Source organism: Polypterus senegalus, chromosome 15, assembly GCF_016835505.1.
Source record: "Polypterus senegalus isolate Bchr_013 chromosome 15, ASM1683550v1, whole genome shotgun sequence".
In the NCBI taxonomy this organism is placed as follows: domain Eukaryota; kingdom Metazoa; phylum Chordata; class Cladistia; order Polypteriformes; family Polypteridae; genus Polypterus; species Polypterus senegalus.
This window is the reverse complement of record NC_053168.1, coordinates 131,031,419-131,145,582: the sequence shown is the minus strand read 5'-3', so window position 1 is coordinate 131,145,582 and position 114,164 is coordinate 131,031,419. Positions and strand designations below refer to the sequence as shown.

Here is a 114,164-nt window from a genome sequence, read left to right as displayed (position 1 = left end):
ATAGAAAAATACCCATTTTTGGTCCAGCGGACTTGCACAAAATGCTCCCTCCTGCCAGACATTGGGAAGTGTGGACTTGGGAAAACCCAATTAAATACTACACTGGCCCAATGTGGGGGCCATCACGCTCTGTAAGGGATGCCCATGAGGTAGAAGTATGGAGGAAATGGGCAGCCTCCCTGGGTTGCTGCGGTGCCACTGAATCCCACAGTGCATCATGGGAATTGTAGTTCTTTAACTCAGCCTTGTTAAGTGTCGTGGGTGCCGCCCGGAGGTGTTGAAGAAACTGCGGAGCCCTGCTTTTGTGGACTTCCGTCTCACCCGGTCCACGTTAGCAGGCCAGTGGAAGTACTCGTGGGTGCAGGTTCAAAGAAGCCCACTGCCACCGCTCCGAGAGTCAAGAGGAAGAGGTGCGAAGCTTGTTGGGGGAGTGACAAAGACGGAGACGAAGTGAAGAAGAAAAAGCCATTGCCGTGTGCTGCTTTTATTATTGGGCTTCATTGTGCTTGCCTGTACTGTACTGTGCTGTGGGAAACGATTGAAAAGCGTTTCTCATTGAAATAAAGCGCTGGACTTGTGCCTTGCGTCTGTCTGTGTCAGAGTGGGCAGCTGGTGCGCCCCCCTGCAGGCCACAACTCTTAAAAATAAAGGTGCAAAAGCGGTTCCTCAGAGCAATGTCAGAGGGGGACCATGGACGAGAACAGACCATTCAGCCCAACAACAGAGCCCGCCAGCGCTATCCACTTAATTCTTCTAAAGTTAAACTAACATCAAGCTGAGTTTTGAAAGTCCCAAACTCCTACTGTCCACCACACTACTTGGTAGCTTATTAATTTTGTATTTTAGTTTTGGTTATAATGTGCGTTACATCTATTGTTCAGTGTCCTTGAGTGTTTAGAAAGGTACCTACGAATAAATTAAATGTACTGTATTATTATTATTATTATTATCTCTCTATTATATAAAAACATCTTGGGTCGAGACGTGACCTTCTCGGAAAGACACTTTGACGTCCCCCAAGAACAACCAATTTAAAAACAAGATCACGTCTAACCTCTCAGTTGTTGGAATGCTTTGGGCAGACACACTTCATGTGCTCTCAGCTCTTAAAAATGTTATACGTTCTAGATGGCACGTCAACGACTAAGCGAAGAAGAAAGAGCAGCGCGTCGAAAAAAGACCCAAAAGCGTTGGAGAGAAAAGAAGGCAAAAAAAGAACTATAATAATCTATGTGCAAATTCTGAAAATAACGAAAGTAATAATCAGCCTGGACCAAGTGGAATTGAAAACCCCGTAGGTCCAATCGGGGTCAGAAAAAAAAGACTTCATAAAGACGTTCAAAAACGTTGGCATGATACACATGCACAGCAGGTTAGAGATTATGAAATTCAAGCTCCAGAAGACCCCTGTGACCCTGTAGTTAGGATATGGCAGACTGGATAATGGATGGATGGATGAATGTATTTATACAGAAGAGAAAGTAAGCATTTCATTTATACTGGGAAAAAGGTAATCACTGGGCTGACGGCCGGAGAAAGGGGGCACTTTGAGCAAACGCATTGTGTCCCAAAGGGTGAAGGCAAGCGAAGGAGGAGGAGGATTTTAGGAGCGGGCACTGATACAGAGCACCCACCACACGACAAACCACATCAAGATCCCAAATTGGGTCCCGAGTACAGCTGTGCAACAGGTGACACGTCAGCACCACACTAGTTTGAATGGAGTGGAGCGGTGGGAGGCACGGTGCTAAAACAGAACGTATTAGTGGCGGTTAATTCTTAAGCTCATTAAGTGGAATAAAATTCCTTGGATTCCAAAGGGGCTGAAATTATGGACCCCCTGGCTGTCCGCAATATTACTTTCCAAAAAAAAAAAAAGATCCAGACAATGGCAGCTTGTATGGAACGGAGACGTCAGTGTGCTCCTCAGGTCAGGAGGACTTTGCATAGCGCGCTTCCTGGCATTACGGGTGGGCTGAGAATGGACAGTCCCAGCCAGGATCTTTGGAGTAAAGTGGGCCTGCCTTGATCCCCCTCTGACTGCCATATTCCCCCTACAGTTTACGAATGGACAGCACAGCCTGGACAAGTGCGCCAGATGCATATAACACAGTGAAGGTCTCAAATGGCAAAGGTTCCCCAAAAGGTGTGGAGGTACACTTCATTAAAGTTAAAGTTCCCCGTAAAAAAAATTCCATGGAGTGAAATAAACCAAATGTGTATGGGTTAAAAATGAAAGTTACGAAACTGCAATCGTGGTGAACAGTTGATCTCCACTCATACAACGGACACATATGAACCCCTTGAATGGTAGCTTTGTGTCTTGGTTGAATATTTCGGATTGATTTGTATGTTACTATTTCTTCAGGTTTTATGTACCTGTATCTAAGCCTGCATTATGTTCCACGTGTTTTTGTGTTTTGTGGGTGGTCCCCCCCAAGAGGCGGTGCCACCTGCCAATCGCTGCCACCCTATAGGAGAGGGAAGCCAAAAATAACAAGAATTTTTTTTTTCTGGGTGCATTAGTTCCAATGTTCGGCACCGGGTGCGTTTACTAGCCTGCCCTGTGCACCGTTTGGCCAAGCGGCGTCCTTGAAATGCTCAAGCGATTGCGTAACGCAGTGCGGAGAAAAACGACCCGAATTATTGTGACGATGGGGCGAGTGGCTTCTGCATTGAGTGTGGCTTTCCCGCCACCCATCAATAACTCCCTGGACTTTGCACCCTGCGATTTTTTCTTATTTCCAAGAATGAAGAGGGACCTTAAACAGAAAGCGTTTTCAGGATGGAGAGGAGGTCAAGAAGCAAATGTCGGAGGCGCTGAAGGCTCTCACCGTGCAGTTTTAAACAACGGAAACAGCGGTGGGACGAGTGTATTGAGTCTCAGGGAGAGCATTTTGAGGGCGATTACATTTTGGAAATGCTCTGAGAAATATACAAAATTTTTGTTTTTTAATTCTCGTTATTTTTGAGTCCCCCCCCCCTTGTAAATCCATTAGGTCTTTCACAGTTCCTGGCGACTCATTGTGTTTATTTCGGTGTTTTATCGGATCTCTGGATTTTTGATGCTCTGTTCTGTTTTTTTGGACTCAGCATATGGACTTGTTTGATTTGGATTGCCTTCATGTTACTGTTAATTCCATTTTGCCTTTGTGCTCCACAGAACTTAATTCTTATTGGAGAACATGTCTTTTTGTGAAGAATACATCTTTAGGGCAGCACGGTGGCGCAGTGGGTAGTACTGCAAGGAGACCTGGGGTTCGCTTCCCAGGTTCTCCCCGTGTCTGTGTGGGTTTCCTCCCACAATCCAAAGACATGCAGGTTAGCTGCGTTGGTGATCCTAAATTGTGCTTGGTGTGTGTGTGCATGTGGCCCGCCTGGGGTTTGTTTCCTGCCTTGTGCCCTGTGTTGGCGGGGATTGGCTCCTGTGACCCTGTAGTTAGGATATAGCGGGTTGGATAATGGATGGCATACATCTTTAACCTTATAAACATTCTACGAGGCCCGCTTTGGGAGTCCCAGTTCACAACGGTATGTCAGGGCAGGGTTGGGCTAAAATGATTTCTACAAATATTGCTTTCCATGATTGAACAACTTAGATGTTTATTACCAAAAAATAAATAAATAAATAAATAAAAACTTATCACACAATTATTAATTTATTGTGGGTTTTCTAAAACCATCAGAGGGTCAAAATATCCATAAGCCTACTTGGATAATTAATGAAGTGGTGCTGGAAGTTTCAGAAGTCACAGCCCATTTCCTCAGTTATTTTAGTGCTACACCAATCGTCCAAGATTACGGATACAAATAAATCTTCCAGCATGCATATGTTGGTGATTTAGTGTTCCTGGCTCTCAATCTTTTGCCATTGAATTCAGAATATGGTTTAAAGTGTTTTGACGTAGACATTTTGATTTCTAGATTTCCCACTAACAAACTTTAACCCTTCAACCGCCGGAACCGGCTATAGTCAGTTTCCAATGCTATTTGCCAGCACATCGGAGCGGAGTATATTCGGCAACAGACATTCGTTGAACGCTGCAAACGGCTATAGTCGCTTCCCAGTGCAATTTGGCAGCATGCCGGAGCTGATTTGTTAGTAACATTCGTTGAACACCCAGCTCGTGTTCACCCAGACTAGCCTGCAAATGTCAGCGTTGGCCTCTGTGTGCTCGTGTGCAGCCAGTTGGAGAACAGTTGACTCGGCGATTTACTGAATTTCGTCAATGGTGTCAGTTGCACCTTGTAGATATTGTTCCAGTAGTTAAGGACTTTGTTAAAAAATTAACTTTTTTTTTTTAAATGGTGCGACTCAAACCAGCTACAACTGAACACCAGCAAAACCAAGGAGCTGGTGGTGGATTTTAGGAGGCCCAGGCCCCTCATGGACCCCGTAACCATCAGAGGTGACCTACAAATACCTGGGAGTGCAGCTGGATGATAAACTGGACTGGACTGCCAATACTGATGCTCTTTGTAAGAGAGGACAGAGCCGACTATACTTCCTTAGAAGGCTGGCGTCCTTCAACATCTGCAATAAGATGCTACAGATGTTCTATCAGACGGTTGTGGTGAACGCCCTTCTACGTGGTGGTGTATTGGGAAGGCAGCATAAAGAAGAAGGACGCCTAACACCTAGACAAACTGGTGAGGAAGGCAGACTCTATTGTAGACACGGAGCTGGACAGTTTGACATCCGTGGCAGAGCGACGGGCGCTGAGCAGACTCCTGTCAATCATGGAGAATCCACTGCATCCACTGAACAGGATCATCTCCAGACAGAGGAGCAGCTTCAGTTACAGACTGCTGTCACCATCCTGCTCCACTGACAGACTGAGGAGACCCCACAATATGCGACTCTTCAATTCCACCCAGGGGGGTAAACGTTAACATTATACAAAGTTATTGTCTGTTATACCTGCTTTATTATTACTCTTGTGGTATATGGCCGGCTTGTCATCCCGGCCAATACCCCCAGGCCGCCAGATGGAGCCCTCCCTGCAGTATGGAGGTGCCCCGATGACCAGCAGGGAATCATAGACTATGTAGTTTTTATACACGACCCTGCTGGATACCACAGGAACTGCAACAGGGAGCTGCAGGGAGGACCGAAGAATCATTTGTGCCTTATAACCCGGAAGTACGTCATAGGAAGATCGACAACAGAAGTGACGTGCTTCCAGGGTGAAGAAAAGGACTTGTACCTGACCCGGAAGTGATAAAGAATCACATGGACTGTGGATTGGGAACACTTCCGGGTCAGGAAGTATAAAAGGACTGTGGGAGCTCCCAGACAGCGAGCTGAGCTGGGTGGAAGGGTGGCAATGCGTCTGGGAGTGGAGGATTGTATTTGTGATTGATTATTGGTTTGTTAGTGAGTATTGTGGAGGACAGGGTGCTTTGTGCGCTGTGGAAGATTAATAAAGTCAACTATTGGACTTTTATCTGGTGTCTGGAGTCTTGGACAGGGGTTCAAGGGAGCGATAGCGCCCCCATACTGTCACACTCTTTAATATGGTTTTTTATTAGTATGCTGCTGCTGGAGTATGTGAATTTCCCCTTGGGATTAATAAAGTATCTATCTATCTATCTATCTAATCCTGCCTACTATACTAAAACTAGGATCTATCTATCCAGTTTTTTAATAGTTTTTACAGTTCATTGGCAGTGTGTAAAATAATCAGTATTGCAGTAATTGTGATGCTCTTTGCATGAAAAAAATATGGATTCCATTAAAATTTCACCTTTTCTTGGTGAATTGTGGCATATCCTTTAAAAAGTGCAGCAAAAAAAGTATTTGACATCTGGGGGTGCGTTAACCCCCCAAGTATGTGGCAGTTTAAGGGTTAACCTTTTTTCCCCACCTGTTCCTGCAGATTAACTTATCCCCTTCTTTGTAATCCATTTAGTGCCTCTCATGGTCTTCTCGCTCTCATGCACGGTAGAAAAACAATCTGAGAGGTCTGTCGTGCAGCAATGACACGTGAGATTGAGCAATAACAAGTCTGAGATACTCTTAGATGTCTGGGGCTGCACGCACGGTACAATGAATGGATCCACCTGTGTCTACTTGCCACTGAGAATTCTGGGTAAACCATTGAACCTCATTGAAGGTGGGGATCAGAGCTTGCAACTGTTCCCCATAAATGAGGAATTCCTAGTAAGCGTACTGTATGTTCTAATGTTGCACAGTTTAAGTTTGTGTTTTGTTTGTACACACCACCCTTCACTGCTACTATTGTATCGTTTAGAGAGGTTCTTGGATTGGCCCTGCCACAGTCGCTCAGGGCTTCTTGTGGAGCTTCTAGGAGATGACTAAAGAGTCAGTAAAAGTCATGACAAGGTTGCCGTAGGTGAATCTGTGGAAAGATCATTACAGATCATCGAGAGTGCCAGAGTGCCCGCCCGACCTCTTCTCCCTCTGCTGGTCCTAATCCGGCCCACCTCTCCCTTCTTCCTCTTTGTATCCAACCTCATGAGTCCTGCCCACTCGTCCTACAACACCTTCCCCCCTCCCTGCATTTTTGGCCTGTCTGCTTTGGCGATGCCATTTAATGATTTCATTCTTGCCACATCTGTTGTGTTAACAAGTGTGGTAGGTATATGGCCGGCCATTCACCCCGGCCAATATCCCCCAGGCCGCCAGATGGAGCATGGAGGTGCCCCGAATGCCAGCAGGGAATCACGGACAATGGAGTGTTTATTCACAGCCCTGCTGGATACCATGGGGGACGCCACAGGACGCTGCACAGAGGATCAAGGACTATTTTCACTACAGCCCGGAAGTACGTCCCAGTCACGTGGAGAGAAGAAATGACGTACTTCCGGGTTGAAGAAAAGGAGTTTTCATCTGACCCGGAAGTGTTGCCAGTCACTTGGACAGAGAGAGAGAAACACTTCCGGGTCAAGGACTTTAAAAGGACGATGGGAAATCCCAGCGTTGAGCTGAGTTGGGAGGAAGGGAACAACGCAATGATTATTGTATTGTATTATTGTTATAGTTTATGAGTATTGTGGAGCGGAGGGTGCTTTGTGCACTGTATTGTCTAAATAAATTCATAATTTGGACTTATCTCTGGTGTCTGATCTGAGGGTTCAAGGGGACGACAGCGCCCCCTATCTGTCACACAAGACTTCATGTTCTGATAACACTCCGTGTGTTCTCAATGTTTTAGGGTGATTATCAGATATATTTATTACATTTCAACAGTGGCAGTAAAGCGTGGCGATGATGAAAGTTTTTTACCGAGTGCTCCTATGCATTTTAATGAGCTGAGCTGATTTTCGGCACATGAAATTGCGTAATTGTGCAGAACCGTATATACGTGAATAGAGACAGCTAGAACATTAACTAATTTTTCCCAGTGTGCCAGAACATGAATCGATCGATTCATCCAATGGGATCAGTTCTTCAGTGCCTGAGGTTTCTGTTTCCATGCGTTAGGAATGAAACCCCTGTGGATAACAAGAATTGACTGCTGTCACACATGTGTATCGAGGGGGTGGTGTCACTAATGGTATCTTCTCTTTCTGTTCCCACCGCAAAGACAAGACGCCCAATGATGTCAACTGACTCCGCCCCTTCCTGTATATTCAAGACGCTCACAGAAGGTGGTGGCTCATTGAGGACTGATGCTCGATAGAGACAGAACTCCAATCCAGACTCAAAAGGTGTTGCGAGACCACTAAACGACCTGTTATTTCATTTGAATCCGCTCTTTGAGTGCTGTTTTGAGTGCGTTTTTAAAAAGTCTTAATTAAGCATAAACCGTGTTTGGGCTTTAATGTGTCTGAGGTTTGGAAGACTGCAGCACCCCCTGCTGGTCACACTCCTTATACCATTAGGTTTGGTTGCACCTACTAAGGGTGGTCCACTCCTGGACTTGCACCAGTGACCTTGTCCAGATCATTTCTTATTTACCTGACTCTCTTATTCAAGGCAGCTCACAACATTTGACATACATTTGGTTGCACACACATAATTGGGTCAAGGTGAATGACAGTACTTCTTAAACTGCCTACAACTCCCAGCAGCCCTGGCAGTGCTACCCCATTGGGTGTCTTTCGAGTGGCGCGGGGGTTGCTGGGAAGAAGGATAATTAAGTGCTATTCTTTAAAAAAGAAGGAGCCAGAAAGGTGGTGAGGGGATCGCGATCATTGGGGTTTCTTTATTTCTATGCTTCTCTCACCGCCTCTAGAATACAAGCGCCACCAGAGTAAAGCTTAATTCTGGATTTATGTGCTTGCCCTGTGCCTGCTTGTTTGTGTGATTTCGTCTGGACTGGTAGACGTCTTTGTCCAGTGGGCACAGTGGCGTAAGCCAGAGATCGTGCCGCTGTTGACACTTTTTCTATACAGTAATCCCTCCTCGATCGCGGGGGTTGCGTTCCAGACCCCCCCGCGATAGGTGAAAATCCGCGAAGTAGAAACCATATCCTTCTATGGTTATTTTTATATATTTTAAGCCCTTATAAACTCTCCCACACTGTTTATAAATATTCCCCGCAGAGTTATACAGCATAATCCCTTTGTCTTCTCTTAGATATTAGGTAAGATTCATTGAAATTATGTATATAAACACACTGTTTATATACAGTAAAACCTAAATATTATTTTAAAGATATCGAGTGTCTCGGATATCACATATGTTACAGCCATTACGATAGACAGGCCACCAGCAATAAATACGTACAATGCAACAAAAATAGTATACAGTAAATGTGTGTACAGTGACACTAAACGTACGTACATGTACTAAGTACTGTAAGTAGGAAATTAATTATGGTTACTCACCAACAATGACACGATGACTTGTCCGATAACAATGAGTTTCATTTTACTGCACAACAAAGGAGAGCGTTACAGCTCTTCTAAAGGAGCCACTTCAGGCGATTGTGTAGCACTGCCGTTGTTCTTCTTCTGGCAGTCTTCAATCCAAATCCCTAAAGCAGATTCCATCCAGACTACTGCCTTATTACATCCACTTACAACTCGTTTTGCACCCTGGTTAAAAGGACACTGCGGCCGTAGATCTTATATTCCTTTCCTTCTTTTTAAATAAAAAGAATCGTAGCCTTCAACAAATCCAAAACGTTTACCTTTTCGGCAATCGTTAACATCTTCCGTTGGCGCTTGGGCACGGCCCCTGAAGCAGCAGCAGATCGTTTTGGAGCCATAATGAAGGACTTGACTACGCACAAAGATAAACACAAAAGAGCACAACTCTTTACACAGCGAAACACGTTGATGCTGAATGAGCGACACAAGACTTCCTGGTTAACACTGCATTCAGCACACAGGAACTTAACTGGGTGCTCTGATTGGTTAGCTTCTCAGTCAGGAGAACTTAACTGCGTGCTCTGATTGGATAGCTTCTCAGTCATCCGCCAATAGCGTCCCTTGTATGAAATCAACTGGGCAAACCAACTGAGGAAGCATGTACAGGAAGTAAAAAGACACATTGTCCACAGAACCCGCGAAGCAGCGAAAAATGCGCGTTACATATTTAGTTATGCTTTCATATAAAATCCGCGATAGAGCAAAACCACGAAAGTCAAAGCGCGATATAGCGAGGAATTACTGTAGTGTCGTTTCTTGTGACTGAAGACAGAGAGATATAATTAAAGTTAGTAAAAAATCTTTTATTAATACACACCAGGCAAAGGTAAGATGACAGAGAAGCACAGTCCTAGGACACCTGCCCTTCATCTGCCTCGAGGGGTCGGTGTCCCAACTCTTTTATAGGGCCTTTGTCTTATGAGTTGCACAAGAATTTCAAACCGTTACATCTTACAACATTTTGCTTGGATCAACATTTACCACATCCTTTAAGTTCATCAGTTGGACACTTGTGGTTTTTTGTTCGTTAGGAGAAACAAGAAGTTGCACTTGTCATGTGCACTATGGACAAGACAGGGTCTGCGTGGCTTTGTCATGTACACCAGATTGATCAAACCGATCAAACTGTTTATTATTTTTCCACACCGCTCTGGGACGGTGCTTCAATTTGCCATATCTGAATAAGTTAACCTATTTAAACAGAAAATTAAAATGACGTATACAGAAAAATTCAGATAGATTTATTCATATATAGAGAAACAGCAATAATTTTTCACATATAATTATTTATAAGCATCAACTAGACAAGAATATTGCATAGACCCCCTGATAAACCGTGTTCTACTTATTAATTTAATATAATTACGCTACGAAAAACAGAACCAGTGTAGTGTAGAAGTGATAGGTGGGGATGTTTTCTGCGCAGAGCAAGAACGCATTCGGATTGATAACAAAACGAAATTATAAATTGTAAATTAGTCGTTTATCTTCCTAGAAATTATCAGTGTAATGTCTGCTTATTTTTGTTACTGCCTCATAACTTTCAACTGCTGTGTCTGATGCCGTCACAAAGGGACAGTCTGAAAATTATTTTTGAAGAATATGTGGATAAAAATCAGAGAATTTTACATTTTTAAATTCATGAGTGATATTTTTCCAAACCCTGCTGCATACACACAAATTGTACTGAGCCTTTTGGCCGATAATGCTGCCACCAAAAATGTTTCGCCCGCCCCTAGCTACGCCACTGAGAGGGTGCTGCCAAATTCTACAGATCTTCATGCAACAAATGGAACACGGTAGGACAAAACTTTCACAAGATTTGGGAAACTGTTCACTTGGCACCACAAATCATTCTCTCCATCGTCATCTGCAACTGTTGTGCTGGACTGTGTTTTGGGCCGTGTCGTAAGTGTTAGGTTGTTTTTTGTTTAGTGCTTAGAGTTTCGATTGGCTTCATTTGTGCAGTGCTTCTAAATTATCGCTGTCGGGGAATTGAGGAGGACGTTTGCGCACACATTGATCTTTTACTTCTTTATTTGCTTAATATATACTTTCACTGCTGCATTTGTGCCTTTGCATGTGTCTCTGTGTGCGAGACGGGTCAAGGCTGGGTGCGTTTTTAAAAAATCTGGGCAACATGGCGACTGCTGCATCGTTAAGGCAAAGACCCGGTTTCTTAATAATCTGCGTTAACGAGCGCAAGAAACATTCTGGAGCTCTCCTTTGGCAAAACAGCTTGACGTCATTAAACTGTGCAAACATTGTGAATTCGAAAATTAGCCTGACGCCTGTGGTAATTACCTTGTGTTTTATAAACGTGGTTAGTCAAACTGACGGTTTAGTTACAGGTTTCTGGAATGCATGCGGCGCATTCTTTTCTGCTTGGCTGTAATCCTGCAATGGACGCATGACGTGTGCTTCTTCTCTTACACTGGAATAAGAACAACAAAGGCATTTTTACTTCAATAAGGTAAGTATTGTGTTATGTTACTTGTTAATTTAAAAGGTAACTGGACTACGTAACCCATGTTACTGTTCATGTGTTACCTCACTACTCTCAAGATTGTGTTCAGCTCATCAACATAAATTTAGCAATTTCTGAAATACCGAGACAGATTATTTCAGCCCGGAGAATGAAATATGCAATCGCCCTAATCTTTAGCTCTGGAATTTTGCAGACGTTTGTACCCATTGCTGCTGAAAGCGTGTGCGAATTATTACATGTGCTGGCTGTCAAGAGTACAACGGACGTGTGTAAACGTCACAATCCTTAATGGTAACCTGGTTAAGGGTTTACACTGCCACATAATTGGGCTATTCATGGAGAAATCTACCTCTGTTAATCAGGTTTCTCAGCGGTCAATAACCTGACTTCTCTAAGGGTTTACATGGCAGATTAAAACCAGATCATTGAGGTGCATGTAAACCCAAGTGTCGATAATAGGATTTGAACAGACAACTTCAGGATTCAAAGTCCAAAGCCTCAACCATTACGCAACACTTCCTAGACATTCTTAATGCAGTTATTGGATAACATCCCTTTTGTGAAAAAGTACCTCCTCCTTTACACAGTGCTGGTTAGTGTTACGCAAATGTGTGCGTTTAATAAACAACATAAAGTTACCCTTTAACTTAACAGTAGATCTTAGTTGAAGACCAGAAAACATCAGGGCCACAATGTCGATGGAGGAGTGGCACCGTCTACTTTTCATTATGTGCTGCACCCCGTGATCAATAGGACACTTTGCTCTCGCTGCTAGTTAAACTTTCTGTCCTTAGCTATCCCAATGCTAACACCAGTATGAAAAGTTTATTGTTACATTAAAGTCAGGGTTCCTCCTTTGCCGGGGGGCCCAAAATTCTTATTTTCTGTCTTTTTTGTTAATTTCGGATTCTTTTGTTTGTATTCATTTTGCTTCTGTTTAACTGCAATATGTTTGATATTTGATTTGGTCTATGTGTGTACGCCTCGGTTACATTCCTTGTGTTTTGTGGGTCGTTCCCCAAGAGGTGGGGCCACCTTCCCATTACCAAAAGGGACAGTCCTGTAAAGGCAGGGTCTACGCACAGTCCCTTGCGGTTCATTTGATTGCACTTGGGAGTGGTGAGTTTCTTGGTCTTGTGGTTTACAAGACTTCAGACTCTTGTGCTCTGTATTTAGAGAGTTATTTTGGATTTTGTATTGGAACTTTGTTCGCCTTGGATTGACATTGCTGCCAACTTCTTTTTGTGATCCACAGAGCTTATTAATAAGCTCTTGTTTAATAGCGGCTTTCATGAGCGGTTTATGATACGTGACGATTTCTCCAGAAGTATCTATTTAACAATATCTTAGGGAACGAGCATGTGTTTTGCATGTTTTGAGTATACGGCTGAGTAACTGTCATGCAGATTATGCAACACTAGTAACGTGAGTTTTCTTTCTTTCATAAATGTTTTCACATTGTTTGCCATTGTATAGCATTTCTCACTATTGGCTTGTATTACATCATAAACTCTTTTCTCTCCATTCTGTACAAAAAGAGAGACAGAGATTGAGAGCATGTGCCCTTTTTTATGGTGGCTGGAGTGCCAATCCTGCCACCAACCCCCAAGTGCTCCCTGGTAGTTGGAGGGCCTGCTTGATGCAGATTGACGTCATACCCGGGACAGAGCAATTGCAGGTTAAGGGCCTCACTCAAAGGCCCAATGGAGTGGAGTCACTTCTGCCGTTTTTGGGATTTGAACCAGCAACTGGCACCGATCCCTAGCTAACACAGCACACACACATTAGAACAGACAGCAATCCTAATACTTAGAAATCCAACATAATATAAGGAGAAGTGTTTGTGCGTCTGGTTGCTGTATCTTTATCATTCCAACAGATGGCTCATCACAAACATTTGTACTAATAAAATGGATTGCATTTGTCATTTCAACAGATGGCACATCACAAACATTTCTCTCTCTATTATAAAAAAAATCCTGGAAACACTAGGGAGACACGTGAAGATCATGGAAGACACTTAAAAGACCAGTGAGACTAAAGAGATTGGCCCAGGAGCGTCTTGCGGGGACCTTAAACCTGAGACTTTGTGCCAAGAGATTGACCCAGGAGCGTCTTGCGGGGACCTTAAACCTGAGACTTTGTGCCAAGAGATTGACCCAGGAGCGTCTTGCGATGGTGCAGAACAAACCAGATAAGAGCACGGGCAGCAAAACACTCAGTCGTATTTTGGCTTTGAGCACACACACATCCAGGGCTCTCAGCGCATATAAAGTGTATAAGGACAATACGTTATAAATAAAAACGAAGACGAATAAGCGAAGAAGAATGCAGCGTGGAGAAAAGAGACTCAAAAGCGTTGGAGAGACAAAAAAGAAAAAGAATAAACTGGGTGCAAATTCAGAAAATAAGGAAAGTAATTATCAACCCAGAACAAGTGGAATTGGAAAAAAAAGCACTTCCAATCCGGACGTTGGCGCTATACACACGCAGAGCAGGTTAGAGATTATGAAAGCAGTGGAATTCGAAAGGCTCAAAAAAAAAAAAAAAACACATGTGGAGAAAGTTAAAGAATATGAAAGGAGGAAAATTAGAAAGTATAAAAAAAAAAGAAAGTAAAGATTGCAGTAACACAAACAAATGGAAATTATTACTCGAAAAAGGGAAAATAATCACCACGGACCAGGTGTCACTGGAAAAATAGCAGGACAAAGCGAGGCCAGAAATAAAAGACAAAGAGTAGAAAACAAAGTAAAACGTCATAGAGAGGTTAAAAAACAAAGGAGGCCAAACACATGCAGAGCAGTTTAGAGAAAATGAAAACTGGAATTCTAAAGAAAAAAAAACGTAGATGCGAAACACATGGAGAGCAAGAGACAGAATATGAAAGCCGAAAAAAACAAGTGTCAAAAAAAAAAAAAGAAGAAGTAAAGATCGCATTAGCACAAAGAAAGATTATTACTTGGAGAAATAATGAAAGGGCGAATAGAGATCGAATATATAGACACAATGGGTGGCACGGTGGCGCAGTGGGTAGCGCTGCTGCCTCGCAGTTAGGAGACCCTGGTTCGCTTCCCGGGTCCTCCCTGCGTGGAGTTTGCATGTTCTCCCGTGTCTGCGTGGGTTTCCTCCGGGCGCTCCGGTTTCCTCCCACAGTCCAAAGACATGCAGGTTAGGTGGATTGGCGATTCTTAATTGTGTGTGTGTGCTTGGTGTGTGGGTGTGGGTCCTGTGGTGGGTTGGCACCCTGCCCAGGATTGGTTCCTGCCTTGTGCCCTGTGTTGGCTGGGATTGGCTCCAGCAGACCCCCCGTGACCCTGTGTTCGGATTCAGCGGGTTGGAAAATGGATGGATATATAGACACAGGTGATATGTCAGAAGTATGCAAATATTATAAGGCTTTGAAGTTTAAGTCAAGAGAATTTCAAAAACGGAGTTTACCTCACTTGCATTTATTGGTTACTTTGCAAAAAAAAATTATGAACTGCTGATGATGAAGATCGTTTTGTCTGTGCAGAAATTCCAAACAGAGAAACCTGTCCTGAATTACGGTACAAAGTCATTAAACACACGTCTCACTGACCTCATTTAAAAGATTCAGCACATTGCGACTCAAAAGATTCCAAATATTGTTTTTTACAGAAGGTCTGAAATAAAAGTGAAACTCATGAAATGGCAGCAATTCAAAGAAAATAAAAATCTTAAAAGTGTGTATCCGTAAAAACAAAAACAGGGGTTGGCGAGCGAAGCCCCCTAGTAGTAGAAAAAGGAATTGCCATTGTTATATGTCATTTGGTGCGGATTCATAAAAGCGGTGTTAATGTGTGCTTGTGAGCGTGCAATTGCGTATTAAATAAAAGAGTCTATTTTCTGAAGAAGTGTGGGTCCAATTCCTGCAAAATCCACCATATTTTTATCTTTTTTTTCTAATCTGCTGTTAATGTTTTAACTTAGCTTATACTGCTTAATCACCAAAATACTTTTCAACTGTAACCACAAATTGTGTAAGTGCACGGTGTTGAGTGTAACTGTATAAAATATGTTCTTACAATAAACACAAGTTCATCATCAGCGTTTTCTGGATGCCAAAGCATAAAGCTCGGCAGATTATTACCATAAACAAGTAGAAGAGCTAATTTGTGAACTACCATTTTAAGAGCCAGTGGTGGATATGGTGGTACCACAGACAAGACAGAGCGGCTTTAAGACTGGGGCACAGCGTGGGCAGTGCCCTGATAAACACAGAGCAAGTCTGCCCATGCCTATGTGGGCGGTGTACTAATGGAGACAGTGTCCTGGAAGGAAATGCCTCATGTGTGTGCAAAGGTAAAATCACTGGAAAAGAGAGACACGCAGTAGATGACAGTAAGGTGGTCCAATAACTATGACTCAGGCCCCTGGAGGGCCGCAGTGGCTGCAGATTTTTGTTCCAACTAAGTTTTCTTAATGAGAGGTCAATTATGGCTGATAAAGCACTTATTGCTCAAGTGACATGTTTCCGCTTCACTTTACTAGTCTCGCTTAAGGTTCTCCGCCATTAATTTCTTATTTCAATCTTAATCCGCTGCATTCAGTGTTTTTAATGGCTCCTTATTAGCAATAAGATGCAAATAACAAAGGAGGTCTAACTTGTTTCCATTTAAACCTGTGTGGATTCATCACACACTACCTGGTTTAATAAAACACTGTGACAGACTGAAAATGATCAGTTTTAGGCTTCAAATCATTTGGATGACTTCATTGGAAAGGGAAAAAAAAAATCTACGATATGAGAACATTATATTGCAAACAGACACGCCATAAAATTTAAAAGGTCTGACTTTGGCAAGGACTGGTTTCTTATTAAGCAATTGCGTTGAAACAAAAACACGAAGCCACTGCGGCCCTCCAGGACCGACGCTGCACACCCCTGTGATAGAGGAAAGGCTACCTGGGCTTAACAGAAGTGTCTGGTCCTTTGAGTGGGATCTGGAAATCGGGGGATCCCCTAAAGTCCACAGTAGGAGCTCTAAGAGGACTTTGAGAAGATGTCCCTGACCAGGGAAGAAGTTTTTGGGGGGATATGTGGGGTTCAGAGACCATTTCCTTCCAGGGACTGACTGAGTGTGGGGTCAGGAGGCATGTAGGGACAATCACTGGAGAGGGGAAAAGGACGCCACAGTTTGGTGACAGAGGAAGGTGCAAAATTAAATAAAAAAAAGGGGGCAGCCATCCCACCTTAAAGACGGAAGTACAAGTCTGTGTCAGAAGGGCCCAACAGGCCCTGAGATTTCACTTTTTTGTGTCTTGTACGAGGTATTTATTGATACCTGTCTTGTGTTTATTTTCTGTACAATGGCATGAAAAGGCATTTGCCATTTTCATTTGATTTACTGTAAAATTTCACATTTTTAACCCTAACGTTTTCTGGTCTTCAATGAATATCTAACATTAAAGGGTACTTTTATGTTTGTTGAATGGAAAAAATTTACTTTAACACAAACCACTGCTTATGAGGGGGCCACCACAACCTACTCAAAGCATCCTGATGCACCAACAATGATGGACTGAAAGCCAGAAGTCTACGTGACCATCATCATCAGGTCCTTCCATGAAAACCCTAAATACAAAGAGGACTGTTTGACTTATGTTAGGTAGAATGCCCAGAGGGGACTGGGCGGTCTCGTGGTCTGGAACCCCTACAGATTTTATTTTTTTCTCCAGCCTTTGGAGTTTTTTTTTTGTTTTTTCTGTCCACCCTGGCCATCGGACCTTACTTATTCTATGTTAATTAATGTTGACTTATGTTTATCTTTTATTGTGTCTTCTATTTTTCTATTCATTTTGTAAAGCACTTTGAGCTACATTTTGTTGTATGAATATGTGCTATATAAAGAAATGTTGATTGATTGATTTACTTTTTCACAAGAGATGCTCACTAAGAACTGCACTAAGAAGGTCTATCTAAATTAGTGGTATAAAAACCAAAAAGTCCCTTAAATAGACGTTCCCTATAATGTGATACCATGGCTTTGCACTTCACTCTGTAGGGTGACACTCGTAATTTAGTTTTTTTGCGTTTCAGTGGCTGTATACAGAATAAGAAGTTAACATGCTGCGACTCCAAATGAACACATTCCATCGAGAATGCAGGGTGTGCAGCAAGATTTAATTAGAGGCTCCCCGGGCTGCTGGCAAACCTGACCTTCACCCTGCAAGCCGCAGCAGTTTTACGACGTCCACTTCACCGCTGAATCGCTTTTCCTACACCGTCAGGGCTGCTGCACACCGGTTTCCATATCTAAAACGCAGAAAGCTGACAGATAAACAGGGCTACATGGACTCTCACCTCGAGTTCAGAATTCAAAATGCTCTGACTCTGCAATTCTTCCTATTTATCTAATCTGCTCAAGAAATCACCATTTTATTTTTTAGAGTGCTAAAGCACATAATGCAAAAGTCAACATGAATGGGACCGAGCTCGGCCAACATCTTCATCGTCTGGGTAGAAGAGCATTTCTTTTCTTCATCCTTAGGCTTTGTACCAGACCTGTGCAAAATGTTAATATTGTGTGAACGCTGGCCCCAGCACAGACAGACGGACGACATATTTTGCTTCCACACACTGTTTATTATATACAAGTTATTAAGTCACGTGCACTCACGAAACCCCAGTGCCTTCAGCACCGAATCCCCCAAAAGTCCAGGGCCCACAGTCACTGTGCCTTTCCTCTGGCCGCCTCCTGTCCTCTCTCCAGCTCCGTCTTCTGCCTCCCGACTTCCACCACTCACTGGAGGGAGGCGGACCCTTATATAATGCCCCCGGATGAGCCCCAGGTGTTTCCGGCATCTCCTCCTTAGCCACGCCCCAGCGTGGCAGAAGTGTCGGCTGTCTTCCTGGCAGCTCTCCGGCGCCACATAAAGTCTTCCCCCCGGCACTTCCTGGTCTGGCGGAGCGCCGGGCTCCCGGGATAATTAGGCACTGGGCGCCGCCTGGCGGTGGCCACGGGTCCCTACAGGGCTGGGCTTCCAAGCCCTGTACCCGAGGCCCCCTGCCTAACCAGGACGGACGCCCCCACTCGGTCTGGAGGAGGCACTCGCCCTCCTCTGGTCCTCAAGGCGTCCCGGCCGGGCTCCAGCTCCGGCCAGCGACTGCACGGGATAAACCGGCATCGGGGCGCCGCCTGGCGGTGACCACGGGCCCCTACAGGGTAGGGCTTCCATGCCCTCGACCCGTGGTCCCCAACAGAACCAGGATGGACGCCCCCTCGCGGTTTGGAGGAGGCACAAGCCCTCCTCACGTCCTCCAAGGCGTCCCGGCCGGGCTCCAGCTCCGGCCAGCGACTGCACGGGATAAACCGGCATCGGGGCGCCGCCTGGCGGTGGCCACGGGCCCCTACAGGGTAGGGCTTCCATGCCCTCGACCCGTGGCTCCCAACAGAACCAGGACGGATGCCCCCTCGCGGTCTGGAGAAGGCACAAGCCCTCCTCTCGTGCTCCTGGGCGTCCCGGCCGGGGACCACAATTGACGATGGTGTTGGTGCCACCTCTTGCTTCATTAGCCAGCTACAGGAATTCCTTCATGACTTGACTAGTTTCCACCCATCTCTCAGGATTACATTTAAGGTTTCCATCAAAGTGCTACCAGTTTTAGATTTAATTCTTTCTATCAGCTTTTCAGGACTTCAAACTTTTGTCTATTACAAGCCAACTGACTCGCACAGTTGCCTTCTCTACAGCTCCTTCCACTTGCAGCATACTCTCTACGTCTTTCATAGTTCCTTAGACTCTGCGTCCTCTGAAGTGATGACAAGTTTCTTCATTGGTTACCCTTCTCATATTGTAGATGGGGCCCTCAGTTAAGCCAGGAGAAGCCCACATAACATCCACTTTCAGGGGAATTCCAATGAAGAAACTTGCATCCTGCTGGTCCTCCCATTTCACCTCATCAAACTAAATGTCCCCGTTTTGCAGACTGATCTTTCTGCAGGAGCCCCTTTTTTTACCCCCATAACCCTCCCTTGATCTCCTTCCAACCAGCAAACCTACGCAAACTTCTCATCTATGGGTCACTTTACATAAGAGAGTCACGTTTTTCAACAGGTACTCTGAGCTGTAACAGAAGCTAAAAATATGTCACCTAAAATAAGCACCCTTGGATCTGATCGCTCTGGTAAATTCAATATTTAACAACAGGCCTCTTGTCAGACTGAAAATCTTAGTTACTGCATTTCTTATAGGAAGTGTCCAGCCATCTACACTGGGAGGAGAAACAGGGAGATGGCTAGCAGACCATTTAAGGGAGCATGTTAGCACCATTAAGATCAAAGACCTTACAAAGCCTAATGCTAATGCTGGATTATGTGAATTTCCCTTTGGGATTAATAAAGTATCGATCTATCTAAGTGCACTTCACTTACCTTCATCATAGCCATACTGAGCTCTCTGTTCGTGTTCTTTCACAGCGATTCAGAGACACTTTCAATGAAAATCAGAAGACGTTAAACTCATTCATGGCCTGGTATTACAGATTTCTCCAAGTCTTACTGACCAACTAACTTTTTATTCCCTCCCTTCATCTTCTCTAATGGCAGCTTTTTCTCACGTACTCTCAACTTTTCTTCTATCATCTGCTTTGATTTTGTACCCCTCTTATATAAACTGCATGGCCAAAAAAAAAAAAAAATCACACACTCCAATATTTAGCTTTAACAGCACACATTCACCGTGATATCGTTTCGATATGCTTATGCGATGTCACATTTACTTCCCGTCCAGAGTTGCACTAATTTTTCGCCACGGTCTACTGACCGCTGTGTAAAGTCTTCTCAATGGGGTTACGATCTGGACTCAGTGGGGGCCAATCCATCTGTGAAAATGATGTCTCATGTCTCTCTGAATCCCTCTTTCAAAATTTAAGCCTAATGAATCCTGGCATTGTCATCTCGGAATATACCTGTGCCATCACGGAAGAAAAAATTTATTGTTGGAAAAACCTGTTGATTCGGTATATTCTGGCAGTCAGCTGACCTTATTGTTTGGGCACATAATGTTGCTGAACCTTCACCTGACCAACTGAGGCAACCCCAGATCATAACACTGATCCCACAGGCTTGAACAGTAGGCCCTAGGGATGATGAGTGCATCACTTCATTTGCCTCCCTTCTTACCCATCACTCTGTAACAGCGTAAACCTGGGCTCCTCACACCATTGGTCCAGAGTCCTATCTTTATGCTCCCTAGCAAATTGAAGCCTTTTTTCAGATTATCCTCACTGGTAAGTGTTTAAGGTTACCAGTTGTTTAGCCCCAATACCTTGAGTTCTCTTCACATTGTGCATGTGCTCTTACTTTCATTATGAAACATAGCCACGAGTTCCACCATTGATTTTTTTACGATTTGATTTCACCAAACTTTAAGTGATCTCCGATCACGATCATTCAAGATCTTTTTCCAACCACATTTCTTCCTCAAAGATGATGGCTCACCGTTATCCTTCCAGGTTTTAATAACGCACTGGAGAGTGCCTAACCCAATTTTAGTAACTTTTGCAATCTCCTTAGTTGTTTTCTTTGCTTGATGTAAGCTGATAAGATGACACTTCTGTAACAATGTAACATCTTTTCCACAACCACAGGATATGTCTTCTGACAGTGTTGGCTAAGAAATGAGAAGCTATCCTCTACATCAGTTAGGGTTAAATAGTTTGTTGTCAGCTGAAACATAGTATTTATCAAATGGAAGGCTCTTATCTATTTGCTTAGTTAAAGCCAGGCTGTGACTTTTTTTTTTGGCCAGGCAGTGTATGTTAAACTGCTTTTTTCTTCAGTTGCACAAACGAAGATGACACGTGAAACGTTGTGTCATTTACAATCTTTTGTTTTTAACATGAAAATAACCTTGAACCTTTGTTAATGTTTATTTTATACTTGCATTAGTCTTTGCGTCTCCATAAGACCATATTTATGTTACTAAAACCAATTTTGCAAACATTTAAATTTATATTAGATAAAAGCAGATACCCAATAGACGTCAAACCAATGAGATTTTTCTAGTTTTTAAAACTAGACTTATCTCCTCTTCTTCAAATTTTTTGAAAAGGAATTTTATTAAGCAACTAATTAAGAGAAAAACGTGTCGTAGAAACAGTTTCACCTGATTCTCTGCTCATGATCCACTACGAGCGCCTGCAGTCTGCTGTGCTTCCTAGGTTACAGTGCACGTTTGTGACGTCCCGTTCAGCTCTCTGTCAAGCACAAAGTCACCTGAAATAACGTAAAACTATTATTTTAATGCACATGACACAGTGCATGGTGAGAAAAAGAAACTGGACTCAGACTTAATGAACTGCAAAAATGAACTTTGACAATTGTCAGCACTTGTTACGCTAAACAATTCTAGGAAAAACTAAACTAAGATATGTTTCCTACTTCATACAAGAACATTTTTAAATATACTGCTCAAAAGAATTAAAGGAACACTTTTTAATCAGAGTATAGCATAAAGTCAATGAAACTTATGGGATATTAATCTGGTCAGTTAAGTAGCAGAGGAGGTTGTTAATCAGTTTCAGCTGCTGTGGTGTTAATGAAATTAACAACAGATGCACTAGAGGGGCAACAATGAGATGACCCCCAAAACAGGAATGGTTTAACAGGTGGAGGCCACTGACATTTTTCCCTCCTCATCTTTTCTGACTGTTTCTTCACTAGTTTTGCATTTGGCTACAGTCAGTGTCACTACTGGTACCATGAGGCGATACCTGGACCCTACAGAGGTTGCACAGGTAGTCCAACTTCTCCAGGATGGCACATCAATACGTGTCATTGCCAGAACGTTTGCTGTGTCTCCCTGCACAGTCTCAAGGGCATGGAGGAGATTCCAGGAGACAGGCAGTTACTCTAGAAGAGCTGGACAGGACCATAGAAGGTCCTTAACCCATCAGCAGGACTGATATCTGCTCCTTTGGACAAGGACAAACAGGATGAGCATTTCCAGAGCTCTACAAAATGACCTCAAGCAGGCCACTGGTGTGAACGTCTCTGACCAAACAATCAGAAACAGACTTCTTGAGGGTGGTCTGAGGGCCCAACGTCCTCTAGTGGGCCCTGTGCTCACAACCCAGCGCAGTGGAGCTCGATCGGCATTTACCATAGAATACCAGAATTGTCAGGTCCACCAATGGCACCCTGTGTTTTCACAGATGAGAGCAGGTTCACCCTGAGCACATGTGACAGACGTTGAAGGGTCTGCAAAAGCCGTGGAGAATATTATGCTGCCTGTAACATCATTCGGCATGACCAGTTTGGTGGTGGGTCAGTGATGGTCTGGGGAGGCATATCCATGGAGGGACGCACAGACTTCTACACGCTAGACAAAGACACCTTGACTGCCATTAGGTATCAGGATGAAATCCTTGGACCCATTGTCAGACCCTACGCTGGTGCAGTAGGTCCTGGTTTCCTCCTAATGCACGACAATGCCCGGCCTCATGTGGCAAGAGTATGCAGGCAGTACCTGGAGGATGAAGGAATTGAAACAATTGAATGGCCTTCACGATCCCCTGACTTAAAGCCAATAGAACATCTGTGGGACATTATGTTTCGGTCCATTAGGCGCCGCCAGGTTGCTCTTTAGACTGTACAACAGCTCAGGGATGCCCTCATACAGATCTGGGAGGAAATGCCACAAGACACCATCCGTCGTCTCATTAGGAGCATGCATACAAGCTCGTGGGGGCCACACAAGATACTGAAAAGCATTTTGAGTAGCAGAAATTAAGTTTTTGAAAAAATGGACTAGCCTGCCACATCTTCATTTCACTCTGATTTTAGGGTGTCTACACAATTGAGCCCTCTGTAGGCAGAAAACTTTTATTTCCATTAAAAGACTTGGCATCCTTTTGTTCCTAAGACATTGCCCTGTCGTTATTTGTATAGATATCCAACTTCATATTGAGATCTAATGTGTTTCTTTAAAGTGTTCCTTTAATTTTTGTGAGCAGTGTATATGACCACCGCCCAAAAAAAAAATTGAAAAGAAACATCACATGAAAATAAATTGCAAAAAAAAAAAAAAAAAAAAAAAAGGGCATTGTCTTCACAAATCAATTAATTCCTCTTTGCACACCTTGAAGTTTGAGTAGAGTAAATGAAGAGTGGCACCTGCAAGTTTAATGAAATCAAAATAATAAAATCATGTGTTGTTAATAAAGTCAACGTTTTAAAGTCTTTTTGAAGAAGCACTTACAGTTTATTTCCAGTGCAGCAGTCGATTCCCATTATACAGATTACAAGGTAGGCTGAATACCGTGAGGTATATTCAAGTACGTACGCAGACACCCGTATTCAGAGAGACGGTAATACAACTTTGTTCCTCTTGTTTTTAATACATTATGTTTCAAGGTGTAATAAGCGGAGTAAAATATATTAATATACACAGACCTTTCTGAAAACCATTTGGAATAAAAACAAAGCTCTGTACCACATATCTGACATAATTTTCACAAATACCTCTGTGGCCCTAGAGAGAGAACCCAACAACTTATTTATATTACGAAAATGTATTGGCCAACGTGAGAGATTAATGATCATCTTATTAAACTTTATAGAGTATGTGTTTGGGATTTATTTGAACTATAAAACACCAAACAAGGTAGAAGTGCCAGGTAGAGGGTCGAGCAGTTAAGTGCAGTTTGTCATTAAGGATTTTATCACAGTTAAACTGGTCATTTTTTCTCAAATAAGACTCAGGTTGTATCCACTAGCTCTCCCCCAGCACTGTGCGCTATCCTTTCCAGAACACAGATCGTAACAGTACGTTTACTTTGGCGTGGCTACAAATACATGTTTCAAATTTGCACGATTATTTGGCAGAAAGACAACGTGTCAATCGTTAAAAGGAATCAGTCAGGCTGCATGCAATACTGTGCTGAATGTCTTCGCAGAACGATCAGTCTAAAAGAGATACTTCATGAAAGTAGGCCCCCAGCAGCTTGGTTCCCTGTATGTAGTTTGATCTGTACAAAAAACAAAAAAGACCAAAACAATGATTTCACATTTTTATTTTATACGACTTGTCAGAAGCATTGTTTAAAAAAATAAATAATGAAATGCAAAAGAGAATGCATTTCAAATTTTGAAGCAGACAGAGAAGTTTCTCGTACGGCCACGTACATTAGATGACTATTCCAGTGAATTTCAGTCGTTGCCTTCATTTACATAAACTTAGCAAGTCGCTAAGTAGACGACATGTTCACATAATGTGACATACCCATCTGCGTTTCGCTCCAACAAAATCGAACAGGTTAGAATTCGTCTTTCGTCAAACGAACGGGCTTTGTGTGCATGAGTGCTGACAACCAATAAATGCTCATCTGAAGTACAATTCATATAATGCAGTGATAAGGAATAAGAAAATAACGTGTTCTGGAGCTCACAAACAGAAGAGAAGTCCGTCTATGTGATGTCTCTGAATTTACGTACCACGACAGAATGGGTCGTGAAGAAGGGCAGAGGTTGCAATTGAACTTACCATACCTGTGAACCATTTGTACAGCACCGGCTCCGCTAGACAGCACACTATTTGGTTGTCATAAAAAGGGGTGAGCACGGCTGTGCTGCGTAGTCATCATACAATCGTTGAATTTGATATACCCAGTGATTTTTAATTGTGTAAATTGATGTGGTCAGGCGATGAGATCAACTGGAGATGACATCGAATTCCTGTTTGGTTTTGTCAGGGTGAGCTCTGGACTAGTTGGAGTGAGTCGCTGGGTATGCCACACTAGATGAATCACCTTCTCAGGAGACTGCCATGACTAACGCTGACTTACTAAGATTATATAAACTGAAAGTAAATGGAAAAGTCGTCTAAAGTAACATGGCCTTAAGGTGCACGTTTTGCCTGCATTGCTTGTTGTGCATTGTTTACCAGGCAAAGCTACAGAGTCAATCTATGAAGATGTGCAGCTGCTCTATTTATTTTAATTCCAGTATGCACATCAATACCTCTAACAAGTTTTTTTAGCTTAAGAAACTGTTTCACTTAATTAGTTCATCAAATACACTAATAAATTACAGGATGTGTACCGTTAGAATCAAAGGTACATTGTGTTAATGCGACACACTGGACCACTACGAAATAACATGACTATACAACACCTCGACTAGTTCAGATCAACAAAATAAGGTAAGGTACATATTAATAAAATGCATTTGGTTATGGCAGCAGTTTGGAATGGCAAGTGTTTGTTGAAAGAATTTATCATCATCTGCTACAGGACAGAAACCAAATTATTTCAAATATGAGAGGCATACACAAGCCCAAGATAGACTGAAGCACCCCGTGTTATTTCTTTTTACCTGTTGAGCTTCTCATTTTGAGAGTGTGCGCCATCATCAGCTGCCCCCACTGGCAGTAACATGACATTACGGCCAGTGGCTTCCTGGAAAGTCAGGGTAATGGGAATGCTTCCTCCTTCTCTTGTGAGGTCAGGCTCCACACCAAACACTTTTGTGGGTACAAAGATAAGACAGCAAGAATGTGTGCGTGTTAGAAAAACCCATTTTGTATTTCAAATGTTAATGAACAATCATTAGCTCTTCACTTAAAAATAAAACATGGAAATGTCATATTGCTTTTGTTGCTCTTACAACAATTGATAACAAATATAAACACAAATTCTTAACGTGCATCCATTCTGTTGACAACACAGACATAAGTGGGCAAAGGCAAATGAGTGTATAACATAAGGACATGGAGACAAGAGCGAAAGAAGACTGTCACTTTGCTCACGCAGGAGTGGCAAGCTGTAGGACACGGCTCTATCCTATTCTTCATCCCATAATTACATGTTAGGTTACTTGGTGTCCCTAAAGCCACACTTACACAGCCACTCAACGTGTCCCGATTCCGATTTTTTTCACATATCTGACAGAAACTGGATTTAGTGCACACACTTTTGTTCAGACTGGATACAGGCCATTTCTGTGTTTTGTACTGAATTCTGTTTCAGTTCCAATTATCCAAATGCAATCTGAGAGTAAACAGTTGAATCACATCTTCACTCGTGTAATGTGGCCTTGTTACGTCATTTTGTGTGAAATATGCAATATATTAAAATGACAGAGGAGTGTGGGGGAGTGAGGATCACACAGATATTAAATGATATTTTTCAGATTTAGAAGTTCCCCAGCCACTGGGAATCACCGTGTAGCAATGGTCTCTCAGTCTTACAGATTGACTATATATAACATCTGCCAAGTATGAAGCATAACTCCTGGTCCAGGCTTTGGTCTCATCACGTCTGGACTAATACAACTCTCTGCTGGCAGGAGTACCACCACGTGTCACTAAGATACTGCATATGACTCAAAATACAGCGGTACGTCTGAATCTGATTTTTTCCTTAATTTCAGTTTTGGGCATTAAGATACAGTTAGCTAGATAGACAGTACTTTACTTGTCCCAAGGGGTAAATTTAGCTTTTTACAGAAGCTCAATAAATAAAAAAAATCAATTAATATTATGTCCCCCTCAAAAACACACCACAACTCTAAAAAAAGCATGAGAGAACATTGGATTTGACTAAAAATAAAAAGAGCAGATATATAGGGTGGTCCAGATCTAATTATGCAATTTTCATTATGGTATAACTTATTAAGTTTATTAAATAGAAAATCACCCGAAAAATCTCAGACCATCGAGAAGTGTGTGAACTGACGACATGAAGAATCGTCTTCGCGCCGAACTGGAAACTTCCCCGCATAAATCAAAGTCATCCAGACGATCTGGATCTGCATGATTAGATCTGGTCCACCCTGTGGTCACAGTGAGGCATTAGAAAGATATATAGCTGTTGGTATGAAGAAGCCCCCGTAGCGTTTCTTAAAACACTTCTGCTGAGTAATTTGAGGTCTGAAAGTCATCAGTGCTGGTGTGTCAGAGAGAGGGTATGAAGCATTGTTCATAATGGGCCCTCCGTTTTGTCTTCATTCTCTGCTCCACTACTACCTCCAGCAGGTCCACAATGCATCCCATAACTGGGCCTGCCTTCTTGATCATCTTGTGGATTCAGTGGGCCTCTCTTGAAGTGTTTCTTACCGGCCCAACACACCATAGCGTAGAAAATGTAGAATAAATAATGGAGGTCTTCTAAGAAAAATGAGCCTGCTCTGCCCTTTCTTATATAGTTCCTCTGCGTTACTTGACCTGATGTGGACCCCCAAGTACTTGTAGTAGTCCACCACCTCTACATTCACGCCCTGAATAGTGACTGGCCATTGAGGCTCTTTGGTGTGGCAAAATTCAATAATCATTTGCTTGTTTTTGCCCATGTTAAGCTGCAGACAATCCTTTCTGCACTAAGAAACAACGTCCTCTACTCCGCCATATCCCCCCCTTATTAATACAGCCGATTACTGGAGAATCATCTAGAATTTCTGAAAGTGACATGACCAAGTATTATATTTATAGGAGACAGGACTGCTTTAGTGTTGCTCATATCCACATCACAGAAACAGTCCTTGAGCCAGAAAAAACTGTGGTCTGTCTGACAAATATTCTATTATCGAAATAAGTTTCTGGCTTTAAATGTACCTAAAATGTGATGATAGTTGTAAAGGATGAGTACACTTCACACACAAGTATCTAAAGACAATTTGGAGTTTGAAGTTTACACTCCACTCTGGCATTCCTAATCACTGCCAATGACCAGAATCATTTGACTTCATTGTTAAGACACAATACGACAAAGAAAACATGCATATTGTAGAAATAAAATGCAAGGCTTGAAAGAAGTCAAAATCCAGTAGCTAAGAGCTTTAAGGAATAAGGCTTGCTTCAATTGTCGTCAGTTTTTTCCTCTGAACTGGCCTTAACGACTTTAACTTATCTCGCCAAACTTGCTGTTTCTACACACAGGCCTTACTCAGTATTGGATGTCTGTGCTGTTCTGGGACTCATACCTGTTTTCATGGCTTTCCTGCCGGCCATGTAGTGAGGATGATTGAAATCAGACACCCAGGCCTTGGCTCCATGTCCGACAGTTACCTTTAATTTGTTAGGACTGTCCCTTTCTGCAAATTTTTTGGTTAAATGTGTGGTTACCTAAAAATAGAAAGGAAAAAAAAAAAAAGAATCAGAAACTTAGAACTAAAACGGATTACAAACAACTTATTAACAAACCTTTGTAGAAAAGGCAAAACAATCAAAACTGAATGTGCATCCAAACATGAATACCTTTGTAAATCTTTTTCTTACAGTGCTCCTTCTTGGTTTTTGTGTGTCATTTATTTGTATTTTTGATGTTTAATCGTACAATGGAACACTACAAGTTGTTGCCGTGCTGTCTTCTTTATTTCGTAGCTACTGCTATTCTGCTTAATGAAAGTACTCTGTTTCAAAGTAAATATCTGTAGCACTAGGGTGTTGTACCATGTTAGCCATTATGGATGTGGTTAGAAGTTAAGCTGTCATTTTACTTAACTTCTCACCACAAAGTAAATATCCAAAAGAAACGTACTGCAATAAGGTCAAATCATAAATTGGTAAAAAAACACTTCGAGCTCAACGCTCATTTCATTTTTGCTTGTTTTTTTTCAGCAGGTTAGGTTATTTGGAATCGATCGTATTCCCCGTGGTTCCCTGGAATGCACAGAGAACCCAGAGGGAAGGTGGAAGGCACTGTCCGTCCAACATCAGAGCCCCCCTTCCAATTCCTTGCCTGTACGGTGTTTGGAATCTCTCCAGTGTGTTTGCTGGTTTTTTTTTTTTTGGAATCTCCCCAGTTGGGGCAGCCTCCTCTTGCAGCGCATGTGCTGTTTTTCTTGGAAACAGTGTATCGCTCTTCTTTTTGAAATAATAACCTTAGGTGTACTTTAAATGGAGAAACTCGTTTACTGCCTGGCCAAATAAAACGATAGTCATCAAAGCTAAAGATTAAGTCCGTGTAATGTATCATACGTATCCCAGCTGTGCCAAATCGTAACACTCAATGGATACCACGTCACTGCTGACCAATCGAATTAATGAAAGGCCAGGCTTGTGCATTCAGGGAGACTCAACAGAATAATCTTCAGCTAGACAGAGAAGTAAAGACAACTAAGCAATATAGAAACATATATGGAAGAGTACAGAAAATAGAAAAGTCTACCTTTGGACTTTCTGAACTTTCACATAAATTAAATAAACCAGTCATTAAACATGTCAAATTCAATTTGGTTTCACTTTCCCGAAATAAGCTGTTTTTCTAATAAAATGAAATTTACAGAGACTTTCATCATTGATTACATCTCAGTGTAGTCATGCTTTTGGGCTTCTGCGGATTTTACTGATGGAATGATCGTGTTAGAACTCTGCACAACATTGCTTTAGGTAACTGGAAATTTCAAAGTGACCCTGTTGTGAATGGGAGCGGACCCTGTGATGGTCTGCCGCTGGTTCCTAATGGAGCAGGCTCTAACCCCCAGCACACCTAAATTACCGTATATACTCGCGTACAATTCGGATCTTGAAACCTATAAAAAAAATCGATTATAAAATCAGACCCCAACTTATACGTCCGTTTTTTTGTTTACATCTTCTTTCTTCCTCCAATCTCACACCAGTTTCTGAGACACATCGAATTTTGTTAGAACAGCGCAGTTACCGATTTCTTTCACCACGACTTTTCATTTAAAACCAGCTTCATATTTTCTTCTGATCAAACACTCCATCGTAGATAAGGGATGCTCTTCCGATATACCATATATACTCGCATACAAGTCGGGTCTTGAAACCCGAAAAATCGATCATAAAAATCAGACCCCGACTTAAACGCCCGTTCAAAAATACAACACTTATATATATATATTTTTTTAAATCTTCTTGCCTTCTCCAATCTCGCACCAGTTTCTCAGACTCATCAATTTTTGTTGCAACAGCGCAGTTACCAATTTCTTTCACCACAACTTTTCATTTAAAACCAGCTTCATATTTTCTTCTGATCAAACACTCCATCGTAGATAAGGGATGCTCTTCCGATAACGGTGTATGAGGGTGTGAGATACAAAAAACACAAAACGGTGCAAATGTCGCTTCGGAATAGTTCAGGTATTACCGTGTGGTCACGTAGGCACAATACACAGAAAAAAAAAAAGGCAGTGTGCTCCGCGGTTACTCTCTCAGGTGGGCGTTAGCATAGTATAATCTCTTGGACCAATAGCACGAGTTTTCTGCATTCGACTTATATGACCAACATTATAAAATACCAGAAATTATATGGTAAACCCAAGCCCCGACTTATCTGCGGGAGAACTTAAACACGAGTATACTGTATATGCTAGATTAAGTAGGTCTGAAACGCTTTCAGTTTATGTGCACATTGTATGGCTTCAGCCATGTCACGTGGAGCTTTTGGCCATTTCATCGCTTAGATGAATATATTAGTGTTAAGGGGTGGTGGTGGTGTGGTATTATAATTATGCAGTCAATCTCACTTATCAATAAAACAGTTAACTTGAATTTTGTTTTTGCATATGCAGACCAATTTATTTACAATTCATCTTTAGAAGGTTAGTGATCATATAATATTCATAAGGCTATCTAAGATGACAAAAAAGGAGATTTAAATAAATAAAAAAAAAGTTATAGTACATGGTCCAATTACTAGCTTATCAGCGTGTATAAAGTTTCTAAGATGGTGTCAAACATTTAAACTTACCAGTTTCTCCACTTCCTTAGGGTCCATGTCTGGCACAAGGCGAATAGAGAATTTCCCAATCACTTTCCTTGGTATAACCGTTTTAGCCCCTGAAGCAGAGAAAGCGCCCTCAATGCCATGCAGTGACAGAGATGGGTACCTCCAGCGATGCATTAGAATTTGCTCCTAAATTTAAAGTAATAATTACATTTTATTAAAGGAGGCACAATACTCCAGATTAAACAAATACAGTAGTGTGTTAGCGCTGTAGAGCAACTAACTAGGAAACATAACTGTAACTCCTCGACATCTGGACAAGAGAGCCTGAATGAAAACATATTTACTGACAGATTAGTACAGCCAAGATATGATGCACAGAAAAAGAAAATTTACATACACTGGGCTAGAGGTTGGGAGCATGTGATGATTTTAAGTATCTATCTATCTACAGCGTGTTGCTGCACCCACCATACGACAAACCACCCAAATTGGGACCGGAGTGCAGCCGTGCAACGGGTGACACCTGACCACCACACTGGAATATTATGAGGTTTTTTTTTTGTTTACAGTGGCCGGAGTGCCAATCCTGCCACCAACTCCCACGTTTTCCCTGTAAATTGAAGGACCTGCCTACAGGGCTGGATGCAGATTAACATCATGCCTAGGATGAAACAATTGCAGGTTAAGGGCCTTGCTCAATGGCCCAATGGAGTAGAAACACTTCTGGCTTTATAAGATTTGAACCGGCAACCTTTTGATTGCCAGCACAGCTCCATTGCCTCAGAACCACCACTCCGCCCATACACTGGGGAGTACAGCAAATTGTAATTGGGGGTAGTGCTGGGCGGTATGACCAAAATTCTATATCACGGTACTTTTCAAAATTACACCAGTTTCACAGTATTCAACTGTATTTTTTCCCCCATGCAGTAGACTGGCTAAGAGTAACCTATTCCACTGTCATGAGCATTGTACAAAAAAAACAACATTTTAATGTGCACACACGTATTAATGCAGGTTTATATGGCCCCATAAAGTGATAGTTTTCAAGGGGGTGGCACTAATGAAGAGAAGGGATCACATTGCATTACAGTTGCAGTCAAAATATAGAACCATTTTATTGAACAAATTTTGCAAACAACTTAAACTATAATTTTGACAACGTATTTTCAACCACCCAAAGAGGCATTTAGACTTAGTAAAATATTCAGAGGTGCTTGTCAAAATTTGTATTGCATTGAACATGTCTTAGCAAAGGAATAAATAGTACATATTTCTTTTAAGCCAACTACACTTTCTGTTACTGTTATCAGTCTCTGTCCACTGACACGTTAGCTGTATGGATTGTGATGGCGTTGGTTATCTTGATCAACCGCTTGCTTTTTTTGTCGTAGGCAGCGCCTCTAGCAAACGCGCCTACAAGTGACGTCTGACTCGAGTGTCCTCTAGCTTTTTCAGTTTTACTCGAGTACGTGGAGGGTGCCAATCTTAGTTCAATACATTCATGGTACTCCAAAGCATGTGTGCGGCTAAGGTGATGCAGCAAATTGCTTGTGTTACCGCCTCCGGTGACAACTTTAGCTCGACGGCATTTGCAGTAAATAGTTGTCTGGTGCACATCCAACGTTTTAGAACCAAAATCTCCAGACAACAGATGCGACTCCTTTATTTGGCAAAAGTTCTTCTGTGTCATCATGTTCAACTTTATCATCTGCTACAGCTTCAGTTTTGGAATGTTCTCTGTCCATTTTCACCGCTCAGTACCTCCAGTAACGCATGTACTCCGTTGCATGAGTGTTTAGCGGTGTAGCAGTGAAAAAAGTCCCCCCTTAAACAGTTTCCCAGTGCACCACGTTCCAAATGTTGTTTAGGCTATGTAAACCGGTATTGCGGTATAAGAAAAATCCATATCATAACAAAAATAAAAACGGTTTTCGGTATGAACCGGTATACCTCCCAGCACTAATTGGGGGTAAACTTTACTGACATTACCAAACACAAGGTGTACTAAACTTTTACGCAGGAACATTTCAGTATGGCACAAGATTAGAATGTAGAAGAGCTGAAGCTGCACAGAAAATACACCGTTACAGTAAAAAGCTTCGTTAGTCACTCCTTTGGCTTGACCCTTGGATGGGCTCAAAGACCAAAATTTGTAATCAGTGTGGAGAGTTCAGGCAACTCATACATACAGTACAGGCCAAAAGTTTGGACCCACCTCCTCATTCAATGTGTTTTCTTTATTTTCATGACCATTTACAGCACTCCATCACTCTCCTTCTTGGTCAAATAGCCCTTACACAGCCTGGAGGTGTGTTTGAGGTCATTGCCCTGTTGAAAAATAAATGATCGTCCAACTAACCTGACTTCTGCACAACACAACTGCTGGTCCCAACCCCATTGATAAAGCAAGAAATTCCACTAAATAACCCTGATAAGGCACACCTGTGAAGTGAAAACCATTTCAGGTGACTACCTGTTGAAGCTCATCGAGAGAATTCCAAAAGAGTGTGCAAAGCAGTAATCAGAGCAAAGGATGGCTATTTTGAAGAAACTAGAATATAAAACATGTTGTTCAGTTATTTCACCTTTTTTTGTTAAGTACATAACTCCACATGTGTTCATTCATAGTTTTCATGCCTTCAGTGAGAATCTACCAATGTAAATGGTCATGAAAATAAAGAAAACACATTGAATGAGGAGGAGGTGTGTCCAAACTTTTGGCCTGTACTGTATATGGTGAGAAGCCTTTTATCACCATAGCTGTGTATGCTGCCATTTTACAAAGAGACCAGCAAACCTGCAGCCAATGATAGGAAATTTGACAGATGATAAAGAAAAAAAGAATGTTCCAAAATTCCCTGTAGCTCTATATACTGTCATCTCCTAAAGAGATAATGTAAAGTGAATGTAGCAAATGACTCGATATACCAAGCGTGAACGCTAAGTTGGACAGTTTAACATCTGTGGCAGAGCAGCGGGCACTAAGCAAACTCCTGTCAATCATGAAGAATCCACTGCATCCACTTAACAGTGTCATCTCCAGACAGAGAAGTAGCTTCAGTGACAGACTTTTGTCACCGTCCTGCTCCACTGACAGACTGAGGAGATCGTTCCTCCCCCACACTATGCGACTCTTCAATTCCACCCGGGGGAGTAAATGCTAACATTAATTTTATTTTAATTCTTTTCATTTTTATTACTATTTAATTTAATATTGTTTCTTTGTATCAGTATACTGCTGCTGGATTATGTGAATTTCCCCTTGGGATTAATAAAGTATGTATCTATCTATCTATCTACAACACTGACCAGGGGGGGTCCATCTAACGACCTTGAAGACTGTATTGAGGATACCTCACCAGCTAGACAAGGTATCTCGAATTCCAGTTTTCCAGGATATGTGCTGTATAAAGTGGAGGCGACAGAGAAAGTGAGTGATCACAGGTAAAAAAATCGGGCATCGGGTTAGTGCTGGAGCAGTGAAGTATGGGAAATGCCTGTTTAAACAAATGGGAATTAAGAGGTGGCATATTTGAAGGTTTTAAAATTAGGAGGGGAACTGGCAATGGAGATGCCTACTCTTACTTTAAAGTAAACCCTGAGAACCACAGACACCTGGGATAAGTGGCAAGTAGTGGGGCAGACAGTAGGACTTTAGGGAGCTTAAAAGCCTGACTTGATGTTACTTTAGAGAATGACGATAAGCAGGAATGGTGAGGTTGTTGGGCTGAGTGGAATGTTCTCATTATTAATGTACTTTTGCATTATTCTCTTTCTATATAGGACAAAAAAGTAGGGATCCTAAGGATATTATGTAGTGTGTTACTCTATGTAAAAAAACACAGATTTACATACATATGCATAAGAAGCATTCAAGTGCAATGCCAGAAAATGTCAAAAAGTATAAATGTACATATAGAAGATTATACCTTTGTTTCATGCAGGAGTTTACATGTGCCAATATCTTTGCAGTATTCTTCCAAGTCGAAGTCAATTTTCTCATAAAGTTTCTTCTCTTCGTCAGTCAGCGGGGCCACAGATTCATAAATTCCAGGAACAAGAATTTTGCCTTTCTTATCCAGAAGTGAGTCTATATAAATAAAATGTATAAAAAGTTAAAAGGGGTTTAAAAAAAAAATACTAAACTTACACCATTTAGGAGGAAAGCACAACGCTCTACTAAATCACCTTAAACAAAACTTGTCAAGCACACTGAGATTTTATCAATGTTCATCTATTCATTCACTTTTGATCAAATAATTGTTTAAAGGTCACAGAAAACAATGATGATCATTGTTTGTTTAAGTTAGACTTTAACAATGGTTTTCAAAGATATACTTGCCAGGCAAGATAATTTCACATTCCTTGCTACTGACATGAACGAGTTTTTCTTTTACTCTATTTACTTGATTCTTGAATTTCAAGTTGGAGAAAAAAAGTACTTATAAGAAAAGGAGACCCCCAGTGGAGTCTGTCAGGGGTCTGTGCTTAGAATTACTCTAATTCACACTTAGATTACGGACTCTGCATTAGGAAACTTGTAAAATATCACAGAAAACAATAAAACTAAAAACTGTCTGCATAATAATGGGTTCATGTAGAAAAGAGCAAAGTGCTTTACAGAGACAGTAGGGACAATAATTATAAATACAAGATGGGTGACACTGGCCTATAGGAAGCAGTCTCTGAAAATAATTTATGTTGATACATCACTCTATACAATGTGCAGACACAATTACTGAAAAAAAATGAAAATAAAGTATTAATCATTGGATGTTACATTTGGAATAGAGCGTTCCAACTTAATAAAAGAACAAGTGTATGTGTGTCTCTGTCATTTCAACAGGTGGTGCCCTTACAAACATTTGTACTAATATAATGCATTGCTTTTTTCTTTCCAACAAATGGTGCATCACAAATATTAACACTACATTTACAAATCCCATACCAAATTGCCTTTAACAGATATATAGGCTCATCAAACATTCAGAGGAATGCATTTTATTACTACAAAAGTTTGTGATACGCCATTTGTTGGAATTAAAAAATGCAATGCATTTTATTATAATATGCATTACAAATACATTCCAATAGAAGGTGCACTGCAAATGTTAAAGCTAAGGTCTACGTTGATTTCTGAGATTTCACCACGTTGTAGACGGATAGCACACCTAGTCATTACTATAAAGACAGAGCAAGTTTAAAGGCGGCGAAGAGCTGAGCAACATAGTGAATCCCTTAGACTAACGAGCTTTCCTTACTCTGAGAGACTAAGGGATTTAAAATGCTTTACTCTTGAACAGAGAAGGATGCAAAAAGGCCTAAGCCAGATCCTCAATATTCTTAAAGCTGTTGATACACTTGGTCCATCAGAATTCTTTCAGTTAAAATACAGAAGTGTGTCACTTACTCAGGGGCAGCTATGGAAATTAAAGAGAAGTGCAATTTAAGAATGAAGTTTGGAAGCACTCATTTTCAGAAACATATGCACTCTACCTGAGTCAGAAATCTGTTAATTGGATGAAATAATGGGGAGGCTTAGTTATCATTTATTTAACCAAACTTCATGGACAGTATGGCCTCTACTCATCTACTGTCAAATGTCATATGTTTGCATGCTACAACATTCTACTCATAATTAAAATAAGAGTTTAGATTATTAACCCTAAACGGCTGAAGCAAGAATAACTCTTACCTGGCTGTCCCTTACCTATTATAGTTCTGTTTTGCTGGAAAACATAATGACCATCTTTTATAATTCTTTGAAAATAACATCTTTTCTCCTATCCGTCGAATCTCTGAACTGTCGGGCAGGGGTTGAATTATGGTTTGGTGAAGTCTGACATGATTGTGTAGAATTTTGTTTTCTTCACATAATATCAATAAAATTAAATAATTCTGAACTAGCTTATCCAATATGAGGGTTAAGCATCATCAGGCACAGAATCAAAAATAGACTGGGCACCAGCACACAATTGTTCACACCGGGACATTTTAGAGTCACGAGTAAACCTAAAAGGCCCAGAAAAGAACACATCCGGATATGGGGAGAAGGTGCAACCTACTAAACGGTTCCAAACATTTGTATTTCTCCAAATATATACTTCATTTGAGAATCTTTGATTTTATGTTTTCAAAAGATGCCTGTTTAATATAAAAAAATACACTAAATACTATCATGCACAACCTTGAAATGTTTAACATCCTCAGTGTTATACAAAGCTACTTTTAAATGACATAGCCAATATAAATCTGTTGCCGCAGGAAGAATTACCTAAAAAAATTAAACAAAACAATTAAAAAATGAAGACTGAGCATCATTGGCAAAGATTTTGTAAGCACTTTGTTAGTAATAAAAAAAAATGTCAGGATTTTTAAATTGTGTTAATGGTTTTATGTAAAGCAAATTTAACTCCACTTGCTTGCTTTTCAGCTGTGAGCATTGACCATACGGGGAGCAGCACTGGGTGTTATGATTCTGCACGTTGGGAAATGTTTGTACACTCGTTAAGCCATTTTTTTTATTAATGGTTAACTCTCATTATGAGTTTTTGAGGCACCAAGTCTGATTTTTGCATTTATTTTAATTAGAGAAATTGTTTTCACACAACTAGAACATATTATTGCATCATTTTCACCACCATTTTGTTTTTCCCTGGGGGTTGAAATTTTGTGTTGCGGTCATCAAGATGACACAACGATCAGTATGCCATTTGCTTCATCATCGGAGTTAGCAGATATCCAAAGAAAAAAACCTTTGTGTTTGTATTAGTATTGCTATTTAGACATCCTAGTTGATGACATTTGCTTTCTATTTTCCTACTTAGTTTCTTTGATAAGCGGTTTGGATGTGATGAAATATAGGACTGATTTTTGGTTTCAGTTCTCTTCCTCTCTTATGCTTCCTCTTTCTAGTCATCCCTTTGAAATTGGTAGCCTTTCCTGTTCTAGGTTAAATACACAGGACCTACTACATCGTATACAGGGCAGATCTTCCCAGGGTATGGTCTAAATATATTTTCTTTATTTCTGTGATACACGTTTTGTGGCTATTTGCTAAGAGTGCTTTATCCGAACTATCTTCTTCAGATTGATTGACGCTGTGTGTAACTTTTTACGCTATTTAGCTTATTTCCAGGGGGAAAAGTTGTAAAAAAGTCCTCACTGGGATCACATGACTTATTTTCAGGCAAGTTAGAATGTGGGTTGAGGTTCATTGAGACTGCTAGTGAATAGTGAACGCCATAGTGTTTTCACTTTGCTTCAAGTTCGGAGAAATCACCTTAGTGTTTACGAATATCACCAAACTCGGCAAAATGCATTGAAGTCAACGGGGAAGGACTAACTGAATGAGATTTGACTGGATTATAAATGGTGCAATCTTTAAAGTGTCCCTGAAGGCTAGGGAAATGTCTGCTAACTATACTAGACCAATTACTGTGGCCAAAAAGGTGACCTGAGCTGTGTGGCAGCAGTTCCAACCACTGCACAACTGTGCAACCAAGAGATCAAAGAAGAAAAAATGCAGTCAGAGATGCGCAGTCATATATTTCATCAACACAAAGCAGAAATGACAAAATCGCAGTCAAAAGTCAAAAAATTGGTCTTTAAATGGCAGGAAGTTCAACTTGGCATGTCATTATTGAATCTGTGCGGAGGCTCATTCTATTTTTTTTGAAGTCACACTGAAGGCTCTCCTAACTGTTTATGCTGATGTTTTGCACTTTTTATTCTATCAAACAAAAAGATAGAAACATCTTGTAAATAGTAATAAATCTTTCCTTATTATTATTACTTCATAGAGTCTCCTGTTTTTGGAGGAGACGGCCATGTCAGGATCCTTCAAGGTTTGTTTATCATCTCCACGTGGCTAATTATGCAGGCATTGGGCACGCACCCTGCTTCTATTACACTGATGTGGAACTCAAAGATCGACTTGCATGTTCAAGCAAAGTTAATTTGTTATTTATGCTGTATATGTTCCATAAAAATACAAATTTGAGAACCTGCATTATTTACTCATTTGAGGCTGTAATGTAAATGGTTAGTATTATATACCCGGGGGGCGGTCCCATCCAATATTGCGCTGGCCTCACAAAGCATTATGGGGCACTAGGGAAAAAGTTCTCCTAAACCGGCCGAATTATTAGTAAATATTTTAACAAACATGCGCGAATGCACGAAATTCACTGCGAATAAGGCTTTGACGATATTTGCTGATCAACACGATTAGTAGATAACTACTAGAAGATGATCATTTGTCCTTTTGCCCTGTACCAGAGAAATGTGCCATGGAAAGACGGCATGCTGTAACACAAGGTAGCTGTCTGTGTACATCAGTTTGTTCTCCTAATTCACAAGAGCAAACATAACCTACAAGTTAAACACAACCAAACTAATGTTAATAGACGGGAGCGTACAGTATGAAAGAAAATAGTTGCAATGCGCCAAAATAGTAATATTTGTATTTAATCAATTGGGAAATCTTCTATAAGCAATAAAGTGAATATTGTGAGGAATGAAGTTACAATATATACTCGCATACAAGTCGGGTCTTGAAACCTGAAAAATCGATCATAAAATCAGACCCCGACTTATACGCCCGTTCAAAAATACGACATATATATATATATATTTTTTTTAAATCTTTTTGCCTCCTCCAATCTCGCACCAGTTTCTCAGACTCATTGATTTTTGTTGCAACAGCGCAGTTACCAATTTCTTTCGCCACTACAACGACTTTTGATTTAAAACCAGCTTCATATTTTCTTCTGATCAAACACTCCATCTTAGATAAGGAATGCTCTTACGATAAAGGTGTATGAGGGTGTGAGATACAAAAATCACTAAATAGTGCAAATGTCGCTTCGGAATAGTTTGGGTATTACCGTGTGGTCACCTAGGAATAATACATAGGAAAAAAGGCTGTGTGCTCCGTGGTTACTCCGAGGTGGGCGTTAGCATATAACAATAATAAACAATAATAAAACATTTCATTTATATAGCATAATCTCTTGGACCAATAGCGTGAGTTTTCCGCATTCGACTTATATGTCCGACATTATAAAATACCGGAAATTATACTGTAAAATCAAGCCCCAACTTTTCCATGGAAGAACTTAAACGCAAGTATATATGGTAACTGAAACTGAATAAACCCTCTGGGGCAAAACAACATGAAGTTTATAAGTTCGATGTGGAAAAGCAACTGAATTTCAAAAGCACGGCTGAACCTTAAAAGGCTTACACTGTGTAGTGAAAAAGTGATATTGCTATTAAAAATATTAAAATATGAATATTATTTTAATATTATATTAAATATTAATATTAATTAAATTATTATATTAAATATTAATATTTTTTTATTAAAATTAACATATTTTTAAAAAGTATTTACTTAAAGAAAAGTAAGTATTGTTTAATTACTTATTCAAATTACACCAAAATAATCGAGAATGTGTTTGCTTAAAATGCATTTGGCAATGTTGAATCACTAATTAAAATAACAGCAAAATATTGAGAATATTTCGAAAGTTTTAACTTCCCTAAATGAATTAACTGAAATGCTGGATTAACTTCATAACTTCTTCATTGTTTTAAAACTTTTGTGATCATCAAATACATTTTATATTTTTTACCCATAAGTGCAATAAGGTCAGTCATCGCTTCATGTACCGATCCACCAAACACACCCGAATGAAGATCCTTGTCGCAGCAGTCCACCTAGAGACAAAATGCTCCATTATTACACGCGACACCTTAGTGATGTTTTCAATATTATTCATTATTATTACTATTTATTATTATTTTTGTTTTAGTAGTAGCAGTTTTTTTTTTCCATGTTTATTACTTCCATTAACAGCAATAGTCTAAAAGAACAAAGAGAAAAGTGCCATGTCATTATTTATGTATTAGCCCTGCCTTTACAAATTTCATGTAGGATTACTGGTTAAAAACCAACAACAAATACAAATCTTTAAATGTCAGATTACAACAATATTAAATGTAAAAAAGCAAACATTAAAAAGTAGGATGATACTTTGAAAGAACACGAGTCAATTACGCCACCTGACAAAAACTGCATCAGGTCCCGTTCAAGAGCATAAAGTACACACACCGCACCAACAAGTACTTCATGGCCTGTTTGTGCCTACAACTCCATCTAGTGCAGGGTCATAGTAAAACAGAAATCGTTATACTGTATAAAATAAAAAGATCAACCACTTCTATAACTAGACTCTTGGAGAATCATGCAAGGTTTTCACACCTACTTTGCAGGATTTTTTGGGGTTTGTGTGATTCTAATTTTATTTTTTTACTTTCACAGAGATTTAATAAAGTGGACTTGATTTGGAAACAAAGCCCTTGTGTTCACTGCTTCATTTGTACTGTCCTATAGCAAATAGAAAATTGTTAAATCACTCCTTTCTCACTTGCATTTTATTTAGGCTTTTAATTCATAGGGCACAGTGAGAGCACATTATATTCACACTAGCTGTGTTACCCATCTAAGACAGGTTCGAATCTAAGTAACCAATGTAGACTTCGGCGTAGTCAACATTAGTGTTTAACAGTGCACCATCAACTGGATTTTATTTTGCAATGCGTGTAATAAGAAAATGCATTGCAGTTTTCATTCCAACAATTGGTGCAGGTGGTTAAGTCTTTTAAAACATAAACTGTGCTTATTGTTGTGCACCATTTTTCTCCACATTCTACTGAACAGCAACAGACCAAAGGGACTGGCTGGTTAAGTTTTACAAATGTATGTAAATCATGCTGCAGAGTGACACATTACTTCTGGTTTCAATATTATGGGTGAATTGTGCAGCCAAGATTGAGCAGTTTAGTGCCTGCCTCTGACACCTGTGTGGCCCTTCAGCGTATATGTATGTGCTTCAAATGTAAAACCAATAGATATAAACAGATGTGTTAAGTACTTCTAAAATGCTTTGGAATGGTGCTTGTTATTATATACAGTAATCCCTCGCTATATCGCACTTCGACTTTCGCGGTTTCACTCTATCGCGGATTTTAAATGTAAGCACATCTAAATATATATCACAGATTTTTCGCTGGTTCGCTGATTTCTGCGGACAATGGGTCTTTTAATTTAGGTTACATGCTTCCTCAGTTTGTTAGCCCTGTTGATTTCATACAAGGGACGCTATTGGCGGATGGCTTAGAAGCTACCCAATCAGAGCATGTATTACATATTAACTAAAACTCATCAATGCTATAAGATATGCATCCTGCACGTATCTTGATTGTTTGCTTGTCTCTGCCTCTATCTCACCCTCTCTGACATTCTCTGCGCCTGACGGAGGGGCTGTGAGCAGAGGTGCTGTTTGCACAGAAGCGGTTTGCCTAGTGGATACGGACGCACCTCTAAGAAATGCCGCTTTATCGCGGTGCTTACAGAAGCACACTTATTGATTTTTTGATGGTTTGCTTTAATCTCGCTCTCTCTCTCTGACGTTCTCTGTAGTGATGGGAAGTTCGGATCATTTTACTGACTCGGATCTTTGAGTCTCGTTCAGCAAAATGAACGAATCATTTTTCGAGTCATTTCATTCAATTCTCTTTCCGGCTCAGACTGCATTGGTTAAGCTTATGGGGCTGTCACGTGATGAACGAACGACTCGAAAACCCGAAGACTCGAAACAGGTGAATCAATTCCAATACAGAAACTATAGGAAGTTGCGCAAATGCGCATGCGCGACTGAACGAATCACTCCCATGAGATGACTAGTTCTTCCCGAGTCACATTAAAGATTCGTACAAAATGAACGAATCGTTCAAGAACGACCCATCACTAGTGATGGGAAGTTCGGATCATTTTACTGACTCGGATCTTTGAGTCTCGTTCAGCAAAATGAACGAATCATTTTTCGAGTCATTTCGTTCAATTCTCTTTCCGGCTCAGACTGCATAGGTTAAGCTTATGGGTCTGTCACGTGATGAACAAATGACTCAAACCCGAAGACTCGAGAGATGAACTAATCAATTCTGTTTCCGCTCAGACTGAGTTGGTTAAGCTTATGGGGCTGTCACGTGATGAACGAACGACTCGAAAAACCCGAAGACTCGAAACAGGTGAATCAATTCCAATATAGAAACTATAGGAAGTTGCGCAAATGCACATGCGCGACTGAACGAATCACTCCCACGAGACGACTAGTTCTTCCCGAGTCACATTAAAGATTCGTTCAAAATGAACAAATCGTTCAAGAACGACCCATCACTAGTTCTCTGCGCCTGACGGAGGAGATGTGAGCAGAGGGGCTGTTTGCTTAGAAGATACTGACGCTCCTCTAAAAAAATGTCGCGGCAAACTTAAAAGCACAAGTATTGATTTTTTGATTGTTTGCTTTTCTTTGCGCTCTCTCTCTCTCTGAAATTCTCTGCTCCTGAAGAGAGGACCTATTTCCATTCTTTTAATTGTGAGAAAGAACTGCCATCTCTGTCTTGTCATGGAGCACAGTTTAAACTTTTGACTAAAGGGTGTTATTTCATTTCTAGAGGGCTCTAATAATGTTAACAGTGTGGGAGAGTTTATAAGGGCTTCAAATATATAAAAATAACTACACAAACATATGGTTTCTACTTCGCGGATTTTCATCTATCGCAGGGGGTTCTGGAACACAACCCCCGCGATCGAGGAGGGATTACTGTAAAGTAAAGGTTAGTTAGTTGTTTGACTGCTACTGCTACCTCCTCAAGTACTGTTTGCCTTTGACTATCTGCTGTGAAACTGCAGTTTGCTAATATACTTTAGCTGTACAAATGTGAAATAGAATTAAGTCTTTGAATGCATCCCATTTTTAAGATAGCAGAGGCATACACAGACGTATTCCAATTTCACAAAGTTTTGACCAAACAATGCTTTCAAGAAACATTTTTTTGTATAAGCACTGTCATAACGAAGGCAAACTAACATTTATCATAGAACATAAATATTTATGTGTGAATAAGACCACTCAGTGTTACTTCTTATTCAAAACCTCCTTTTTTATATTTCTTCAGGGAAGCTGTTATTAAACATTGGTGTTTAGTTTGGGTTTTGTCGGCCCAATTCTTCTGTCCTTGAGACTCTTATCTTTCTGTGCATATTTTCTTCTTATATCGATTTACACTGACCAACATGCACTGCAGGACTGGAGAGGTCTTGTCATGTCATTTTCTAACCCACTTAATCCAGACCAGGGTCGTGGGACAGGCTGGAGTCTACCCCAGCTAGCACAGGGCATAAGAAAGAACAAACTAACACACACACACACCAAACACACACTAGGGCCAAATTCAGACAGGTTCTATTTGGAATAAGATCAGGGCGCATTTCAAATGTGCTCTCAGGTATAAACCAAACTTTTTGACATGTCAAAATCAAAATGAAATCATGATTTAAATGGAACTGAATTTGGAAGAATGTTATTTACTGAAGAAGTTGTGAAGGCACTGAAAGTGTCTGGCTCTTTCACTTAAGCGTGCAATAAAAATAAAATGGAACAATTTATAAGTCTCTATCGTAAAATCACAATGCATATAAAACTAAACTTAAAACTGAAATAATATTACACAATTACATTAATGAACAGTGCAAAAATACTAATTGTTAACTTGCTTTGGTTTCTCATTACCTTTTCCAGTGTTTCGTCTAAAGGAAAATTTAGCTATTATTCCCCAGGCACACACACAATTTTTAAAATGCAAAACATCACCTTGAATGTCAAGTAAAGTCCAGATAGCCCAGTCTTACCAATCAGTTATTATTTTTTCACTTTAGCAACAGGAACAGAAGCACCTAAAAAGACTCGCCTGTTCTAACATTGGCATGTTGGGCTGCAGCACATATGGATGTTTTCACAATGGATCTTTTAGTCAAACACGTCTACTTAAGACACAATTAATTGTATTTGTACCTCCAAAAAGAAATAGCAGATCCCTCGGAGTCCATATGTGATGCAGGGTTTGCTTTTTCCAAGCCAGTAATTATCAGATATGCAGACAAAGTCGACGCCTTTGAAAAAGGTGTCCTTGCGGGCAAAGACAAGACTGTCAAGCCCCTCTGAGCCGGATTCTTCCATTCCCTCTAAGCAGAACTTGACATTGATGGGCAATTCCTTTTTTTAAAAAGTAAACAAATGGAAAACTAAATTTCGCTGTCAAGAAAAAAAAAATTGTAATTCATAACATATGAATTGATGATAAATGATACAATTTTAATTTCATCTCTTGTGATGGACACCCTAGTAAAACTCTTCAGATAGATTACAACTGTTAAACACATTTGGAAATAAGAAGGAAAGGAAATGGAGAATGACATCAGTAAAAACTGAAGGCACCACACAGTAAATAAATTCTAGTAGGTGTTCTTGCGGCAGAAACACGCTGTTCAAAGAAGGCACTCAGAGACTTCAGGATGTGCAGGCAGAATGGTGCTCTTTTATTACAAAAAGTACAGAACCGTCTCAACTCAGTGAAATGAGCCCAGAGCATTCGATGAGCCTCAAATTTATTACACTTCTTATCACAAAAGATCCCCCCTTCACACCATTTCCCATCATCTGCTTTACCGGGTGTCACAGATGAGCGGGGACCTTGCACGGCCGGGATGCCTGGACGGTCCCCGAGTTGGACGATACCTCTCCTTGGCCACGAGAGCGCAGCCGCCCGCGTCTATTTGGGGGCCACAGGAACGGAGCTGGGACGCTCATCATTATGAGAGGACGTGGCCACTGCCAGGGGGCGCCCGGACAGTTAGGGAATCCTGGATGGCAGCACTTCCGCCACACCAGGAAGTGCTGCCGGAAGTAATCCCAAGGGCACCCGGAGTGCTTCCAGGTGTTCTTCTGACACTTCCGCCACACCAGGAAGTGACGTCAGGGGAGCACCTGGAGCTCATCCGGGTCATAATAAAAGGGGCCGCTTCACTCCAGTAGACGGGCCAGAGTTGGGAGGAAGGAGACGAAGCTTGTGAGGAGGAGAGAGGAGGTCAAGAGGGAGAGAGCGAGAGAGAAAGAAGAAGAGAGTTGGTGAAAGAAGGCATTGTGGTGCTGAAAGTATTAATAAAGACGTGTGTTTTGGACATTCTGGTGTGTGTCGGTCGGTCTGTCTGTGTCCGGGGGTATGCTTTCCACAAGGGTTTCTCATGATAATGACCTCAGCTCTGCACCATTTCTCATAACAATCACCTGGTGTAGCAGACTTCCTCATAACAATATCCTTGCCACCATAAACTTTCTCATAACAATTTACCCTCCCAGTCCATCTTCTCATAATAATCACTTTGGCTCAAAGGACATATTTGCCACCTGGAGGTGAGCATCACCTTAAAACACTCCTCCCAAATTCTGAGCTGTTCAGGACTGATGGCCTTTGGTTAATCAGTTCTCACCACTACTTTGGACTTGGTAGAACCCACCTGTGAAAACTGGACTTCTCAATTAATAATTCAATTAATGTTTACCTGCTGCATTAGCATCCCTTAAGGCTAACATAATAGGCAGCCGTGCCAGTTCGCAGCTTCACTGATAAGGACCTAAGCTGTGGAAAGCCTTGGCGTGGTGCCTCCAGGCTACTTTCAATAAAAGAAAAGTACAAGCCTTTAACAATTAATTCTTACTTAGCTTACGGCTAACTAGTTTAATACACTCAGCTGTAACTATTTATTATAAATCATAAAGAAGCATTGACATATACGAAGGGGGTACCAATAAATAATAGGAATCTGTACCAGGCGCTCAATCTCGACTTAGTTGCGAATTTCGTCACTAGGTGTAGCACACTTACAGTATTCTGTGGCAGTTTGCCAAGTTGCTCTGTATTGTTCGTCAAGCATCCCATGTCAGTTTTTCTTGGTGCGTATTAAACGTGTTCTGCGATTTTTGTGAATGGCGTTCATAAAGAACAGCGAGTCTGCGTTAAATTTTGTTTTCTCTTAGGGAAAACAGCTGCAGGTCTACGGGTGGGTTTTAACTTTTAAAATGAGGGGGAAAATGTCACTTGAGGACCAATCAAGATCTGGCCGACTTTCCACAATTAGGAATGATGAACATCTTGAAAAAGTTTACAATGCAATTTACGAAGATTGTCGTCAAGCGATTAAAGAAATTTCTGAATCTGACTTGTGTGTGTATTGGGAGTTCTTGCTACCTTCCCTACTCGCCTGATTTTGCTCCTTGCGTCTTTTTCTTGCTCCCACATATGAATAAAGAACTCAAAAGGAAAGGGTTTTTGTACCGTGGAGGAAGTCAAAGAAAAATCGCTGCAGGCCTTGGACAACGTTCCTCTTCAGCAATTCCAAAAGTGTTTCCACCAGTGGGAAAATCGTTGGGACAAGTGCATTTATTCACATGGAGAGTACTTTATGAAGCAGACTAAAGTTTCAGTAAGCAGAAATTGTTATAACATTTTTTTTTTTTCAATTCCGGTTATTTTTGGGTACCCCCTCATATACTTAAATGTTTATTTAACCTAAATGTATACACACTTATATGAGAGCTTGCCTAGTGTTCCCATAATTAAAGGCCTTGAATGTTAGCAGAACCTTGTTTAATTTGCATCCGTCAGAAGGCTCAGCACCGGCGTTCCCAAAACAAAATCTGACTGCTTGTTAGCTCAGCTCGTTCAAAGAACACAATGTCCATGACTCAGAGAAATTCTAAACTAAGCAAGTCAAAAGACGGACAGGCTGCTCTTTATGCTAAAATCAATTGTGGCCTTTATTATTTAACTCATTCATGGTCCAAGACAATAAATGCTTCCCTGCCCTAGTGGAAATTACGTTATTGCACAGATTCCACCTTCCATAGTGTGCATGCAAAAGAAGTGATAAATAAAATAATATATATATATATATTAATATTTTTAACTTTTTAGTATACTTTTTAACTTAATATAAGCGTGGTTTTTAAAAAGTAAGTCTCTTATACATCACTCGTAAAATAAAAGCGTGTGCGCTTTTGGTAAGATTGTATTGATTGATGAAAAGAGCCCACGCTTTTATTTTATGAGTGATGTATGACAGACTTATTTTTTACTTTTTAGTACACTTTTTAACTTAATAGAAGTGTGGTTTTTAAAAAGTATTTTTTTATATATACATTATTTTCAACTTTTTTGTCCTTTTTAGTATTACAGCGGTACCTCAGTATACGTCCTTAATCCGTTTCAGATCCTTTGACTTATACCAAACAGGACGTATACCAAACAAATTTTTCCCATAAGAAATAAAGGGAAAATGATTAATCCACTCCCATGAAAAAAAAATCCTATTGTTATTGGCATATTATACATTGATGGGGTTGTATAAAATAATTTAAACACTGCTTAATACTAAATACATAAATACAAAAGCAATTAGATGAAATAAATGAAAATTTAACCTCACTTTACTTTTTAATAACGTCTTTGTTTTTCACAATCGTAAATACCGTTGTTCTCGACATATGGTATGCAGCAGCCAAGTCCCAGATGCCACCTTCATACTTTTCAACAATCAATTCAAATTTACACAAAAAAACACAAAATCATGTGAAAATTCAGAGAGAGTTATAGCGCGTACTGACGCTCGTGGGCAGTCATGGCTTTATCTCGAGAGAAGTAAACAAGGGTATCGCGTGGTATTCTAGCACGCGAGTCGTATTCCAAATAAAGGTCGTATACCAAGCAAAATTTTTCGCGTCCAAACAGGACGTATAACAAGTGGGACTTATTCCAAAGCAGACGTATACCGAGGTACCACTTTGTAATCAATATTTTAACACTTCCTTTAATATTTCTATCCATTACATGTGCCATCTATTGGTGAAATCTTGAACTATTTTTCATATGAAAATTTCATTTCTTAACATGGATTAATTGATCAGTTAGTGAAACTGATTATCGATTCATGTATTGTCATCGGAACTGAGCAAGTGTGCACAATTTCAAGTCATTTGGACAATAGGAAGTGGGTTAAATATCGATTACAAGATTTGTACCAGACAACAAACAGGTGAAGTTAAAAGAAGCGTGGTAATAATAAAAAGTCTGAAAGCGTTATCATAAGTATGCATGCAAAGGTGAATATCATAACATGCAATTGAGACAACTGCTCTATTACTTCCATGATAAGAAACACAAATGAGAGAGAAAGCATCTTCCTATTCTCGTTAATTCTATGTGTGTATATATTCAATCTTCTGCATTAGTAATTGCAACGTATTAAAAATACTATCTCGTTTTAGATAACATCACAAAACATTCCTTGAAAAGAAGGCTGCACAAATTGTACCTTAACCTAATAGGTAACTTTATCTAAGTGCTGAAGCAGCATTAAAATGCTGTAACATACAATTTTACCTTTCCTGTTTTTTGATAAGCCTCTATGCAGTTAAACCAAGCAAGGACTGGGCCTTTGTCATCTGTTGATCCTCTTCCATACAACTTCCCTAAAATAAATAAATAAATAAAAATACATCAGTTGACAAAGCAAAACCATACCATACCTGACTTCAAATGAAAGTGGTAATTAACTACATAACTAGAGCAAAATAAAATTATATTTAAAATCACGCACCCAAGTACCGCGCCCTTTTATTGCCATTCATTTACCTATATTTCAGACTTCTCAGAATAATGCCAAGTCACACAGTTTTTAAAATTGGCAGGATGCAGAAAACAACATCAACAAGGTTGCAAGTGCAACATTTAAACCTTCTGGAAGCTTCATTAATGAACTTGCTCAGGCCCTACAGGTGGCGGCCGACATCACTGCAGAGACAGTGGCTCAAATCAATGAGAGGACGGTTACTCTTTAAAATCGGCTCTGGACATTTTGGTGGGAGGTGAAAGGAACACCTATGTAGTGATCAGCAGTCCATGTTGCACTTCACTCCCTACGTTTCTTTTATATCGGATATCCCCAGCTGATCACATTGGTCACGCAAACAAACGACTGAAACAGGACCACTTTCTTTTTAGTGGAGAACAATTATTACTGGTTAACTGGATTGTCTTCTGGTTTGGGGCCGGAAAATGCTGCATTACTTTCAAGTCATTTTGGTACCTGCGCTGTATTTCCTTAATTTGTAAAAGAACCGTTTTCAGTAATGTGTCTGTCGCTGCTCCTTTTGTCCCTTCTACATCTCCCATTCTTTAAATCGATGCTGAAATAATTTTATCTTTTCTTCAGAATCTTCCATGTTTTTAATCCACAACCTCATATACTGGTTATCCTTTGGATAAAATGGGGGTAAATATGGAATAGTGTGTTATCTAATCCAGTATGTGGTATAAAATATATGCTTAAACATACCCACAGAGCTGCAAATTGAAAGTCTTGTCAAGAAGCTGTGCATTATGGTGTGGTTTTCATTTTTAGAGTTTCTAGGAATTTCTGCTTTTGTCCATCTGCAAAGTCAATCTGTACTTGCTTACTACATTTATGTACCAGACAATTTTGTTTTAATTTGTATTGACAGTCAAAGCAGACTTTTTATCATTTTTAAAGTTCTGCATTCATCTTTTGCTGTTATTACTTGACGCCTTGAGAAATCTGCTTTAATTAGATCAAATGATCTGCATTTTGATATCTTGTACTCTCTTCGGCAGCCTACCCTCCTCAGAAACAGACACTGATGATGCAATAATCACACCATTGGCTTGGATTTGCCAGTAGGGCATTCTCAAGACTATGAAAAAGGGTCTTTGAAAACGAAGTCCTCCAGGCCAGGGCAAAAATGTTGGTATACAGAGCTGTAGTACATACCACCCAACTATACAGCTCAGAATCCTAAACAATACACAGCAAGCACTTGAGGGGTTGTGCAAAAAAAATGCTTCAGAAATATCCTCAACATTAGCTGGGAGAATAAACATACAAACTCCAGAGTACTAGAAGTGGTCAATATCCCTACCGTCACTGCCACCATCTCTCAACACCATCTCAGGACAGGACATATCTCACTCGTGATCAAACAAGTCCTGTCCTCAACTTTACTTACAGGTGGATGTGCACAAAGAGGTAAAAAAAAAAAAAAAAGACAATATCAAGAAAAATATCAAAGTGGCAGATAGATCTTCAACAGTTGGTGGTGTCAGCAATCGACAGGGAGATCTGGAAATGAAACTTGTTTGTGAGAGTACAGCATGTCAAAACATCCACTGTCCTGTAATAAATCAAGCCCAGGCTGAAAAAAGATGAGAACTCCTTCCAAAAGACACAACCAATAACCACCATTTCCCCTTATCCAACATCACACAAAAATATATGGGTCTAGAAACTGCCTCTTTACTCACGTTGAGACTACGAAAAACCAGCACCCAGAATGAGGACAGACCACTGATGATGATGATGATGATGATGATTTTCCACATCTCTCTATTATAATAAAAAAAATCCTGGGACGAGACGAGACTTTTTCAGAGAGATACTTTCACGTCCCGTGAGACAAGACTTTGTACCAAAAGATTTAACCAGACCCAGGGCCGGAAATAAAAGACAAAGAGTAGATGACAAAGTAGAACGTCGTAAAGAATTCAAAAACTTTAGCACGATACACATGCAGAGCAGGAGATAATAATAATAATAATAATAATACATTTTATTTATATAGCGCCTTTCCCATGCTCAAGGCGCTTAAATATAATTAAAGTAATTAATGATAATGAAAATACTAAAATTTTAAAGTCTCAAAAAAATGATAGTAAAGATCGCATTAGCAGAAACGTAAATTATTACTCGGTGAAATAACGAAACAGCGAAAACAGATCAAATATATTGTTCGGATTTAAACTTGGAGACTTATAGATCATCTAATTCATGTTGCCATAAGGGAAAAGTAGTGTTTCTTCCCAATGAAGAGGCGTATCTGCAAGAATTAAAAGATTTGTTGTTTGATGAAAGTGAAATCCGCATACGTGGGCAGCAGAGACACAAAGTGGCCGGGGATTGGCGAAAAGCGAGCAGGAGGCAAAGCCCACTAGTGTTCTTAATAAAACAGCACATTTACAGTGGTGTGAAAAACTATTTGCCCCCTTCCTGATTTCTTATTCTTTAGCATGTGTGTCACACAAAATGTTTCTGATCATCAAACACATTTAACCATTAGTCAAATATAACACAAGTAAGCACAAAATGCAGTTTTTAAATGATGGTTTTTATTATTTAGGGAGAAAAAAATCCAAACCTACATGGCCCTGTGTGAAAAAGTAATTGCCCCCTGAACCTAATAACTGGTTGGGCCACCCTTAGTAGCAATAACTGCAATCAAGCGTTTGCGATAACTTGCAATGAGTCTTTTACAGCACTCTGGAGGAATTTTGGCCCACTCATCTTTGCAGAATTGTTGTAATTCAGCTTTATTTGAGGGTTTTCTAGCATGAACCGCCTTTTTAAGGTCATGCCATAGCATCTCAATTGGATTCAGGTCAGGTGTTTGACTAGGCCACTCCAAAGTCTTCATTTTGTTTTTCTTCAGCCATTCAGAGGTGGATTTGCTGGTGTGTTTTGGGTCATTGTCCTGTTGCAGCACCCAAGATCGCTTCAGCTTGAGTTGACGAACAGATGGCCGGACATTCTCCTTCAGGATTTTTTGGTAGACAGTAGAATTCATGGTTCCATCTATCACAGCAAGCCTTCCAGGTCCTGAAGCAGCAAAACCACCCCAGACCATCACACTACCACCACCATATTTTACTGTTGGTATGATGTTCTTTTCTGAAATGCTGTGTTCCTTTTACGCCAGATGTAACGGGACATTTGCCTTGCAAAAAGTTCAACGTTTGTCTCATCAGTCCACAAGGTATTTTCCCAAAAGTCTTGGCAATCATTGAGATGTTTCTTAGCAAAATTGAGACGAGCCCTAATGTTCTTTTTTCTTAACAGTGGTTTGCGTCTTGGAAATCTGCCATGCAGGCCATGTTTGCCCAGTCTCTTTCTTATGGTGGAGTCGTGAACACTGACCTTAATTGAGGCAAGTGAGGCCTGCAGTTCTTTAGACGTTGTCCTGGGGTCTTTTGTGACCTCTCGGATGAGTCGTCTCTGCGCTCTTGGGATAATTTTGGTCGGCCGGCCACTCCTGGGAAGGTTCACCACTGTTCCATGTTTTTGCCATTTGTGGATAATGGCTCTCACTGTGGTTCGCTGGAGTCCCAAAGCTTTAGAAATGACTTTATAACCTTTACCAGACTGATAGATCTCAATTACTTCTGTTCTCATTTGTTCCTGAATTTCTTTGGATCTTGGCATGATGTCTAGCTTTTGAGGTGCTTTTGGTCTACTTCTCTGTGTCAGGCAGCTCCTATTTAAGTGATTTCTTGATTGAAACAGGTGTGGCAGTAATCGGGCCTGGGGGTGGCTACGGAAATTGAACTCAGGTGTGATACACCACCGTTAGGTTATTTTTTAACAAGGGGGCAATTACTTTTTCACACAGGGCCATGTAGGTTTGGATTTTTTTTTCTTCCTAAATAATAAAAAACATCATTTAAAAACTGCATTTTGTGTTTACTTGTGTTACATTTGACTAATGGTTAAATGTGTTTGATGATCAGAAACATTTTGTGTGGCAAACATGGCAAAAGAATAAGAAATCAGGAAGGGGGCAAATAGTTTTTCACACCACTGTATTTCACAGCAGCCCGGTCATGTAAACCACCATACTTATTACCAGGACAAATTTATAACCACCACCTAACATAACTTGCATGTCCCTGGGACGTGAAAAGTATCGTGAATACCTGGGTAAAAAATGGTGAGAACACACAAAAGACCCAGGCCAAGATGTAAAACTTGATTGCTTGAGCTGTCTAACCATCGTGTTGTAAATTTTCAGTTTCAATATAAAAATATAAACATGAGTGACAATTCTGTAGAATTTTGAGCAACTGCTCAAAAAACTCTCTGGACCTTGCCTAGGTCAGGTTTGTTTCAACAAGTCACTTAAAGTACAACATTAAGATGTGTCATGGCATTTTAAAAGAGTGTTATTTAAGCTGATATTTTCATAAAGTATACGAGGGGGTACCCAAAAATAACCGGAATCTGTACCAGGCACGCAATCTCGACTTAAGTTGTGAATTTTGCCGCTAGGTGTAGCACACTTACAGTATTCTGTGGCAGTCTGCCAAGTGGCGTTGCTCTGTTTTGTTCGTACACCATTCCGTGTCATTTTTCTTGATGCTTACTAAACACGTTGTGCAATTTTTGTGATGGGTGATCATAAAGAACAGCGAGTCTGCGATAAATTTTGTTGTCTCTTAGGGAAAACAGCTGCTGAAACTGTAGTGATGCGTGAAACTGCATTTAAAGAGGAAGTTTTAAGTAGAACGCAGATCTGCGAGTGGTTTTCACATCTCAAACGAGGGGAAATGTCACTTGAAGACCAACCAAGATCTGTCCAACTTTCCACAATTAGGAATGACGAAAATCTTGAACAAGTTCACAATGCAATTTACAGAGATCGTCGTAGGACAATTGAAGAGATTTCTGAATTGCCTTATATGTCTTGGAGTTCTTGCCATCTCCCTTACTTGCCTGGTTTTGCTCCTTGCGTCTTTTTCTTGTTCCCGCTGTCACACACGTGCGCATGGGAGGCAGCTAAAGGGCTTGAGTAAGGGCAGTTCCGAAGCATGCCGGGATGTGGCAGAGGGCATGGACTCTTTTTCTCCCTTTCCTGTAGACCATTCACGGGAGATCCCACCTGGCTCTTTTGACGTCACTTCCGGGACCGAGCCTATGAAAGAAGACCTTGCTGGCCCCGGCCCCTGTGATGTCATGTCCGGACTTGAACCAATGGCTGAAGACCATGAGCCCGATCCATATGATCTCACTTCCTGTCTTCCCCTCTAAAAACCTGTACCTTTACCTAGTCAATCAGTTCTGTTTTGGACTCGGTTTTGTGCACATTAGTGCTGTATTTTCCTAAAACATTACTTTTGCAGCCAGGATACCACATTATACGGGTGGCTGCCCCAAACCTTTATGTGACTCTGTCTCATATTTATGACACCGCATATGAAAAAAGAACTCAAAAGGAAAGGGTTTTTGTACCGTGGAGGAAGTCAAAGAAAAATCGCTGCAGGCCTTGGACAACGTTTTCTTCAGCAATTCCAAAAAGGTTTCCACCAGTGGGAAAAATGTTGGTACAAGTGCATTCATTCACATGGAGAGTACTCTGAAGAAGACTAAAGTTTCAGTAAGCAGAAATTGTTATAACATTTTTTTTTCAATTCCGGTTATTTTTGGGTACCCCCTCATATACTTAAATGTTTATTTAACCTAAATGTATACACACTTATATGAGAGCTTGCCTAGTGTTCCCATAATTAAAGGCCTTGAATGTTAGCAGAACCTTGTTTAATTTGCATCCGTCAGAAGGCTCAGCACCGGCGTTCCCAAAACAAAATCTGACTGCTTGTTAGCTCAGCTCATTCAAAGAACACAATGTCCATGACTCAGAGAAATTCAAAACTAAGCAAGTCAAAAGACGGACAGGCTGCTCTTTATGCTAAAATCAATTGTGGCCTTTATTATTTAACTCATTCATGGTCCAAGACAATAAATGCTTCCCTGCCCTAGTGGAAATTACGTTATTGCATAGATTCCACCTTCCATAGTGTGCATGCAAAAGAAGTGATAAATAAAATAATATATATTGCTACCTTCCCTACTCGCCTGATTTTGCTCCTTGCGTCTTTTTCTTGCTCCCACATATGAAAAAAGAACTCAAAAGGAAAGGTGTTTTTGTACCGTGGAGGAAGTCAAAGAAAAATCGCTGCAGAGGCCTTGGACAACGTTTTCTTCAGCAATTCCAAAAAGGTTTCCACCAGTGGGAAAAATGTTGGTACAAGTGCATTCATTCACATGGAGAGTACTCTGAAGAAGACTAAAGTTTCAGTGAATAAAAATTATTAAAACAATTGTTTTTTTTTCAATTCCAGTTATTTTTGGGTGCCCCCTCGTACTTCTAATGAATTTAACTTTATGAAACCATAGTTACAAGAGTTGTATAATTGTATAATAAAGTACATTTAAACACTATGTTGGGGGTAATAATGGGCCTGTGTGCTTAACAGCAGAATAGTCGATAGCATTGGTATTTGTAAATAATAAACAGCTTGCCATAAAAAATGTTTTTCCTGGAAACATTCCTGCATGGGCTCACACGAGCAAGTCAAGTCTGCCAGTTCATGACAAGCTGAATAAATGTCACTCTGTCAATACCAGTACAAAGAAACATGGCCAGTACTTTAGAGCAAACATGTTCTAGCCTGTTCATATACACGAGCTCACAAAAAGGACACTGACAGTTCATCTTCATAACTTTTACATAACTTGTTGTCTCATTCGGCCCTAAGAAGCAGCTGAAAGTTCCAGAGTCGTGCTTAGTGTTGCAATCTGAGTCACAAGATTATGACTGGTAAAAAACAGATTTCTCATTTTCTGAATACATTTTGTGGATTCAGCATTTTTTAAACTTGAAGAGAATAGATAAGCTTTTATTAAATGTTGCATAAAGTATTTTTAGTGGTTAAAAGTAAAGAATATTGTTAGATGAATGGTTAAGTATGGATTTTTTAGGAAAAATTACAGATGATGTTCCTAAAAAGGAACTGTAAAAGCATACGGTGATGAGAACTAAAAAAGTGTCTCTAACAAAACATTAAATGTATCATTGTACAAATTTTCTTGAATTCTTGTTTTATTTTTCTGCATCATCTTAATATAGAGATGGCAAAAAACTTAAAACATACAAACTCATCAGATTTTCCTTCCCTCTAAACAGTATCTTTAAAAGGGCTGGTTGTACCAGCACTTTAGCCATTAGTCTGACGTGTATCTCTCTTATTGCCAAAAGGGCAAACATTAGCGGATAAAATAAACATTAAAGTGCCTTGAACTCAGATAAGAAGTGGACTGTGAACACCAGACTGAAAAAGTATTTTGATTGCTTCCCAAGACTAAGATCGCCTAGGCAATGATTATCCTTAAGTGCAGTTAAAGGATCAGTCGAGCTAAACTCCATCCACTTCTTGCCTCAGCTAGAAAGAAGTAACAGCATGTGCAGAAATGAAGCCACAAAAGTGTTTGTCTAAGATTTTTATTTTCGTATTTTAAAGAATAGACAAGGTAAAGGTGAGAAAAAGAAATGAAGATATAGTGAAAACTTGGGCCTTTTATCTCTGATACCATGTTTATTATTAACACCCTGTGTGGAGTTTGCATGTTGTCCCCGTGTCTGCATGGGTTTCCACCGGGTGCTCCAGTTTCCTCCCACCATCCAAAGGCATGCAGGTTAGGTGAACTGGTAATTGTAAATTGGCCTTGGTGAGTGTGTGTGTGTGTGTGCCCTGCGATGGGCTGGTGCCGTGTCCAGGGTATGTTCCTTGCCTTGTGCCCTATCGTCTCCAGTAGAGCCCCGCAACCCTGTTCAGGACTAAGTGAGTAAGAAAATGACTGACCGACTTTCAACAATACAAATATTACCAAAAATAAGCAAAAAAAAGCTGCTGCTTGGTGATAGTTTAATTTCTGAGGGTAACATTTACCAGAATCAAGTAAAGACATGCGAACTATTGAGAGCAGCAGGTTATGCAGGATTTCTTAAACTGCATACATTATAAAGCACGCTTCTGTTTATATTCTGGAGCGGTGCATATAAAAACATAGCTGAAAAAGTTATACAAACCAACCAAGTCGAAAAAGTTAAAAATGCATTAGTAGAGCCGCTGCTCCTCCGCATCGAGAGGAGTCAGATGAGGTGGCTCGGGCATCTGATCAGGATGCCTCCTGGACGCCTCCCTGGTGAGGTGTTCCGGGCATGTCCAACCGGGAGGAGGCCCCGGGGAAGACCCAGGACACGCTGGAGGGACTATGTCTCCCGGCTGGCCTGGGAACGCCTTGGGATTCTCCCGGAAGAGCTGGAAGAAGTGGCCGGAGAGAGGGAAGTCAGGGCCTCTCTGCTTAAGCTGCTGCCCCCGCGACCCGACCTCGGATAAGCGGAAGAGGATGGATGGATGGATGGATGGCATTAGGAATTTATCTCTCATTCTAAACAAAAGAATGTTGCAAAGCACCCATTGATCCATCCATTTTCCGCACACATGTATTTCATTACAGGGGTCCGTGGAACTGGAATCTATTCCAGAAGCACTGAATGCAAGACAGGAATCAACCACAGATGATAGTCCAGTCTACAGCCGGGCACTCTAAGGCACAGACATACATGAGTGCATGGATTAAAACAACACAAAACTGTAAAGAATGTGCAAACCTCACTCAGGCTATGGCCGAGCAGACATTTACAGTGCACGCAAAACCCTGAACTATAAAGCAGGTGCCATGTCCAGGAACTGTGCCTGTCTTGTGACTACCGGGAAGGCTATAGCTTCAGGATGAGCAGGTTTGAAAATGAATGAATGAAAGGATGGATGGAAACACCATGCCTCCTTTCTCCAAAACACTGCAATCTCGCTGAAATCTAAAACACTTAGCTCACTGCTCTTGATTACAATAAGATGTTCTCGTGTGCTACTTCTGAAATATTTAAAAGAATGTGTTTCATTATTAACAGCCTAAACACACTCTAGATATTTACTGATAACCTCTTTTGAAATTATATTCTATATTTACAGTTGCTATTCTTAACTTCTTCAGGAACTGCCCAATATCATGTGTCTGAAAAACTTTGCTGGCGCCCTGCCTGAGGTTTGTTTCCTGCCTTGTGCCCTGTGTTGGCTCCAGCAGACCGCTGTGACCCTGTGGTTAGGATATAGCGGGTTGGATAATGGATGAATGGATGAAAAACTTTGTTTAAGTTCCACTTAATTCAATTCTGCCTCACAGGAGACCAGAGCCTGTCCTTACACACTGGGTAAACAGCCCCGGACAGGGCAGCTGTTCTTTGCAGGGCCCACTCACACATGCCAGTTAACCTAACTTTAAAGTCTTAGGTAATGTGGAAGGAAGACCAGAATACCCAGAAGAAAGCTGACACGAATATATAAAGAGCGAGCAGAATACAGTCTCCACACAGACAACATCCAAGCACGGGACTTGAACCCAGGGTGCTGGATTTGTGAATTACCAGCAGTTCCAAGGCAGCCCGAATAAATAGACTTTCCAAAATGTTATACTTACCTGGTTGGAATATGAAACCCTGAAAAGCTCAATTTTAGTTTTGTTCCCGATTACAAGATTCCATTTGACCAGCATCTGGAATCTTTAAAATCACATCTGTCACACTTTACGCTGTTTTTTATCTAATCTTGAAACACACTTAAATTCTTCTTGTGGTACTTTTTAAACTAGGGTTGCCCCCCCAAAAAAATATAAAAAATCAAGTGTACCAAGGGATATTCTCTCCTACTTACATTAGAGAAGGACTTGATAATTACTGCATATTAACACAACATCTCATTTTTGCTTACCATCTCTTTCCACCAAAGTGAAAGGCTCAGAATCCCAACCATCATCAATGTTGGCTGGCTGCACATCCAAATGGCCATAGATGCATACGGTCTTCTTTTTAGGATCAGAACCAAGCTGACCAAGGATTATAGGTGGCAGAGGAATCTCTGTGCCATCAGGGAGCTACATAAATAGATATAAATAGATATATATATATATATATTGGTTTTTTTCCTTTAATTTATACATCTTTCTATCAATCTATCTGCTTCTCCAGCAATAGTGGACAATGCTGCTAATGTGATTCTGAGGACATCTCCCAAATAATTCCAGGATGGGTTTTAAAACCTGCTCCCTGCCAGAAGCAAAGTGAGACTCAATTCTAGAAGACAAGAAGGGACAACAACTCACCTGGCAGGTAGGAATACTAGTTAAGAGTTGTGAAGAAAGTGAGGGTTGATATGTGGTGTCTGTTAGTCACTAAATCCAGGCAGTTAAAGGTTTACTTAATGACAACCTGGACCAGTAATAAAGGAAGGCTTTGTTCAGCATTTACTTTTTGATATTTTGCTTTTCTCTTTATGTTTGTCCCTTGAGTTGATATATCATCAATATTACTGACTCTCTTTAATACTTTGATAACTTACTCGGTGTACACATTACGTGGTGCTCTGTTAGGACAACGTTAAAAAGAATGTTTATAACATTTTGGCAGCAATTCCTTTAACATGCACTGTATTAACCAATCAAATTACAGACAAAATTTGCCTATTTTTGTTAACAATGAAATCCACATGCCATGTACTATCCTCCAATTGATGTGTTTAAAAATGAAATTTTTGGTCCACATGAAATGCCTAGTATACTGTTTAATACCATATGAAATATGTACAATATTGAGCAGAAATAGTGTAATCCTTTTAAATTTTACTTCAAAATTTTAAAAAGTACAAGAATGGGGGCTTTTTTTATCTAACAAAGTGAAATACACAAAACAAAATCTTATAAATTACATTTGAGACAAAAATGCACCAAATTAAGTCTCTTGCGTGTTTACTCATCATTTGCCACTAAAACAGCATGAACTTTCAGCTTTTCTCTGCAATGAAAATAGCCGTTTTATCAAATAAACCTAAGAATATGATGCAAGCAGATTTGATACAAATGTATTTTTGCAATTATACTAAAAGAAAAGAAAGATATTTTATTTACAGATACTTTACATTCAACAGTCTTGGCCCACTTTCACATATAAGGCCAGCATGCTATACAATAATTACTAAAACTGGATTAACACTAATACCAATTACTAGACACCTGAATTTCCCTGACGGGATAAATAAAGCATCTATCTATTGTCAGGGATGCCAGGGGCAACGACCCGGCTGGGACGTCTTGAGGGACCGGAAGAGGGTCTATGCCCGCCCTGGATCACGTGGGGGCCGCGGGTAGAGGGCTTGGAAGCCCAACCCTGTAGGGACCCGTGGAATGCCTTGGGGACCCTGGACCTCAGCACTTCCGCCACACTAGGAAGTGCTGGGGGGGAAGAGGAGCAGGGACACTAGGAGAGCTTCCGGGAGAACAGCCGGCACTTCCGCCACACTGGGGCGTGTCCAGGGAGGAGTGCCGGGAAACACCTGGAGCCCATCCGGGATGAAATAAAAGGTCTCCCTTCATTCGAGGCTGGAGTCGGGTGGAAGCAGGACAAAGCAGAAGAGAGAGTGGAGGCGGCCCGAAGAGAAGGCGTTGTGTGGCCAGGACTTTGTGAGGGTTTGCGTGCACTGACTTTATTCTGTGTGAATACTTGTAAATAAACGTGTGGTGGTGATGAACAACATGTCCGCCTGTCTGTGTCCAGGCCGCGTTCACACTATCTATGTAATATAGTATCAAAAAAATAAACAGCATAAACATAAAATATATTGGTGAAAAATATACAGAGAAAAGTTTTGACATAATGCAATATATTTAAAATATATAAAGCAGAGAGCTTGTCCAAGAATTCCAGCTATCCATCTTGGCCCATGCTGTCATCTGAGACTTCTTCACTTGTTGAAATCCCCAGCTTTTACAATAAATTTTAACATTCCCTGTCAAAAGACACCAAACTATTTTGTATTTTCTTATTTTCTGTTTCAATTTCAGATATTTTCTTTACTTGAAAAAGACTGGATCCAATAAAAGCCTAATACATTTGCAAATTTCAGTAAATGCACACATTTTGTGCCACCTGTGTTTGATGTCTCAGTGTGTCCGTTACCTGTTGCTTCCCAATATCGACAAGCTCCACTGTACCACCAAGTCGTTCGACCTCCTTTGCGGCAATCTCCATCATCCGTTTGATTTCACCCCTCTTCTCTGGCCAAGCAGACACACTCTGTACTGCAACCCATTCTGCAAGCCGCTAAAGAAAAGTGAAATATAAACATTGGCATTCACAGGTAGGTAACACTATACTTTAAAATTTAGATTATAGAGGCATTAGACTATCCACCTTTAGTTTAGATTATTAAGTAAAGTTATCAGACAGTTTCATGTCTTTTATGACTCCTATATGCTTTAGAAGTTTTTGCAATGATCAGAGACAACAAAAAAAGTTCAACTAATTAGCTGCCTTCAATAGGCTACTGAACAAAAAGATAAGCAGTAGATTGAAAATATAAAAAGTGGCCTTTTTATTCTATCATTCTCATATGGACTAAGAGTTAAGTCGTCTATTAAGAACATTCTAACACTCAACTCTTTCATTCTCCATGCTCTTTAAGACCATACATATCACGTTAGATGATTTCTCAGCCGTAGCCTTCATTTTTATATACAGTGGTGTGAAAAACTATTTGCCCCCTTCCTGATTTCTTATTCTTTAGCATGTGTGTCACACAAAATGTTTCTGATCATCAAACACATTTAACCATTAGTCAAATATAACACAAGTAAACACAAAATTCAGTTTTTAAATGATGGTTTTTATTATTTAGGGAGAAAAAAATCCAAACCTACATGGCCCTGTGTGAAAAAGTAATTGCCCCCTGAACCTAATAACTGGTTGAGCCACTCTTAGCAGTAATAACTGCAATCAAGCGTTTGCGATAACTTGCAATGAGTCTTTTACAGTGCTCTGGAGGAATTTTGGCCCACTCATCTTTGCAGAATTGTTGTAATTCAGCTTTATTTGAGGGTTTTCTAGCATGAACCGCCTTTTTAAGGTCATGCCATAGCATCTCAATTGGATTCAGGTCAGGACTTTGACTAGGCCACTCCAAAGTCTTCATTTTGTTTTTCTTCAGCCATTCAAAGGTGGATTTGCTGGTGTGTTTTGGGTCATTGTCCTGTTGCAGCACCCAAGATCGCTTCAGCTTGAGTTGACGAACAGATGGCCGGACATTCTCCTTCAGGATTTTGTTAGACAGTAGAATTCATGGTTCCATCTATCACAGCAAGCCTTCCAGGTCCTGAAGCAGCAAAACAACCCCAGACCATCACACTACCACCACCATATTTTACTGTTGGTATGATGTTCTTTTCTGAAATGCTGTGTTCCTTTTACGCCAGATGTAACGGGACATTTGCCTTCCAAAAAGTTCAACTTTTGTCTCATCAGTCCACAAGGTATTTTCCCAAAAGTCTTGGCAATCATTGAGATGTTTCTTTGCAAAATTGAGACGAGCCCTAATGTTCTTTTTGCTTAACAGTTGTTTGCGTCTTGGAAATCTGCCATGCAGGCCGTTTTTGCCCAGTCTCTTTCTTATGGTGGAGTCGTGAATGCTGACCTTAATTGAGGCAAGTGTGGCCTGCATTTCTTTAGACGTTGTCCTGGGGTCTTTTGTGACCTCTCGGATGAGTCGTCTCTGCGCTCTTGGGGTAATTTTGGTAGGCCGGCCACTCCTGGGAAGGTTCACCACTGTTCCATGTTTTTGCCATTTGTGGATAATGGCTCTCACTGTGGTTCACTGGAGACCCAAAGCTTTAGAAATGGCTTTATAACCTTTACCAGACTGATAGATCTCAATTACTTCTGTTCTCATTTGTTCCTGAATTTCTTTGGATCTTGGCATGATGTCAACCTTTGAGGTGCTTTTGGTCTACTTCTCTGTGTCAGGCAGCTCCTATTTAAGTGATTTCTTGATTGAAACAGGTGTGGCAGTAATCAGGCCTGGGGGTGGCTACAGAAATTGAACTCAGGTGTGATACACCACAGTTAGGTTATTTTTAACAAGGGGCAATTACTTTTTCACACAGGGCCATGTAGGTTTGGATTTTTTTTTTTCTCCCTAAATAATAAAAACCATCATTTAAAAACTGAATTTTGTGTTTACTTGTGTTATATTTGACTAATGGTTAAATGTGTTTGATGATCAGAAACATTTTGTGTGACAAACATGCAAAAGAATAAGAAATCAGGAAGGGGGCAAATAGTTTTTCACACCACTGTAAACTTAGCGAGTTGGAGGCAGTCGGCAGTGAATGAATGTCGTCGTGTAATGTGACATACGACTTACAGCGACTCACCCCAACAATATCAAACAGGCTTGATTTTGTCTTTAGTTGCTGGGATGGGTTCTGTGTGGGCACAACAGCTGACAATCATGAAGGGTCATACGAAGGTTTAACAGGTATGGCGAGTACAGCCACAACCTCTGTCATTTTGTTTATTCTCCATCATTCTGTCGTGGTATGTGAAGATCAGACAGGCATGCCTATCTTCTGTTTGTGAGTCCAAAACACGCACGTGTCTTATTCCTCATTGCTGCCATATATGCATTGTACTTCCAGATAAGCATTCATTGATTGTCAGCTCTCATGCACAAATAATCCACCCCTACAACTAAAGGCAAAATCAAACCTGTCAGATTTTATCAGAGCAAGTCGTGAACAAGTGGGAGTGAGTCACTTGGCATGTCACATTACCCTACTGGCTTATAGGGAATGTGCCGCCAAATGCATCCGACTTGCTAAAACTGTGAAAATGGATATCACTGGAAAAGTTTTCTAATGTGACACGGCCTTAAACTGGTCTAAGTTAATGTGTGTAAGTCTGCTCTGCGATGGGCTGACCTTGCACCTGATGCTGCCACGACTGCACCTCCAACAACCTTAAGACTGTATTAAGTGGTTCTGACAATGGACGTGTGATTTCTTCAGTAACCATCACAAAAATTGAAGATATGCGATAAGGAAGAATCAGAACATTTGTACTTGAATCTGGTGGCACGGTGGGTAGCGCCGCTGCCTCGCAGTTAGTAGACCCGGGTCCGCTTCCCGGGTTCTCCCTGTGTGGCGTTTGCATGTTCTCCCCGTGTCTGCGTGGGTTTCCTCCCACAGTCCAAAGACATGCAGGTTAGGTGCACTGGCAATTCTAAATTGTCCCTGGTGTGTGGGTGCGTGTGCCCTGCAGTAGGCTGGCGCCCTGCCCAGGGTTTGTTTCCTGCCTTGCGCCCTGTGTTTGCTGGGACTGGCTCCAGCAGACCCCCGTCACCCTGTAGTTAGGATATAGCGGGTTGGATAATGGATGGGGCGGCACGGTGGCGCAGTGGTAGCGCTGCTGCCTCGCAGTTAGGAGACCGGTTCGCTTCCGGGTCCTCCCTGCGTGGAGTTTGCATGTTCTCCCCGTGTCTGCGTGGGTTTCCTCCGGGCGCTCCGGTTTCCTCCCACAATCCAAAGACATGCAGGTTAGGTGGATTGGCGATTCTAAATTGTCCCTAGTGTGTGCTTGGTGTGTGGGTGTGTTTGTGTGTGTCCTGCGGTGGGTTGGCACCCTGCCCAGGATTGGTTCCTGCCTTGTGCCCTGTGTTGGCTGGGATTGGCTCCAGCAGACCCCGTGATCCTGTATTGGTTAGAAAATGGATGGATGGATGGATAATGGATGGATGGCTAGAGACCTTTTTAAATTTTGTTTCACCCTAATTCAAAAACAAAGTAGTTATACTAGTCTCATACTGTCTAGCCGTTTCAGCAAAAAAATTAAATCCATATTTAAAAAATAAAAAAAAAAATTTCATACAGATTTCACTGATTTGAATTTCCACCCAAATTAAATACTGTTGACATCTTAATGGATCTTTTATTCTCAACGGCATCATTTTCTATGTGTAGCCTTCTGAAGAGGTACGAGGTTTTAAGTACCCTTTTTAAGGACCCTGGCCATCCAAAGGGTGAACACACGCACAAACTAGTGCTAATTTAGCATTGCCAATCCCCATAGCCTGCCTGTGTTTGAGCTATGAGAGGAACATGGACCTGGGAAGAACATGCAAGCTCCAAACAGGGGGGACCTGGGACGTAAACCCCTGGCCTTCTTATTGTGAGGAGGCACTGTGCCACCATGCCGCCCCATTTATAGATATAACTTTAAGAAAAGCAGTAATGCAACCGATCTGGCAGGGGAAGTTCTACAGTTAAAAAGCAAACACAATTATGTTGGCATACCGAGTTAAAAAAACAAACTAAATAGAATGGCAAAGTTGATTAACACTCAAGCAAACATAAACTCTGATGACTAAAACAGAAAGCACACTGATAGTGTGAGGAGTCAGTTGCCCTATTCTGCTAAAGTATGCAAAAACTTTTATTTCTTCACACTTTGAGCTTTAAAGCCACCGAGAGTTGCTGCAGTTTTGACATATAGTATCCCACTGTACACATTATCACAATACGTACTGTACACATTTCATGTTTAAACATAAAAAAAAAACTCATATTTGTGTAGCTCATATTTAACAAGACCACATGACAGGTTAAGAACTTAATTTTTACTTATTTTCAATATTAATATTTGCCTTCAGGAAATATAAAACTATTTTTAAAGCATTGTGTCTGTAAGATATCTAACAATATTAGAATTTGTCTCAACAAACACACCTGCTGAGTAATATTTAAGGTCACTAATAAATGAAAATGGTTTACAGTACCTCCACATATACGTCTTGATGTTCATCAATATACTTGAAAAGGGTTGAGAGGGCAGACATTGTTCCTCTTGTTATGCTGCTGGACAGAAACCTGGAAGAAAAAGCAGGAGAGAAGATTGGTTTTCAAGCGCCTGCAATGGTGTGTGGAGAAGCTTAGATCTTCTTCCTCTTAAATGATCCAGACTAAGCTTGTCTACCCAGACTCCACCCATACACAAAGAAAGGCTGCTGACACACTTAAAAAAAAAAAAATCACCGTGGCCTAAGGTTAAAATGTAACTGTACAACAATGCTCTGACACTCACATAATGACTAAACAACCTGAACAAAAGAGGCCTGAACTGCAATCCAAAGAGCCACATTACATTAAGCTCTTGGTTCAAATCAAAACCTTCAACAGTGAGACCAGTGTTCTGTTCTGGTAAGCTGCACTCTACACTGCTTTTCCGTACTGTCCTTTGAAAGTGGTTTATTTGAGTAAACGAAGAAACAATACCATGAACTTAAGAGTGTGACCCTTCTCGTACGGTGTAAAATAAAAACAGAATTATCCCAATTATGCTGCCTCATGCATAATTCTACGAGTTGGTCACATGGCGTCTTCACACTCTTGGTTCTCCTTTCACATCTGAAAGAGATTTGTAAGCTCGACTGATGGACAATTCCAAATGTGGCCCACTGTGTACGAGTGTGTCTTGGCAGCTGGGATATGCTCTGCCCAGTTACGTGGATTGTATTAATTGCGTTAAAGTATATAATGTTATGTTACATGTGACTCCATTTCCCTTGGAATTAAATTTATGCTAAGGCTAACTTTGTTTTTTAAATGATGGAATTCCTACAGCTGCTTATCTGACTTTTGGGTATTTTCTTAAATAGTTGGGGTACTCGATTCTGCAGTGGCTGCAGGTTTTTGTTTTTTTTTTGTTCTTTATTTCACCTTATACAATTTCTTGTATTAGGAATTTGTTAGTTTTCGCATACCCCTTGGGGTCAGAGTGCAGGGTCAGCCATTGTACAGCGCCCCTGGAGCAATTACAGGTTAAGGGCCTTGCTCAAGGGCCCAGCAGAGTCAGATCTCTTTTAATAGTGACGGGGATTTGAACCGGCAACCTTCTGGATACAAAATGTTTAATTAGAACTGATTTATTAACTACCAAAGCAAAATTTTTTGCACATTTACTTTTTATTAACTTGATTGTTTATGATTTAGAACCCTTAATTACCTATTTTAGTTTTACACGGCTGCATTAAAGTTGTAATTGTTGCCCATTTTCTTAAGCAGCCATCAGTAAATGACAAAGGAACCACCTGCTCTCCAGCTAACGTGCCTCTATGGAAACCTGTGTAAATGCATCGTGATGTATCTGTATTAATATAATGTTTTGAAATAAATGAGAGCCAAGGGAAGGACCAAGAGGAAGAAATCTGTTCGGGACCACCAAACATTTCGATAATATTCTCAGAAAACAAAAAATCCACAAAGAGACAAATATTTGTCTTGGAAGAATGAAAACACTAGCAAATAAATTAAATACCAAGTTTCATTATCTGCTAGACTTGGCTTCTAATTGCAAAAGCTGGTTAGAATAAAAACCTGCACACACTAGTGTGGACCCTCAAGACCAAAGTAGAATATCCCTGCTAAAAAAGAACAAACTATTCTGTTTTAATTAAAACTCTTACATTGATTACTCTTACAATGTCCTCAAGTGCTGACTCAATGCTGTGCCTTCAGGGTCTGTTTTGACCCGATTCTGACACCCTTTTTTTACGTACCTTGGATATGAGATTTATCATCTTAAACTTATTTCATATTGCTTGAACATCTTAACCTGTACTAGTGATGATGTTAAGTTTTAGAACTGATGACATTTAGGATATTTTTTATATGATGTTTACAAACAGCACCCTAAAATGGGGACTAAAATCCACTAAAATGGAGTATGTAATTCATGATAGATAGATAGATAGATAGATAGATAGATAGATAGATAGATAGATAGAGTGGATATGAAAGGCACTATATGATAGATAGATAGATAGATAGATAGATAGATAGATAGATAGATAATGGGAACTTTAGCTTTTACAGAAACTCAAGAAATATGCAAATATAGTGGTTCAAAATTGACCCAAAGGTCATGTCAGTGTTCAAAAAGTGTCCCAGCTATATAAAAATGTAATATTTCCACACCTTTTGCTTTTTCGTAAAGTTAGGGCACTTTATTTAAAACTTTTAACATCTCAGATGAAAAGATGGCATATACTGTATATACTCGCGGATAAGTCGGGACTTGATTTTACCGTATAATTTCTGGTATTTTATAATGTCGGTCATATAAGTCGAATGTGGAAAACTCACACTATTGGTCCAAGAGGTTATGCTATGCTAACGCCCACCTGAGAGAATAACCATGGAGCGCACGGCCTTCTTTCTCTATGTGAGCGCGGCAATGCGCTGTATCAGCGTGTGCTCCTAACCTCTCCCTCTCTATTGTGCCTACGTGACCACATGGTAATACCCAAACTATTCCGAAGCAATGTTTGCACTGATTTGTGTTTTTTGTATATCACACCCTCATACACTTTTATCGTAAGAGTATCCCTTATCTGCGATGGAGCGTTCAATCAGAAGACAATATGAAGCTGGTTTAAAATTAAATGTCATTGAAGTAGTGAAAGAAATTGGTAACTGCACTGCTGCAACAAAATCCAATGCATCTGAGAAACTGATGTGAGATTGGAGGAGGCAAGAAGATGTAAAAAGTAAAAAAAAAAATAAAAAAAATAATAAGTGTTACATTTTTTAACGGGCGTATAACTCGGGGTCTGATTTTATGATCGATTTTTCAGGTTTCAAGACCCGACTTATTCGTGAGTATATATGGTAGGTCATTTTTGTGGTTTGTGAACAAACTATCCTAAAGGTAATGGAAAACCCAGTCGTATTAATGATGACCTGAAGGGCACTGCTATGCACAGCCAAAAATATGGAGTGTCCAGTTGACGTGTTACCTCAACATAGGATGAAGAGATTTGTCCTTTATAATTTGATGTGAAGAACCTCTTGACATCCTGATCATCTAACTACTGCAACAAGCCTGCACTGAACATAATCAGATGATGGGTCTTCCATAATTTTACCGAGACAGAAAAGCATCTGCATCGTCAGTGGATTCTTTGACTTGCTTCATATACTTAAGAGATCCAATAACACACCAATGAGATAAGAAAAATGGTGAAGGAAGGCAGGAAAACATTGTTTAGATTAAATACTTCCAATTGCCTGAACTTTTAACATTCACACCACACTGGGAATGTCACCTGGGCAGTTTCACAATGCTACTACGGAATACAATACTTTTTCAAAACAATAATAATGTTTCATTAACGTGCCAATAAAAACGTAGATGTAGTTGCTTTATACAATTCTATATAAAAATTGAAACTAAAAGTATTATTTAAGTATTATTTACTCAAGTGATCTACAGGGGTGTACCCTTGGGTGGCACCAAATATAAACACAGCAAATGCCACTCACTTAAAGGTTAGAAACATTCCACTGGGGTTAATAGTGAGATGATGGAGGTGTGAGGGAGTCAGCCTCAGCGCTGGTACAAGGGGTGAGGCGGCAAGGCAATCGCCTCAGGAGGCACTTTGGTAAGGATGGTATTTTCATGCAATTAGATTTAATATTTTAACCTTACGAAATAAGAGTACAAAAAAAATGATAGTTAAGTTATTACATACATATCCAGTTCCTTATTTATATACTACTGAGAAATATTTTAAATTACAAAAGTTTCAAATTTCACTTAGCACAATTTGCACAGCCTCTCCACACCACAAGTTTCCAAGAATCAAAATGGCGCAGGCGCTTTTTGACGCTACATAATATCAATTGTGAGGCGTGCGTACCTGGAGACCACCTTCCTAACTCTGGTAAGGTCAGCACGTCCACACCGGGACGAGAAGGACTGCTAATGCTCACGTTGTCTTCTCCTTCCACATTTGGAGCCAGGAAAGGATGCCCAATGAGAACACCTAACCTGCCTCCACTCCCAGAGATGGCTCCATCCTTTCTGGGCCCAGCCATATGACGCCTACCCACCCCTAAAAAGTGGCACCAGATGTTTGACTGGCATTCGATAAGGACAGAGCTCCTAGCACTTTCTTGCCTCCGTAGAGAGAGAACAAAACGTTACTTTCTTTTTTTGTTGTTGTTTTTGAGTTGTTCTGATGGCAGTCTTCAGTTCTGATTATTAAAAGCGGTTAAACTTTCCTGGGTGTCTCCCGATTTCCCACCCACACTTACAGAGTGCATAATATTGGTGTTTGCATTCCTGATTTTCAAATATCATACTGTATATGTACCTAGTTGTCATTTTGTCAAATTCTGTTAATTTCTGGAATGTTATTAAGGCATCAGTCGCATGTACAATGTCTGTTAAACGTCTCTTAATGTTTGCACCATGCGTAGGCAGTTTGGTGCCTTTAAGCTTGCCTGACAGTTTGAAACTGCCAAGGGAATTAAAAAAGTGTGCAGGAGAAGTGATATCTAAAGTGAAATGAAACCTGGCAATTTCACAATTAATTGTTTTTCCGTTATCCTGCAGGATTATTGAATTGTGAAGCCCTTATCACAATATGAACTGTATGTGGATTAAGTGTGTCATTTTAAGCCTATTAAGGTTATAAGGGGGTCTGGGCCACAAATATGTGCCTTGACTCTGGCAGCATTATATAACGCTGGTCAGAATTTGGTGCCAACAGCATGAATCCATGCAACAGTCCCAGCTGGAGGTGGTGGTGGTGGTGGTGTAATGGCATGGGGAATGTTTTCTTGGAACACTCTGGGCCCATTAATAGCAATCGCTCATCACCTTAACGCCGTTTTGAGTATTGTTGCTGACTATGTGCATCCCTTCATGGCCATAATTTACCCATCTTGGCCACTTGCAGTATGATAATGTGTCACAAAGCAAAAGTAGTCTCAAAATGCTTTCATGAACATGACAACGAGTTCAGTGTTCTTTAGTGGCCTTCCAAGTCATCAGATATAAATCCAGAAGAATCCCCTCTACGATGTGAAGGAACAGAAGGTTCACGGCAATATTGTGCAGGTGACTAATCTGCAGAAATTATAGGAAGCAATCATGTTAACATGGACCAGAATCTCAAATAAATGTTTCCAAACTCTTATGAAACCCATGCTACGAATAATTGAGGATATTTTGAGGGCAAAAATATATCCTACCCAGCATTAGTTTAATCTCATCTCAACTGATTTTTTAACTGGTTCTCTTGATGAGGCTCATGGTAGGCAACAGGCCAAGCAGGTCAGCCCAGACTTCCCCGTCCCTAGCTACATATTGCAGCTATTTCTGAGGAATTTCCAAGCATTCCCAAGCCAGCAGAGAGATACAGTTCCCCCAGCATGCCCTGGGTCTGATACACAAGCTTTGCCCAGTATTTATGAAAAGCTGCCCATTTGGGGTGGGGTGGACAAACTTATGATATGCCCAAACCACCTCAACTGGCTCTGCTTGATCCAGGGGAACAGCACTCTACTAGGAGATTCTAAAGATTCTAAACCCTATCATAGAGTGTCAGCCCAGCCACCCCGCAAAAAAAGTAATAAATTCTGCTGCTTGTACTTGCAATTACATTCTATCGGTCATTACTCATAATCACAAGTGAGGACAGGGAGGTAGATCAACGAGTAAACCGAGAATTTTGTCTTTAGAATCAGCCTCCACTTCATCACCAGTGACCAGTACAGCACCCACGGCACAGCTGGCACTGCTCTAATCCACTTGGAGATTTCACGTTCTCTTTTTCCATCACTCATGAACGAGATCCTGAGATACTTGAACTCCTCTACTAAGGCCAATTGTTTCACCTTGAGAGAGCAATCCACTTTTTTCTGAGACAGAACCGCGACCTCAGATTTGAAGGTGATGATCTTTATCCTAGCCACTTCACACTATTCAGCAAATTACTCTAATGTGTGTCAAAGATCACAGTCAGATCAGGCAAAGAAATCAACGCCATCTGCATAAAGCAACAACAATACATGGGGTTTAGATGTGAGAAAGAGTACACAGAGGGGACTTTGTACTTCAAGCTGCATCTTGAGGTCCTATCCATGAAAACCACAAACTGGAGTGGTGACAAGATACAGCTTTGACAGAACCGGATATCTACAGTGAAAGAATTTGATTTAACCGCAGGCATTCGGTCACAACAGCATACTTCACTACATTTATCCATCCATCCATTATCCAACCCACTATATCCTAACACAGGGTCACGGGGGTCTGCTGGAGCCAATCCCAGCCAACACAGGGTGGAAGGCAGGAACAAACTCCAGGCAGGGCACACACCAAGCACACACTAGGGACCATTTAGGATCGTCAATGCCCCTAACCTGTATGTCTTTGGACTGTGGGAGGGAACACACACAAACATGGAGGGAGGACCCGGGAAGTGAACCCAGGTCTCCTTACTGCGAGGCAGCAGCACTACCACTGCGCCACCCACTATATTTATGGAGGGGATAAATAGCACACAATAGCAGCCCTGTTACCCCATATTCCTCCAGCACCGCACGCAACACATGCCACAGGACATCATCATATGCTTCTGTCAAATCTACAAAGCACATGTAGATGATGTTATCATACTCCCATACACCATCCAGCAACTGTGCCAAGAAGAAGAGCTGGTCTACTGTTCCACAACCACGACACAATGACCAGGGTCATCTTAACAGCATCATAGGCCCCTGGGCAAAGTAGTGTGCTGGGTACCCCCATTATGATAGCAAAAGAGACGCATATATTGGTATCAGAAACATCGTAGGCCCCTATGTTCCTGGGGCACCTGGTCAGTGCCCACACATTAAGATGGCCCTGCAGAATTGTTCCTTCTTTATCTTTGGCTGAACCATCACACATATTCTTCCCTTCAGAACCAGTGCATATTTCCTTATTATAATAATGTTCCTAATTATTTGTTTAGTTAATGTAAGTTAATGACAGACAGACAGTATACAAGTGTATTTAATAAAAGCAGCGCGCTCGCTCAAACGTTTCTAGTATTGTTTGCGTGTCTTTTTCCTAAGCACCTAATTTCTCAACTCAATCCTTATTGATAACGGGCAGCTCCTTAAAGAAATATTGATCAGTTTCTAAAATTTTAAAAAGTGGGTCAATTTAAATCAAGGGGGAAAAAAATAATATGTTCCATAAGCAGCAATAATGCTTGAATGAAAACCTGCGGGTTTCTCGAAGTTATTCTGCGCCGCTTTTGTTTACCATGGAAACAATAAGGTGTAACTCTGACGGGCCGACAGACGCTTCCTGTCAAAGTGAAATTAAGCTTAGAAGAAGTACACGGAGGGGGCTTCGTACTTCAGGCAAAATGACAACACTTACTGAGCGAGACAGAAAGACGGAGTGCGCCAGCGTGATACCCCGAAACGCTCCCCTCAAAACGTGCAATGAGGTACCGCGACGTTTAAACGCACCGCCTCGGTCGCTACGTTTCAGGAAGTGTGAACGATCGCGCTAGTCCGAGGCCCCGCCAACGATACGACACGCGTTGCCATTTGTATTTCAAATTCCGTAATGTCTTGCTGTGTGATCTATTCACCATTGCTATAATGATTAAAAAATATGTCCGCGAAAACAAAACCGACGAGCAACTTCACACAGGCACAGCCTCCGCTGACTCACCCTGCCGCGTGCAGCCGGAGATGTGGGAGTCCGAACGTGCGCCCCAGACGGTGCACGTGACTCGAAGTCGAGGGGGGAGTTCGCGGGCTCGCGCACAGGAGAGACCCAAGAGAGGAAAATCTGCGCGCTTTAAAAAAGTTAAACATTGCTTAGCTTTCCATTTTTCTAGGCCATTTGGGAGGAGGAGCCTATCGCAGTATCATTCGCAGGGGCGGGGACTAACACTAGGCAGGGTGTCACTTGTCGTAGGGCACGCGCACACGCTAAGTCAAAGTCAGTACAGTATTAGATTATTATATCTCTTATGTTATCTTCAGAATCATCTTTATTGGCCAAGTATATATACACATACAATGAATTGGACTCCGGTTTTACCTTGCTCTCTGTGCATGTGTATGTGTGTAAACAACTGTCACAAATTAACATTTCTACATAGAAATGTTACAAGAAAGAAATATATATTTGTATATACATATCTACATGTATGTAGGAAATGTGCAAAGGACTATAGTGCAATTGTGCAAAGTGCAAAATCAGAATAAATGCAAACTATGGAATATAGAATAATGAAATAAGATAAGCAGTTACATTATACAGGTGCTGGTCATAAAATTAGAATATCATGACAAAGTTGATTTATTTCAGTAATTCCATTCAAACAGTGAAACTTGTATATTAGATACATTCATTACACACAGACTGATGTATTTCAAATGTTTATTTCTTTTAATTTTGATGATTATAACTGACAACTAATGAAAGTCCCAAATTCAGTATCTCGGAAAATTAGAATATCAATTAAGACCAATGCAAAAAAGGATTTTTAGAAATGTTGGCCAACTGAAAGGTATGAACATGAAAAGTATGAGCATGTACAGCACTCAATATTTAGTTGGGGCTCCTTTGGCCTGGATTACTGCAGCAATGCGGCGTGGCATGGAGTCGATCAGTCTGTGGCACTGCTCAGGTGTTATGAGAGCCCATGTTGCTCTGATAGTGGCCTTCAGCTCTTCTGAATTGTTGGGTCTGGCGTATTGCATCTTCCTCTTCACAATACCCCATAGAAAAGTCAGGCGAGTTTGCTGGCCAATCAAGAACAGGGATACCATGGTCCTTAAACCAGGTACTGGTAGTTTTGGCACTGTGTGAAGGGGCCAGGTCCTGTTGGAAAATGAAATCTGCATCTCCATAAAGTTCGTCAGCAGCAGGAAGCATGAAGTGCTCTAAAACTTCCTGGTAGACGGCTGCATTGACCTTGGACCTCAGAAAACACAATGGACCAACACCAGCAGATGACATGGCACCCCAAACCATCACTGACTGTGGAAACTTTACACTGGACCTCAAGCAACGTGGATTCTGTGCCTCTCCTCTCTTCCTCCAGACTCTGGGACCTTGATTTCCAAAGGAATGCAAAATTTACTTTCATCAGAGAACATAACTTTGGACCACTCAGCAGCAGTCCAGTCCTTTTTGTCTTTAGCCCAGGCGAGACCCTTCTGACGATGTCTCTTGTTCAAGAGTGGCTTGACACAAGGAATGCGACAGCTGAAGCCCATGTCTTGCATACGTCTGTGTGTGGTGGTCCTTGAAGCACTGACTCCAGCTGCAGTCCACTCTTTGTGAATCTCCCCCACAGTTTTGTTTCACAATCCTCTCCAGGGTACAAGCGGTTATCCCTATTGCTTGTACACTTTTTTCTACCACATCTTGTCCTTCCCTTCGCCTCTCTATTAATGTGCTTGGACACAGAGCTCTGTGAACAGCCAGCCTCTTTAGCAATGACCTTTTGTGTCTTGCCCTCCTTGTGCGAGGTGTCAATGGTCGTCTTTTGGTCAACTGTCAAGTCAGCAGTCTTCTCCATGATTGTGTAGCCTACAGAACTCGACTGAGAGACCATTTAAAGGCTTTTGCAGGTGTTTTGAGTTAATTAGCTGATTAGAGTGTGGCACCAGGTGTCTTCAGTATTGAACCTGTTCACAATATTCTAATTTTCTGAAATACTGAATTTGGGACTTTCATTAGTTGTCAGTTATAATCATCAAAATTAAAAGAAATAAACATTTGAAATACATCAGTCTGTGTGTAATGAATGAATCTAATATACAAGTTTCACTTTTTGAATGGAATTACTGAAATAAATCAACTTTGTCATGATATTCTAATTTTATGACCAGCACCTGTATACACATGGGGACCAGTTCAGTACAATGGATGACTGGTTTATTGCACAAGTATTATCTCTGATGCTGTGAGATCGACTCAAGTGTTCACGAGAGTGATGGCCTGTGGAAAGAAACTGTTCATGTGTCTGGTAGTTTTGGTGTAGAGTACTCTGTAGCGCCTACCAGAGGGAAGTAGTTGAATAAGATTATGACCAGGGTGTGATGGATCTGCAATGATGTTTTCCGCCCGTTTCCTGACTTGAGATCTGTATAGGACCTGAATGGAGGGCAGATCAGCACCAATGATTTTTTTCTGCAGTCCTGACTGTCCGTTGTAGTCTGTTTCTGTCCTGTTTTGTGACTGAACCAAACCAGACTATGATGGACGAGCAGAGAACAGACTGCATTACTGCAGAGTAAAAATTGGATGAGAAGAGCCTGAGGCAGGATGAACTTCCTGAGCTGACGCAGGAAGTACAGCCTCTCCTGGGCCTTTTTGACAATTGTGTCTATATTTGGTGCCCACTTCAGGTCCTGGGAGATTGTGGATCCCAGAAACCTAAAGTTTTCCACGACAGACACAGTACTGTTGAGTAGTATGAGAGGGGGCAACACTGGGGGGCTCCTCCTGAAGTCCACTATCATCTCCACAGTTTTAAGCTTGTTCAGCTCCAGGTTGTTTTGACCGCACCAGAGGGCCAGCTGTTCAACCACTCTTCTGTATACAGATTTGTCACTATCCTTGATGAGGCCAATGACTGTCATATCATCTGCGAACTTCAGGAGTTTAACAGACGGGTCTCCTGAAGTGCAGTCATTTGTGTACAAGGAGAAGAGCAGAGGGGAGAGGACACATCCCTGGGGGGCGCCAGTGTTGACTGTTCGTGTACTGGATATGATTTTTCCCAATCTCACTTGCTGCTTCCTATCTGTCAGAAAGTTTGTGATCCACTGGCAGATGGGGGCTGGTACAGTGAGCCAAGTGAGTTTGGTGTGAAGAACTTCTGGAATGATAGTATTGAACGCCGAACTGAAGTCCACAAACAGGATCCTAGCATATGTCCCTGGAGAGTCGAGATGTTGCAAGATGTAGTGCAGTCCCATGTTGATAACATCATCCTCTGACCAGTTTGCTCGATAAGCAAACTGTAGGGGGTCAAGCAGAGGACTTGTAATGTCCTTCAGGTAGGTCAACACCAGCACTAAGTGCAGACCAAACCTGGATGGGGCAGTTATCAACTGCAGTGAACTTCATTTAGGGAAATAAGGCAATGCGTCCCATTCATTTCCCAGCAGAGGACGCTGTTGAGCAAGATTTAAATAAGTACAGTAGTAAGATCGCCTGAAACTCTGAAGTCCGGAGCCTCCACCTTGGAGTTCCTTGTAGGTGACGTTGACTCAGGCCGGTGGTGTTGAATTCTAAGGGGTGCCAGTAGAGTCTAGCTGCAGACCCCCGAGTGGTCACAGTGTGGTTAAGATTAGGGTCTGTCTCGAATAATACCAATTACCGTCGAGTAAGTTAACTCCACCTACAGTACTTGGAGCTCCAGGGTGGAGGCTTCAAGCTGTTGAGATACATTATGGTACTTAATAACTTAACATATTTATAATGTTGAGTTCCATCCATCCATTTATTTTCTTAATCTGCTTATCCAGGGCAGGGTTGCAAAGAAGCAGAAGCCTATCTCAGCAACCAGAGGGCACGAGACAGGAACAATCACTGGATAGGGTGGGCTGTCCATTACACACAAACACACACTCACACACACACGGGTCAGTTTATCAATGGCAACTCCTCTTGCCAGATATATTAAAGTGCAGTACACGCTTTAGGGTATCCGAAACTTGTTTCAAAATATGTTAATCCATCCATCCATTTTCCAACCCGCTGAATCCGAATACAGGGTCACGGGGGTCTGCTGGAGCCAATCCCAGCCAACACAGGGCACAAGGCAGGAACCAATCCTGGGCAGGGTGCCAACCCACCGCAGAAAATATGTTAATTTACTTTTTAATATGTGACATACACTGTGGAATATCTAAAATTAACCTTTAATGCATTTCAAGATACCTAAAATTAATTTCGAGACGTCTTAAAAACACTTCTTGTAAAATGTCTTATTCTTTTAATGGGAATGCCAGTCTGAATACTACTCATATTATTTTTGATCACGATTCACGGTTACAAAAATTGGTAATTAACAAAATTGTGAGAAATTCTATTGAAGTGACAAGAAAATTTTAAAATGCTCCAACTTTTAAACTAGTTTCTGGACGCACTTGAATGTTATGCCGTCATGCGAACGTTTTCTTACTTGCCTATCATTTGTTAATAGCAAAGTATGTTTGATTGATACAATAACTGGTTGTTCGTTAGATAAATACAATTTCCTTAAGTTAAATATATACGTGTGTATAAAAGAAACAAGGTCATTCCACATTTAAACAGTTCCACAAATGGACGGAATGTTGGATAGACTGAATGAAATAAGAGAAACAAACTGACAACTGTACTTTTAATTTTAGCCTGTAGATGGCAGCATTGGCACGTAGTCTCCGCTCCTCAGATGCAGCGGTTCACTTGGAAAATTAAACTGAGCTGTAGAGTTGCTCCGTTTTATAGTTGTTGGCCATTTGACATACACTATACGGTGAAAAGTTTGTGGACACCTGACCATCACAACTATATTAGTTTCTTGGAATATCCCATTCCAAAACAATAAGGAGTTGGCCCCCAGTTTGGGACTATAACAGTCTCCAATATATTGGGAAAGGCTTTTCACAAGATTTTGGAGTGTTTGTTTCCGTAAGAATTTGTTCCCATTTAGTCAAAGCAGAACATTTGTGAAGTCAGGTGCTGATGTTGGATGAGATGACCTGGCTCACAATCAGCATTTCAATTCATCCCAAAGGTATTTACTAGGGTTGAGGTCAGGGCTCTTCGCAGGCCACTCCATATTCCAGTTCCTCCATATCTTTCAATGGACTGTAGCTGTGGACATTCAGAGTGTCCCTTCATTGAGGAGGTCGTGTCTTTATATTATGTGTCAGTGATAACACCTGGTTACATTATGGTTAATAGACAGATAAATACAGTGGATCTGGAAAGTATTCACAGAACATCACTTTTTCCACATTTTGTTATGCTACAGCCTTATTCCAAAATGGATTTTCAGAATTCTACACACAACACCCCATAATGTCAACGTGAAAAAAGTTTACTTGAGGTGTTTGCAAATTTATTAAAAATAAAAAAACTGAGAAATCCCATGTCCATAAGTATTCACAGCCTTTGCTCAATACTTTGTCGATGCACCTTTGGCAGCAATTCCAGCCTCAAGTCTTTTTGAATATGATGCCACAAGCTTGGCACACCTATCCTTGGCCAGTTTCGCCCATTCCTCTTTGCAGCACCTCTCAAGCTCCATCAGGTCGGTGCACAGCCATTTTAAGATCTCTCCAGAGATGTTCAATAACATTCAAGTCTGGGCTCTGGCTGGGCCACTCAAGGACATTCACAGAGTTGTCCTGAAGCCACTCCTTTGATACCTTGGCTGTGTGCTTATGTTCGTTGTCCTGCTGAAAGATGAACCGTCGCCCCAGTCTGAGGTCAAGAGCGCTCTGGAGCAGGTTTTCATCCAGAATGTCTCTGTACGTTGCTGCAGTCATCTGTCTCTGTACGTTGCTGCAGTCATCTTTCCCTTTATCCTGACTAGTCTCCCAGTTCCATCACCACAGCATGATGCTGCCACCACCATGCTTCACTGTAGGGATGGTATTGGCCTGGTGATGAGCGGTGCCTGGTTTCCTCCAAACGTGACGCCTGGCATTCACACCAAAGACTTAAATCTTTGTCTCATCAGACCAGAGAATTTTGTTTCTCATGGTCTGAGAGTCCTTCATGTGCCTTTTGGCAAACTCCAGGGGGGCTGCCATGTGCCTTTTACTAACGAGTGGCTTCTGTCTGGCCACTCTACCATACAGACCTGACTGGTGGATTGCTGTAGAGATGGTTGTCCTTGTGGAAGGTTCTCCTCTCTCCACAGAGGACCTCTGGAGCTCTGAAAGAGTGACCATCGGGTTCTTGGTCACCTCCCTGACTAAGGCCCTTCTCCACCGATCGCTCAGTTTAGATGGTTGGCCAGCTCTAGGAAGAGTCCTGGTGGTTTCGAACTTCTTCCACTTACGGATGATGGAAGCCACTGTGCTCATTGGGACCTTCAAAGCAGCAGAAATTTTTCTGTAACCTTCCCCAGATTTGTGCCTCGTGACAATCCTGTCTCGGAGGTCTACAGACAATTCCTTTGACTTCATGCTTGGTTTGTGCTCTGACATGAACTGTCAACTGTGGGACCTTCTATAGACAGGTGTGTGCCTTTCCAAATCATGTCACATCAACTGAATTTACCACAGGTGGACTCCAATGAAGCTGCAGAAACATCTCAAGGATGATCAGGGGAAACAGGATGCACCTGAGCTCAATTTGGAGCTTCATGACAAAGGCTGTGAATACTTATGTACATGTGATGTCTCAGTTTTTTTATTTTTAATAAATTTGCAAAAACCTCAAGTAAACTTTTTTCACGTTGTCATTATGGGGTGTTGTGTGTAGAATTCTGAGGAAAAAATGAATTTAATCCATTTTGGAATAAGCCTGTAACATAACAAAATGTAGAAAAAGTGATGCGCCGTGAATACTTTCCAGATGCACTGCAAATAAATATATGTTGTGCAGAAATAGCTAAATTAACTTTCAAGAGTATCAACATTCAGTCTGGGATGTGGGAAGGAAGCATTGAATTTCTTGATAGCAGTGGGCAGAAAAGACCCCCAGAGTCACGGTGGTGGAATGAGCCAGTGGCTGAAAGTGCTCCTGGATACAAAACTCAAAATTCAAAACAATGAATCAGCCAAGTCAAAGAAGCTTCAGGGATATCAATCTGTCCAGATAGGAAGCAGAACTGATTGTGAATCAACTTCACCTGCTTTGGTGCAAATGAAAGTGACAACAGGTGACCAGGAGAGGCAACAGCAAGACAGGCCCAAAAAGGGAATGGTGGCCACAGACAGTTGCTTTTTCTTTATCTTTCCTGACTGATTCTTCTCTAGCTTTGTGTTCTGCTAGTGTCTTTGTCACTACTGGTATCATGAGGTGGTACCTGTGGCCGATTCAGGTTGCACAGGTAGTCCAGCCCCAGCCAGGATTGCACATCCAAATGTGTTGTCGCAAGAAGTTTAGCTGTGTCACCTAGCTCAGTCTTAAGAGCATAGAGGAGATACCCTGGAAACCCTGCCCTGGTCCGGGTGGAATTTGCCTATATTCTCCCATGTCTGGTTTTCCTCTTCTCTGCATAACCTTGTTTTGTTGGTGTTAGACCGATTTAAATTCAGAGTGTGTCCTGTGTTGGACTGGTGGCCTCTCCACGTCTTATGTCCCAGGAAAGACTCTGGCCTTTGCAACTCAGAACAGCCTTAACCACGTGAGGCAATAAATGGATGTTTATAGTAAGAAATGTGGAGCAGCGACATCAAGTACTGGGCAGGTGGAAGAACTCATAATTCCAGGAATCAAGAAAGAAGGTAGTTAGGGTAGGAGGATGAACTTCCCATGAAAAACAAAGCTCATGCTTGTCACATTGATTTGTGGGATTTCGAGTCCTTCCACCAGCTTATTCTAGAACAGTGATGTCACTGGCCTTCTCATCTCTGGCTATTTATACAATAAAACAACTGAATCACTTCACTCAGCTGTTTTTTCCCAAGAACCCACATTTAAGAGTACTTGATGCTATTAAAAGATAAGAAAAAAAGTGAAATTTTCCCCTTTAAAATTAAATGGAAGTACCTTGAAAGACCAAGGTCAAGTAGTTGGATTAGTCAGACTGATGAACAAAATAACACTTAAAAAACTTTGCATATTGGGTTCTCCAGGAAACTCACAAGGGGATTGTAAAGTCATTCAGTGATTAGTAACTTAAGCCGAGCACAAATGTGTGAAGGTTTAAAAAAAAAAAATGAATAAATAAATCAGTTTCCTGCACAAATAATATGCCAGCCTTTTGAATTATATGGATGGCACAGTGGCGAGTCCTGCTGCCTCACGGATTTGAAGTTCTTTTTGCCTTTGTCAAGTTTGTGCATATATATATATATATATATATATATATATATACACATATACATATATATATATATATATATATATATATATACATATACATACATATATATATATATATATATATACATATACATACATATATATATATATATATATATATATATATATATATATATATATATATATGTATATACTGTGGGATGCAAAAGTTTGGGCAACCTTGTTAATAGTCATTATTTTCCTGTATAAATCGTTGGTTGTTACGATAAAAAATGTCAGTTAAATATATCATATAGGAGACACACACAGTGATATCTGAGAAGTGAAATGAAGTTTATTGGATTTACAGAAAGTGTGCAATAATTGTTCAAACAAAATCAGGCAGGTGCATAAATTTAGGCACCGTTGTCATTTTATTGATTCCAAAACTTTTAGAACTAATTATTGGAACTCCAATTGGCTTGGTAAGCTCAGTGACCCCTGACCTACATACACAGGTGAATCCGAGTATTTGAGGGGGTCAATTGTAAGTTTCCCTCCTCCTTTCATTTTCTCTGAAGAGTAGCAACATGGGGTCACAAAACAACTCTCAAATGACCTGAAGACAAAGATTGTTCACCATCATGGTTTAGGGAAGGATACAGAAAGCTGTCCCAGAGACTTAAGCTGTCTGTTTCCACAGTTAGGAACATATTGAGGAAATGGAAGACCACAGGCTCAGTTCAAGTTAAGGCTCAAAGTGGCAGACCAAGAAAGATTTCGGATAGACAGAAGCGACGAATGGTGAGAACAGTCAGAGTCAACCCACAGACCAGCACCAAAGACCTACAACATCATCTTGCAGCAGATGGAGTCACTGGGCATCGTTCAACCATTCGCACTTTACACAAGGAGATGCTGTATGCGAGTGATGCAGAGGAAGCACAAACAGAGCCGCTTGAGGTCTGCTCAAGCACATTTGGACAAGCCAGCTTCATTTTGGAATAAGGTGCTGTGGACTGATGAAACTAAAATTGAGTTATTTGGGCATAACAAGGGGCGTTATGCATGGAGGAAAAAGAACACAGCATTCCAAGAAAAACACCTGCTACCTACAGTCAAATATGGTGGTGGTTCCATCATGCTGTGGGGCTGTGTGGCCAGTGCAGGGACTGGGAATCTTGTCAAAGTTGAGGGACGCATGGATTCCACTCAGTATCAGCAGATTCTGGAGACCAATGTCCAGGAATCAGTGACAAAGCTGAAGCTGCCGGGCTGGATCTTTCAACAAGACAACGACCCGAAACACAGCTCAAAATCCACTAAGGCATTCATGCAGAGGAACAAGTACAACGTTCTGGAATGGCCATCTCAGTCCCCAGACCTGAATATAATTGAAAATCTGTGGTGTGAGTTAAAGAGAGCTGTCCATGCTCGGAAGCCATCAAACCTGAATGAACTAGAGATGTTTTGTAAAGAGGAATGGTCCAAAATACCTTCAACCACAATCCAGACTCTCATTGGAACCTACAGGAAGCGTTTAGAGGCTGGAATTTCTGCAAAAGGCGGATCTACTAAATATTGATTTCATTTCTTTTTTGTGGTGCCCAAATTTACGCACCTGCCTGATTTTGTTTGAACAATTATTGCACACTTTCTGTAAATCCAATAAACTTCATTTCACTTCTCAAATATCACTGTGTGTGTCTCCTATATGATATATTTAACTGACATTTTTTATCGTAACAATCAACGATTTATACAGGAAAATAATGACTATTAACAAGGCTGCCCAAACTTTTGCATCCCACTGTATATCTATAAAATATATTAATTATATATCTGTTATTTCCAGGGCATCAAGTCTCATTTACAGTTCATTTTAGGAGGAAACCCATAATGGAGATTAAGGTATCACGGCAGCATATAGACTTTTAAACAACCATGCAAAATTGTGTACAATATTAAAATACCAATCTTCACCATCACATGCAATTTCAAAATTCAATATTGTAGAAAAGATGAATTAGACATGGAAACAATTTGAAGTATCATGTTTAATCAAAGTGCACGTGTGAATGCGTCATCGAGATCTATACATAGTATAGGTTGTTATTACACATTGCTAAGCAGCTCCTGTCATTTCTGACATATGTGCGCTTAGCACCCGAGTCACATCACAGTGAATCTACTCCAAAAGTTGAAAGGGTATGTGGTGCATGAAAACACAGAAAGACATCAAGACTGCATCAAAACAAAGAACATCCCAGTATTATAAAAGATCTTCATATAAAGAACATCGGGGTGATCCACATCAGGTCGCTCAAAGTCTGTAGCTCGATTAATTATTCATAAATTCAAACGTTTTGGAAATGGTTTGATTGCTCTCAGTTAATGCAAAAAGCATTAATCCATATCTATTCAGAGGCTTTATGCACAGTATGAACAATACATATATATATATATTTAATAAAAGTCAAACAGTGCTTAATTAGCAAGAATGGTGCACATTGTTTGCAAAGATGAATTCTTCTTGGTATCTTTCCACTCTGATGACTTGGCAAACACAGCCACCTTATAACAGTGCACTTTCAAATTTCCTTGTTTCTTCTGTCGTTCTCCTTCAAGAGCTTCATTTTTTTTTCCCTTCTCCACATTCTCTGGGCTGCAGCTGCCATTTAAAATACGCACAAATGCTTTCCATTTGAGCACACTCACTGTCACTTAAGAAACTAAAGCATTGTTCACAGAAGGCTCTGGTGCACCTGCACTTATTGTGCTTTTCTGCAGAAGGGACAGATTTGCCTTCATCTGAATATCCTTCAGTTTCTGTTTTATTTGTACCCTCCTCTCTTCCAGACCTTCTCGGAGTACAGTCTCTAAACATTTCTGTAACAAAATAGATATAGATAAATATACCAATCCATATATGAAAAAAATATTCAAAAAAAATGTTCTAAAGTAAATTTGCAAATGCAATTCCACTGCACTACAGATGTGCCTTCCACTACGTTTTACTTCAAAATTTACACTTGACTCAGCTGAATCTGCTTGTTCATCTTGTCAGTCAAATAGGAATTCTTCTCCTTATAAAATGCACTGCAATCTCGGCTTTCGTGTGTGTCGCTTGGTACTTAACTGGTGTGCGGGAACAGCCAATTCGGTCTTATTTTAATCATTTCCCCTTTTCACAGGGATTTACGTCATTAATCCATTAGGGTCTTCAAATATAAATGTTCTCTCATTGCAATATTTTGGATGTCATTTGTCCTACAGGGAAACTTAAAAGTACTACCTAACAGTTCAATGACCTCAACACTTGAAATCATTCCTTATTACTAAACAGCAAGTCAACGCTTGCTTATTCTTTTATTAGCATTAACCAACTCGTACTCAATAATGGATAATACAACTCAATCAGAAATCTTAAAGTATACTGTATATGTGAATCTGTCAGAGAGTAAATGACTAAACCACAAACAACCTATATACTGCTGTCAAATTATATTGTTCAGTGAAAAGTAAAGTTGGGCAAGGACTTACCCAGCAGAGGAAACATATCACCAATGATATGATTATCAGCAGCGAGACAAGGATACAATCCCAGTAACTGTTTCCATAAAATACTTTCTTTGACAGATTCTCTTTGATTTCATCTTTGTTTTCTCTAGGACAGTCTAAGGAGGGGAAAAAAAAAGTTCATTGTACAAAATCCTTAATAAAATATACCTTTTTATTTGCACATTTGTACGATTTTCTTAACAACTCAAACTTCATTGTACAAAATGTGTTTTAATATATAAAAAAAAATTTTAATTCTCTCACACCAGCCCCTGAATAATACACTGCAAGAAATGCATACATACTCCATATTCAAAAAAAAAAAACTGAAAACACTTTTTCAATTGATGTTACAAATGTAGTTGACCAGATTCTGTGCAAAATGTGTTGCTAAATTTCTCAGCATACTCATAAAACAAAAACATCCAATGCAGCAGCAGTTAACAGCTCAGAACAACCAAAATGGTCTGCAATAGGAAACAAGAGTCTTGTTCAAGCTAGCCAGTTCATTCTACTCACCAAGAACTTTCAATGTGATATACGAAGATTTATTCCGTCTTCCCAGTGGAGCTGAATAATGACAATAGTATCGTGCAGAGTCACTGGCTGTTGCATTTTTCAACACCAGATTATAAGGACTCATAGTTTGTATTTCACCTTCTCGAATGAAGAGTTGATACCTTTTGGTCACATTCGATTTTAGGTCACAAAACAAAATTCCAGTGAGATTTTGATGAATTTCCTAAAAAAGAAAAAAAAAAAACCCTAAATTACTTTTAGGCAATAAATGAGTTTAATGATATTTCTGTATTTCAAATCACTGCTAAAAATATTAAGCTTGGTCTTTTACAATCAAACAACTTTGTTAATTGATGTGAAAAGGTATATTCTGCCACACACAAGGTTTGGCCTACAGAATTTTAGACCTCTGTATCATTAAAGTTAAAAATTCAACTTTTTTTTTTTTTTAATAAACCACAAGATGGAATTGTTGAATAAAACACAGAATTCAAATACAGCTAATAGGGGCAAACCCAGCCAAATGGTGTTAAGGGCTTTTCACTATCCAAACTGAAACTGTTCAGATAGCATTAAAAGGGTATTTCCCACTCTTAAGGGACCTACAAAGCACATGGTCCAAGCCTGAAATGAATAAAAAGAGAGTATGTAGTACAACCTCACCTTCCTATATTTTTAGGTATCATTTTTTACTTGTAATTCTGTGCTCAGCAGAGCACATGGACTGATCTCTCGATACTGCCATGCTTGAAACTACCAGATGGCACATGTAGCATGCACAGCTTAAGGTAACTTCTCTGCAGGCTACTGACCAAATATTGGATTGCTCCTCCTCTAGAATAAGAGTTAACATTAAAAAAAAAATTATATATACCTCCTTGAACCGTCACCTTATCGTGGTGGAGGAGTTTGCGTGTCCCAATGATCCTAGGAGCTATGTTGTCCAGGGCTTTATGCCCCTGGTAGGGCCACCCAAGGCAAACTGGTCCTAGGTGAGGGATGAGACAAAGAGCGGTTCAACAAACCTCCGATGAAGAACCAAAACTTTGGACGACGTTTTCGTTTGCCCGGACGCTGGGTCACCGGGGCCCCCCTCTGGAGCCAGCCCTGGAGGGGGGGCTCGATGGTGAGCGCCTGGTGACCGGGCCTGCACCCATGGGGCTCGGCCGGGCACAGCCCGAAGAGGTAACGTGGGTCCTCCTTTCCATGGGCTCACCACCTATGGGAGGGGCCAAGGAGGTTGGGTGCAGTGTGAGTTGGGTGGTGGCGGGCGGGACCTTGGCGGTCTGATCCTCGGCTACAGAAACTGGCTCTTGGGACGTGGAATGTCACCTCTCTGAAGGGGAAGGAGCCTGAGCTAGTGGCGAGGTCGAGATGTTCCAGCTAGATATAGTCGGACTCACCTCGACGCACAGCTTGGACTCTGGAACCAATCTCCTTGAGAGGGGCTGGACTCTCTACCACTCTGGAGTTGCCCCCGGGGAGAGGCGCTGAGCAGGTGTGGGCAAACTTATTGCCCCCCACTCAGAGCCTGTGCATTGGGGTTTACCCCGGTGGACGAGAGGGTGGCCTCCCTCCGCCTTCGGGTGGGGGGAAGGGTCCTGACTGTTTTTGTGCGTATGCCAACAGCAGTTTGGAGTATCCACCCTTTTTGGAGTCTCTGGAGGGGGTGCTAGAGGGCATACCTTCTGGGGATTCCCTCGTTTTGCTGGGAGACTTCAATGCTCACGTGGGCAATGACAGTGAGACCTGGAAGGGCGTGATTGGGAGGAATGGCCCCCCCGATCTGAACCCGAGCGTGTTTTGTTATTGGACTTCTGTGCTCGTCACGGATTGTCCATAACAACACCATGTTCAAGCATAAGGGTGTTCATATGTGCACTTGGCACCAGGACACCCTAGGCCTCAGGTCGATGATCGACTTTGTGGTCGTGTCCGGACTTGCGCCATATGTCTTGGACACTCGGGTGAAGAGAGGGGTGGAGCTGTCAACTGATCACCACCTGGTGGTGAGTTGGCTTCGATGGTGGGGGAAGATGCCTGTCAGACCTGGTAGGCCCAAACGTGTTGTGAGGGTCTGCTGGGAACGGCTGGCAGAGTCCCCTGTCAGAAGTAGCTTCAACTCCCACCTCCGGCAGAACTTCAACCACGTCCCGAGGGAGGTGGGGACATTGAGTGCGAATGGGCCATGTTCCGTGCCTCTATTGTTGAGGCGGCTGACCGGAGCTGTGGCCGCAAGGTGGTCGGTGCCTGTCGTGGTGGCAATCTCCGAACCCGTTGGTGGACACCGCGTGAGGGATGCCGTCAAGCTGAAGAAGGAGTCCTATAGGACTTTTTTGTCCTGTGGGTCTCTGGAGGCAGCTGATAGGTACCGGCAGGCCAAGCGGAATGCGGCTTCGTTGTTGCTGAGGCAAAACTTCGGGCATGGGAGGAGTTTGGAGGCCATGGAGAACGACTTTGGACGGCTTCGAGGAGATTCTGGTCCACCGTCCGGCGCCTCAGGAGGGAAGCAGTGCAGTGTCAACACCGTATATGGTGGGGATGGTGCGCTGCTGACCTCACTTCGACGTTGTGGGTCGGTGGGAGGAGTACTTCGAAGACCTCCTCAATCCCACTAACATGCCTTCCAATGAGGAAGCAGAGCCTGGGGACTCTGAGGTGGGCTCTCCCATCTCTGGGACTGAAGTCACCGAGGTGGTCAAAAAACTCCTTGGTGGCAGGGCCCCGGGGGTGGATGAGATACGCCCGAGTTCCTTAAGGCTCTGGATGTTGTAGGACTGTCTTGGTTGACACGCCTCTGCAACATCGCATGGACATCGGGACAGTGCCTCTGGATTGGCAGACCGGGCTGGTGGTCCCCCTCTTTATAAAGGGGACCGGAGGGTGTGTTCCAACTATAGAGGGATCACACTCCTCAGCCTCCCTGGAAAAGTCTATTCGGGGGTTCTGGAGAGGAGGGTCCGTCGGATAGTGAACCTCGGATTCAGGAGGAACAGTGTGGTTTTCGGCCCTGGTCGCGGAACAGTGGACCAGCTCTTCACCCTTAGCAGAGTCCTGGAGGGTGCATGGGAGTTTGCCCACCAGTCTACATGTGTTTTGTGGACTTGGAAAAGGCATTCGACCGTGTCCCTCGGGAATCCTGTGGGGGTGCTCGGGAGTATGGGGTACCGGACCCCTGATAAGAGCTGTTCGGTCCCTGTACAACCGGTGTCAGAGCTTGGTCCGCATTGCCGGCAGTGGACTCCGCCAGGGCTGCCCTTTGTCACCAATTCTGTTCATAACTTTTATGGACAGAATTTCTAGGCACAGTCAGGGTGTTGAAGGGGTCCGGTTTGGTGGACTCAGGATTGGGTCACTGCTTTTTGCAGATGATGTTGTCCTGTTTGCTTCATCAGGCCATGATCTTTAGCTCTCTGGATCGGTTCGCAGCTGAGTGTGAAGCGGCTGGGATGAGAATCAGCACCTCCAAATCCGAGACCATGGTCCTCTGCCGGAAAAGGGTGAAGTGCCCTCTCAGGGTTGGGGGTGAGGTCCTGCCCCAAGTGGAGGAGTTCAATTATTTTGGGGTCTTGTTCACGAGTGAGGGAAGAATGGACTGTGATATTGAAAGGCGGATCGGTGGGTCTCTGCAGTGATGCGGGCTCTGCATCGGTCTGTCGTGGTGAAAAAGGAGCTGAGCCGTACGGGTGAGGAGCTCAGTCATCCGGGAGGGGCTCAGAGTAGAGCCACTGCTGCTCTGCATCGAGAGGAGTCAGATGAGGTGGCTCGGGCATCTAATCAGGATGCCTCCTGACGCCTCCCTGGTGAGGTGTTCGGGCACGTCCAACCGGGAGGAGGCCCCGGGGAAGTCCCAGGACACGCTGGAGGGACTATGTCTCCCGGCTGGCCTGGGAACACCCTATGATTCTCCCGGAAGAACTGGAAGAAGTGGCCGGGGAGAGGGAAGTCTGGGCATCTCTGCTTAAGTTGCTACCCCCGCGACCCGACCTCGGATAAGCGGAAGAGGATGGATGGAATATATATATATATATATATGCGCGCGCGCACACACACACACACACACACACACTCTCCTCCCCCGTCTAAAACCGTATCACATGCAATTGGTTAAATATTGAAATATTAAATATTTACACAATATTAAAAACCACAGCACTTTCCTAAATTCCACTGAATTCTGTACACATGGTAATGCAGAAAACACATTACATTTAATGTATCAATACACATTCATAAAAAAACTCCTAAACAGAGCTTACAAGGAAGACTTCAGTGCCTTTCTTAATGTACTGCAAAATGAGAAACCTTATCTTATTCTGCTAAAACATAATATCAGTACAGCTGGTGACATTTCCACATAATAGATTTCACTGCTGCCCAAATGTTGGCTTACTTGCAAAAGTCTTAGTCCCTCCCACCATCACGTGGATATTGAGCTGCAAATTATTTGTTGTGGTGGTGTAAGAAGAGATAAAGTGGAACTCCCAGTTTTCTAGGAAGAGTTTTATTTATATTTGGGAATATAAATTAGACAAAAAGAAACATCTTTCCCATTTTAATTTATTTTTATTTGTATCTAACATAGGACAACTTTTTATAAAATTATGAAATAATCAAGTATACGTTTGACAATTCCCCGATTACATTTTGTTATTCTATTACTAAATCTGTACTGTAGTTGTAAGGACAGTGAACTTGGCTTACAATATAGTCTTAACCTAATTAGATTGTCAAATAAATCACAACTGGTACATTCCATATTTAATAAAAATCACATTTTCAAAACTAAAATGAATTGCCTTGAATAGTACATTTTCGTTAGTGTAGGAGGGCCACTTCCCCAAATTTACTTCTTTAATAAGCTTGTGACATATGCCAACCCACACGCTGAAAGTTCATACATCACTGTATATAGCGTGGCCTTTTCAAAGATGTTTCCTACGATACCACATTCAAAGATTTTGACGAAACTCCATCAGTGTTCTCTTTTTAGTTTCACACGGTTAGCTTCTAACAATGCATGACCAAAAAAAAAAAAAAACAAAAAAAAAACCTCACTATTATAATTTCCATTTCTCTTGTTTTTTTCTCTCAGAGATTTCTGGATGACAAAACTCATTAAATGACATCTAGCCAAACTAGACATGTTTTATGTAGCATCTGCCTTAAAATGTACAATCATTATCTTACAATGGAAAAAATAAATGTTGCAAAATAAATGCAATGATAACAAATGTGGAATATTTGATTCAACTATACTACAAGTACATAATAATATGCTAAAAAGCCATTTTAAATAATCACATAAGCACACTCACACACTTACTATCCAACTGTCCAATAATAAAATTTCATTAGGGAAATAATTATGTGATAGACAGGAAATAGACTAGCTATTATTATACAACATGACATATATTTTCTTTAAAAACCTTGAAAACATACTATTACATCTGATTATGTTATGCATGCAGAAAGTGCAGTGATAAGAAAGAATATACATCTGAAATACTGCCTACCAACTAAAAGCACTGATCCAAAAAATCAGTGAGGCTGTATGCCCAATCACCACCACTGCATGACTCTAGAAATAAATAGTGCGTAACTTAAGAAATAAGTGAAGAATTGCATTATTCTTCTAAAATGCCCATGAAGGATATTCAAAAAGGCACTATACTGCAATACAGATTTTGTTGAAACAATGTGAAAAAATAAATTCATAGCATCATCATAAACAAGCAAAATGTCATAAAATCAATTTTATTGTATACTGTGCCCTTCACAGACAACATCACAAGACGACACGGCACTGCAGCTGGGTTCAATAATGAATAACACATTTTAGCCAAATAAAATGAAGGAAAGTAAAGCTTACATTTAAGAGTAACTGTAATGTGACCACTAATCGAGTATGGGAAGTTATTATGGGCTACTATCCACAATAATCTTAATAGTACAGTTACAAAGAGAACATGGTTGAGCAAACTGCCCATTTTAATTCTCCGAATTATATACATAAATGGAAATGTTCAAATACTGCTTACTTGTCAGGTACTAAAATATTGTGTGTGGAATGAAGCCAAATATAGTAGTAGTAGTTATAAACAGTTAATAAGAAAAGCAAAACATCTTCAGTACACATCTGCCTATCAGGTAAATATGCCAAATTTCAGGCAAAACAAAATACATCAATGATGAAAATATTTCAGTCTATCATCAGCTACACTTCAGAAGCTTACTATTTTGTGGGAGGAGTCAAACCACCACATGACACACACAAAAAAAAACATATAGCTATCAGTCATGGCTGGCCACATTGACTCAGTTAAAAAACCACACACACACACACACCCTGAACTTTGCACTCAGATGTCTTGTTAACTCAAGGTTTTCTAATTACAGCATGCATTTGATTATTCAATTACAACTAAAATCACATCAATCCGTAAATAGACCTCAATGAGAGAAACAGCTAACAGGAGGGGATTGTGAATGGTGCAGGACTTCAGGCTAAGGTTACTACTACAACCATTCAACCTGACATTTGGGTGTTTTCTTTTATGTGAACCATAAAACTAACGTCCCAGAATAAATGTTTAAACTCTAACGTTCCTTATGGTATTCCTGCAAAATATACATTGGTTTATTTATTCATTGATTGATTGGATAACTTTTTATCCCAATATCCTTTGTGCTTTTTATGTTTAAGCACCAGAAGGAAACCCATGTGAAGAACATGCAAGCTCCACAGTGGGGGGACTTGGGAACCCCCAACACCTTGTGGCTGGGCAGCAGCACTGCCAGTGGGCCATCCAAGTTAACAGCCCATCAATGCATTTTTTAACCCACTTGTCCAATTCGGTGTAGCGGTTGCTTATCCAGGCAGCACTCAGTACATGGTATGGGCCAACCTTGGACACACTGCTGGCACTGAAACTGAATGACTGCTTGGTTGACTGACTTGTGAGGTCTCCAATATTTTTTCTTAATATTCTTTTAGTATTTCTCAAATTTGCAGTTTCTAATTGCACTGCTTGTTTAATATTTCAGCACTATCATTTTTCTGGCACTGCATTGTAATCTTCAACATCCATCGTGTATAAAGTTAAAGGAAAATCGCCCCATTTTCTAAACCCTCTTATTCGGTTCAGAGTCTGGGCAACTTTTAAGGCATCAGTTAATTATGTTAAATAAAACCTCAATTAATGACGAACTTACATTTGTCTGTAACAGCTGCTTAAAACCGATTATTTCTATCTGAACAAAAAGTATGGTAAATGTTATTCTATATATCTTAATGACTGCGTCATTCTTAAATGCTTTGTAGATCCAGGGACGTGTCCCGTTAAAGGCATTAAAAGCTCGTGTAAAATATACATTTGCCGAGCGGCAGGTGTGCCAATGCGATTTAGCCCCCGCGTCACAAGGTGGGCAGCTAGAGCTGACGTGGGCTTTCCAAATGTCTTCAAACTAACCTCTTGTCCTCTTGCTCGTGCGACACAAAGCCAGTCCGGCCGGGGTACTCACCTTGTACCAGGTCACAGTTCGGTAGCGGACACTCTTCTCCGAGTTCACCGTACAGGGCAGCACCGCGTCCTGGCCACACTGCGCAGTCACATACACAAGGTCGGGCTGGACACTCAGAACCCCTGCGACTGCAAACGTCGAGAAACAAAACAAACCAAAGTCGGTGATTGATCATCAGCGGATAAACTTTAAAGAGACTCGCGCAGATCTAGTTAGCACTTACTGTTTAATAGCAGGCAGAACACGAAGGTGAACATTTTATGTATTTACTTTTCCTCGGCGCTCAAACGACAACTAAAGATGAGGAAAACTACGACAGTTTTAAAGTGGAACAGAATGCGTGACGAGGAGGTCACGTGCCTCGCGGGGAATCACCGAAGCGGGCCGGGCAATTCTCGCGGAAAAAAAACTGCCAGTGACGTCAGAGCAGCCAGGGCAGTATTAGAGAATTATGCAGCTGCAGTCAAGACAGGTTTTCACCTCATAACAGTCAGTCATTATCCAACCCGATCCCTGCAATTCAGATGCGACGGAGCCCTTATGTTGCCTTCAATTCGTGCCGCGTCATCCATCCGTCTTCATAACCCGCTTATCCAGGGAAGGGTCGCAGGGTAGGAATCATCGGAAACAAGCCAGGAACGTCCCCTGTTGTGTTTAGGATTTTTAACCTTATGTGGCGCACTCTGAAGGAAAAGGGTTCGACTGAGGAGGAGGAGGTGCAGAGCCGAGCTGTATGGAGAAGATGGAACGATCGACCGCACATAGAAGGGGAAAAGATGAAGAGGATGAAGAAGAAGAATTTGTGGCGATCTACTCGTTCTCGTTACATGACGTTATGTTATTAATCTTAGCCAGGATGCGTATGAACTGGTGTTTGTGCGTTCTCGAGGGTGTCTGTTCAAATAAACCGTGTTTAACTTTACTGACAGCTCAAAATCGCTTTTAAAGTGTGAAAGTCGGGACTGATCACCATCTTTAATATGTAACAACCCGGAGGGTGCGAGAGACGGAAGAATGGAATGAGCCACTTTAGTCTCATTCGTGTTGAGTGGCCACTTAAAAGGACCGTTGGCTTCTTCAACGCCGCTTCCGCTGACATCTCTCAGGTCATCAGAAGTGACATGCGCCCTCAGCTAAATGTCACTCCGTTGGGGTCAGAAACAACTCGTACGCCACACTGCCGACTCTTTGTGAGCCGACCCAAGCCCAAACTAGGCATCTGAGCTGATGGGCTTAAGCAGCCAGGAGATACAATTTTAAGTTCTGGCACTGTGCTCCCTTAAGGTTACTGCATGACCACCGTTTCATGTCCTTTTCAGGTCTTAACCCTATATACAGTACAGTATACTAATAAAACATTATCTAATGTCTAATTCCATTATGGTCATGATTGGCTGGTGTAAAGGGCAGCAATGCCTAATTCTATGATGTTCACGGTGGGCCAGTGTAATGGGCTGCAATGCAGTATTGGACCAGTCTATTATAGAGCTTCTTCACGCATGTTCAAATTAGAGTTCTTAATTAACAAACTATACACATCTTTAGGAATGTAGGAGGTAAATTCACAGACCACCCAGATGCCTCATACAGTAGTTTTCCACCTTCTTTGATAAGTGGACTAGTATTAGTTTGAGAATCTCTTTGCAGACATTGACTGGGAAATTGCCTATTGAGGGGAGCGGGGGTGTTAGGGTACCTGACCCAAGCACCAACAATCACAACATTAGATTGTTAAGCATGTTGCTTCCAGATTTATAAACAGTACAGCTCCACAGACTGAAAACCATACCTAACAAGCTTTTTGCAGACCGGCAGTAGGGAATAACAGGGTTAGTATTCATGCCATCACTGATTTTTGTGGACTGTCTATAGACTGGTGCCATTTGTGGACTGGTAGTTTGGAAACACTGGTGTGGTATATTCATTGTCTGCAAAAAAGTATTCAAACCCTTTTACTTTTTACACATTTTGTTATGTTGCAGCCTTGTTCTAAAGTTGTTTAGATTAATTTTCCCCCCACATCAACCAACACTGACTACTCCTAAGTAAAGTATGATTTTAGAAATTTTTGTAAATTTATTGAAGATAAAAAAACCTGAAATATCCTATTGCCACAAGTATTCAGACCGTTTACTCAGTACTTTGTTGAAAACCCTTTGTCAACAATTGCAGCCACAGCCTGGAGTGTTGGGTCTGACATGAAAAGCTTCACCCACCTGGATGTGGTGATTTCCAGCCATTCTTCTCTGCAGATCCTGTCTAGCTTTGTCAGATTGGATGGAGAGGATATTATTATGATTGGTTATTATTATACATACAATATGTAGCGAAATGCCTAGTTGCTTAGCTGCAATGATTGTGCATTTAAGAAAAATATAAAAGGACAATAACAAAAGGGCATGACTTTATAAATGTCAAAAAGTCATTAATCAAATTTTAAGTATGTGATAATAAATAATAACTAAATAGAAGACTTAATAACTTAAATAATATGAGAGAATTCTGTATTTCTAGACATGTTTCCTAATCGAGATGAGGATGAACTGTGGACAGAAGCTCCTCCTCAGTCTCCCTGAACTGGACTTTAGGCAGTGGTCTGTCTGACCACAGCTCAGAAGTAGGCTGCTGTTGGGATGGCTGGTATCATGGATGATTTTCTTTTCCCTGGTCTTACATCACTTGTTGTAAATGTCCTCAAAGTTAGAGAGAGCACAATCAGTGATGCGTTTAGCTGACCACATCACTCTCTGCAGACCCTGGTGGTCCTGATGCATGCTGTTCCCAAACCAGGTTGTAATACTTCTTGTCTTCATTTCAAAGTTTTACATTTGGTTTCATTATGTATGTCTTTATCAAAAATACAGTGATATAACATCAAAAAAAGATAATAAATGGAGGTTTTAATCTAAATTTGGTTCTCTTTTACATGAACGCATTATAATTGGTCTCAAGTTGGCTGACGACTCAGACAAGGTTTTTAGTTCCTTCTGCTCAGTGCCTGAAGGGACATTTTCGATCATTCAGTTCCGTCAAACAATCCTAATGGTGCCTTTTATCTTTGTGTTAATAACACACAACAACCACCAGACTACATGCTCGAGGCGGGGACTTTCCCGGATTATTGTTGACTTTTCTTTTTCCACATTCAGAAAGTATTCCTGCAGTACTATGATTTAGGAGAAAAAAAAATCATCCCTCATTTTACAGGGATGAGTCATTCTGTACTTTCTGCTCACCTAGGGAAAATGCATCGTGTAGTTAGACTAGTTTCATATTCGATTTTTGTTGAAACCTTGCAAGTACCACATGTTTTATTACTATTCACACCTAGCACCACTGAAAAACGATTTACACAGTAAGCATAATCTTAACTTGTGTCACACATGTGCGACTAGGAGCGAGCTGAAGGGACCAAGTGAAGGTAATTACCCGCCAGGCCAGGGGGTGGCGGGGTGCTCTAAACCTTTGTCTGTTATTTCTGCAGATCAAATACGGGAAAACCTACCTGACCTGACGTCACTTCCTGTCCCGGCACCTAGACGGACGTCACTTCCTGTCCCACTGTCCCAGCACCCAGATTGACATCACTTCCTGTCCCGGCACCCAGACGGACGTCACTTCCTGTCCCGGCACCCAGACTGACGTCACTTCCAGGTTACAAGACATAAAAGCCTCCATCTTGGCTAACTCAAACAGTTCAATGGGGAACTCGAATAAGCAACATCGCTGTACCCAAGATAATCCTTTGCAGCTAGGAACAATATACGGGTGGCTGCCCCAAACCTTTTGAAAGTGTTGAAACTCGTTCTTTTACAGTGGTGTAGCCAGCAGGATGGCCTCCTGGTGGAATAGGAAGCTGAACCAACAAAATGTCTCAACACATCATCGTAATGGACCACCAAAGACCTATCAGGTAGGAGAGTACCGTTCTTGTGTTGCCGAGCTGGGGTCTGATGGTGTGTGTCGGGGGGATCTGGAGTATGTTCTGACCAGTTCTCCTTAAAAAGAACATGGGAGCGTAGGCAGAAGAGCTACAGACAAGATCCAGGTTCTGAAAGGAACACAGTGGAGACCTGTTATGGGCTTCAAAGGATGGGGACCAACCCAAAGAAACCCACACAGAAAAATGTCTGTGGAAAAGGTGGGGGTGTCCTAGGTCGGCAGGTGAGGGATGTAATGAACTGGGAGTACAACCCAGAGGATTCTCTCAGAGAACAGGCCATGAATCTATGGGCAAAAGTCGGGTGTTGGCTACGGCCATATAATAAAAGTGCCCGAAAGATTGTAGAAAAGGTGGCTTGTGCAATTATAATAAATGGCCTACCCACTAAACTAGCCCAGCTGACCTGGGGACAATCATATAATAATATGATCACCCTCCTGGGGATCATTAACACCTTAGGGGAGGAAACCTACTTGAGAGAACCAGAACAGAATCCCTGTGAACCCAGAGGGACTTGTGCCACTAAATTAGGGTCTTTTTCTTACATTGCGGAGCATGCTTTGGATTGCTTCGCGAGGTGACACGAGGGTCTGCGGAGAGACACAGAACGAGGGGCAGAGTGCTCCTGCTAATCCTTTGGCCTTTGCTCATACGGGAGAAGCATTAGTCAATGGCTTTAAAGTACCATCTTTATTTGACTCTGGCAGTAACGTTACCATTGTTGCTCGCCATTTGGTTTTGCCGCGACAAAAGTTAAAAATAAATACCCGTCTAACCTGTATTCATGGGGACGTCCGATCATACGAGTCCGCCCACTGCTGCATTTGCCAAAACGGAGTGGTTAAAAAAATAGTAGTGGCGGTGCACGGTAATCCTCCGTTCCCCTTGATACTAGGTAGAGATTGGTCTGATAAAAACTAAGGGAAAACAATCGCTATCCCTACAAAAACACTAGGTCTTGTTATGGATGCTGATTCTGCGTCCTTGGCTACCTCCATGCCGTGTACACAGCCAGTAGGGGAGCAGAATGCGGCCTTACAGAATGACGTGGAAATGGCCGGACCGTCGCAGAGCGATATGTCATCTCCAAGCGCTGCGCCGGCCCGGTCTGAAACCACGCCCCTTGAAGTCGAGTCTGATCCCCTCAGTCGTCTACAATTTCAGTTTAGACAGACACCAGCTTCATTTAAAAGGGAGCAATGGAATGATGACTCCCTTAAATTTGCAAAAAATGCAGTTGCTTTAGTAGATGGCCAGCGCACAACCCATCCCATGCCACAAGGTCCCCACTTTGTATTAAATAATGACCTTTTATATCGGGTGTCAGATCATGAAGGAGAGGTAAGGTCACTGCTCTTAGTTCCATGGACTTACCGGCGACAAGTCTGTGAACTAGCTCATACCCACCTGCTGGGAGCCCATCTGGGCCCCGAGAAAACTTTAGAGCGAATTAAGCTCCGATTTTTTTGGCCTGGTATTAATGAGGAGGTCCGCTGTTTTTGCATGTCCTGCCCGGAATGTCAATTACGGCAGATTCCTAGGAAGGACCGTGCTCCTTTAATTCCTTTACCCCTAATTGATGTCCCATTTGAACGTATTGGGGTTGACCTGGTGGGACCCCTAGAACCTTCAGAAAGAGGACACAAAAATATAATGGTCCTGGTGGATTATACTACTCGATATCCTGAAGCTGTTCCACTACGTTCAGCCACTTCCAAAAATATCGCACGGGAGTTAGTAAGAGTATTTGCGTGAGTCGGAATCCCTAAAGAAATCCTGACGGATCAAGGGACTCCATTTACCTCGGAGACGTTCAGGGAGACAGCTAAGTTACTGAAAATAAAACATTTAAAGACATCTGTATATCATCCTCAAACAGATGGTCTAGTTGAGAGGTTTAATCAAACTCTCAAACAGAGATGTTATGCAAAGTAGTTAAAGAAGACGGAAAGAACTGGGATCAGCTCCTCCCCCTCATCCTTTTTGCAAATCGGGAAGTCCCACAAACCTCCACAGGGTTCTCACCCTTTGAATTATTGTATGGACGACAACCCTGGGGTTTATTGGATATATTAAAAGAAGGATGGGAAGAGGAGGTCATTCCCTCTGTAAATATACTTGACTATATCGCACAATTACGCAATAGATTTGCAAAAATTAGACCTATCCTACATTCTCACATGGAGAAAGCGCAAGCAGCCCAGGCTCGTTGTTACAACCGTGGCACATCGCTTCGGGAGTTCCACCCGGGGGATTGTGTCATGGTATTGGTTCCTACCTCACACTCCAAATTATTGGCTCATTGGCAAGACCCATATGAAGTTAAGGAGAGGAAGGGTCTGGTCGATTATTTAGTTATCCAACCTAATCGTCGACCTAAAGAGCGGATTTATCATGTCAATTTGCTGAAACCGCGGAAGGAAAGGGATCCCGATCCCTCCTCCGGACAGCCCTGCTCACTCTTGGCTCATAAATTACACCTTAACCTCGGTGATAATTTGACTCGCCAACAACGACAGGAATTCGAAGCAGTTATCCTGTCTGTCCCAGAGGTAGTGAGCGAAATTCCTGGACGAACCTCCCTGATTGCGCATGACATAGTGATGAAACCATGGGTTATAGTCAGGGAACGCCCATATCGGATTCCCGAAGCAAAAAAGGCAGAAGTGGAGTTGAAGATCAAACAAATGCTGGATCTAGGTGTGATAGAGGAAAGTTTTAGTCCCTGGTCCAGTCCAATCGTGTTGGTCAAAAAGCCGGACGGAAGTTGGAGGTTTTGCAATGACTTCCGTCGGCTTAACCAAGTCTCCCAATTCGACGCCTATCCGATGCCACGAGTGGATGACCTCCTCGAGCGGCTAGGACATGCCAAATTTTTGACTACTCTTGATATGACAATGGGGTACTGGCAGGTTCCCTTAACGGACTCCACAAAGGAAAAGACTGCGTTTAGCACTCCTAGCGGACATTGGCAGTATTGTGTACTTCCATTCGGATTACATGGGGCCCCGCTACCTTCCAACGTCTAGTGGACAAAGTGCTCCGACCCCATAATTCGTACAGTGCTGCCTACTTGGATGACATTGTCATCTATTCCAGCACATGGAAGGAACATCTACTGCAGGTTGATGCTGTATTACGAACACTAGCAAATGCCAGACTTCGTATTAATCCAAAGAAATGCTATTTTGGATTGGTCGAAGCCAAATATTTAGGTTACCTAGTGGGCCGGGATACAGTCAAACCACAATGCTCCAAAATAGATGCCATAATGAATTGGCCCCAACCGATAACCAAGCGGCAGGTACAAGCATTTCTCGGTTTAGCGGGTTACTATCGCTGGTTTGTACCCCGGTTTTCCGAGAGAGCAACGCCCTTGACAAACCTGACAAAGAAGGGGAAACATAACCACGTGGTTTGGTATGATAATACTGACGCTGCATTTAGTGACCATAAGCAGGCCCTTATGTCAGCTCCTATTTTGAAGAAACCTGACTTTACATTGCCTTTTATTCTCCAGACGGATGCTTCGGACACAGGTCTTGGTGTCGTGCTGTGTCGATGGAGTGGAACACCCCGTGATGTATCTGAGTCGGAAACTGTTGGACCGAGAGACCAGGTATGCAGCAGTGGAGTGGGAGGCTTTGGCAATTAAATGGGCGATTACGCAGCGTAGGTACTACCTCCTGGGTCGGGAATTCACCCTGGTGACTGACCATGCACCATTTCAGTGGATGGCGTTACACCGGGACTCGAATCCACGAGTCACAAGGTGGTTTTTGGACCTACAGCCTTATAAGTTTTCGGTCGTTTATCATCGAGGTCTGCTGCAGGCCAATGCTGATGCCCTTTCCCAGTGCCACAACCTCACGAGCAGGTACGCCCGACCCAATGGGTCTGGGCTGAGGGGGGCGTGTCACACACGTGCAACTAGGAGCGAGCTGAAGGGACCAAGTGAAGGTAATTACCCGCCAGGCCAGGGGGTGGCGGGGTGCTCTAAACCTTTGTCTGTTATTTCTGCAGATCAAATACAGGAAAACCTACCTGACCTGACGTCACTTCCTGTCCCGGCACTTAGACAGATGACACTTTCTGTCCCGGCACCCAGACTGACGTCACTTTCTGTCCCGGCACCCAGACTGATGTCACTTCCTGTCCCGGCACCCAGACTGACGTCACTTCCGGGTTACAAGACATAAAAGCCTCCATCTTGGCTAACTCAAACAGTTCAATGTGAAACTTGAATAAGCAACATCACTGTACCTATGATAATCCTTTGCAGCTAGGAACAATATACGGGTGGCTGCCCCAAACCTTTTGAAAGTGTTGAGACTCGCTCTTTTACACTTGCATCAAGCCAATGAATGCAATCAGTATGAGAAGAATTAAAAATTGGTGACATGGTGGGTTTTTTTTTTGAGTGGTTAAACCTAAATGAGGGTGCAATGTTAGCATTGTCAGCACTCATATATTGAGATGTGCTACTGAAACTGTCATTTTTATCATTTGCTGTAATTCACTATAACAGTTTTCATCTGTATCATCAGCTCTGTTTCTAATGGGTGTGGTTCTCCACCAGGGCCATGCTTTGTCTCCTGTCCTGTTTGTGATTTTCATGGACAGGATATCAGGAGACAGCCAGGGAGGAGAGTATGACCAGTTTGATGGCCTTAAAAGTGAATCACTGTTTTTTTGTAGATTTATGATCCTGTTTGCTTAGTTGGGCTGTGAACTCCAGTACACATTTGGGATGGCATGTGAGTGTGAAGAGGAAGGGTTGATGATCAGCACCTTCAAATCTGAGGCAATGGTTCTCTGTAGGATAAAGTTGGACTGTCCTGTCTGAGTGAGAGGTGAGTGACTGGCTCAAGAGAAAGAAGTAGTTCGGAGTCTTGTTCATAAGTGGGATGGTGACATTGACAGACGAACCAGCGCAGTTTGCGTAGTTATGCAGTGGCTATACCTAATCGTATTGGTAAAGAAGGACTTCAGTCAGAAGTTGAAGCTCTCGATTTACCACTTGAGCTACACCTCTACCCTCACCTATGGTCATGAGCTTTGGGTAATGAACGAAAGAATGAGTTCACAGGTACAAGCAGCCAAAATGAGCTTTCTCTGCAGGGTAGATGGGCTCTTCCTTAGAGACAGGGCGAGGAATGCAGACATCTGGAAGAGGCTTGGAGTAGAGCTGCTGACCCTCCTCATCAAGAGGACCCAATTGAAGTGGTCTGAAACTGATGCTTCCTGGATGCCTCTCTGTGGAGGTTTTACAGGCACGACCAGCTGGGAGGAGACTCTGGGAAAGACCCAGGGCTCCTTAGGAGAGTTATATCACCCACATGGTCTGAGAACCCCTTGGGATCCCACAGTATGAGTTACCAAATGTGACTGAGGGCAGGAAAGTATGGACCTCACTGTTAAGATTGTTGCACTTGCAACCTGCTTTGAATAAGTGGTGGAGAATGAATGAATGAATAAATGAATGAATGAATAAATTAATTAATGCACTTGTTGCACTGTTTTCTGTGTTATTTATGTGGTCACGTTCTTCATTGGACAGTCTGTCTCTCTTTGCTTCACACTTTCCTCTTCTTCATTTGCTTTGTCATTGCTGCTTTGACCAGGTGTGTCATGCAACTTAAAAGCTCCCATGCATAAGTCCTAAAATGTCCTAAAAATTGCCACTAGAAGGGAAAACCATCAAACCCAGCTAGTAACAAGGACAAACACAGGATCTTTGTAAAATAAAAGATTTACTCTTCTGAAAGGGCTCTATAAACAGAAAGCAATACTGTGATGCACTAAAGGCAAAACTGCAGCACTGGACACAACAAGAAAGCAAAGAAGGAGACAAACCCCTAAAACAAAGAAAGAAAAGCATGCTGAAGATCCTTCCACATGCATGGAGAAAGCCAACCAGGAAAGAAACAAAACATTGCCTTAAACATAAGTAGACCTATTTTGCTTCCAAAAACTATTAATTGTATCTGAATAGTTCAGACTAAACCAGCAGTTATATTATGGAATTGGTGTCACAGTGACTGAAAGGTAAAATCTCTGAGAAGGATAAATTCTTGCACTCATAATTACTTCCTAAATTCAATAAGAAACTGCAGAGATACATCTCACACAAGCACACATTGAAACTCTGTTTGGAAGGAGGTAATCCAGTGTAGACTAGCGGTGAGTTAATGAATGCTATGGTGCCGCACTAGAAACGTAACAACAAGCTAAAGAAACTATCCATCTTGATCACATGAGTTGCAAGATCATAATTCACAAGTTGTGTGCCTTTTTCGATGCAAGTGGAAATGGCCTGTCTAAGCGAAGAGGTAGAATTCATAAGTTATGTGCCCTTTTCTACGGGAGAAAGAAAGTTCAATTAAGCTGTCAAAATTTAGTGTTTTTGTATTGTTTGCTACTGTCTTTCGTCTATATTATGTAGTATGTATATATACTTGCATAAATCCTATATCTTCTATTATCCTTATAAATAAATTACATTATTTTATTTATTGCAACAAGCGTGTTTAGGTTATTTGTTAAAAAGTAATCTATCGCCTTGCTGAACTAAAACAGAGAAAGTGAAAGTGTTTAATGTAGAATTTCAACAATTTATGAATCTCATTCATAAATTGCTCAGAACGCTTCATATTTCTGGAATCTCGACTGGCAGAGGTGGCCTTAGGGGTGTGTGGGGCATAGGGCTGACCAACCTCATGCAGGGCCGGTTACGTCAAACGCTGGTACGGTTATGTGTGGACTGTATAAACTTGTGTGTGAATTTAATAAAAATAATGTTAACATATACCAGATTTTCTCATTACAGTATTCAGCAAAATTTTTGCACGATAACCTGGACTTTATCAAAATATAATAATATAATCTATTAAAAAAGTGCAATTCATAATTCATGGCGATACTACGACAGTGCAAAATGCGATGCGGTGTCAATGCGGAAATTAGCAGGACCTCTTCTAGAAAAGTTCCCAAGTATAATCTGAGTCTCGATATGCAGGATGTCATAGTCATAACTCATGTTGATGTCATGTCAGCCAGTTATCACTAGCGATACATGTTTTTGTGCATTTATATTTGGACATGGTTATGGCCTACAAATAAAATGTGAATTTCAGTGTTTCGATGGGATGTGTGAAATTAACGTGGAGGTATCATGAAATCTCTTACCGGTTTCCAGGTTCAGAGACGAAAATCCTCTTTTCTTGCCTTCCTATTGGAAACGTCGTTGGTGACATCTTCAGAGTCTAATCTGGATGCAATGTCTTTTTCTATAGATAGGATCACCAGACTGCAAAGCCTGTCTTGAGACATGGTTGATCTATATTGGAGAATGTAACTTGACAAATCCACTCGAATGGGACACGCGGACCTCAAAAGCGGGACCACTTTAGGTACAGGGTCTGGGGTGGTCGCCCCACTTGCCAGCCCCAAACACCGCTCATGCCAACTGGAAAGCGAAACAGTGATCCTTCACTCAGCCTATGTTAATTTGGCATCACTGGTGTGGGTGTCTCATAAATTGTTTTAATTAATTACCATCATTGCCAAAGGCAAAATTAATAATTAACTGAGTGATAAGACTGTTACAGTGTTCTTTCCTATAATATTGTGACACACAACTTTCAAGGACATTGGAACACTCAGTTTCCAATGATTTGGGTGACCTCAACTATCATCTGTTTAGCATCTTTAATTTTATGGTACGACATAGCATATCAATAATTTAAAAAGATGAGAGGTGACAATGAAGTAAAATCAAACATTGCCCTACTAACCTGATTTCATACATTCAGGAGGTAATCAAGTTGTAATAGTCCCATGAACATTATAAGTTAATTATGCAGTAAATTGTTTTTCAAACAGCTTGGAATTTTTTTTTTATTTTGATACAATTGCTGTAATTTCCTGAGTGGTGATGACTCAGACAGCATCTTGTTTTACTTCCAGTTTCTATTCCTGTTTTGGAAGATTAAAACATTAAGACAGTTTTCATTTTTTTCTTCAAAGGTTTTCATACGAATTTGTTTAGTGTGCTGGTTTTCATTGCTTTATCTAATATTTTGAAATGAGTAATATAGATAGTTTTACTAGAATTCGGTCCAATCCGTGTGTTCCTAATACCTTTCAGTATCAGTTGATCGTATGTGCTTAATTACAAGCCTGAGACAGAAGGTGAAATAAAAGGCAACAATTTGGAGGTCTTAGTCTGTATTGGAATCATTTGGTTTCCACCATTATCCCATCAATAGATAGATAGATAGATAGATAGATAGATAGATAGATAGATAGATAGATAGATAGATAGATAGATAGATAGATAGATAGATAGATAGATAGATAGATAGATACTTTATTAATCCCAAGGGGAAATTCACATAATCCAGCAGCAGTATACTGATAGGAAAAAAAAAAAATTTAATTAAATAGTAATAAAAATGAAAAAAAAAATAAAAATAAAAAAGCAGACAATAACTTTAGTCAATTGTTTACCTGATGATTTTTGAAGAGGTAGATAATTCATTTTTGCCTTTTTTAATCCTTAAAGTCCTGCTTCACGTATTACGTTTTGCTCTGCTGGATTTCTTCAGGTGAATCTTTCACTTCTGGTTTATCTTTTTGGAGGCGTGGGACTCATTTGAACTTCTTATACTCAGGTTATGGGTTTTTTTTCTGTATTTTTTCTTCTTTTTGTTCTGTTATTCTCTAACAAATATTTTGTTTATTGTGTTAATAAGAATCCCCACCCCCTAATCCCAGATGGGTATGCTTCCTCAGTCCCTGCTCCACATTCCAGCTCAATAGGTGGCAGTAATACACCTTTACATTGGTCTGCCAACTGCCAGAAAAACTCAGAAGAAGAAGTAGAAAACTTAGGGGTGATGATTCACCCCCTGCTGCGCGCTGCCGAGAGTTGATTCTACAATAAAATAAAATAAAAATAAAAAGAGTAATAAAAATCATCACCCCAAAAGCAGATAGTAGACATCATGTAGTATATGTGTACCAAAGAATACTTTGAAATTTATTTGTTTCCAGCACCTTTTGACTCACCGGTATGAGGAAAAACTCCACATATGATATACCAGTAATGTCGTACTGCACGATAACGTGCAGTGAATACACTTCCTAGTTGTCATCCTCTTTTTCTGTACGTTTACCATTCGTTTGCTCAGAGGTTGATGCGCTTGCTGCTTCCTGAGCAGCTCTTCTTTTCTCCACCCTAGTGGCCTGCTGCTTCTCTTCTTTCTTTCTGTGGCATATTTTCGCGTTAAAACTGATTAAGTCGGTGTTTGTATTGCAATTACGTAGTACGTTTTCTTTAATTTTTCACTTAAGCTGACACTTAAGTCTTTAATCTGCCTTAAGAACGATTAGCGAAGGTGATAGGGAATGAGAATGGCACCCTTACGCATGCTCCGCCCTGCTGTGCGCTGCAGAGAGTTGATTCTACAATAAAATAAAAATAAAAAGACTAATAAAAATCACCACCCCGAAAGCGGATAGTAGACGTCATGTAGTATATGTGTGCCAAATTTTAAGTCAATAGGTGAAACGGTTTGCGAGTTACAGGTGATTTAAAATCCTGGACAGACAAACGAACAGCCATTGGTAGCGTATTATATAAGAAGACTGTTTAACTGTCTAGTCTCTCTATTATATAAAAAAATCTCTTGACGTGACAAGACTTTTTAGGAGACTAGACCTTTTGGGAAAGATTTTTTCAAGTCCCATGAGACAAGAACATTGTCATGATATTTTTAAAAGTCACGCCCTCCTAACAACCATTTTCAAACAAGACCACGGCACTCTCACCTCTCTGTCTTGTGAATGCTTTTGACAGACACACTTCCTGCGCTCTCAGCTCTTATAAATGTTCTCGTTTTCCTCACTTTAAGTTCCCAGTTAAAGAAGATGCATTATGTCCAAATCTTATTGAAGAATTTCATCATGAAAGGTTATCAACAGAAAAAAGTACACGGGCAATCCTAGCACCTAGAAACGAGGAAGTCAAATTAAAATACGCCAAAAATGTTGATCGGTAACACGGCAAAATGGTTAAATGCATATCGATAGACTCTGCTGAAACAGTTGATGGCGATCGTGCGGAAGATGAAAACCTCAACTTACAATATCATGAAGGATATCTACAACCGTTAACACCATCTGGTCTTCCACCGCACAAATTACTGTAGAAAGAAGGATGTATCCAAAAAAGGTAATGTAGTTCATCTTCCACAGATAACATTAGACACCAAAGGAGATCTTCATATGCCATTTGTATTAAAACGTTAACAGTTTCCCATTAGAATAGCTTTTGCAAAGACAATTTACAAATCTAACATTCAAAAAAGTCATTTTATTTAATAGAGAGAAAGAAACGAAATTCAATCACAGGCAGTTATACGTCGTGTGGATGCAAATGTAACACTTCACATGAAAATTACAATCTGTTTAAATTGTAAATCTACATCCCCATACGCGAGTGGCAGCACCACAAATAAGCTAACGTGTAGCGCTGGCCAGGGGGTTGGTGAGTGAAGCAAGCAGGGGGCAAAGCCCCCTAGTTATACAAAGTATTGAGCTTTCAGGATCAGCCCTCTCCATTTCTGGCTCTCTAAACCCTTATTTTTATGTCATTTTATGGCCATATTTTGAGCAGGAAATTGAACCCTCATAATAAGGAGCGAGTCGATAGGTGTCTTCAGCTAAAATGATCGGAACGTCTTAAAGTTGTGCACATCAACTGATCCCATGAGTTCACCCCCTTAATGAAATACGAGGAGTCAAAGTTACTCCTTTTCCCCTCCTCGGGATTGGAAACATAGGTATGAGGTGTGACGTTGTATTGTATTTCAAGGTTGCTGATCACTATTATGATAATATTTTTGGTATTTGATTCTTTACTGGTGGTCCTAGCCCTCTAACAGCCACTCCCAGAAGGTTAAGCATTTTAAACATAAGAATGTAGGGTATAATTTTAAACTATTTCAGCGATTACGATTATGGTGTACTTTTTGATATTTAATCCTTTTCTAGGGGTTTAACCCTCTATGGTTCTCTAACAAAGGGTAAAAAATAACCCGTTTCTAGCACAATCAAGAATATTTAGGCTTTAAACATTTAAATTAAAGCACACGTTTTAATATTTCATATATTTGATACAACTGTTAAATCTTACGGGTTAGGTTGGCTTACGCTAATTCAGACTTTTTTTTAATAGCACATGACACAGCTATAATTGGGCCAGGCCTGTTGTCTTATAAACAACATACAGTGGGCTCATAAAGTATTTGGACCCTGTCACTTTGTTCACATTTTGTTATGTTACAGCATTGTGCTAAAATGTTTAAAATTAATTTTTTTCCCCACATCAAGCAACACTCAGTGCTCCAGAATGACAGAGCAAAGACTGAAGTTTAGACATTTTTGCAAATTTATCAAAAATAAAACCCTGAAATGTCACATTGACACACGTATCGAGACCCTTTGTTGCCATTGCAGATTCTGAAGATACTTGCATGGCTGCCTCTTTGAAAACCTGCTGGCGGCAGACCTTTGGCTGTCTGACTTGCTTCTGTCTCTGCAAATAATTTCAGGCTTACTTGATGATGTTGAGATCAGGGCTCTGTGATGGCCATAACATGTTACTGGATTCCCTGCTCTTCCTGTTGTGGCCACAAGGGACCATCAGAAAGCCTCAAACCACAGACACAGTAAAGCACCACACGTTGATAGGATAAAATAAAGGATTTTTCTTTCTTTCCCAGGCACCTCTTCACAATCCTCCCAATAACAAGCCACAATTATACAATACATGAATCTAATACGTAAACTGCCAATTCTTCCTCCCTCTCTGCCTCCATTGAGTTTCGCCCGCTGCCTCCTGACTCTGAATTGTCCATGTGTGGCACTGGGCTTCCTTTTATGCCAGACCCGGGAATGCTTTCAGTGTCATGCCACATCTTTCAGGAAGCACATAATGAAAGTAGTTAGGTCCTTCCCTGACAGCACCCTCCATTAGAACGTAGGGACCCCAACAGGATTGCACTTCCATATCCCAAGCATCCCTGCAGGTGTCCCAACTGGGTTCTGATATGAGGACCACTTCCACCTTCTGTATGGGGGATGGAACCTCTCCCGAATCTCAGCTTCTGCTGGTCCATCTATTATCTACAGGGTGGTCCAGATCTAATTATGCAGATCCAGATCGTCTGGATGACTTTGATGTATGTGGGAATGACTCCAGTTCGGCGCTAAGGCAATTCTTCATGTCATCATTTCATACACTTCTCGATGGTCCGGGATTTTTCAGGTGATATTCTATGTAATAAACTTAATAAGTCATAGCGTAATGAAAATTGCATAATTAGATCTGGACCACCCTATACTGCCTTCTGGACACAAAGTTATTTCTCCGCTCCGCTGGCTAATTCGTTGTCACTCCACCCTATTATCCAGGTATTGTATTTTCTCCTGTCTCAACCAGGATGCCAGTTCTCCTCCTACACTGTATTTGGGGTCATTGCCATTGTGCACAATGAAGCTGGGGTAGATCAGACGCTTCCTTGATGGGACTGCATGACGAATACAAATCTGCCTGTAAGGGAAACATCGGTTTTAAACAAATCTCCCAACGCTGTAATGCAAAACCAAACCTGCGTGGAACCTCCACCATACCTCACTGTTGTCTGCAGACCATCATCCAGCACCTTTGATGAAAAAACTGTTAGAGCCGAAACTTTCCAATTTTGACTCATCAGTCCAGACCACCTTCAATCATTTTTGTGCACCCCAGTAATTGCTTTTCAAGAATAAGCAAATCATTTGGCTTTATTTTCACCTCAGTGGAATGGATGTTTGGTCAAAACTCTTCCCTGAAAACCACAATTGATTAGACTTCTGTAGACTGTAAATGAGTGTACCAGGGTCCCAAGATGTTTATGACCCTTCTGAACTGATAGCAATGCTCTATGCAGCATCTTTCAGTTCTGAAGGGATATAAGACTGATGTATTTCTTCTTTTCTGTAGCTGACCACTATGTTTGTGGTCCTCAACGTTTCCAGTTTGTTATACTTCTTCAGAGGAGCTTGGACAGCACATCTGGAAACACCTGTAATGATAGATATTGTGTCTTGTCCCTGTCCTTACTTCTGACATGGTGAAAGATTTCAGATTAAACTGCCACATTTACTACAGCCTCACCTTTTCAGTTGAGTTGTCCCTCCCCAGTTTTATTTCCTCTTCTCAGTTTCTGGTTCAGTTCATCACTTTGGTTCAACCTACACATGATGTCATGGATCAGTAGCCCCTCAATCAGTACTGGCCTATTCGCCTACAAAGATCTCACGGTTTTATCTAGCAAGTACTCTATTATTTTTAAGGATGTTCAAATATCTTATTGTATTGCCTTACGTTTTGCAAAATGAATATTTGGAACTCTAACACAAGCTCTTTTCAATTGACACACTAATCCAGAAGACCATCTAAAGCAAATAGTTTGGTGAATAACCTAGAGCTCTTAAAACATTTCAGCAGTAGTGTAATGGGCAGCAAGCATGGGCTGGAGTTCTGACTGGTCTGGAACTGGGATCTGTCACGGAGGAGTGACAAATGACTGTCTTTAAAATTTTGTGCAGTGTTTTGATCACCCATGAGGGACACCCCCCCAAATTCCCAATAATTCAATGGGTTAGGGTTAAGGTTAGGCATTAGGGTTAAGTCTCTGTGTGCCATTAATAGTGGGAATTACCGCTCTGCCTTAGATGGCTGGGTGTCCACGCAATGAATTGTTAAAGTCTGATCAGGTCTCTGTTCTTCTGAGATGGGGATTATGTGACGTGAGTAACTGAGATTTTGTCATGGACCTGCTGATATTGCTTGCTGTTGTCCAATGTCGGTCACCATTGATGCCTATTGTGTCATAAATTTTGTTATCTACGTTCTGCATTAAAACCTGAGATTCAAGATTTTTCTCGGCCTGCACTACAAACCACATGGAGTAACTAACATATAAAAATATTTTTGTCAGGTGGAATACTCCTTTAACCCTTACACATATAGAGAATGGTGAGAGATGAGCAAAAGCAAGACCCTAAAATCAAAGGGCGGGATATTGGTGTCTGCATGGTTTTACTTGTTTTCTACCCACATCCCCAAAGATATGGTGGTTAGGTTAACTGGTAATTCCAAAATGGCCCAAGACTGATTATGGGGTGTGTGTGTGTGAGTGGGCCCTGTGGAGGACTGGCACCTGGTCTTCTTCCCTGAATTACATCCACCTCTGCCAGACTACAGCACCCCTTTATCACTGAACTGCATTAAGTGGGTTTGGGAATGTACAGTAAAACTTTTGTTAAAAAAAATGCGGCCTACCATTCCAAATATCTTCCAAGAATGATTTCCCTCACATTTGTCTTTGTCACTTTTACTCCAAAGAAGCCCTTCTTGAGCATCTTCCTCCGTCTCTTTATTAAACATGCTTTTCTGTTTTTTGGTGGACCGGAGTCAGACTTTCTCACTCTCAGGACAGACATCTAGTTAATTGCAGGGCTCACATACTCACCATCTCTTACAGACATCGATTAAACTGAGTTTAAGTCCACTGGATTTGGGTACCTGTAGAAAAATACATACAAACATGAGAAGAACAGGCATTAGAACATAAGAAATTTGACAAATGAGAAGAGACTGTTCAATCCATCAAGCTCATTTGTTTAGCTAATAGGTATGAAGTCCCAATTTATCATCCAGATACTTCATAAAGGTTGACGAGGTTTCTGCTTCAACTCCAGGTTTAGGTTCTTTGTTCCAGAGTCCTACAACTCTTTGGGTAAAGAAGTCTTCAGTCTTAAATGGTCTTCCCTTTAATCTCCACTGGTGTCCTTGAGTATGCGATTCACCCTTAAGTTGAAAGACCTCTATTGGATGTACTTCATCAATGCCTTTAATAATTTTGAATACCTGGAGTAGGTCCCCATGTTGTCTCCTCTGATCAAGATTAAACAGGTTTAATTTCCTCTGTCTGTCACAGCAGGACATGCCCACAAGTCCCATGATGCACTTGGTTGCTCTCCTCTGCACATAGGGTTACCAGATGTCCCTTATATATGGGATATGTGCTATATTTGATCATTTTGTCCCCTGTCCCGTACTGACCCTTCAGGGACACCCAAATGTCCCGTACAATATTTAGTTCATTTTTAAATTTTGTAATAAAAATATATTTTTACTACCTTCATATGGTACTTAGTTGTCATTTTATAAGTAATTATGCTTCATTTTCTGAGATTCCTTTGACGAAAATGACCCAAATGTAACAAGGAAATGAGTGTTTGTTGCCTGTTTGTTAATTGTTCAGTTGCTCTGGTAGGCTAAAGATGGCGACACTCTTACCGTTTGGCTCTCCGGCGACTGTCGACAAAGTGTGGTGTTACTACTCGCCATGGCCCACTTGTTTTCTAACTGCCTGTATTAAATAATAATAATATTTCTCTGTTGTCTGTATTAAATAAATATTTTCAAATAATTTCACTTTTGCAGAATTTTTTTTAGCTTGTACTAAATATTTATCAAATGATTTTACTTTTGTTTTCCTCATAACTTATTAAAATCATTGCTTTATGTTTTTAACTTAGGTCTCTACTTTTATATAAAATATTGGTCTGGGTGTGTAGGGGGCATGTATAAATTTATATAAAGTTAGGTCCATAAATATTTGGACAGAGACAACTTTTTTCTAATTTCGGTTCTGTACATTACCACAATGAATTTTAAATGAAACAACTCAGATGCAGTTGAAGTGCAGACTTTCAGCTTTAATTCAGTGGGTGAACAAAATGATTGCATAAAAATGTGAGGCAACTAAAGCATTTTTTGAACACAATCCCTTCATTTCAGGAGCTCAAAAGTAATTGGACAATTAACTCAAAGGCTATTTCATGAGCAGGTGTGTTCAAGTCCGTCGTTATGTCTTATCAATTAAGCAGATAAAAGGCCTGGAGTTGATTTGAGGTGTGGTGCTTGCATGTGGAAGATTTTGCTGTGAACAGACAACATGCGGTCAAAGGAGCTCTCCATGCAGGTGAAAGAAGCCATCCTTAAGCTGCGAAAACAGAAAAAACCATCTGAGAAATTGCTACAATATTACAAGTGGCAAAATCTACAGTTTGGTACATCCTGAGAAAGAAAGCAAGCACTGGTGAACTCAGCAACGCAAAAGACCTGGACGTCCACGGAAGACAACAGTGGTGGATGATCACAGAATCATTTCCATGGTGAAGAGAAACCCC

At 41.1% G+C, this 114,164-nt stretch overlaps 2 protein-coding genes and 1 long non-coding RNA gene across 3 annotated transcripts; 1 reads left to right on the top strand and 2 right to left on the bottom strand.

Annotated features, from left to right (window-relative positions):
- Positions 1–23,536: 23,536 nt before the first annotated feature.
- Positions 23,537–74,232, bottom strand: LOC120515471 (cytosolic non-specific dipeptidase-like). Its single transcript, XM_039736522.1, has 12 exons — positions 74,039–74,232; positions 66,297–66,387; positions 61,649–61,792; positions 59,409–59,571; positions 49,338–49,426; positions 44,915–45,115; positions 40,631–40,715; positions 34,922–35,082; positions 31,011–31,175; positions 28,276–28,417; positions 25,672–25,819; positions 23,537–24,326 (listed from the first exon to the last, which is right to left on the bottom strand). Exons 1-12 carry the CDS (start codon positions 74,182–74,184, stop codon positions 24,260–24,262), a joined length of 1,602 nt encoding a protein of 533 aa, XP_039592456.1. The 5' UTR covers positions 74,185–74,232; the 3' UTR covers positions 23,537–24,259.
- A 10,108-nt stretch (positions 74,233–84,340) lies between these two features.
- On the bottom strand, positions 84,341–94,504 carry LOC120515756 (CD83 antigen-like). The gene is made up of 5 exons (XM_039737041.1): positions 94,134–94,504; positions 93,911–94,038; positions 86,384–86,606; positions 85,847–85,980; positions 84,341–85,192 (listed from the first exon to the last, which is right to left on the bottom strand). Exons 1-5 carry the CDS (start codon positions 94,165–94,167, stop codon positions 85,028–85,030), a joined length of 684 nt encoding a protein of 227 aa, XP_039592975.1. The 5' UTR covers positions 94,168–94,504; the 3' UTR covers positions 84,341–85,027.
- A 3,031-nt stretch (positions 94,505–97,535) lies between these two features.
- LOC120516005 lies at positions 97,536–102,147 on the top strand. The gene is made up of 3 exons (XR_005630746.1): positions 97,536–97,823; positions 101,374–101,472; positions 101,877–102,147. It is a non-coding gene; the product is annotated as an uncharacterized LOC120516005 (long non-coding RNA).
- Positions 102,148–114,164: the final 12,017 nt, after the last annotated feature.

What these genes read in the sequence shown, in the direction of transcription:
- LOC120515471 (XM_039736522.1), bottom strand. Translation starts at nt 74,184, where the DNA reads ATGTTTAACTTTTTTAAAGCGCGCAGATTTTCCTCTCTTGGGTCTCTC. An exon ending in ATCAAGACGTATATGTGGAG is followed by an intron (nt 61,793 to 66,296) that starts GTACTGTAAACC and finishes ACTTTTCTTTAG; the next exon opens with CGGCTTGCAGAATGGGTTGC. An exon ending in AACTCCTGCATGAAACAAAG is followed by an intron (nt 31,176 to 34,921) that starts GTATAATCTTCT and finishes CTTTAAATTTAG; the next exon opens with GAGCAAATTCTAATGCATCG.
- LOC120515756 (XM_039737041.1), bottom strand. Translation starts at nt 94,167, where the DNA reads ATGTTCACCTTCGTGTTCTGCCTGCTATTAAACA. An exon ending in GTTCTGCCTGCTATTAAACA is followed by an intron (nt 94,039 to 94,133) that starts GTAAGTGCTAAC and finishes CGACGTTTGCAG; the next exon opens with TCGCAGGGGTTCTGAGTGTC. An exon ending in GAACTGTGACCTGGTACAAG is followed by an intron (nt 86,607 to 93,910) that starts GTGAGTACCCCG and finishes TTTCTTTTTTAG; the next exon opens with GAAATTCATCAAAATCTCAC.